Source organism: Mirounga angustirostris, unplaced genomic scaffold (assembly GCF_029215605.1).
Source record: "Mirounga angustirostris isolate CCGP_5_RB_7025 unplaced genomic scaffold, mMirAng1.0.hap1 SCAF_14, whole genome shotgun sequence".
NCBI classification, from domain to species: Eukaryota; Metazoa; Chordata; class Mammalia; order Carnivora; family Phocidae; genus Mirounga; species Mirounga angustirostris.
In genome coordinates this window covers 88,988,820-89,102,899 of record NW_026991722.1, presented here as the reverse complement: position 1 = coordinate 89,102,899, position 114,080 = coordinate 88,988,820, and the positions used below count along the sequence as shown (strand labels likewise).

The 114,080-nt window shown below is 49.9% G+C and overlaps 2 protein-coding genes across 13 annotated transcripts; both read right to left on the bottom strand.

Moving 5' to 3' along the window:
• Window positions 1-922: 922 nt before the first annotated feature.
• Window positions 923-9,407, bottom strand: CABP7 (calcium binding protein 7). Its single transcript, XM_045887362.3, has 5 exons — window positions 9,299-9,407; window positions 2,813-2,956; window positions 1,839-1,951; window positions 1,373-1,526; window positions 923-1,143 (listed from the first exon to the last, which is right to left on the bottom strand). Exons 1-5 carry the CDS (start codon window positions 9,405-9,407, stop codon window positions 1,016-1,018), a joined length of 648 nt encoding a protein of 215 aa, XP_045743318.1. The 3' UTR covers window positions 923-1,015.
• Window positions 9,408-29,812: 20,405 nt separating this feature from the next.
• On the bottom strand, window positions 29,813-107,777 carry NF2 (NF2, moesin-ezrin-radixin like (MERLIN) tumor suppressor). Of its 12 annotated transcripts, XR_010407447.1 has the most exons (19): window positions 107,172-107,775; window positions 81,730-81,855; window positions 79,704-79,826; window positions 77,620-77,703; window positions 68,222-68,290; window positions 67,296-67,378; window positions 65,122-65,197; window positions 61,348-61,482; window positions 57,520-57,594; window positions 55,060-55,173; window positions 52,413-52,535; window positions 51,257-51,474; window positions 49,782-49,887; window positions 46,752-46,879; window positions 44,886-45,081; window positions 43,022-43,066; window positions 33,613-33,794; window positions 32,684-32,823; window positions 29,813-32,602 (listed from the first exon to the last, which is right to left on the bottom strand). XR_010407447.1 is itself a non-coding variant. In XM_054510454.2 (17 exons), exons 1-16 carry the CDS (start codon window positions 107,283-107,285, stop codon window positions 43,031-43,033), a joined length of 1,806 nt encoding a protein of 601 aa, XP_054366429.1. In that variant the 5' UTR covers window positions 107,286-107,775; the 3' UTR covers window positions 29,813-32,602; window positions 43,007-43,030. The 12 variants fall into 12 exon arrangements, 9 of the variants coding, with proteins under 9 accessions (XP_054366429.1, XP_054366428.1, XP_064434692.1 ...); XR_010407446.1 differs by lacking the exon at window positions 33,613-33,794; XM_054510454.2 differs by lacking the exons at window positions 32,684-32,823; window positions 33,613-33,794 and having other exon boundaries at window positions 43,007-43,066.
• Between the last annotated feature and the right edge of the window lie 6,303 nt (window positions 107,778-114,080).

The window sequence follows — 114,080 nt, the reverse complement described above, 5'->3', positions numbered from 1 at the left end:
GGCAGCTGTGTCTCTGGCCTGGACAGTGGAGAGAGGTTGGGGGCCCCGGGAAGACAGGCCCTGGACTTGGGGGAGTGGCCTGGCTGAGCTTCCAGGCACCAGCAATGCTGGGCTACACCAGCCCCTTAGCCCAGCATGACACAGGGCCCCTCCCGAGGCTTCTGCCCGGGAGGAGCCCCCCAGGCTGGTGGGGAGATCACACAGGCTGCTCAGGCGATGTGGAGCCTCCAGGCCCCTGGTCTGCTTCTCTCCTCACTGCACTCCAGTTCTAGATTCTGTGCTGGGTGGTGGGCAATGTGGTCCTCAGACTGGGGAGCTCAAAGGGCACAGAGACTGCAGGGCCACCTCAGATTCCCCATCTGCTGTGCGCTTTTGCCCTTCCTAAAAATCCCTGTTGAAGGGGGTACTGAATCTAGGGGCCCTCTGAGCCTCAGGCTCCTCATCTGTGAAATGGGCAAATTCTCTGGCCCCAATGGGTGCATGGAGGAAGGCTGGGCTTGAGTCTAAGGATGGTCAGAGAAAGGGACCCCACAGAAGGCCAGGGACCTCCTCAGTCTTGGCCAGCAAATAGCGCCCAGGAGACCCTAGCCTCACCCCCTCTCCAGGAGGAAGCCTCCTGCCCGCATCTGCACCCTGCACACGGCCCTGGGCAAATCTCAGAGACCAGGGTCAGGTTGGCTGTGTGGCCCTGGGCACAGGGTGCCTCCTTCCTGCCTAAGTGACCACATCAGCTACTGGACCCTGTACAAATGCCTCCTAAATTTCCCAGGAGCCCCTGGACGGTGGGAGGGAAGAGTTAGTGCTACGTATAGGCCAGGGTGGGCAGGGTGCAGGCGGGGCCGGGGGCTGTCCTCAGAGCCCCCCGCCAGGCCCTCCGCAGCTGGGCCTCGGCTCCATGCAAGGGCCCGCGGGGGCAGGTGGGGTGGGGTTGCCAGACGTCCCGGCCCCAAAGGACACGCGGTGGTGGCCCCGGGAGCCGAGCGCGGGAGAGGACTGCGGGTGGTGGGGGGCGCGCCTACTTCATGCCGCTGCGCAGCACCTGGTTGGCTGCGATGAGCATGACGCTGATGATGAAGGCGATGGCGAAGGCGCAGATCAGGCTCTTGCGCACGCACGTCTGGCGGATCTGCTGGTTGGAGCAGGCTGTGGCCGCCCGCCAGGGAGCACCAGAGAGAGACAGACGGGGACAGCGAAGCATGGAATCAAGAGCCGCCTGCACTTCCGCACGTGGGCTCGTCCCACGGGACACACGGGGACACGAGGCGTGGGGCGGGCAAGGAGGCCCCCGGCCATCCCCTGCAGACCCTGGTTCCTCCTCCCCCTGCCCCAGCCGTTGGCCTGCCCGTGGGGGGAGCGGGGGCCGGTCACTCACTCTCCACGTCCACGGGGCACTCCTCGGCAGTGCCCAGGTGGCTTTCCTCCTCTGTCATGATGATATTCTCGATGTCCTTCATGGACAGGTGCTCACAGAAGGTGTCGTACAGCAGCCGCTTCAGCTCGTCCACGGTCAGCTTCTGCATGTCACACTTGGGGAGGGGAGGAGACGCGGTGCTCTGGCTACTGCCACCCCCACAGCTACCACCCAGCACCCCGCAGCCGCATGGGCCCAGAGACACGCCTACAGATTCTGGGGGACTGGAAACCACTGGCTCCATTCCTTGAGTCCTTGACCACACCAGCCTCCCCCAGGGGGCCCCTGGCCCTCTGGGAGATAAGACATCCAGGGGACAGACACCTGGGATAGTCATCCCCCTTTACAGTGTGGCCCTGGCCATTCACTGGCCCCATGCAGCCCTCCACAGGGGCACAACCCTAAATCCCAACCTGTCAGTGCATACCTTCCAGAAGACGGTGTCAAAGTCAGTGCCGTGGAACTTCTCTGGGATCCCCGAGGTGGAAAGCTTGGGTCCCAGGAGGGTCACAAACTCCTCAAAGTCCACTTGGCCATCGCCTAGGGTAGGCACAGTTCCAATCATGGGCCAGCCTACAACTGGGCTGGGTCCCCGGCCACCTTGGGCCACTGTGGTACCTTGGGCGGGTCCCACCTTTTCTGAGCCTTGAGTTAGGTTCAGGGACTAACACCACCAAATATAATGAGGCCCCACCTGGCAAAGTGGAGATGGAGTGCAGCAGGTGGGCCCGAGCACGTGGGAGAGCCTCACATTTTACTCAGAAACGTGGCTTCCCAGCAGGTGTGGGGCCCGACACCCTCACCACCCAGGAACTGAAGCTCGGGGCACAGTCTGCCCAAACGGCTACCTGCTCTCTGGGTGGGGAGGAGGCAGGGTTGGAGGCCCCGGGGTGGGGGTGGGGGGGTGGGAAGAGGGGACTGACTGGACATTACTGGTCTTTTTTACTAGGTTTTCCTTAATAAATCGCCAGGTGGCAAATACGACTAAATGATTTTTTTATTTGGGGGTGAGGGGACCTGGGGTATTTAGTACATCCTTCCTACTTTTCTGTGCTTTAAAAATTGCTCGGGAGGCGCCTGGCTGGCTCAGTCGGTAGAACATGCAACTCCTGATCTTGAGGTTGTAAGTTTGAGCTCCACGTTGGGGGAAGAGATGACTTAAAAATAAAATCTTTAAAAAAAATATTGCTCAGAATGATGCAGAGGGAGAGAGGCAGATCCTCTAACCTCCGTGTGTGGGTGTGGCTGGGGCCCTCACACTCTGGCCTCTATTCTCCAGGCTGGGAAATGGGGCCAGACCCGACTGCCTACTGCCATGGATTTGGGGGTGCCTGGAGGGTGGGCTCAGCCTCAGAGGCCCAGGTGAGGGGTAAGGAAACTGAGGCAGGGGTTGGTGCTCACCATCCATGTCCAGCCGCTGGATGATAACTTCTAGCTCCACCTCATTGGGCATGTAGCCCAGGGAGCGCATGGCCGCGCCCAGCTCCTGCTTGGAAATGAAGCCATTGCCATCGCGGTCAAAGACTTTGAAGGCCTCACGGATCTCTGTGGGCAGGGGGAGCAGAGCAGGTTGGGACCTCGCCTCTGTCCCCCGCAACCCCCTCCCTAGGCTCCCAGGATTCCCAAACCCGCAGCTTGAGCCCGGCATTGAGAATCCACTATGGAGCCTGCAGGTCTGGTCAGAGACACGTGGCAGGTGGCCCAAGTGTCCACCCTAGCGCTGCCTTCCAGGAGCTCAGGGCCAGCCAAGCCAGGCAGCAAAGGTACGCCCACGCCCGAAGCACGGCCCAGATCACCCTCGGGGGGTCTCCTTCTCCGAGCCAGGCTCCCACAGCCTCTCAGGGCGTGCTCATGACGACCCCGTGTGGTGGCTAAGCATGAGTCCCACTGTGCCGGCTCCCGGGGCCTGGCAGGGGTGGCCTCTGAAGGTGCCGAAGGCTTCCCTGTCCACCCCTCACTCCTGCCATCCCCTACCCGCCCCCCCGACCCCCCCCCCCCCGGCTCATCCCCATCGCATGCTTCCTCCCCTGGGCTCGGCTTGGAAACTCCAGCCAGCACTCCTTAACGGCACCCCATGAGGCAGCCACCAGCTCCGGCTCAGGGCTAACGGGCCCACAGCTCCGTGCAGAGACTGCCTCCCCTGTCCAAGTTTGGGGGAAGGTGGAGGCTGGATGGAGGGGCCCCAGCAAGCCCAGGCCTGCTCAGATGTGGAGATTGTCCCCTGCATTTTACAGAAGGGGAGACGGAGGCCTGAGGACCTGGGTGACAGGGATGGAGAGCAAGGCACTGGGCTGGGAGCAGCGAGTGACCTCGGGCCAGACTCAGTCCCACCCACAGAAGAATGCCCAGTAGTGATGCAGGTACAACAAGGGTTTTACTAAACATGTCCAGGAGCTGTTGAGAGGTCCTAACCTCTCCCCACTCAACTTCGCTCTACCTGCTGTCCTTTCATGGTCACTCAGCCCAGGAAGAGCCCTGAAGAGCATTTTCCTTTGGTCAAGACGGGAACCTCACTCCACTCACACCCTCTCTGCTCCAGCATCCTTGTTCACCTGCCAGCATCTTGGCCTTTGCCTAAGCTGTCCCCCTGGCTGGGACTTCAGCAGGCAGAATCCTCCCCCTGAGTGAGTGTGGGTGTATTTGGAAGCAGAGACAGATGAAAATGCTCCAGACTGCAGGCCTGGAAACTGAGGCATGGAGAGGCAAAACAGCCAACCCAGGGTCAGTTTGGGGTCAAGGCTATTTCTGGTGAGAGCAGGAATCTGGCTGGCCCAGGCCTGGCCTTAAGGGGCTGTGAACCCCTCAAACTGTGGAATCCTGTGCCACGGGGTTATTCCCTGATCCCGCTGGCCCCATCGCAGACTAGGGGCCACGGCAAGGTAGCTTGGTCAAGGGCCCAAATTTCATCAGGCTCTTCCTACCTGGTGTCTGCACCCAAGGCCCGGAGGTTAGACCAGATGACCCGTAAGCCAAAACAGAGATAGTGGGCTGTAGCCAAGTGGCTTGGGCCCCCAGACCCTCTGACTCTGGACCTTCTCCACCCATCCTCGGTTGGGCCTGAGAATCTGGTCTAACCAGGGTCCCCTAGGCCAGAAAGCAGCTGGGATGGGAGATCTGGACCAGGTCCAGGGGTTTCTATAAACCTTAGACTTGGAACTCCAGGCCAACTCCCACCTAGCATTCTCCCGGACCACTGACAAGGTGGTAAGCTCCCCACCACCAGAGGTATATGAGTAAAGGCCCGGCAGTCACGGAGGCGGCTAACGGGGTCCTATGGCTTTGGAGTCTCTAGGTAGAGATTAAGGCACCAAGCATGCAACCAGGCACACCGTCTGCCCCTCTCACCACCACACACTTAGGTTTCTGGCCAGCACTGTAGCCCTCCTGACCCAGCCCCAGGCTCTGCCCACCTCAGCTGTCCCGAACTCCAGCCCGAGGGGCCCTTTCAGCCCTGGTGAGCACCAGGAGTGCTCCATGTCCAGGCCTTTGAAGACAGGGCTCCTTTCGCCTGGAAGTTCTTCCGCTCACCAGGGCAAACTCTGATGCCTCTCAGGTTCTCAGCATAGATAGCATCACCTCCCTGGAGTCCTCCCTGCCCCCCAGCTGACTCTGGTCTTCTTCTGGGCTCCCACACGCCCTGCTCTGCCCTTGCACTGTTCATTCCTGTCCACCACACTGGACTGCGAATGAACTATGAGTGCCATGAGGCCAGGGGCCACTGCTGGGGCCCCATGACCTGGAACAGTGCTGTCTGTCAAGCATAAACATCTGCCAAACTAGTGATTAAATGAATGAATGACTGATTTGGGGAGCCTACCCTTCTAGAGCACACAGAGGAAAGAGCTGAGCAGAAGTTCATGGACCACTTGGTGTGAGGCCACCATTCTGAGCCCATTTACTTCTAGTTTACAAACAATCCTAGTAAGAGAAAGCGTTTGCTTTCCACTCCCCAAGTAGGCGAGAAGCATGAGGGGAGGTTGAGGATGCTGCTTGTCCCCCTGTCCAACCCCCCAAGGACCCCACCCCACCCCACCCTATGGGCCACCCACAGAAGAGGGGAATCAAGCTGAGGGCAGGGTTGAGGGTACCATCCCCAGATTTCTGGGTGAGGGGCTGTTTTTGGAAGGAGAAACCCAGGGTCAACACCCCATCTTTCTGGGTCCCGCAGTTTCCTCCTCTGTAGAGGCCCACTGGGAAATCTCGAGTTGGGATGGCAAAACCCTCGACCCACAATGGGACTGCAGTGGATGCTGGTCCCCTCCCCTGCAAGGAGCTGGGGTCCAGGCTGTCCCTCCCACCCTGGCAGGGGCCGGGTGTGGCCCCCAGAGCCCATGGCTGCTTCAGCCCCTCATCCTCTTCTGGAAGCCTTGAGCTGGACGCACCAGGCTGGACGGGAGACAATGGAGGGCAGGTGAATCTTGGGTTATGTGAGCAGATGACAGACCCTGAGGCAGCCCAACAGGCCTCGAGGGGCATCAGCACTCCATCAGGAAGCTGGAGTCCAGAGACGGGGTGCACATGCTGGAGGTCACTTGTGAAGGGGGGGCAGCGTCTGTCCTCTGCAGCAGTTGCCATTCTCCGCGGCATTGGCCCCACGCCCCACCACTTTGGCGGCCCTGAGTTTCTGGTCTGCGCAGAGGCAGCTGCTGGGCTTGCAGGAAAAGGGGCAGGATAGGGGACTCTGCAACCCCCCATACTCTGAATGCCCTATTTGGTCACTCTCAGCGTGGGCTCCACTATCTGACTGAGCAGGCCAAGTGCCAACCGCAGAACCCTGCCCTGGTGGCTGTCTGCCGGTCCGTCTGTCTGTCTCCTTCCTCTTCTCTCTGGCCAGAAAGGGCTGGGCTAGGGCTTCCAGCCACCGTGCTCAAGCCTGTTGATGACCTTGGGGCCAGCCTTCGTGCTCCTGCAGACCCTGCGGGGCTTTGCTGTGTGTGTGTGTCGTGGCAGGGGTGAGGGAGGGCGAGATACGGGGAGAAGCTGGAAAGCCTGTCTGTGCCTCTCCTTCTCCGGAGTCAGACAGGCTCCAGGCCAGCTTTGCCTGGCCACATCTACCCTGCCAACTGCCACCCATGGCTCCCCGGGGCCACAGGTCCCCAGGTGCCTTTGCCAGACCTTCAAGGACTCTTCTACCCAGCCTTTCGCGGAGGCTGCCTTCCTGGCCCGTCCCCCTGCACATCCAGGGTCCCTAACTCAAGAGCTTCACCAATCTCTCCGCACTCCAGGCTCTTACTCCTGCAAGAACCCCCTCCTTGGTCTCCCCTGCTGCAGCATCTGGGTCCGCAAGCTCCCTCTGCGTGCCAGTCCCCTCGATGAGCACCTCCATTGTGTCCTCTGTCACCAGCAGCCCTGGGGAGGGGCAATGCCAAGCCCCTTCTACAGATGGAGACACCCGAGGCAAGAAAGGCAAGTGATTGTCCAAGGTCACTCTGTGAGCCGAGGGTGTAGAGATTGGAACCCAGTGCTGCCTGGCTGGGAAGCCCTCATCGACACCCTGTGCTCTCCACCTCCCTTACTGGTCCCTCTCCCCCTCAGATTAGCCGCCCCCTGGATTTCTGTGGCAGGCACATAATGTCTGCAACATCTCATCCCAAGCTGCTGGGCTTCCTCTTCTCTGCACATGTGGATCCCCCACTGGTGGGTGTCCTCTCAGCAAAGGGCCTGGATCTTACCCAGACTGCCCTGGGGCAGGAGCATGAAGGCAGAGGCACTGGGCAGGGGGGCATCACCTTTTCCACCCAGCCCTGGCACTCAAGGACCACCGGGGCCTGCAGAGACTTGGTCCCCCAGGAGGGCTTCAGAGTGCCCACAGGCAAGAAGGGGGTCAGCTGTGGAGGACTTCTTGCCCTCATCTATAGCTGCCCACAGGCTAGGAGATAGCCTGGGGCCACCCAGGCATCTGCTTGCTCCACGACCCCCACCTGGCCACCCCAAGGAGGGCTCTGCCCTTCAGATGCCCCCTGTGCCAGGGTCCCTCTGCTCCTCAGGGCCCAGGAGAAGGGGACAGGAGAGAAGCAGGGAGTGCATTTGGTGTGGCTGGTGACTAACGCTGCTGGGTTCCTGCCAGTGTGTCCGCCAGGCGGCCTGAGGGGAGGCTGCGGCCTCCTCACCCCTGCACTGCCCTCCCTGTGCCCGCTCACCCCTGCATCCCAGCCTCTTCTCAGCTTCTCAGTGTCTGCACCCCAGGGCTGGGTTTTCAAGAGAGGAGAGTCCCAGCCAGGCCCATAGCAGGGCTGCCAGCGTCATGGTGGGGTGCTGGAAGCAAGGGTAGGGAACAAGGTGGAAGCTGCATGGGTTTTGGGGGGACAATGCTGTCCGCTGCCCAAGTGGCCAGAAGGAAGGGATAGAGGAGGGCCCATGGAGGGAGACACTGGCAGGAGATTCGGGGTGGCCCAGGGCAGGAGGAGAAAATGGTGGGGAAGAGATGGCCCGCGCCCAATCCCCTGCCCTCTTGGTCTTCGTGTACCTCCTCCTTTTCCCACACCCTGGACAGACAGGGCAGACACTTGGGCTTTGAGGTTCAAAGCCAGAGATCCAGTAGCAGCACTCATCTCTCTGTTCTGCCTGCATCAGACACCAGACCCTGTCTTCATGGCTCTGCCAGCCTCCGGGGGCTTTCAGGGGACTTGAGAGGAGCAGATGGTTCATAGTCTATGGTGCAGGGTGTGTGTTGGGGAGGGGGGGTAGCTACTTTCTCCCTCTTGATCTTCCCCTCACCCAGTCTGACTTCACCAAGATCTACCCTCTCCAGGGCTTGGGGAAGAGGGAAGACCTCTCTCCATGCCTTCCCCTGTGCTCCCATCACCATCCCTGACTGCATCGGTGTCTCAGCTGTACCCCCCCCAAGCCCTGATGAGCCCCAGATCTCAGAGACCCTCGGACCCAAGATAACTGAAGAGAGGCCCAGCCTCTGGGCGATCTCAGCTGCTCACCCAACAGCAGATAAGTAGATCCTAGGGGTCCAAGACTCCTATCAGCCCAGAACCCCCACTCCACTCCAAAAGGGGCCCTAGGAAGTCTGGGGGTTGGAAGGCCCGAGAACCTGCCCCCAGCCCAGGAGGGAAAGAGCTTGTAGGCCCCAGGGGTCTCATTGCTCCGCAGAATCTCAGGTCCAGGGACCCCAGACCCTGACCTCTGCTCTGATCTCGTCTAGCCCCTTGCCTAAGGTCCCCATTCATGCTGAGAGGCAGAGGGACTCTGGGGGAAATAGATTTGGGTCCCAGCCTCTGCCTTTCCCTTCCAGGCTTGGTTATCGCGACCAAACCGCCCAATCTGGCCACTTGTTGTTGCCACCACCTCCTGCACCGCCCTCCCAGCGCTCTGAGCTGGGGGTCCCCGCAGGGCTGTGGGGAAAGGGCTAAGGCCGCAGGAGGGACTGGGGACAGCCCCGCAGGCGGCAAGAGCAGGGCAGTCGCCCTCTCCCCTTCTCTGGCTGCCCGAGCAGATTGGATTTTAAAAAAAGCGACACGAGCGGAATGTCAATTCGAGCTCAGAGCCGCGGGCGGGCGCCGCGGAGGGGATCAGGATGCGGGTGCTCCTGCCGGGCCCGCGCGGGGGGCGCAGCTCGGACCCCCACCCAGACCGCCGCGTTGCCGCACCGTCACCGCGGACTGCGCGGCCCCGTGACCCCGCTGCGGGGCTCAGCAAGTTTCCGCAGCGCAGGGGACCATGCGGGCAGGGGCTGGGCCGCCCCCCCGCCTTGGCTACCCCCACCGCGGCACCCAGAGGTGCGAGTTGGTCCTGACTCCCCGCGTAGCTGCTCTCTGGAGCGCCCACCTGGCAGCCGGCACCTGCGGACGGCCCCCCGCCCCCTGCGCCCCTGGTCCGCGCTTCACCTGGGCGCACAGGTAGGAGGGCCGGCGGCAGGGGTCCCGGCGGGGCACTCACCCTCCAGTTCGTCCTCAGGGATGTCCACGGGGCGCTGCTCCGACAGCAGGTTGGGCACGGTGTAGATGCCCCGGTACATCAACGCCGCCGTCACCGGGTGGAACGGCATCTTGGAGGCTCCGCGCCCGCCCGCCCGCCGCAAACTTTGAGGTCGGGGCTCATGGGCCGGCGGCGGCCCCGGGGGCGGCTGGAGCGGGCGGGGCGCGCGGCTGCGGAGCGCGGCCAGGCGGCAGCAGCGGTGGCGAGACGGGGGGCGCCCCTCCGGGGGCCTAGCGCCCCCGCGCCCCAGGCCGCCGGTCCATGCCGCCCGCCCTCCTCCCTCGTCGGGCTGCCGGCCGGGGCCCCGCAGGGGCGGCGGGGGCGGTGCCGCCCGGGCCTCTCCGCTCCGGCCGCCGCGCGCTGCGCCCGCCGCGCCCGCTCCTCGGTGCTCCGCGCGCTCCGCGCTGCTCGCCCCCCGCTAGTCCGCTCGCCGGCGCGGCCGCCCGGCCCGCCGCTCCGGCTCTCGCTGCCTCCCCTGCTCGCTCGCTCGCTCGCTCTGTGCCGCGCTGGCTGCGCTCCCCGCCTCCCCCGCCCGCCCCCTCTGCGCTCCCCCCCCCCCCGCCCGCCCCTTCCCGCCGCCGGCCCCTGCGCGGTCGCCCCTGGCCCGCCCCGGGCTCTTTCTCCCCTTCGCCCCAGGTTCCCCTTTCCCCCAGCGGAGGATCACTTGTCTCTCGCCCCAAGTCCGCAGCCACCGGGACCAAGGTGGGGGTGGGGCCCTTCCTCCCTGCCCCTTGGCCCGCCCCCACCCCCGCACGAACAGAGCAGGGAACTGAGGACCAGAGACCTGGCAGCGAGGTGAGATGGGCCCCAGGCGCCTGGGTCCTGGAGGAGAATCATACAGTATTGGTGCCAGCAGGGGCTCCAAGGTGGGGAAACTGAGGCTGAGAAAGAAGGGCGTTGACCAAGGTCATAAGGCGCTGGCGGCAGGCAGGAGCTTGGGACAAATCCGGGGCAGGCTCCCCTGCCCGTGGCTGAGACCTGGCAGCTGACCTTGCCCCCCACAGTAGAGCCCCAGCCCTGGCTCCTTTCCAAGCCCCCGCCACTCTGCCTGGGGAGCTGCCAAGGGTCGGTCTCATGCCTCTCCCCACCCCCAATTCAGGGCACTGAAGAACAGAGAGGTGGCTGGGTGCCTGTAGAGACTGGTGTGAGAGCCTATCAGTTCACATGGCTGGTTAGACCTAATGTGTGTGCAAGGCTCACCCAGGCCCCAAGGCATGTGTGCACATTAGAGTGAGGGGGCTGGTGTTTGTGGGAGCAGCATGTGTGTGCATATATCTGTTACCCAGGAGGGTGTGTTCGTGTGTTTTTGAGTCCACATGCAGATGGATGCATGTTGGGAGTGTGTATGGGAACCTGTGTGTACCAAGGTTGTGAGCTGGCAGGGGAGGGGAGGGCAGGAGCTTCTGGGCGGGAGCCTATGGGTGGGCGGGGGGCGGTGTGCAGGCCCATGGGCTAGGAGTGGCATGGGCATGGGTGCACAGATGTGCGTGCGTATATATGGGGGGAGGGGTTGACCTCCTGGCCTCTCCATGGCCCCAGCTGCTGGACCTGTCCCTGGAGGCCCTACCGGAACCACTTTCAATTAGCCAACAGCCCCAGCGGGAAAGCTGATTGCCACGGCCCTACCCGGCCCTGCCCTTCCCGAGCTGATTACAGTTTTTCTGTTTGTTTCTGCTTTTATCGTTGATTAATCACAGCTCTATCTTGGGGCCTGGGGAGAGGGGGCTCAGGGAGAGACTCCAGCCCTGACCGAGCTCGGCTGGGCCAGACCTGGGCCCCAGTGCTTCTCAGGCATGGCTCGGGAGGGGCATCTCAGCAGCGTCCACAACCTGCAGAGAAGCCAGGAAAGACCCCAGCTATTTGTCTCCCCAGCCTCTAGGGATCAGCTGGGTGCCCATTAGAACCAAGGGCCAGGGGGGGGAGAGACCCCCGAAAAGCCCTACCCCAAAGCCCTCCTCATCCACCTGTCTCCTGGTCTGACTATGTACCATCAGAGTGGAGTGTTTTGAGCTCCCTCGGGTCTTCTGGTGCAGCAGAGGAGTGGGGAGGAAAGAACCCAGAACTTGGAGCCGGGCAGACCTGGGGCTCCCGCATCTGCCACCTCCTTGCTGCCATAGGACCTTAGTCTCCTCCCCTAACCTCCTGGGGCCTTGGTTTCCCCCTCATGAAGTGAAGGCAATGCCACGTCCCAGGCAGTGGTGAGGATGGAGGGATGTAACGTGGGAGAGGTGCCCAGCAGTGTATCCCTGTATCTCTTGGGAGTTTCCTATTAGCATGAAAATTCCCCCAAGGAATATGAATTAATAATAATTATAGCTGCTATGTGTTGATTGAGAACTTGAGCTACAGCAGCTCTCTTTCGCTGTCTGCTGAGTGACCAGGCTGCACCAGCCCAGGCCAACCAGTTCTAAATCAGGACCCCTTCGCCAAGGGAGGCTGGGCTGGAGCTTGCTAAGGGTCTGATGGGAAACTGGGCTCCCAGTGGCATCTAGAGAGGCTGCTACAGGGCGTGTTGCCACTCGCCTGACAGAGGGGCAGCTCCTTCTATATCCTCTGTAGCTCCCAGCCTGGGCGGTGGAGAATTTTCAAAGGACAAGGCAGAAACAGTCCATGGGTAATTTAAGCTAAAATCAAGTAAATGGGCCTACTCAACATAGCCAGGCCCTGAGGGTCTGTGCTGAGGGAGGGCATGAGTGTCCGTGGAGACACAGGCCTCCTTCCAGTCTGTGGCCAAGGGGTCAGGTTCTGTATCTTGTGACTGGGCTGCTCCCTGGGGCAGGCTCCCACCGGGCCAGAGGGACAGGACCTGATGGGGTTTATAGCCCCAAGGTCACAGTACACCCCACTGCTTGGGCCATCCCTGACACCCCTGCCTCTGGAGACTCAGGCCAGTCCCTGTCTCTCCCCTGATGCAAAGCCATGACCCACAGAGCTGACTATGGGCCTAGGGGACTTCCACGTGTCACCAGCCTTACCTGTTCCCCCTTCTTGATCTGCCCATGGGTACTTGGGCTGTGAGTGTAACCTGAATGGCATTCCCCGAACTTCTGAAAGCAGTTTGTCATTGCCTCCATTCGTGGTTGAGGGCACCCCTGCTTAGGGACCAGGCTGGGTCATGTATCACTGTGAGGCAGGGCTGGGGTTCAAGTCCAAGGCAGGAGCTGGGTTGGGATGGGGGGAGGGCTTCAGGAGCCAGACTCTGGGCCATTCTGGTCTCATCCTTCCAGGCTCAGAGGAATGCTGCCTCCTCCGGGAACCATCATAGACCTCCTCAGCCCTCCAGCACCGTGCACCTCAGGTCACGGGGCAGCCCCTCAGTGCTAGGTCCTAAAAGCAAGTCAGGCCAGGAGTCAGAGGATGAGAGGGAGCTGCTCGTACCTGGGGCTCACAGAACAAGCATCAGAAGGCTGAGCAGCACGGTTGAGGTGGCAGCTCACTGTCTGGTGAAGGGCGGGGTGGGGGGGCAGCTTTTGTAGAGGACGGTCATGAAACCAGCTTGAAAAGTCTCGGACGTGGGGTGGGTGAGGCAGTGCCATGAGCTCTGCAGGGAGAACCTAGAGCTGGGCATATGCCTTTGGGTGGCTACACTCACCTCTCTGAGCCTCAGCTTACTCACCTGTTAAATAGCAACAGATCTAGCTCCCAGAGTGAATTCTTAGATCCTGCATGTGAAGTGTTCAGTGTGCAGGACATGGTAGTTCTTACTATGAGTCAGGGGATCTCCAGGAGGAAAAACCAGGGTAAGCAAAAGCTCAGAAGTGTGAGAGGACCACCCTTAGCTCCGGAGGGCGGGCTCTAAATCTGTATGCCCCAGATCTGCCGCCTGGCACAGGGCTGGGCTGGGCTTGGGAAATTGGCAGGGTTGGATGAACCTCTGCTGGATGAATGAGTGAGAGAATGAATGAATGAATGATCACCCACCAACCCACCAGCCCTTCGGCATTGCAGCCCAGTCCTCTCCTCTGCACGTCACCAGGGAGCAGATGGCGTGATTGCAGGGTGTGAATTATGTCTGTCGCTCCCCCATCTGGGGAAGGTGCTGCCGCCATCACACTACACCCCCTGGGGTGCCATCGGGAGACTCAACTCATGGGCCCCTCCGGAGAGGGGTCTCCACAGACTTTGCCCACTAGTCTTTGACTCAGGGTGCTAGAGACACTGGGAGAGGTGAGCCACCTGTGACCCTGGGAGAATCCACCAAGTGGCAGGGAGGAAGGGGAGAGGAATGGAGATCACCCTGTCCAGAGGCTGGGTGCCTCCCTCCCAGAGAGTGGGGCCCTCTCCTCTCAAAACTAGCAGGCTTGCCGCGCCCTGGCAGGCTGGAAACCACTCCTCCAATGCCGGCATTCTCCTGCCACCCACATTCAGCACCAGGGAGAGCTCCTGGCACAGCCCTGGGCCCCGCCACATAGGGTGCAGTTGTGGAGGGATGGAGAGGCTGACAAGGCAATAAATGAACCCACTGTCCAGAAGAGGATATCAAAGTGGAGGGAGGGCAAGTGCCAAGCTCAAGGTCAATTCAGGACTGCTAACCACAGCCCTGTCCAAGCCAGGGGGCCTGCTGGGGGACACAGCGTGCTGCTGAGGGAAAGGGGGTGTCCAGGGAGGGCAGAGGCTCTGGCCTCTGCTCCTTGGCTAGGGAACAATATTGTTCCAAGAACCCTCTGGGGACAGTGTCTGGAGGTGAATAAAATATTCATCGTCTAGGCAAACTCACACAGTCACTTGATGAATAATGGAATTTATAGACTTGCAGAGGCCGACCCAGCTGGGAGGGTGTGTGGGCCAGAATCTAGAGGCCCCTGTCGGCTCTGATCCCGCCCTGCCATGGGCACCCCGTCTAAGCCTTCAGATCTCCAGCTCCCGTAGGTGACAGGGGTAGACACGACAGAGCAGGAGACAGAGCCCATCAGAAGGACGCAGAGCAAAGGGGACGGTCCTTGAATTTGTTGCTCCTTGAGAAGAAACTTGGTGATGGAAAAAAAGAGCACTGGACTCAAGAGTCCAGTGTGGCTGGGATGAATCCTGACTGCTGTTACCAGTTCTATGTCCTGAGTATGTCAGTTCTGCCTCAGTTTTCTCCCCTGTGAAATGGGGTTGATGCAGCCACCACACAACTGGGGTTGCTGAGATCTGATGAAGTGAAGAAGGTGACAGTACCTGGTGCCTCTGTCCCTGGCACACACAGTGCTGCGACCTGTTGCAGAAAGGGTGGACCTTTAGAGCCTCTTTCTCTGGCCCCCAGACTGTCCTGAGCCCAGGAGTGGTCTAGAAGGCAGAGAGAGGCATGGCCACACAGGTAGAGAAACTTCTAGTCCTCAGGGCAGGGTTTGCTGTCTGTAAGTGCAAAATCCTAGCCCAGGAGAGACGCGCACGTGCACTCACCCAGGCCCCCCCTACCCCAGAGAGTCAGCTCCCACTGGGCTGGGCTTGGGCTTGGGCCTGGGCAAGGGTATTTGGAAAATGCTCCCCGGGAGCTTCTAAGGTATAGCCCTGGTTAGAGCCACTCCTCCAGGGGAAGAAGGCCTGGAGGGGGAAACAGCCTGAGCAGGGGTAAGAAGAACTTGGGGATGTCCCATCCAGGAAATGACAGATCCCTGTCCCTCGTGCCCTTTGGGCCTTTGTCTCCCCTTCTGGGAAGTGGGAGCCTATGCTCAGGGTATGGCTAGGCTGCCAGCTGGGAGTGGGATCGTGGGTGCCTCTAGCCCAGCCCCTGCTCCAGCCCTACTTCCTGAGTGACAGCCGTGGCAGCCGGCAGGAGACAAGGCGCGAGCCAGCTCCTAATTGCTCTGGGCTCCCAGATCCCTGCCTCAGTCTGTTGCCTCTGATGAGACACTCAACTGACCTGCCCAGGGCGGCTGCTTTGCCCAGAAGAGGCCATGTCTCCAGCTGGCCCTGGCATCATGGGGGTGGGTGGGGGAAGTTGCCTCTCCTTGCAAGGTCTTGCCACCTCCGGAGCAGGGTGAGGCTGGGACCCTGCAATCCCCCACAGGCCTGCCCCCTCCTCTCTGCATCTCTCTGTGTGACATAAAGAGCTGTGTGTAAACTTCCCTTTGAACAAGCAGTGACACAGGTGCTGAGATGTGCAGACCCTGTGGGTGGGCTCTGGGGCCTCACCTGGCATACCCTGGCCCCTCCAGGGGGCTGGAGCATGTCCTCTGGGCAAGGGTATTTGGAAAATGCTCCCTGGAAGCTTCTAAGGTATAGCCCTGGTTAGAGCCACTCCTCCAGGGGAAGAAGGCCTGGAGGGGGAAACAGCCTGAGCAGGGGTAAGAGGAACTTGGGGATGTCCCATCCAGGAAATGACAGAGATCCCTGTCCCTTGTCCCCTTTGGGCCTTTGTGTGAAGAACTGTGTGACCTCAGGCAAGTCATTGGAACTTGGAGTCTTGGTCTTGGTGTGTTTGTGTCTGAGGATGAGCATGGACAGAGGAAGGCACGGAAGGTGCCGAGCCCAGGGCCTGGGGCTCAGCATCACTGTCCCATCAGTGTTGCAGAGGGATCCTCGAGATGCTGCAGACCGGCAGCCGTCAGCACACCCCCTTGGGCTGAGTTTTCAGTTCGTGCCTGCCTCTCTCTCTGGTTGCCAGGACCCCCCCCCCCCCACAACCGCCCCCTCCCCTGGCCCCTGGCCTTCTCATTCTGTGGAAGTACCTCCAGGGCAAGATGTGGAGAGCAGAGGACTGAACCTTGTGGGGATTCTCAGACCCTGACATCTCCAATTCTTTCTCAGGAGGACCAAGTTATTTACCTGGTTTCGGTGATCTAGCCCAAGGGTTACCCTTCCCCATGTGTGAGCTGCTGTCTCCACCTGTTGCCATGTGTTTGCACACCTCCAAGGATGGGAAGCTCACACCCCGCTCTCTGGGGCAAAGCCAACACTTGCCTATTCCCTGGGCTCTTTGTCCTCCAAGATCCCCCTTGTTCTGAGACAAGGCACTCAGGGCCCCCAAAAGGGGCCCCTGCATGTCATCTGGGAGACAGTACTGACCTCTGAGCAGCTTATCAGAGTGGCGCCCCGCCCCCCCACAGTGGGGACATGGAGTAAGAACAGCGTATCAAGCCTATGGGCCAAGAAGAGGGCTCTGTGGTGGCAGAGAAGGAGCAAGGGAAGTGGGGACCAGTCTTTCAGATGAACACCTTGTGGGAGCCCCTTCTGCCCTGGCCACCACTAGTTCTAGAGGGAACCAGGCTATGATCCTTTGGAGTCCCTGATGTTGAGAGATGGGGCTGGGGCAGGGTCCCAGGATGCCAGGGGTGGTGGATGGAAGACTTCCTTCTGAGTCTCTGTCCTCCAAGGCTGAACTAAGCCTCCTGCCCCGGCCACAGCCAGCCCCCCACCCAAAGGCCCGCTAATGGGCCTCTGCGGCCCACAGTGCCCTGGTCGTGTTGAGCCTAAGTGATGATAAAATCGACAGCAGTTTAATTGGTAATTTTAATCCTGGACAGAGCAGTAATGGCGTTACTAATTGGATCGTTAGAGATTTGTGCTTTATGGCTGTGTAATTAGAGGAGCTGTGGGGGGCCGGGGTGAACTGGGGGGCCCTGTGGGGCCAGGAGCAGGAAGCATCAGGCAGGGACCCTTCCAAAGCTGGGGCTGGGTCCTACTCATCTGGGTCTTACTCCTACTCATCTGCTCCTTCCCAGCAGGGCCCCTGGGACAACTGAGGGCAGTCCCAGTGTGGGGGACTTGCGCCCCTCCCAGACCTAGAGTCCCAACATGTCAGGAGGAGGAGGCCTTGGAGACCACTCCACAAAAAGACCCCAAAACTCACACCCCAGCTCCCCATAGAACAGGGTGGAGGGGTTCCCCCAAGCCCAGTCCTTCCCCGTATCCTCATATGCATGTCCCCTGTGCTCATGGGGGCTCCTGCGGCTCTGGGCAGCCTTACCCGTGTGCTTACTGCATGCACTGATGTCCCTGTCTGCGCAGGTAGACCTCAGCCCTGTGTCCTTGAGGTCTGGCCCCCTGAGCTCTGGGTAACCACAAAGTGTCCTCATTTAAAATAGGAAAGGGTCTTAGGTCCTCCCACCCTGCTCTTTTCTCATATGGGGAAACTGAGGCCCAGGGAGTGTGTTCTGTTCTAGTCTCATCTGTGTGTGTGAGGCTTACCAGCCCTGAACACCAGTGTTTGGTAGGTTTTCTGCACACGTGCAGCTGCCGTTCTGCACCTGGGGAGGGGGCACGTGGGCTGACACGCGGGCCCAGCCCCCACTCCAGGCGCCTGGGGCAGACATGGTGAAGCGTGCAGGGGAGGCAGGGTGGAGCATCCTTTGGATTGAATTCACAAAAGGTTCGAACCATGCCTGGCACTCCACAAATATTTGCTGTCTTAATTAATAAAGAAAAGAAAGAAAATCAGAAAAGAGAGGGAGGGATGGAGGGAGGACAGGGAGATCACGGGCCAAGGGCCTCTGTCACATGCCCCTCTCCTTGGTCCCCTAACCTACCACTGGTTGTCCTTCTAAACTCAGGCATGGTCCCCTCACAGCCCTGCAATGGCATCCACCTTATTCCAAGGGAGAATCAAGTCACAAGGGGCCCCAAATACCTCCCTCTTTACCTCTCCCCCCCCCACCTGCTCCCCTGCTCCAACTGCCTTACCTGGCGGCTCCTGGCAGAGTGCCAGGCACACTCCTACCCCAGAGCCTTTGCACTGGCCATGTTGTTTGCCGGGAAGGCGCACTCCCCCTTGACATCTTCATCGCTTGCGCCTTAAACTCTTTACTCAAAAATCACCTTCCCAGCGGGCCTTCCCTGACCACTCTAGCTTAAAACATTTAAAAAAACACACACACACAGAAAGACAAACGGCCCCTATCCTCCACTGCCCTGCTTGTCCGGGCTTGCACGTACCACAGTGTAACTCTTCCTTCTTGCCTGATACCGGATTCTGCTCACTGCTGCATCCCTATCGTTGTTGGATGAATGAATGAGTGAATGAATGAATGAATAATGGGAGCCTCCCTACAGATGCGGCCCTGGGAGGTGAGGCAGGTTGTGCGAAGCGTGCCAGTTGAAGGGGCAGGAGGCTGATGCCAGGTAGGGATGGTGGCTGAGGTACCCCGGAGCTGTGAGCCCTTCCCTCTGGCTGACCTGGCTCCCACCCCCCCAACCCCCGCAGTAGCTCAGTTAGGAGATGGCGCCCCATCGACCTACATCAGCAAATGAGACAGGTGGGGGCGGGGGAGACAAAAATCTCTGTCCTCCTGCCAAATGCTCTACCTCTGTGCCCTCCATCTGACGGCCGTCCGCTCAGCCTCCAGTCCCCTGCTGCCAGGTCATCCCGTGGCCTCTGACCGCCTCTGTTCTGCTTTCCCCACAAGAAGCGGCTAACTCTGGGGGGGAGCACTCAGGGACTCCCAGGAGACCCCTCCTCTGCTGGCCCCAGCTCCTTATTCCCAGGCAGGAGATGGTGCCTGAAAGGCCACCACCGGCGCCGGGGTGGCTCGCACTTGGGCCAAGCACTGGGGTCCAGAACTCTCAGCAATGCCCTGCCCGCCCGCCTGGCCCGGCTGCCTCAGGCATCATCAGGTGATGTATGGCCCACTGGCCCTGCCAGGAAGTGACAGTAGATGGATGGGCAGTGCCGAAGGGTGGGCTCAGAGCCAGGAGCAGGGAGCAGGCAGGGGGGAAGTGCCTGGCTCCAGAGAAAGCCATTCCCGGAATGCCACCCTCCCTGGCCGAGGGCAGGACGGGGAGTACCAGAGTCATCTCAGGCATGGCTCCCACACAGGGGCCCTTCGTGTGAAGAAGTGCAGGAGGCTGGGGGGCTCTCGGCACCTCAGGGTGTCTCTACAGGCCTCAGTTTCCTCATCTGTAAAATGGCAACGAAGCACCCCCTGGGAGGTGTCAGGCACACCAAGAGAACGCACACCAAACTCAGTCCCCAGACTCAGGGTTGCTCCAATCACCAACCACCCACCCTGTTAGGCTTGGTGCTGGGCCAGGGTGGGGTTGTCCCTAAAGCTCTGCTTCCTTCTCCCTGTATCTCTCCACCTGACCCCTTCCCCCATCTTCTCTCTCCTGGCCTTTGGAAGAATTGCACAAACAGAGATGGACAGGATCTTGGTAAATTTCTAGTTCAACTTCCCTCCCATTTTCCAGAGGGGAAAACTGAGGTCTTGAGAGAAGAAGAACCTGCTCAAGGTCAGTTAGGAGGGCTTGCAAGATTCATCACCCTTCGGTGATTCCTGAAAGAAATACCTTCCCCACCATGGCCCCAGGAGGGTGGTGAGCGGGGGGCTCATGTTGCTGCCAGCAGATGAGAAAGGGCAGGCAGGACAGTGCTGGGCACAGGGAAGGGGGCTGGGACGGGGGGGGAGGGGAGCAGTGCCATTGCTTCGGCCAAGTCAGGATGCGCCAGACGCTGCCATGGGCTCTGTCTGCGTCCAAGGAGACCAGGACATTGGGCTGACGGACAGCATGTCCTTGCTGGCTGGTCCTGGAGGAGGGATGGGGAGTGGGGGGAGGGGTCATTCTGGGAACCAGGGCTGCCTGCAGGACCAGGCAGCGTCTCCCAGCATCTGTTCACCTGCCCTGCTCCCCAGAGGAGCCCGGGCCTCACGTGGTTCTCCCAGCGGTTGTGGGCATGTGACCCAGATGTACACGGACAGGTCTGGTGGACGTGTGAGGGGGTGTGGGCGTGCATGGGTGCATGTGGGCATGTCAGCACAGACGTGTGCATCGGTGACCGGGTTTGTGCACGTGTGGGGGTTGATATGCACGTACAGGGGTCTTAATGCCCGGGCCCCAAGAACCCAGGGCTGGGGCAGGACGGTGTGGGCATTGCACGTACCTATGTGAACATTGCACTTTGCACGTGCAGGCATCTACGGCTACTCAGGTGTAGATGACATGATGACATATATCAGTGGGTATGAGATAAGACGTGTGCTCAGTCAACACCCACCAAGTCCTGTACAAGCTCGGCCTCAGCTTCGGTGAAAAGGAGCGGTGTCAGGCCCCCATTGTCAGTGCGGAGACCAAGGACAGCAGCCTGTCTAAGGCCACCGGGGTTCCTGTCTGTAAATCCAGGAGAACAACCCTTGCTCTGTCCTCCAGGTGGGGCTCAGACAAGAAAATGTCCCACCCAAGTGGGAAATGGGTTTGGCCCCAAAGAAAGGCTCTGCCCAGATCACAGGCCCTATTCTGGAATGTGAGGCTTGCTTTGGACTTGTTCTTCTGAGTAGGGACAGGGCGGGGGCCATGGAATCCCAGGGTTGGATGGGCCTTTGGGGTCACCTGGGGCAGCCCTCTGCTGCTAATGTGGGGGCTGATTGTCAGGACCCTTGCAGAGGAGGGAGCCCCAGCTGGAGGGCCTTGCCCCCCCTCCTCCTTGGGGGCTGCTTCCTCACCTGCAGAATGGAGTGCCCCCTCTACTCCTTTGGGAGGGGATGCCATGCTGGAGGGCTGAGACAGAAGGTCAGCTGAGGGACAAGCGGGTGGTCCTAGCATGCTCTGCTGCCAGTCTGGGAGGGGAGATTAGCTGGTGGGGCGGGGAGGCAGGAAGAAGGAGACCAAAGGGATCTGAGGCAGGGAGGCAGGCCTTCCAGTTCAGTTAGTGAAGGGATTTGTCATTTTAATGATGTGATATTTCTTGCCTGGCTCTGGGCCGTGGCAGCACGAAGGGGCCAGCTGCCGCCATGAATGAGGAGGTGCCTGTATTGGTGGAGGGTGTCCTCGGGCTCCGGCGCTCGGCCAGGCTGGGCCCGGGGACAAGGCCTGGATGCCGGGGGCTTGGGGACCACTGGCTGTCACACGACCACATCTCTGGTCCAGCTCTGCTTCTCCCTCCCTGGGTGACATTGGGTGAGCCCTTCCCCATTTCCGAGGCTCAGTTTCCTCATCTATGAAGTGGGGCCAGTACCGTCGCCCCTGGCTTCCGACACTGACCACTGTCGGCAGCTTTCACATCCTCCCGTTTGCTGTCTCTTCCAGTCTCACCACCCGGACCCTCTCTGCTGCGTCTGCATTTCTGCAGACCCTCGGTAGGCCCCCTCCTCCGGGACGACAGGGTTTTTTGGAAGTGCTGACCTGGCTTGGCTCCCCCACCCCCCGGCCTCCCTTGGCTCCCTGCTCCATCCCAGCTCCAGGCCTCCGGCATTCTGTATGTGTCCCGGAGGCCTGAGAGCGCCTTGCCCTCCCTCGCTTCCAGGTCTTTCTGTAAGCTGCTGCCTCTGCCATCACCCGGGTCCCTCAGGTCTAGTCAGAAGCCTCCTCTGGCTCTCACAGCCCCCCTCTTTTTGTCCCCTGGCCACATTCGCCACATTGGAGGGTGACAGGTGGTTTCCCAGTCTGTCTTGCCTGTCCCATGTCCCAGCACATAGCAAGCCCTCGATAACTGTGTGTTTGTTTAACGACTGGAGGGGCCGAGCTGCCCTCCTGCCCCTGGCATGCAGCAGCGAGGGTGCGGGTGGTGGCTGCAGTGATCGCGGCCCAGCGGGTGGCCTGTCCATCAGCCTGGCTCTGCGCCTGACCAGATGGCGCGGAGCCCCTGGGGAGGGGAGAGGAAGAAAAGATCCATCACCCAACCGGTTGGTCTGCGGGTGTGTGGGTGTGTCACCCCTGCCCCCAACGAGATCCGCATTCATCATGCTGTCCCTGGGATGCTGGGATGGGACGAGCAGGCGGCACCCCCTCTGGCAGGCTCTGTGGGGCCCGAACCTTCAGGAAGTCAGCAGCTCTCTCGTGCATGGGGAAATTGAGGTCTGGAAGAGGGTGGCCGAAATTAAAAGCAGGGAGCCTGGGGCCAGACTGACCAGTGTTTGAGTGACAGCTCTGGGACTCAGGTCTGCGACCCTGGGTAAGTCTCTGGCCTCTCAGAGCCAATGTCTTCATCTGTAAAGTGGGGGCACAGCAGTGCCCCCTCACCCAGAAGAGGGGAGGAGTCCTCTCGCCCCTTACCCAGCTGAGCCCTGCTCCTCCAGCTGATGGAGGAGGAGGCAGCGGTGGCTGTAAGTGACAGGCCCACCAGATTCAGGCGGGACCGGCTCATTGTCTGGGCATCAGGGGGAAGGCGACACTGATGGATGCTCCTCTGGGCCAGAGGGGTTGGGGGAGGGGGGCGCTGAGCGATGGCCAGGTCTCTGGTGATTACAGCTCAGCTGACCCGACCAGCTGGCCAGGGGGACAGCCCGCCCCAGACTCTCTCCCAGCCCCCCAGCTGGTTTGCTGGGAAGTCACAGCCTCCCTCCTCCTCAGCATTTTAATTATAAAAGCAAACGCTTTCTGAGCTAGCATTTCACCTGAATTGCACAGCCGCCTAGGGAGTGGGATAAGATCCTGGGGCATTAAGATCCCCATTCCACAGATGGGGAAACTGAGACCCTTTCCTTCACTCAGCAAATACGTACCGAGCACCTACTCAGCGCCAGGCTCTGTGCTAGGCACAGGGAAATCGGACAAGAAGATTTTGGCCACCTGCTTGCCCCCAGGTATTCTGGAAGTTACAGGTGGACCGGGACTGAGTTTTGCATCCCACGCGCTACATCCATGAGGATGTGGGAGCAGAGCATCCGTTCGGGTGGCGCACGCTCCCGGGCAGTCACAGGGCGTGCTCAGCGCCAGGCGCCGTGCTGAGCACTTGAGGTGTCTTGTCTCATTACTCATCCAAGGCAGGCATCAGTGATCCTGTTTTCCAGCCTCAAGAACTGGAGCACAAAGCGCTGATGCGACTGGCTCGGAGCCCCCCAGCTGGGATGAGGCAGAGCCCACCTGTGCACCCAGGACTTGGGTTCTTTCCACCCTCCTGGGGCCATGTAACTTGGCCAGGCATGGCTCAATGAGGAGCTGCCAAGTGGGGGGCCCAGGAATGAACAAGCACAGCTACCCAGCAGAGCTAAGCCCAGCCCAGAACTCTCAATTCCTCCTGTGCCGTGGCGGCCACGGCCAGGGCTAGAGCCTCTCCTCCCGGAATCTGATCCCACCCCCAGACAGCCCCTCCCACACCTGTCCTGTCCTGGGCTTGGCGCCACTGCTGAGCCCCTTCAGAAAGCACATGGCCACCCACAGGTAATGTAAGTTGCGGGGCGGGGGGCGGGCTCTGGTCCATTCACTCTGAGCTGGGCCAGGGGGAGGAACTCTCCTCTGAAGCTGAGAAGCAGAACGGCCCCAGGCTGGGGGTGGGGGTAGGATGGGCACCCTTGAGCCTCAGGCTCCTCCCATCTCACGAGGGGGCAGTGGTGACTGCACAAGGCTTTCATGGGGCCTCATGATGCCACCAGGGAGGGACTTACCGGGGAGCTGCTGCCGTGGACTGGGCCCTGCTGTGCACAGTGGTGAGGATTAAAGAGAGGGACCCAGTACGCCAAGGCAAACACAGATCAGTGCTATTCTTTTCACACTCCTTGGTGCCCGGCCAGAGCAGGTGCTCAGGGGACCCTGTGGCCCTGACCGCCGGCAGACAGGATCGCTGCTGGGGTGGAGTTTTAGAGCCTGCTCTCCTGAGCCAGGCCTGGTGCTGGGCCGGCCGGAAGGGGGTGGGGGGCTCTGGGAGGGGGCCGTGCTTGGCCTGTGCTGACTTACCCAGTGGAGCAGAGCTGGCTGTAATGAAGTGGGCTAGCCCCAGGCTGCCACTGTTTTCATGTCTCGGTGGCCACTTCCCAGCCGGTAAATGTCACTGGAGAGAGCAGCCGTGGCACTTGGCATGGGCCCATTCGAGGGTGGGGGCGGACAGGCCGCCAGAGGGGCCAGGGATGCCCATGGAATGCTGATGCTGGCTCAGGGTTCCCAGGCCCTCCAGACACCCCTCTAGGTTCCAAGGGGCTATGCCAACCAGCTGCAGCTGTCACCCACTCAGGGACCTTTGCCACCACCAGCCCCTCTCCTGCATCAATCCACAAAGGGCCTGAGCCCCAGCACTGGGAGGGCTCCCCGCCCCCCGCCATTGGCCACATCCCCCTGCCACTTCACTGGGGTAAGCTCAGGGAGGTCTGGAGGGAGGCACAGCTGCCCAGGATACACAAGTGGGAGGCTGACCTCTGGGAGATCCCCTCCTGGCCCATGACGGCCCCCGCTGCCCTGAGCTGTCTGCTTTGATAACTGAGTCCAGAACAAGCTAATAGTAAATAGCTACAACCACACAGTGACTGGTCTTGTTTAATAAACTCTCACTGCAGCAGGCACTGGCTCAGAACCTGGTATCCGTGACCCCATTCATCCCCCACGATGACCCTGTGGTCAGTGGGAACTGATTCCATCGGTCAGGGGAGGAATGTGAGGGTCAAGAGGCCAAGCCCTCTCCTCCAAGCAGCGCTGGAAGAAAAACCCCTCCCCATCCTGCCGGCCCCTCCAGATGGGCTATGCCACCTAGAGTCCTCAAGGGACCCTCCCTCTGCTCAGCCTCCACCCCAGAGGAGATGGGGCCTGGCCCACCTGTCTGCCCTGCATCGTCTTCCCCTTCCCCGTCCCCTGGGATTGCCAGGAAGCAGCAGGTGGGACGGGAGGTCATCTGCCGGTGGCTGGCTGTTCCACTGCTGGTCTTAGGCCCTCAGCAGCCCTCAGCCTTGGAATCCGGGCCAGTGAGTGCTGTGCGGAGGGAGACGGGCGCAAGTGCCTTCCAGGTCTGGACCCGAGGAGGAGCTGGGCCTCCTGAAAGACTAGAGAGCAAGAAGGGCCGAGGGCAGGCGTGTCACCACTTACTGTTCTCTGCCCGCCCCCCCCCCCACCACCGGGTCCCCTTTCTCTCCTTCTAGAACCTCCTTTGAAAACCAAGATCTGTCCAACCCACACCCAACCTAGACCCAACATTTCCTAGGTGCACCCACCCTAAGTTGCACAGACGAGTTCCTGGCTGACAGGCTGTGAGGGCGGCTGACGCCAGTGCCCCTGGGGCAGACACACGGCAGCCACTGAGTCAGGCCTGCCTGTAATGCTGTGACTTCCACAGTGTCCCTGCTGGGGCCCTTCAGCCCAGTGGGAGCCAACCCCGAGTTCTCTGCATCTCCTGGCCCCCATCCCTGCCCAAGGAGCTCCCCCTTGTGTGGACACCCACTGCCTTACCGGGCCTCTCCACCCTATGCCCAGCACGGACTGGCCCCAGCAGAGAGTGGCAGATGGGGTCCTGGGTCTGGCCTGGGGAGGGGGCTGTCCCTGGAACGGGGTGGCCTCTCAGAGCATGGGGCGGGGGCAGCTCTCAGGCCTGCCCTGTGGGGACACGGTGCCCGCTCCACCTGGAGGCCGCTCCCTGCGCCCCCTTCCAGAGCTTCCCTGGATGTTCCTACGCGGGGCGGGGAGCCCTGGCATCCCCAGCCGCTCTCTCTCTTCCATGGGAAAGAGGAGGGAGGAGAGAAAAGCCGTATTAATAAAAGAATAGGATACTGCGACTAACTCTGCAGCGTGTGCAGCTCAGAATAGCAATGTGCTTTCTCAAGGCAAATGGAACTCCCCAGGTGTTAATGCAAATTCACTCCAGTTAAGATGAAAGAGGGTTGTTTCCCCCTTTGCTGGCTAATATGAAGGAGTTAATAGATTCAGCTTTGGGAACTTCGGGCTGGGAGCAGGAGGCTTGGGGGGGGGTGGAGGCGTGGGCAGAGAAGGGAGGTCCCCACGAGCTTCAGGGCACAAGGCAGCTGCCACAGAGCTGCCTCCTCCCCGCCCCCAGGCTGACAGGAGCTGGGGCACTGCTCGGGAGGAGGCAGTGGGAAAGCCCAGGGGGGCAATGTCAGCCCCCTGTCCCGGTGCGCGCTGCCCTTCACATTAACTTGGGGTCTGAGGCCACAATTGCCAGTCCCTCGTTGGTGCCAGAGGAGCGTGGAGCTCGGAGAAGGGAATGACCGGGGCACCCGGTTCCAGTCCAGCTCGCGGCCGTGAGTGCCTCTGTAGGAGAATGGGTCACTCACTTCCCATTGGGCTCCCTGGGAGGGTGAAACTGGTTTGACAGGGCCTGGGGAGGCCAGGCCTGAGGAATTCCTTTTTTTTTTTTTTTTTTAAGAATTTTTATTTATTTATTTGACAGAGAGAGAGCACAAGCAGGTGGAGCAGCAGGTAGAGGGAGAGGCAAGAAGCCAGATGAGGGGCTCCATCCCAGGACCCTGGGATCATGACCTGAGCCGAAGGCAGTCGCTTAACCAACTGAGCCACCCAGGCGCCCCTGAGGAATTCCTTTAAAACATGAGATTTGAAGACTATTGGAACAAGAAAGGGCCTCAGAGTTCCTCTGGCCCAAACCTGACCTTGTATAGCCAAGGACTTGGAAGCCCAGAGAGTAGAGGGACTTACTCAAGGCCACACAGCTGCAAGCAGAGAGCTTCTGAAGGACCATACCGCAGGGCCTGCTCTCCTGGAAGCCAGAGTGGCCCTCTGTGGGACACAGTCTGGGTGGCTCTGCCAGCCACAGGCCCCTTCATCCCATGACAGAGGGCAGGAGGGTGGGGGCGTCCTTCTCCAACCCCGGGGTCCCTGGGCTAAGCTGCCTATCCCAGACCAAGCAGATTTGGCACACATATTTCCCCCAGAATTATCCTCCATTGAAAATTGCCCGCGGTCCCCGCTGGGCCAGTCCAAGGAGGGGGAGGGGGACACCACACAGGGGCTGGCCTGCAGCTGGGACCCTGAAGGGCGTCTCCGGGCTCAGCTGAGGACAAAGGGCGACTTCAGGGAGATCCAGGGGGACAGAGGGCGGGAGCACGGCTGCCCCCACCAATCCATTTCTCTTGTCTGCATGTCTTTCAGGGCAAATGGCACAGCAGGTGCCCTAAGGAGACACCTCCGCAGCCTCTTCCCTTTTGTTTACTGACTTAATTCCTTCAGATCAAAGACTGCCCCTTCCTCCCCTAGCAGGCAGGCGGGGGAATTACATTATTTATATTGGAAATGGGCAAGAGTCCGTGGGGACTTCTTCCTTATGCCTGATAAGAGAAAATCAGGTCACTGCCATGCCTCCCTGGTGTCTGCGGGCTGGGTTCTCACAGCCCAGGCACCCACAGGCTCAGGAAGAGCACCAGGTGCAGAGCCGGCACTGCCCACCCAGCCCGTGTCACCCTGAGCCTCCGGTAAATTATTGACCGGAGCAGCGGGTATTAATGTGACAACACCAGAACATCCTTTCCATGCAGCCCCAGCCTGGGTTATCTATCATCTCCTTTGCAACTGGCACTGGGCAAACACAGCGAAGACAAACAGGCCAGATGCAGGTTCATTAAGTTCCCGCTGCAGGTGGAGGGATGGGGCCCCCCCCGTGGGGGCCGCTGGTGGGCTTGACCCTTCGGAGTCACGGCTTCCTCTGGGTCACCACTGCTTCCTCCTGCAATGCCCACCCCGACCCCCACAAAGAAGCGTCCAGCTAAAGAGCCACCCCTCACCAAGTGGCACCGTGCTTGGAGCTCTCCTATTAATCCCCACAAAACCCTGTAACTTGCCCGGGGTCACATGGCTGGCAAGTTGCTGAGGGGGGATTGGAACCCAGGTCTGAGTTCCAAGTCAGAAAGGGCTGAGCCCTTCAGCTCTGTGGTCTCCTTAGCCCTCTCCCCCACTGGGCGTAAAGAAAAAAATGTGTTTCTTCATGAGCGCTGCTCCTATTATTTGTAAATAATGGTGACACTGCCCCACATCCGCACCCTTTTTCTTAGAAATCTGAGTACTTTTTGCGTCTGCTCTTGACGTTATTCTGACATTCCAGAGGTACCCAGAGAGGTCATTATCAACCCTCTTTTCAGAGGGGGAAACAGGGGTTAGGGAAGCAAAGCTCCTGGCCGGCAGGAAAGGGGGAGCCTCTCCCCGCTCTGACTGCAGCAGTCCTCATGGGTCTTGATTTCTCTGGCTCAGAGGCAATATGCCAGGTGCTATTCTGGGGCTGCCGCCCCAGTGAGATGGGCATCAAGTGGGCACCGGGAGAGGACGCGGCGAGGGTTCTGCTCTGAGTCAGCTCAGGGGCTCGCAGTGCTGATGAACGGCCCGAGCCCACTCCCTGTAAGCGAGCTCCTGACTCCCCCCAGAGCCGGCAGCAACCTGCCATAATGCAGTCATGACAGGCTGCCAGGGAGCCCCGTCGCGGCGGCCGGCCGAGAGGGGAGATGGGCCCTTGGCCTCCCGGCGGCCTGGGGTGAGAGGGAGACAGAGGATGAGTGGATGGCTCGACTTTCTCTTCCCCCAGACGTGCAAGAAATTGGATTCAACGTGGTTGCACCAACACCTTTCCTCCCAGAGTCCTGCGGCCAGAATTCACCATCGTACGTGGGTGGCTCCCTATCCATTCCTCCGAAGTCAAGGCTTCTGGGGTGGGCAGCCCCGGGAGCAGCCACCAGGCACTCCGTCCTCAGGCGAGGACCAAGGCAAAAGGACCAACTGCTGGTGGGGAGGTCAGAAGGAGCCACTGAGGGACCCCCATTAAGTCCTACCATTAAGTCCTGAGGTCTGGCCAGCAGCTTTGGGGTTATAGCACTGTCAAAACAAACTTTAAAAAAAAAAAGCGGAGTAGAACTCAACCGGTCTCCCCAGTACCAAAATACCGGGTACTATTATTAGTTCTCATCCCACTTAACGGAGCTCTCAGGATCTGTACGGGCATATTACTATCTGTTGGGGGTTGGCTTTAAAAGGTCAGGTAAAAATATCGTCTGGGCACTTCAAATAACCAGTATTTATGAAGTACTTTTTCTGGGTCACACTACAGGGGAAACCAAACTATGTCCAATCACTGAAAATAACAATCTACATTTTTAAAAAGTGAAGCATTTTCGTATTGTTTATCTAAGTTTAATTAGCTACCGGTTTTATAAATTTAAAACCAACAAAATATTGTCTACAAATTTTGCAATTTCCTAATTCTCTAACTTCAAACATATCTTTCCAAGATATATTTTAAAACTTTGTATTTACCTCCAACTCCTGGAAATTTGTGTGTATTCTGATAGGTTATTTTCGTGATTGGCCCGTACAATGGAGACCTGAAATGTATTCTGACATGTGGCAGGCCCCTGAGAAGTCCTGATAACGCATTGTGCCGCCTGAATTTTTCATTTTAGGCTGCATGATTTGAGACAGAGATGTCCTATAGGAGTTGTGGTCTTAAAGGATTTTTATTGATTGAAGAAAACAGAAAACCATAAGCTCTGCAGCAATGCTTCCCAACTTGAAGTGTGAATGCCACGTGGCCTGTGACAACAGCAGGCCTCATCTGTCCTGTGGACCGTGCCCAGGACCCTCTGCAAGCCCCCACCCCAAACCCCTCCTCCAGAGCCCAGAATGGGGACAAGGGCAGGCAGGGGGCACGGAAAGGAAATGCACCAAGTGCCCCGGGGGCGGGGGGAGGAAGGGCGTTCCCAGGGGAAAGTGTAGTAAGGGGTGCTGTCATCAGCCTGGAAAAGGTGATCCTTCTGTTACTGGTGACATGGGGCTGGAGTTGAGGTCCCGGGGCAGTTAGGGAGGGCGGAGGCCCCGTCTCCTCAGCGCCCGCAAGAGTGAGTGAGCCCTACCACCCAGCCCATCCTGCTGCCTCCATGGCTGGGGCGGCAAGCAAACCAAAGAAGCCCGAGATACTTTTGACGGCTTAGAATTTTTATTAAAACAATCACTTAAATTACAATCCCCCGGAATAGAAAATAGCCTTGGAACAAATGCGGTTTGACATCTTGGAAAGGGATGGAGCTTCCCTGGAAGCCCACGGGGGCCAGCCTGGCCCCCGGGCAGCCGGGAGGGGCTGTCTCCCCACTGAGGCGGCCCCTCCGGGGGCTGCAAGGCCCCAGCCCTGTCAGCGAGCAGCACTCCGTCCCCGTCCTGGTTGTCAGCCTCTGGATTTGCTGTTTTGATTTGTAAGAGAAAAGAGAGGGAGAGAGAAGCCTGTCCCCAAGATTACAAAACACAGTCACTTAAGAAGTGTTACGTAATGCCACGGGGTGTTGTCTAGCGTGGCCTGGCAGGTACAGGGATAACTGAGCAGACGCCACAGGTCAGAGCGTGGCTGGGGCTGAGGCAGGGCCCCAGTCAGGATGAGCGAGGTGGTCTGTGTGCAACAGCGAAGGGCCAACAGCGCAGCCGCACGGGGTGTCACCAGCTGGGCAGCCTGAGAACCCTCAGAAGTGCCCGTAATGAAATCGCTGTGGCTAGGGCCCTGCTCTCGGGGGGGGGCACAGAGGCTTCCTTACCTAATAAGCTCCTGTGCCCCCAAAATGTTCACTTGAAAAGAGCACGGTCACCTGAGCCACAGGCACGAGTCCCTGAAAACTGAGCTCCTCTTTCCTTCCTTTTCCTTCCACTGTGGCTCAAGGCCTTTCTGAGGGCCACCGCCCTCTCCAGCCTCCAAGGAGAGCTGAAGTGTTCCTGGGTGAGCGAGGCTCTGCTGCCCCCCTCCCCCAGTCCGCTCTCGGGCCCCAGGGTGCCCCTGCCACAGCTCAGATGCTAGCTGGCTCCCCTGTGGCCACGTGGCTCGGCAGTTCCCGGACTTGGAACACACACACAGCAGTTAAATAATAAAAACAACAAAGCCCGACAACATTTATATAAACCACTACCATGCTCCTGTGCCCACAGCCACTGTTACAGATTCAATTTACAGGTCAGGAGAAGAGTAACTTGTCATGGAAATTCAGGGATGGCTGGTGAGCCTGGGGAGACAGAGCCTCAACACAAGAGCCAGGCCCTACATTACAAATGCCTCCCTGGGACCACGTCTCGGGGGAAGAGGCATTTGAGGGACGGGGAGACACAAGGAAGCTCTTTCAGCCACAGCCATCCCACCCTGCATGCCCTAAGCGGCCCTAAGGGGCTTGGGTACCCACAGGGCTGCCTTCCTCAGGGCAACGTGGCCCCAAATAGCAGGGTGGCCCGCCTGGGACACTGTCAGGTCGGCCTGAGTGTGGAAAGAAGGCAGGATCTTTAGGAGTTTCTCAAAACCACACAGGACAGCCAGAGCCACCCCCACTCGCAGGAAATCTCCAGGCCTTCACATGTCTTCACTTAGTAAGCCTCTTTTCGCTGGTTCAGACTTAACTCCTGCTCTGTATACCAGCCCCGTCGGAAGGATCTGAATGGCCAGTGGGTCACAGAAGCACCACCAAACCACAGAGCAAACAAAGTAGCCCCAAACTAAGGCGGCTGGTGCCACGGGGGTGGCTCTGTGGCCTGCTGCTGCCCGAGTGGCAGAGCACCAACAGGGAGGGGACACCTGGCTTGTGCTGGGAGGGGCACGAGGGACCCCACATGGCCCAAGGGGGCATATAAAATAAAGGGCCGGCTGGGGTACAAGGGCAACACCAGAAGGAGGCCCAATACAATCAAGGCTTAGGAAGGGCTTGCTGGCACGTGGCCAGAGGGAGAGGGGATTCAGGTCAGCCACACAGACGGAGGCCTCAGCAAGAAGAAGTACCTGCGGGGCCTCAGAGCCCTAACAGAGCCTGGCGGGGCTCAGGTGCTGACTACAAGAGCCCGGGGAGTTCCCCAGCCCGCCACAGGCAGGAAAGACTGAGGCTGAGGGGGTGAGGAAGACGCAGCTCCCGCCTGCCGCTTGGACCCTGGTCTGAGGCAGCAGAAGGGGAGTGAGTGTTCTGTGTGGAGCAGATTCCTATACAGCTCTGCTGGCCTCCCTGCCCCTCTGCTGGCAGCCAGCCCGTCATCACAGCTTCTGCCTAGAGTCTTCCCCCTTCACAGCTGCCTTTCCCATTCCCCACCAGCCGGCAGCCAGCGCGCGGCCTCGGGGGCGCCTGGGCTGAAGACCCATCGCGTGGCCTGTCATGAGCCACAGGCCAGCTCAGCGATGATGTGCAGCAGGCAGGCCGGCAGGCAGGCCGCTCTGGGCCTGGGCTTGGGCGGGCCACACTTCTTCGCATGCCGGTTCCTCACCAGTGGAGATGAATGTTCTGGGACCTAGCATAGGGCGGGGGCAGTGGCGCCAGCCTCCCTGTCTCCAGGGCTCCTGTGCACTTCACTCCCTACAACCACTTCCCTGAGCTGGGAAGGTCAGCACTGGACGTGAGACACACACCCCAGGGTGCCTCTGACAAAGGAAGTATGAAACCCCACGTCAGATGAGGAAAGACAAATACTTCTTTTAAAAATTTTAAAAAGAACTAGAACCCCACAAGAGAGCTCTCTGCAGGTCACAGTTCAAGGCAATTGCACATGAAGGGGGTTGGGCTCTCCACTCAGCTGGGGAAAGTTCCAGAGCTCCCACGGAAGCTCCCAGCCAGCCCACCTACGATGACTCCCACGGTGTCTGACCCATCCCTCTGATGCCAGGAAGCAGCAGATGTGACAGATCCTGGGGTGGCTGGGCACCTGCTAGAGCTCTTCAAAGAAGGCCACTCGGGACTTGGCGCTCTGCAAGGTGAGCTGCAAAGAAGCAGAGAAGAAGTTAAAAGGGGGCTGGATTTCTGCTTTCGCGACAGGTGCCGTCCTGCCTTAGGAACTAACCTCAGGGCTGGTTTGGAGTGGAAGGGAAGACTGCTCAGACAGATGCTGAAGAAGCTGGCGGCCAATCCTAAGTAAGTTTCCAGATTTGCCCAGGAACTCAAATTAGGAAGTGACAAATGAGGACATGCCAGGAGGGATGGCTGGTGGACAGAAGCATGTCAGCAGGAAAATGTCATCAATGTCATCTTTTCGAAGAGGGCAGGAGATCCCCAGACACTGTAATAGAGTCTCATGTTCCCGTCTACAAGAGTCTCTAATGTGCCTCTGTAGGGCCCTGCCTGTGGTCGAGTCAGCCTGGGATGCTCATCCACTCCAGGGCTGAGAGGACCAGCTTGGTAGTACAAGCCCCAGGCAAGGCAGGCCTGTGTCAGACGAGGAGGAGTGTGTCCCTTCCACTGCTGGTTCTCCCGGTGGCCCCAAAGCAGTGACCAGTGACCTGGCAGCTCAGAGGGGGTTTCCATCTACAAGCTGGGAGGCAATGAGCTTTCTAGTTGGGGCCGGCTCAGGCAAGGAGGACGGTGCCGGCGGGGCAGTGCTCTGTCTGGAAACAACCAGGCCTTCCCAGGAAGGCTGCTCCCCTGAGAAGCACAGGGCGGGGAAACAGCAGAAGGGAGGGCAGAGGATCAGGGGTTGAGCTCCTGGCGTGGTGGCAAAGGCACTAGAATTTGTGACCCCCTGAACTGCTGAGCCCCAATCCCCTGACTCAGGAGGCCACTTCCCAGGATCTCCCCCAACAGAAGCATCTGGCTTGGGCCTCTTGCAGTGCCCTGCTCCCGGCTCCCCTCCTGACATCACCCACTTGGGGGAGACTGTGTGTTCTACATCCAGCTCCTGGACTTCACAGAGGAGGGTCTTCAGGGAAGGGGGACACAGGGTACGTACCGTCCATCTTCATATCCCCCAAACCCACTTAGCTTACTGCTTCATACCTAGTAGCAGCTCTGACAATGTTTGTTGAGTCAATCAGATGTAGGCTAGAGAGAAATGGTGGGATGCATGGAAAAGGCAGGAGCTCCACATGCGGCTGAGAAGGTCCAGGCACTAATTCTCCTCTCACCAGCTTGCTGTGTGGCTTCAGTGGACACCCTTGACCTCTCTGAGCCTCTTCCCTCTGGAGTTAAACCACAGAAGCCGGCTGGACGGTCTGGCCCATTTCCTCGACCCCTGGCAGTCTCTAAATGTAAAAAGCCCTTGGTACTATCTCAGCTCCCTAAAGGGTGTGGGAGGGAGGCTGGAAACCCATCGCTTCTCCATCAAACACAAGCAGCGGCAGTGTGCTCAAATGAGACAGCTTGAGAGCCGGCTCTTTAAACCCTGCCAAGTCTCATGGCCTTGAAGTTCCTCACTAACAAGCTGAGTGTAGGGAGGCGTCTGAGCTGTCTTCTTCAGTGGAACCAATTTCAGAAGCCCTCTGGAAGACCCAGCTCTAATAGGAACGGAGAGAGCTTTCATTTCTTTGCTTAAATGGAACTCCCTCTAGAAGGAAGCCAAGTTTGGATGGGTTTCTCCCTAAATGCAGTCAGAAGAGAACGTCCAGGAGTTATGTGCTCTGTGATAATGGGACTCACAATGGTAACCGGGAAAGAAGAAAGAGAACCCGAGAATCACTGGGACAAAATCCTTTTGGGGGAGAATTTAAATCAAAAGCTGTGAAACCCAGGGGCACCTGGATGGCACAGTTGGTGAAGAATCCAACTTGGTTTCAGCCTGGGTCATGATCTGTGTCCTGGGATCAAGCCCCGTCTTAGACTCTGCTTGAGATTCTCTCCCTCTGCCTCTGCCCCCCCACCCCCACTCATGTTCGCTAACACGCGCTCTCTCTCTCAAATAAATAATTTCTCTAAAATAAATAAATAAATCTTTTTTTTTTTTTTTTTTTTAAGAAAGGTGTGAAACCCAATGTCTTCACTCAGGTTTCCTCCACGCTCCCAGGGAAGACCTAGGTGGGCTCCTCAGGGGGACAGGGAGATGCCCACAGCCCTCCCCCACACTGAGTCACACACAGGCACAGCCAGGCTGCCTGATCCAAAGCCACTGACCGGCTGGGTGGCCCTGGGCAGGTCACTTACTCGCTGTGGCCCCCAGCTGCCTGCCATGAAGTGGGGGTGGTGGCACCCCTTCCTCACAGGGGGACACGCAGAGTTACTGGGAAGCACTGTGAGGCACTCAGCACCATGCGTGATGTGCGCGGAGAACTCAACAGCTGTTATTAGTAATCACAGCACCATTTTCTCCCCCCTAGCCCCAGCTCTGGCTCCTCTCCTTCCAGTGGGGGAGTGGGCAGAATGCAGGTTAGAGGCGGTGCAGGAGAAGGCAGGGTCACGCACTGTGCTGGCTTCACGGCCTCCGAGGCAGGGCAAGAGGATGCCCCCGAGAGGCCTGGCCACTTCCCCAGGCAGGAAGCCCAGGCTGTGGGGGCCTCTGAGAGCCTTCCGCCCATTTGTACAATGTTGGCTCCAAGAATTCCTGGATCCTCTACCCGAGTTGCGTGCTGGCTGTCCCCTCGAGGTGCCAGAGGAAGGTTTTGGCAGCTCCGGCAGTGCCAGATTCCAGTTACTCAAGCATGTGTTTGTTGGGATGCAAAGCCCTCTTCGGGTGGGTAAGATGCTTCCCTGGATCCCTACCCGACACTGCACGCCTGAGGAAAGGTTTGGAGCAAAGTCCAATACTCTGGCCATACAGAAGTAGGAAAGCACTGTAGACACGTGGCCTCGGCAAGAGGAGAGTGTACCATGGTCTCCCATAAGGCACTAGGCTGCTACAGGGACAGGCGGACCTACCAGACGGAGGCGGCTGACAGGACTGCTGCCACTGAGGACACTGGGAGCCTCCAGCATCGGCCCACAGGCAGACCTGACTGTTGTGTGATTCCTGGCAGTCCTAATTCCATTAGGGACCCCGCCGTCTGAGGAAATTACCTCCACAAGCGCACTTATCTGCTGCTGGAACCCGTCCAGTCACCACCCCGGCCTCTGCCTGCTCCCCCTTCAGCAGCAGCCTTTAGCTTAGACATCAGAATGTCCTCCTCCGGAGCCAGGCAGCTCTCCCTGTGCTCGTGCAGGAAAGCAGGTGGTGAGAGGAGGGTCTGCAAGGAGAAGCCTTGGGCTTCTTTCCTCTGGGCGGGGACTCAGACGCCCAGGGGCAGAGGTCAGGAGGGCCTCCGGGCACCACCACCAGCAGCTCCCAGCTGCGCTCCGGCCTGGTTCCTCTCACCTGGAATCTGTCACCACCTGCTGCTTCTAGAAAGCTCACTGCCTGTCACGTTCACTGTTAGGCTACAGGCAGGAGGTATTCATAAGAGAGGAGGGGAGGGCTCAGAGGGCATGGCACAAAGCAAGCCCTTCAGAAAACAAACTGCCTCTGTGGATCTTTGTGTGCTCATGAGAACTGGCTACCAAGCAGCCTGGTTCCCCGCCACCCGCCCACGCCCTAAGGTGTCCGAGCCCATGTCAGTGTTCGGTTGGCCTTCACGCTCAGCGACTGGCCCGGCTCTCTCCTCACAGCGCCACGGAGATGGCCTGAAGAAGGCCCTCACCTCCCTCTCGCGGGTCACACTGTGAGAACTGAAGCCAGTCTCGCGAGCCCCCCACTGCCACCCTGCGCTCTCTCTGGCGGCCCAGCAATACCCCTCCTCGCCCTCCAGCCTGAGCTGCTGGGAGAGGGGGGCCACTGCCTCTAGGAGCAAGGGGAACTCCCCAAGTCCTCGGGGTGTGGGCTCAATGACCACACTGCCATGGCTTATCTCCGCGCTTGACCAGGAAGAGGTCTCCTCTGAACTTCAGTAGGTGGTAAAGCAGAAAAGCCTCAGGATGCCTCAAGGCCAATGGCTGCATCATTCTGGGACCTGCTGAATCTGGTCCGCCTTCTCAGAGTCCTTCTGAGGACAAGCGGCTAGAGCTCTGCCTGAACACAACTAGTGACCGTGTCTGCCACGCACCGTTCAAAAGTCACACTGAATCCAGACAAGGGCCAGCCCTGGGGCTCCCAGAGGTCATTCCCAGCTCCTTTGGGAAGCTGTAAACCACAGAGGCCCTGCACAAGGCCCCCAACCCGCAGTGCTCTTGCCAGTTCCCTAAAGATGACTAAAAGAACATGAAGTTTCCTCACCAGGCACGGGGCTGACCCGCTTCTCTCTTCCAGCTGTCTCTTCACATCTGATTAAAATCAGCCGTGTGAATAATACAGGAGGAATTAAGTTCTCTCTTGACTGAACCGGCTGTTCAAGTCTGTCACTAATCCAATTCCATTCTGAGGAGACAAAGTTCCTTTGCTTTCCCTGCTGCAGATCTATACGGCTTGGTTTTTATCTTACAGGGGCTCTCATCCACCTGTTGGGCCTGGACCCTTCATCCTGCTCAGCCTCGACAGCCTGGCAGAGTCCCCTCTCCCTCCTGCCCATTTGTCCGTCAAACCGCCAGGCTGTGAAAGGGCAGGAGAAGGAGCCACTTGGAGAGCTACACCTCTCCAAGCAATCACAACCGTGTGTGGTATCACCACATGGACACATCCATCTAATCTCAACAACTTCAGATTCGGGAGACATATATGTCTCCTGAAAAAGACAGAGGAGGCTGGCTCCTCTCAAGCCTCAGCAGGACCAGGTGCCCAGCAGGTTCTACCTAACCCAGGCATGCACGTCAGATGCAGACTCAACTGGTTCCTGCTCACTGGGTAAGCATTTCAGGCAGCCCATCAAGATACAATGATCTGGCACTTGCCCACTTCTGAGAAATGGCTCCGGAGTCTGGGGACGGCAAGCCTGGAAAGGCACCTGTGACAAGCACCAGGCTTACCAACCCTTCCCAGCCTGCCCCACCCCCCCACCCCGGAAGGCGGCCTGCTACAAAGGATCCTCTGGCATCATTCCCAAGAGTGCCCCCTGCTGGAAAAACACAACATGAGGCGGGCTGCCAACTCTCCTTCCAGCTCTCCTCTAAAAGTCCTTTTGGGGGAATCATTTCCCAAAGTGATGGGAGGGTAACGAAATGTATTCCGGCACGGAGCCTGCAGTAGCAAGGCTGCTTGATTAAGAATGAATTACACTTTCATCAGCACATGGAGAAAATTGATTCACAAGGCCACATTGTGATAATCTTGTTCCTAAAGCAAAAAGGGGTGGTGTGGGGGTGGGCAGGACACAGAGCCACTTCGGCTATCAGTGACCAGAGAAAGGAAGCTCTGCAGTTAAGCTGGGAGAACAAAACTAATCAGAGCGCCAGGATTCCTCCAACTAGTCTCTGGAGGCCTTGCCTCGATCCACTCATCCCCAGGGAGGAGAGAGGAAGGTGGGAGGGGGACCGTCTAATTCATTTTAAACAATAAGACAATAAAACTAAAATGAACCCATTTTAGATACTAACCTAATAACTCTAGGCTCAGAGACTCTGCTTGTCCCATAAAAATGCAGTGGAATTGAAACACAAGCCCTAAAATCATGTTATACTTCCTCTCCGCCACTACATATTGAAAATGAAGGAGTGGGGGAAGGCACAGATTCAAAAGGACATGCAGATTCTCTGACGCTGGGATCTACCAGGAGAAAGCCAACTCTGGAGCAGAAAGGTGACAGCCAAATCCAGCAGCGGCAATTCCAACATAATCTTTGGTTTTGGGTGTAATCAACATTCCCCCTTCCAAATCAGAGGTGAGGGGGCAGGGCCAGGGAAGGGGGACAGTTGCTGTAAAGTGGCCAGATTAAGCATTTCTGCCATCTTGCTAGTGACGGCTTGCACCCAAATGCCATCTGGTGATGTACGCGGGGAGAGAGCTGTGCGCACACTTATCCCTAAGCAGAGGTGGGATGAAAGGCCAAGTCCATCCCAATTAACACATTCATTCTTTATCTGCTCTGGAAAGAAAATGGCCAGGGAAAACCCAGAGGGTTTCTTTCGTAACATTAATCCTTCAGGGACCTAAAGCAGGAAGATGCCTGGAAACTGATGTGTGCCTGTGTCTTGAGGTGCCCGTGTGATGCTGGAAGGGCCCTTTGCTACCCCGGTTCCTCCGCCTGGAAAATGGACTAATCAGCCTGATTCACCTCACTGGGCAGGTAGAAGCTAACTCACAGCTACGGTGTGCTCTGAGCGCCAAGGACCTCAGCAAAAAGGTGCAGATATACTGATGTTATTTTCAAACTGCCAATATCAGAAGGGAAATCACAGCAAGGACCGTAAGAACAGAACCTCCAGCCCGCAGAATGAGTTTGCATCTCGTCTCTTCCCTCCCACTGTTGCAGTAACAAATCAGGTGCCGGAGGAAAGCTGCACTGAAACACATCTTCAGTGCTGAGGGACCAAATGGGATGTTTTACTGCATCAAATAAGGCCCAATAATGTCCTCAGGCACTTCCAAATGGTTGTAAAATATCCTAGGAGGGCAAAGCAGGTTCCGTAGGCTCCTCAACGCCTCCCCAAAGGGCAACTGCTTGACTGCGTAAAGTCTCCCAACCAAAAAGAGGAACTAGGTTGTGGTCTTTCGGAAAAGAGGCTGACAGAACCTCCTATCTAGAGAGCTACCAGAAACAAGCAAGAGAACAGTAAGCCCTCCCCAGTGGAGAGGCCCGTGGTGTATGGGAGGTAGGAGTGGCCTTCGGGGATGAGCCCAGGCGTCAGGTCCAGGAAGACCACGCTCCCTGAGACCAGCCTCCCAACGCCTTCCCTGGGCTTCCCACAGAGCGGGGAAGAGTTCGCCACTGCCCTCTCTCTCTTCCCTATGTTTTCTATCCACACCTGCCTTGCTGTCGTTCCTTGCTAATCCTTGCTCCCACCCTGTGCCCATCCCCCTTTCTTCTCTGGCCCCCCGCCTCCGGCCTCTGCCACCTTTCAACAACAACAAAAGAAAGGTTCTGGAGCTGGGGAGCCAGAGGATGCTGCACCAGGCAGCGCCCAGTTTCCAAAGCAGGCGGAGCCACTCGGATCGAGCAACCGGGGTCACCAAAGGCTGAACACATGAACCACACACAAGCGACAGAAATTGTTCAGAGGCAGAGGACCAGAGGTCACCAGGGAGGCTCTGGCCGTTTGTTTTAATTGTGGGAGACGCCTTTCACGCATATTCAATCTCGCCTGGTGATTTATCACTCCCCTGGGTGTTTTAAGTGTTCTACTTCACTTCGCCAGCCCTGCATCTCCAAGGGGAGTCCGCACAAAATTGAAGATGACATTGGACTTTTATGTCTTCCTGATCCAAGAGGCGGCTACGGCTTCAGAGAACTGTCAAGACTCCATTCCTGTTCCTCCACCAGCGTAAACCACAGCTGGACCTTGATGGCTCAAACCATTTACTAATAAAACAAGCTCTCTAAGCTCTACGACCCCCATGGTTTCTCATCTGTCGATTTCCTTTGAAATCCCGTGCTTCCTTGGAGATCAGGGGTACTCAGACCAGCTCAGGATTGGGGATTGAAACCTGTCCCTTGAGAGGGAATGAAAGCAAGACCCTGGAATGTGCAAGCTCCCAGACTGGATTTTCACCTCCCAAGTGTGCGGCACAGCTGGCCGCCGCTCACCTCATCAGCACTATGGCTCTGAAGCCACGACACCCCAGCCTCACTGTCGGACCTCACGCTCTCACTCGAAAGACTCAGAGGCCAGGAATATGTGTCACTGTCGCTCTCCCTGAGAATGAAATGTATCTCGGTTCTTAGGGGCGGCTTTTGATCACTAGGTGCCACTCTGAGTCAGTGCAAATGCCAATCCAGTTGCACTGATTATCAATTGGGGGGAAAAATGTGGGGAGCTAAGATTAGCAGGAGGAGCAAAATATACCCTTGCAAACTCAAATCAGATAGTAAAAGAACCAGGGAAGTTAATTCTGGCTTTTTCAGTTTTAAACTCCAAACACATGGAAATTAATTGCTGAGCTCTTACGGTGAACTATTTCCTGTGTATTACCTCATTTAATCCTCATAACAATCCTGGGGGTTAAGGAGTCTTTTATTCACTTTTTACAGGTGAGGACACTGGGCTTTAAGAGAAAGTAAGAATTATGGACAAAGTAAGTGGCAGAGCAGTGGTAAACTCAGTTAACCAGACCAGACAGCCTCTTGGCATTTCCAAGGGAATATGGTAACCCCTAAACCGAAGGGTAAACCCCTGGAATTAGCTTAAGTGCTCCTCAGCCCCCAAGGGTACTATGTAGACAGTGTCAGGCGCAGAGGCCTCACGGTCAGGCAAAAGAGTACCGAAGGCGAGGAGGAGAAGGAACACGCCCGGGTCATGGTAGGTAGGTAGACCCATTCTTTTTTTGAAGAAATCTATGATCAGAAAATATTAAAAACAAAATAAAAAGCAGGGCAGGCTGGTTTGAACCAAGACTAATGAGTGAGACTGTCCAGTTCACCATCAGCCTTCCCATATCTCGTCCGGGACTTTGTAGATGGAGCTCTGCCCTTCACATTCTGGGTGGCCACACTTACAAAGCCCACCGTGGTGTTTCTCTTCAGTTAGGCTGACTTTGGCCCAGACAGGAGCAGGCACAACCCCAGAGCGACCCCCACACAGGCAGGTGGCTGCTTGGCAAGCGTGGTCGCTGGCCCCAGCGACCACACAAAGTCCAGACAATGCAAAGGGTATCAAACTTCATGTGTAGCAAAAACTCCATGATTTCATCTAGTAATCCTGGGATAAGTCCAGCTGTATTAAAAGCCAAGTCCATGCTTTTATTAAACCTCCAGTAATCAGAATTCTTGATTAACTGGAACATGGCAGCCTGCTTTGAGAACAAGTTCACATCAAGATGCTTAAAAAAAAAAAAAGGCTTCTGTGAATGTCCTAGGAGCAGTACAAATTTGACTACAAATCAAACCTCATTTGTCTATAATAAGAGCTCAGTGAGAACTGACGGTCAAAATCAGGCCCCCGAAGAATCTAAACATTCTGAATCATTACAGAAAGAAGAAAGATGAAATCCTCTCGAGGTGGAATGGTATGGTCATATGCAGGCAGAGCTGAGAGGGCAGGCTGAGACAAAAAGGGACTTTCTGCTGGACCCTGTGCTGGCCACAAAGTCCAGGAACCCACAGTGGATCCACCCCACGGTCTTCTGGGCACCCTGGGGTCACTACTTGAACAGATGATCCACCTGGCCTGCCCAATTCTGGGGTTGGTCATACTGCCCTGCTCAGAGCGTGCACTGCTTGGTGTTGGGCCGTTCGATGCCAACGTGTGGTATGAAAACTGAAGAAATAGGAGTCTGCTAACTCAAACACACAAGTCGGGGTTCATGCTATGGGTTCTTGGAACCACTGACAGATAGAATCCATCTTGTAATGAGACCCATCTGGGACTTTAATAGCTAACCTCTCTTGCTTGGATAATGACTGCAAGTAAGATCTATCTTATGCCAGATCTCACTTTTTGGTAGAGGGCTTCCAATGAGCTTATTTTATTCTAATAGCAGAAACTGTGCTGAGGACACCAAAGGACACATCCCACACGACCGTCAGGTGTTGGAGGGCTCACTGGCTTGTGTACCACTGGGGATCAGCTGAGGAGCAGAGGGAGGATGTTGTTATTACTGGGCATAATAAATTCTCCCCACTGCCGAGGCATGTTGGGAGAATGATGAACTGTTGCAGAAGGAAAGCAGCAATCATTCCATTAATTCACTCAACAACCACTGACTGTTCATCTACCGGGTGCCGGCGACTGTCCCAACGTGAGTTCACGCTGACCACAACTCTGCCCCAGGCTGTGACAGAGCTTAAGCAATAGACAGCCTTTAGAGCGCCAACGGACAGACGGTGCACTTAGACGGACTACAGATCAGACCGCTGTGCTAGTGGTTTGCTTTACTTGGAAAGAAAACGGATGTGTACAGAAAGGGGAGGATCTAAAGGAAAACGAGGGAGTGCGGACACCCCTCCATTCCACCAGCAGAAGTGGCTGGGTATGACCATGGGTCTTCAGAGGCTGTCACCACATGAAAGGTCTTGATCTTGAGTTAAGGACACCCAAATTTATCCCGTTTCCATGCTAGGGCTATTTATCTAAGGACTACACCACTGAGACAAAGAACTTTTAGACAGACCTCACTGGACAAGAAGCCATGACCATCCCCAGCCCAACAATGACACAAGATGTGAAGGACAGCCGGTCCTACAGCCCCATGACATGCTCTTCAGAACGAGGCAGGCTTCTGGACCCCTGGAGGCTGGTCTGGCCCCACAGGGTGGACGCCTGCTCTCAGATTCAAAGCATGCTGCGGCCAGTCCCCAGGCTCCACCTGCCCTCGGGAGGGCTCAGCATGGCCCAGGGACAGAGACAGGCAAGCTCATGCACGGGTTAGTATCACAGAGGGTAGTACCATCACCACATAGAGTACCTGGGAATAACCTACTTTCAGGGCTCAAATGCAGATAGGTCTTCTGCCTTGGGCTTGAGGCTAAACCAGCAAAATAAAATGAAGAAAAACAAAAACATACCCTGTGATATCAACAATGCCACATGTGCCATTTGCAAAATGCTCAGAAAGACCTGAAATTGTGACAAGTGACTTCATTTGTTTGTTTTTATGGCTTGGGAACAGGTCTCTCCGGCTCTCAGCACTCCAGGTTCCCATGGCTGAGGGCCCAGCTCACCGCAGCAGCTGCAAAGATGAGACTGCTTCGGGTGCCCAGATGAGGAACTGGGGGCCGGGGGGGTGGTGGGGGGAGGCCTGAGGCAGCTCCTTCGAGGGCTGACTGGCTCACTAGCCCAGCTGTCATTTTACGTCTCGGCTCCTGGCTGAGGCCTCACTTTACCTCCCCTTTTGCTAACGGTTTAGTAATTTCATTTTGGAAGGGAAACCCAGTAAATGACGGGAGCCAGAGGAAAGAAGAATGTGGAATGGGGAAAGGCCTTTCCTCTTCGGTTATGCTAGTAAAAGGAATTCTCTACCGGCTGCCAATACTAAACTGGAGTATGGAGAGAGAGTTTAGGGCTCCCGAATGTACCCATCAACAATGGCAAGGAGCTACGGAGCCCTTGGAGTACCTGAAAACAGATACTCCTGAGGCGCCTGGGTGGCTCAGTCGGTTAAGCGTCTGCCTTCGGCTCAGGTCTTGATCCCAGGGTCCTGGGATTGAGTCCCACGGCGGGCTCCCTGCTCAGCGGGGGGCCTGCTTCTCCCTCTTCCCACCCCCTGCTCATGCTCTCTCTCACTATCTCTCTCTCTAATAAATAAATAATTTTTTTAAATAAAATCTTTAAAAAAAAAAAAAAAAGAACAGATACTCCTTAACCTGGAACACCACTTTAAAGACTAAGGTAAAGGGCGCCTGGGTGGCTCAGTTGGTTAAGCGACTGCCTTCGGCTCAGGTCATGATCCTGGAGTCCTGGGATCGAGTCCCGCATCGGGCTCCCTGCTCAGCAGGGAGTCTGCTTCTCCCTCTGCCCCTCCCCCCTCTCATGCTCTATCTAATTCTCTCTCTCAAATAAATAAATAAAATCTTTAAAATAAAAATAAAGACTAAGGTAAAGAATAAAAAATTAAACCTATCTAAACCATCATGATCAAAACTCAATGAACAGTCTAATTTTAATGACACCTCTTTTACAGGTATGAGCCTGACCCTGGGCTATCAGTCAGGAGCAGATGACTGGCGGGACAGTCCATTTCTGCTCTGCCGGACGTGAGAGAAGTGCGCTCTTGGGCTGACACGTATATGGGATATAACCTTCTCTAAAATCCTGAAAGCTCAAAATATCAGTAGAGAACTATCTGAAACTGCTAGCAACAAATGAAATCTCACTTTTTAAAACATTAAGGTTCTTCTAGACACTTCCGTGTAAGTATGAAAAAATGTTAAAAATTCAGAATTTGGGTTTCTTTAAAGCAAGAACAGAATTTTTTTTTTATAGTCCTTGCCGCTTAAAAACCCAAAAAGACTAGAGGGAGAGTCCATTCTCAACAGCCTCCATTTCATTTTGCTTTCTCATGAAGTAAGGCAGCTCCCTGGGCAGAACTCCCCTTGGCTTAAAAGACAGAATCGCTTTACTGCTAAATGATGGATCAAAACCCATCTCGTAACAGTGATTCATTTCATCAGAGCTTTTAACACAGGCTCCCTTTCTATCAAGCCAGTGGGTTCACAGTCATTTCCTCAACTGAGTACACATAAAAATGTTAACAGTCTAACAACTCGGCTACTCAGGAAACCAGATGCCAACCTCACATTTCATTAATGACTGTCCTGATCAGTGAAGGACAGGAGACTCGGTACCTTTTTGATGGTATTGTGCTTGCTGCTGGTGCCACCCCGGTCGGAGTTTTCGTTGTGCAGAATATCCAAGGCTGTCTCCCTCTCTTTGAGTTTCAGGGCCTCGATCTCAGTCTTGAGCTCATTGAGCTGCTCCTGCAAATGCTTGCTCTTCTCCATGTACTCCACTCTGCCGGCAAGAGGACATCGTGCATCACGGCTATGGCGAAAGTGAGACATGGGATCCAGGGTCTGCAGCCTAGGGTCCACGTCTCTGCCTGGGAGCCTGGGTCTGTCACCTAACAGGTCTGAATCGGTTTCCTCGGGATAACGCTCACAGAGCTATGGTCAGAATTAAGTAAAATAAAGCGTAGAAAAGGCCCCTGGTAAACTCTCATAAAGTGCTCTACAAATACCCATTACCGCAGATAGCTTTTAGTTCTGCACAAGTAATGACATATGAATCAAGACTCCTGGCAACCAAAACAATCTCCTTGTCTCAACCTTTCTTGGATAAGTGATTCTATTCAAGTGACCTCTTCTGCTAGGCCCTGGCCACATCCCTACGCGATGTCATCTCCTAAAGAGTTCGGTGGAAGTTCGCGCAGCCAACACCAGGAAGGAAAAGATCCCCACCATTGCCTGCAAATAGATATTCTTTATCTATGACAGTGAAAATCTGGAAATCATCCTCAAAGTGTCCACCTCTAAGGGCATCAGGCGAACCACGCAACACAAACACCAGGAACATTCTGCAGTGATGCCCATGGCTGCTGGTATGTGGAGTCTGTCATGTGCACGGGTAATAGGAAAACACAAATTAAAAAAGCAGGACCCAGAAACAGGATGTAGCCTCACCCCTGTCACAACCATGAAATGCTCACATGCCTGGTCAATGGAGAAAGGCTGGAAGGGCAACTCGGACAGCAGACACCATAGATAAAGAGGCTCATGGTTGCTCACCCTGGACCCCAAGGAGACACTGTCCCAAGAGAGCTATCCCAAGGATATTGGACAAGGTGAGAGCACAGGGCCTCACACGGGCTTGGAGCTGAATCCTCATTCTGCTCCTCATCAGCCGTGTGATGCTGGGTGAGTCCATCAAACGCTGTAGATTTCATTTATAAATGGCATGGCACACTAAAACCCACCTCTGATGTCAGCCTGATGTTAGTTAGCGGGAATGAAATGAGACAAAGCTAGAAAGCCCTGCCACCCAGGCACTCAGTACATGGTTCTCCATCAAGCCGTGGCACAAGTGGCCAGTTTACCTACGGCTGGGACCTGGGGGGACTGCAGTCAGATTTCTTCTGCAGTGAGACTCCCTGCCACCTCGGTTCCACCAATCATGAAAGGAAGGAGGAGCGCACAGCAGAAGCTGCTATGAACAGAGCATGCGGGGCTCAGCTCAGGGCTGCCCCATGCAGCAGGGCTAGCCTGACTCAGACATTTGCTTTCCACGGCCTTGAGCCCAAGGCTCTCCCTTTACCCTTGCTCTAGACATGGGAAGTGCTGCGGGTCTCAACCGCCGGAGAACACAACCAGGAAAACTGTTCTGTTACTGTGTTTGGACATTATCACAGGCTCTATCCCCACGTGAACCGCAGTCTGACTGCTCGGAGATCCCTGACAACCAGTCCTAGACTGTAGATGAGGTTTTGAGCCACCGTAAACTCCAGGTCACCAATCAAGAATCATTGTTATCCTGCAAGACTGATTGCCCATGTCCTTCACTTCTGATGAGGAAATTCTTTCTCCGGAGGGTGGGAACAGAGCAACCCCTGCAGGAGCTAGTGACAGGCTCCCGCGGTGACCCTCCAGTTTCCCCAGGCCCAGATGGCCCCACTCTAGCTCGCCAACTGGGGGCACAAGGTCAGGGGAACTACATACTTTTCTTTCTCTATCTCCATGGAAAGCCGCTTCATGTCAGTATCCTTGAAGTCGAAAGACAGGCTGTCACCAATGAGGCTGAAGCTTGGTATGTCGGGAGGCAACGGTGCTGGAATTGGGTTCATGGGCTATGAATGAGAAATCTCCAGTTAGGGGGGCCAGGTTCTGTGAGAACGGGGGCACTGCTGTGTTAACCACTCACCCTCCAGCAGCCATAGTGGCAACAGGCACAGCTCGGGCCCTGCCTCCCTCCCAGCACCACCATGGCCTCACGTCACAGCTGTCAGCCCTCTCTCTCCTCCTCCAATCTACCTACATTGGCTGCTGCCAGATGATCGACCCCAAAGATCTCAAATCCAGGTAAATCATTTCTCTCCCTTCAAACCTTTACTAGCTCTTCATGCTCACCAAATTAAACACAGGCTCCCACTCACTTCTTCGTTGAGGAAGCCCTCCGGCTCTGGGCTAGGAGCTGGAGATGCAGAGAACAAGGCAGAGTCCCTAGCTCTGAACAGCTGAAAGTATTATTCAGTAAACAGAGGTGCTCACAGATCATCATGGCTACGTAAGGTAGACACTGTAGCCAGAGAGTGAACAGTGGCCGAGGATGCTGGGAAAGGCATGCTAGAAGGGATGCTGCTTCTGCTGGCATCAGAGGATATGCCAGAGGAAAAAGCTTGCCAGGCAAGAGGCATGGTACTGGGCAGGGCAGGGCAGAGAAGGCTCAGCGAGAAAGCTGAGGGAGGGGGGTGGGAGACCGGGACCAGACCATAAAGAGCTCCCCTGCATGCTGAGGGGTCTGGATTCAGAAGATGGAGCCAAAGCAGGGCTTGAAGCAGAAGATGAAGAGATTAGATTTGAGGACTTTCTCATCCCAGAACAAAGGGTCACCTAAAATATGGCCCCAATCTAGTCTAGCTTCTCCTACCGTTTGCCCTAACAAATTGTGAACAGTACCATTTCTGTTCCTTTGCTTCAGCCATTCCTCTCCCTATAGGCCATCTCTCTTTCAAGGCCCTTCTCAAATACTAGGATTTCTCACCAAAGCCTTTCTAGATCCCTCTCGGCCAGATGGCAACTCTTTTCTTTGCTATGCATTAACATGGTGTTTCTGGTTCTGTTACGGCATTTCCCTAACTCCACCCTGTAAAAACTCCTTTCTGGCTGTGTCTTCTTCTTTTCCTGTTGGCAAGTTTCCTAAGGGCAGGATCTGCCTCTCTCACCCTTGGATCCTTGGCTGAGTCTGGGACGGTGTCTGGGAAAGGGGAGAGGCCCAGAGCATTCATCTGACATGATGACAAGGCCTGAGGCAGACTGTCTGCGTGGGCGTTAGAAGGTGGCGCTGTGAGGGGGCTTCTGGGGTACTGGAACGTTCTGTTTTCTGATTTGGGTGCTGGGTGCATGGGTGTGTTGAGTTTGTGAGAATTCATCAAGCTGTACAGTTATAATCTGGGCACTTCTCTGTACGTATGTTATACCTCATCAAAATTTCTGAAAAGATGGGTGCTGAGTGCCGTGCTGTGGGTGAGAACAGACACTGGTACGACCTCTGTGGAGAGCATCTCGATGGAAAACCTGACCCCACGGCTCTGTTTATGAGAATTTATTCTACCAGTATATTCACCGTATGTGCGAAGATTTGTGCTCAGGGATATTTTCCGCAGTTTTGTTCACAACTGCAGATGAAAACAGACTAAATACCCATCCATAGGGGACTGCTTAAATGAATTACAATCCATCCATGCCACGAAATAGGATTAAAAGGCTGATACGGATGATCTCCTCCAGGACTTATTTATTTATTTACTGTTTGAAGAGCATATAAAGTTTGCTCCAGTGTTATGTTTTATTTTACTTATTTCTATATTTTTAAAGATTTTATTTTTGAGTGATCGCTACACCCAACACGTGACTCGAACCTGCAATCGCGAGATCAAGAGTCACATGCTCTACCGACTGAGCCAGCCAGGAACCCCGCTCCAGTGTATGTTTTAAAACCACACACATCTCCGGTGCCCAACCCAGATGAGCCCCCAGACGACTCCAGTCCCGGCTGCTCTGCGACCACCGCAGAGATCCTGAGGCAGGACCATCGGCCCATTCAGCCCACCGAGCCATGAGAGAGAAGGAATGGCTGTTTTGGGCCACACGGCTGGCTTGGGGTGGCCTGTCACACAGTCACCGAGGACCGGCACAGATGACGATAGCAAACTGCTCACATTTCCCTCCACCTCAAACCCTGGGCTGCTTCTGTCTCTGTGCCCCGTGCACCTCTTAGCTGCCTCTGCTGTACGAGTGTGCACTGTGTGTGTTTGCGCCAGGCGCCCATCTGTGGGTTGGCTGAGAATACCCCACAGTCTCTTTCCCACCTAGCTAGTTCCGACTTACCCTTTAAGAGCCAGCTCAGGTGCCATCCTATGCCTCTCCTGCCCCTGCAGGCTGGGCTACATTCTCCTCTAGGCCCCTGTGCACCCTCTCTGAATACAGACTCTGCATCTGCCTGGTATTACATGGACCAGAACGGTTTGCTGAACTGAATGCACAGAGGAAGGGAAGGAAAGAGACTTTTCTATTCACTGTGTGACCCTGTGTAATTGAAGTCTGCCTCCTCGTCCCAAAATTGAGTTTGGAAGCTGGTTCTTCTGTGGCAATAGTTCACTCTGAGGGACACGGGGTACCCCTGCCAGAACTATAATAACGGTATATGGTATACACAGGTAGTTGAAGATTACATTCAGTGTGGTATCAAGAGGCTATCCTCTCTTGAGGATAATTTGGGACTATTATTACTTAGAATAAGAAAAACATTTCAGAGCTGGGAAAGGCCCTGCTATCTATTATCTAAGCAACTGGAGAAGTGACTTGTCCGAGGCCAAATGGCAGACCAGCGTTCTATCCAGTCCCCAGCCACAGGCCCTAAGCAGCACTCACTCTGCCGTGGCACCACCAAGGGAACGGAAGGGCTGGGAGGGAAGAGAAGGCTATGAGGTCTGAAGCAGCTGCAGGCCAGCAGCCCCCAGCCAGGCTCACCGGGTATGTGGGCTTGGTGGTGATTTCCAGGAGCTTTTGCTTGGCTCTTCGCTCTGCCTCACGGGCTTCCTGCAGGTCCTGCTTCAGCTGATCTGCCTCCTTGGCCCTGCAAGGAAAGGAGGAGCCAGTTAGCTCCACAAAGGTGACAGGTGGAGGAAAGAGAGCCCTCTTACCCACTATCCCCCTAGACAGGAGGGACGTGGGTTAACCCTGAGGATGGCACCAGATCAGGCAAACAAGGCCAGTGGCTGGGGGGGAGGCATTTATGTGAAAATCAGAACTTCCAAAGCAAGGACAACATTCCTGAGTGCTGTTCATTGCAATGGTAAATCTAAACGGAAGAGCAGGGAAGCCAGTGGGCAGGAGTCAAGTTCAAACCTTTGCAGTTGGTAGATGGGGAGGAGAAGTGGGGGAGGGGCTAGCAGCTTCCTCTGCTTCACTTCTGGGTGAGAGTGGGCTGGGCCGAGGTACAGTACGGTGGATCAAAGGTCTTATATTGGATCATGAAGGGCAGGATGTGAGAGAACTGATTCTTCACAGCCCCCAAGTAAAACAACTGCAGGCCTGGGGCCAACCTCAGGCAAGAAGACGAGCACCAACGCTGAGGGTCTCGCACTTCACCCTGCAAGACACAGGACCCAGGGGGCCCGGCCTAACATGCATCAGTCAGCAGGGGAAGTGACCTGCACACAGAAAGAAAGGGGCCCGAGACAGGGCAGGAAACAAAGAACCATATTCCCAGAATGACATGCAAAAAGCAGAGAGGAAACTATAGTGAATGCACCTTGGTAGCAAAAAGCAAATTCAAGTGTTCTAAATCAACAGAGCCAAATGCTGTGGGGAATGTGCCAGTGTTTATCTGAAGGCTGCAGGACCAGAACAATCCCAAGCCTAGAACAGTCTTTGGAAAGTATAGCCTACAGTTCCATCCTTCAACCTGGTCGTGAGCTGGCCACAAAGAGGATCCTGGCCCTCCCCTCCTATCTGCCTCAGGAGCCTTAGCGCCAAGAAGGGCTGCAGGGAAGCGGTTCCTCCTTACTTCGTTAAAGGTAAATAGCTGCTGTCTCCCCACATGTCCCCTAAATGAAAAGGGAAAAGAACCATATTTTTTAAACGTAAGAAGAGTCTCCTTATAGCTCCTCAGCTAAGAGCAGTCTGAGGCCGGGCTTGATGGCTTTCCTGCAAACACGGCTATCAGAGGGATGGCAGTTTATCACAGGCACAAGCATGACCAGAGATCCACTCAACAACAGAACTGTGTTCCTGAGCCTTTCCACTAATTCCAGCCCCCAAACCCCACACTGGCTTAAGTACCAGTCCTCACCACCAACCTGTCAAAGGAAGAGCCTCCCCGCTGCCCCAGAAGATGGGGAAGAAGCTTGCGGACACATGCAGTCAAGCTCTGCCTCAGAGCCAGGTTACGACTGAACAGCCCCTCGCCTGAGCCCCAGTGCCCAGGACTCCCCACCTCTAACCTCCTCTCTGACTCCTCCGCCATCTTCAGCGCCAGCACCTCGGCCTCCAGCACCTTCTGCTCCATCAGGCGCTTCTCTTCCTCTGTCCGAATGGCTGTGGCCTTGATGCGCTGCATTTCCTGTTCAGCCTCTGCGGCCTTCTGTGCCAGGAGTTTTGCCTCCTCCTCTGTGATTTGGGCCTTTTCTGCCAACAGGTCAGCCGTCTCCTCAGACCGCATCTGCAGAAGAGCGCTGTCAGCTGGGATGGGGATCACATGCCCATCTTCCCACCCAGATCTGGCCTCAGACACTCAGGTCAGTGAGAACCAGAATCTCAGACTCCCTGGGGCCCTGAATGTCTCGTCAGATGACACTCGGGCAAGGGATGACAAGCCACACCCTCAACTTTTTGGAAAGGCCCTTTGGGTTCTGCCCATGGGAAGCAAGAAGAAAGCACTTTTCTGACTATCCACTTGAGCTGAGGCAAATGCTTTATGAGGGAGAAAACCAACTTTACCTTCTTTCCTTTTATTTTTTTTTAAATGTTTTTATTTATTTATTTATTCATGAGAGTCAGAGAGAGAGAGAGAGAGGCAGAGACAGAGAGAGAAGCAGGCTCCCCGCCTAGCAGGGAGCCCGATGCGAGACTCGATCCCAGGACCCCGGGATCATGACCTGAGCCGAAGGCAGACGCTTAACCATCTGAGCCACCCAGGCGCCCTACCTTCTTTCCTTTTAAATCAGTGGTTTAAACCAGCGGAGACTTTGCCCCCCTGGGAGACAGGTAACAATGCCTGGAGACATTTTTGATTGTCACAAATGGGGGGGGAGGTGGTACTACTGGCATCTAGTGGGTAGGGGTCAGGGACACTGCTAAACATCCTCCGATGCACAGGATGGCTCCCACCACAAAGGGTGATCTGGCCCCAGTGCCAGCTGAGAAGTCCTGCTTTAAAGGCGAGCCCCCGTGAAAGTGGGGCTTGGCTGCACATGAACTCCACCAGAGTCTGCCTCTGCCAACACAGGTGGAAAGAAAAGGCACTGATTTTTTTTTTTTAAGCTGAAATGTCAAAGCATATGTTACTAATCTGAGGTCGTCCTCGGGAGGCCTAAGTCCTGAAATCCATGCAAGTGCCCGTGTAGCCTCCAGGGGCCCAGCACCGCCCCCAGCAATCACCAGAGCTTCATTGGCCATTGTCGCTTCTTCTTTCATCTGCAGCAGCCTCCTCTCCAGCTCATCCCTCGTGCGCTCTGCTTCCTCCCTCATCTGCTTCTCTCGAGCAAGGCGCTGTCGCTCCATCTGGGGGCAACAACAGTGGCCACTGAGTCATGGGACCCACGGCCTACAGTGCCACAGGGGCCCGAGAACGCCCAGTGTCCTGAGTCCTGCAAGGAGACCCTCTTTTCTCCCCTTTACTTTAGGTTGCCAGTGTCATTCTTGTCACCCGCCTCCCTCTGCCCTCCGAAACCAGCTGTGTCCCGTGAAAAAACATCTAGAGGTGAGGTAACAAACAAAACAAAAAAGCAAGCCCTGCCAAGTCTACCTGGATCGAAGGAGGCGTTCTTACACACCATGTGCTGAAATGGCCACCCTGCCAATAACCCTTTGCGTTGCAAGACCTCACGTGCCTCTGCCCTGCGACTGACCGCACACAATGCAGGTTCCTTCTCCCTGAGACGCAGCCCCAGAAACAGACAGCTCTCTTCTGCTTGGACGAGCCACCTTGCCATTTCTCAACCACGCGGACCCCTCCCACACCTCCACTTTCCTCCACAATTGCTCCTGCCTCTGACCCACGGAGATAGATGAACGGCTCTCTGCGAGGCGTCGGGGGTTCACACACTGTGTGTCACGGGGAGGGGGGCCGCAGCACCACTGCACAGGGACCCAGCCTCACGCAGAGGCGACTCCCGGCCAGGCCAGCGACAGGAGGGAGCTGAGCAGGGAACGCAGCCCCCTCCTCCTCCCGTCCTTAAGGCATCAGTACAGAGCCGCCGCCGACCCTGCCTTCTGGATCACTGTATTAATTGGGCCACATGCAGAGCTTAATAAGGGGAACAAGCATAGGACAAGTGCTATTTATTCTCTGTGATCTTCAGGTATTAACTAAGTTCAGAAAGCAGAAGCCAGAAGTGACCACTGCACTATTTTCTTCCTCAAATAGAGCACATTTAATTACTTCTTGCTTCAATCTTCTCCCAAACAAAAGATTTTTAAGACTGCTGCCTTTTCTAAATACTGAGCCAAAAAAAAAAAAAAAAAAAAAAAGGCATTGGGCCTCGAAGGAATAATGCAAAGACAAGCAATAAAATACTGTAAATTCTTCTCCAATTTTCCTCTTACAGGTCAGTGAAAAGCTTGGCCAATTTGTTCTCTAATTTCCACTGCATTACAATTTCCATTAAGAAGATTACTGTATCTCCATTATGCTCCACTTGAAAAAAGCCCAGGCAACCACCTTCTGTTCCCAGCACTGCACTTTCCCTGAGACCTCCACCCAGTAAATAAGGGGCCTCCTGTTTGCAAGGTGGTTTCAGCTCACAAAGGCTTTCAGGAGCAATGTGTCCTTTGATCTGAGACAGAGAAGACATACCATTAGCTCCACTGGACAGATGAGAAAACTGAGGTCTGGAAGGTAAGTCATTTACTAATGTCACATACTAAGTTTCACATCTGGCTCTAAGGGCAGTGTCTGTACTACTACTGGGCCATGAAGCCACTGGCCTGCCAGATGCCAGGGACCTGTCTCTGCTGTTCTACAGGCAGTGCAGGTTGGGGGTGTGCACATGCTCTTCTCTGCCACAGCCCCGAGGCTGACGCGCTCATTGCCGCTTTCAGATCTCTCACTTCTAAGTTTTGTTCGGCTGAAAAGAGGTCAAAGAAGGCTCTTCTTGAAGTTGCCACTTAGACTCGTGCTGGCTCAGGAGTATTTCTTTGTCCAAGAAAACCCATTCCACCACCGTGGCCCCCAAAGCAGCCCAAAGAGTCTGCTGTCTCAGAGCGCAAAGGGACGGAACGCCAAAAGCATGCTGGATCAAACGGCATTTCATTCCAAATCTCAGGGAGTCCCCACATCAGAGAGCTGCACACAGACTAACGATTACACCTCTGAGCCTGCAAGTCCTGAGGGGCAACTGCTGCTACTCCATCTAGGAGTTGGTCCAAAACCACAGCGGATAGTCTCAGCAGTGAGGCTCAGATTAGTTGTGTGAGTTTCGGTGAGTCAACATGGTTTATGAGTAGAAAACAACGATGCGGACTGTCCAGTCTGCTGATGAGCGCACGCGGCACCTCCCACCGCAGGCACTATGCCGCCTGGGCTGACCTGTGGCGGGGAAGTGCGGCCGGAGTCTAATTAGCATTCCCACAGCAAGCACGAGACGCTGCCGTGCATTCTATCACCATCTAATTAGGAAAAGGACAAGGCCAGGCAAAGGAGACAGGCAGGCAAAAAGAAAGCGAGCTAGCTAGGTAGACAGGCAGACGGATGGATTGATAGATGGATGGATGGACAGACGGACGGACAGATGGATGGACACAGGCTTGTCTATCACTTCCCAAGCCTGCATTAATCACACTTCACTTACTTAGATGGGGAAATAACTAGAGATGTTTCTTTTACATATGCTATTGGAGTTTATTACTCATTTCCAGAGCGGACACCCCACCGGCTGGGCATCAGCCAGTAAAGATCCAACAGAGATAAAATAAGAGAAGGTGTATCCATAGCCAAATGACACCTGTCAGCCCACGATCGCTGCTTACCTCCAAGGCCAAGACCACGACTCAGCGACAACAGTGGTTCTGACATGGTCTTGCTCACCTGCTTTCTAGCCTTCTCCTCCCTGGCTTGGGCTTTCATCTGCTGAACTTCCAAAGAATCAGCCTTCCTTCTCCTCATAAAAAGGTCATGGTTCCCGATACAGAGCTGGAGAATCTGTGGTTGGAAGCAGTGGAAATGTTAAACCCACAAATTTACTTCACTGCCTACCAGCTCACCAGCGCTATGGCATCTTGGTCTCAGGGCTCTTGGGGGCAGCAGGAAACCTGAGAAGTAAAGCACAGCGTGAAACACCAAGGCCCTCCCTACTAACGTCCTCCAGTGCTCCCCCAAAGACAGGCAAAACGAGGTGCCTCAAGTGTGCCGGGGGGCAAAAATTACACGTGAGGAGAGAAACATGACACTTCGGCATGTCTTCTGGATGCATCTCATTCTCCTAAGTTAAGATGTGGCTCTGCAGATCAGAGAGGCTAGGAAAGCTTGTTCAATAGGTTAGGCTGGGACGACAGGTTATTCACGTGGAAAAAAAGAAACTGGATCCCTCCCTTACACTGTACACAAAAATCAGAAGGATTAAAGATTTAAATGCGAAGATTGAACCCTTGAAATTTTTAGAAGAGAATATAGAAGAATATCTTTATGATCATAGGATTTAAAAAAATGCCAAACAAGACACAAACAGTACAAAGGATTAAGGAAAAGATGTATATATTTGCCTATATTAAAATCAAACATTCTTTGTTAAGACATTAAAAAGGGAGGAAAAATAAGCCACAAGCTGGGAGAAGATATAACTAATAAAGAATACAAACCACCCAGAAAATACTAACCAAAGGAAATGAAACAAGTGTTCGACAAAAGAGACAGTAAGTTTCGAGAGGGTATGTGTTGTAATGAGCACTGGGTATTATATAAGACTGATGAATCACAGACCTGTACCCCTGAAACAAATAATACATTTTATGTTAATTAATTGAATTTAAATTTTAAAAAAAGAGAGACAATAAGCTTGGTCAAAAATATTAAAAAAGATGTTCAACTTCATTAGTAAATATAAAGATGCACATTAATATGACACTGAGATACCATTTTTTTTTTTAATAAAGATTTTATTTACTTATTTGACAGAGAGAGACACAGCGAGAGAGGGAACACAAGCAGGGGGACTGGGAGAGGGAGAAGCAGGCTCCCTGCTGATCAGGGAGCCCAACACGGGGCTCAATCCCAGGACCCTGGGATCATGACCTGAGCCGAAGGCAGATGCTTAACGACTGAGCCACCCAGGCACCCCGACATACCATTTCATATGCACAAGAGTGACAGAAAATTTTAAAGGCTGATGATAAAAGCGTGGAAGATATCAAACAAAAGGAAGCTGCACCCATTGCATTGGCTCTGTCAATTAACTCACCTTTTTTTGGAAAACAACACGGTGTAATCTTGAATCTGGACATACACTACAGCCCTGTACCTGTACTCCTAAGCAGATACTCTCGAGAGAACCTATTACATGTGTGCAGCCGGAGGCAGGTACAAGAATGTTCACAACAGCCTTGTTAAAATGGCAGAGAAGTAGAAAGCACTTAATTATTCATTAATAGGAAAATGACAAGTACACATACACACACACACACAAACACACATATATCCACAAAAGGAATACTATATAGCAATAAAAATAAAGGGATCATATCTTGAAGCATCAACATAGCTACATCTCAGAAAATAATGTTGTCCTGGGGCTCTTGGGTGGCTCAGTCGTTAAGCGTCTGCCTTCGGCTCAGGTCAAGATCCCAGGGTCCTGGGATTGAGCTTCCGTTGGGCTCCCTGCTCAGCGGGAACCCTACTTCTACTTCTCCCACTTCCCCTGCTTGTGTTCCCTCTCTCACTGTGTCTCTCTCTGTCAAATAAATAAATAAAACATTAAAAAAAAGAAAAAGAAAAAGAAAATAATGTCTTAAAAAAAAAAGAACACAGACAGTTGACAGCAGTTGGTAAATTCCGAAAGTTCACAAAACTTAATAGTATATTCATTTTGCTATATATGAAGTCAAGTTCTGAGGAAAAGCAAAGGAATTATAGGCACACAGCTCAGAATGGTGATCACCCTTGGGGAGGCGGGTGGGGGAAGCCAGCAGAATGCTAACATGAGGGGTTCTAATAGTATTGGAAGTGTGCTATTTCTTAAAGCTGGGTAGTGGGTACGTAGATGTTTATTTTTGCCCTTCTTTATACCTAATACACATTATCCTTATCCTTTTGTATGTATAAGGTACCTCCATAAAAATAATTTTTTTTTAATTCCACAGCACAAAATTTAGGTTTGACTCGCTAGGTTAAGCTAAAGGGAAGAGTCTTTCAAGGTCTATTGGCAAAGCGTGTAGCAGGTGAGCTATCATTCTACACCTCACAAGAAATTACTCTGATACTCTCTCAGAAAAGGTGCTCAGTTTCTCAGAAAAACTACAGTTATCAGTTACAAAAATCAGGATCTCAACTTACCAGCTTATTAACACGAAGCTTTGAGGAGTTGAATTTGAAGACGTCGATTTTCTTATCCAATGGTTTAATAGTAAACTGAAAGAAGGAAGCAGAAAACAGTTTCAGTCTGACAGCCTAGAGTGTGAGCACCAGCTGGGAAATTCCACAAAAGCAGCAACCACACTGACAAAGATCCAGCACGAGGCTGTGCCTTGTCCTGGCTTCCTGGTGCCCAGGCACTAAACCACAGTGAATTATAAGTGGCTGAGAGCGCCAAGTCTCGGGCTGTGGAGGTTCAGGATCCAGGAAGGTGTGTTGTCAGTACCATCTTAGGCTTGGAAACCTGAAATGCCAGCCTTCAATGGGCCCCACAGTGAGGCCAACACTGGGAAGCCCGCTGCAAAGACACAGGCCCAGTTCTGCCTTCAGGAAGCTCACCACCTAGTCGGAACTAGATTAATGACAGTCAGTTACTTGAGAAATTACACCATCTATTAGTGTCTCACTGGGCGGAACAAATCACAAATGTCATGGGGGTTCAGCATCGATCTACCGTAAGTAGGAGGGGAACTTCAGCTGGTCATAGACAAAGAGTACGACAGGGAAGCTAAAAGGTTGGACAGAGGGCCATTCCGGAGGGCAAGCAACAGAAATGAGCGGGTGTGTGTGTGTGTGTTTGACGTTATTAACCCTCTGATTCAGGACAGGGCAAGTAACAGAAATGAGGGGTGTGTGTGTTTGTGTGTGTTTGTGTGTATTTGACATTATTAACCCTCTGACGACTAAGATGGTATCATGGGCTCAGACTGGGAGGAAGGCAGGGGTGGGCTGGGGGTGGACAGTCAGAGGGGCTGGGGTTTGATGTGGCAGCATATAGATCATCACTCCGGGTTCTGAACATGGGGATTATCAGCTGAAAGCTGTTAATAAAAGGAATAAAGTGTGAAGAAGAACAGACTGTGGTAGAAGAGGGAAACAGTTCCTGATCAAAGGGGAGAGAAAGCTGAATAAGGACAGGGTGGTAGCGAAGTAGGTGACCCCAGGGCCAGACCGCTAGGCAGGGAAGCATATAAAGAGCAAATGGAAACTGCTGTTCTCAACCATTCCTGATCAGACCAGACAGATCCTCCATTTCAAAGATGCACTTAAAAAATGGGGTACCCATTCCCGAGAAAGATGTGCTAAGCAGATAAATACATCTGGGAAGATAAATTCTTGGGTATTTCTTTTGCATGTTATTTTGTCCGAGGAGGAGTTAGCACAATGAGGAAATGATCCTTCGGTTAGCTTTTGGTCAAGCTAACTTAGAAGCACTATTGCTCTTGTGTAGGCTGCTACTTGTGAATTTCATGAACTTATTTTTGGCTCTTAAGTCAAACCCTGGAGCTGTCAGTGGGAAACCACAAGTAGTGGGGAAACCACAGGCTCTGTGCTGTGCCGGGACGCGCACAAAGAATCAATGGATCACTTAAAATAAACCAACATTTCTGTTTTGACAGCACGGCTGTCATGCATAACTACTAAGACTACTTCCTATTATGTCAAGTCAGCTTGAGGTCCTCTTACTGCATGAGTTATTGACATGATGGAACATGATGGAACATGACGGTGCCCTGCCCCTGGAGAGGGTATATTAGAGTTTATTGTGTCAGGCCATACTAGGGGAGACTTTAATCCTTGAGTTCTGTGAAAAATGAATGTTTGGGGAGCCTTTAGCACACAAAAATACACGAATATGCAGTAAACAGACTTTATGAAATTAGAGATGACAAACTACCATTCCACAGCACACCTGCTGCTTTAAGTCATGTGGAGCTTTCAACTGAAGTACTTTAAAAAAGAAATACCTAAGTGCTCCTCTTCTGGGCTATAGAAACTTGAGAGCCAGAATGTTTTGAATTAAGAAGCTCAATCTGTCTCATCAAGCATGGCCAAGGAGATCTCAACCACGTTATTGGAAACCAAGAGCTTGGGGTTCCCTTTCTCAAGTTGCTATTTGGGAAGGGAAAACAGGAAATCTGCTCCAGGTGGGGGCTCTGCAGGCAACCACATGAGCTGTCACTGTTCCTTACTCGACACTCAGCATCCCAACTGTGTGGGCACCAGTACGTCACTGAGCGCCGTCTGGGCCCGCTGCCCTCTGCCCTCTGCCCTCAGGACTCACCCTCTGTACCCGCTACCGGAAAAGCTCCCCCCCCTCCGCCCCAGCTATGACTTCAGGGAACGTGGAGCTCCCCTCACCGATCACAGCTAACCTGATTCCTCTGCATCTCCACTTCCTGATGTGGCACAGATACCCCAAACCTGGCCCCTACTCTTGCTGCATGTTCTCAGGAGGAGGGAATCAGAGTTGGGGTGAGAGCACTCCTATGTGGAAAAGCGGAAATGCAATGGGTCATCATCACGTGCATCATCAGTCCCTTGCACTGTAGGCCTGTCTTACAGCAGTCGGGGCCTTGCTTGACTATAACTTCTCTGAGGGGTGAGACTGGATTTTCTATATCTTTGTTTCCCCCACGAAACCTAACACAAAGCAGATGCTTGATAATTCCTTTAAAATTAACAAAGAACAGGGGTGCCTGGGTGGCTCAGTCGTTAACTGTCTGCCTTCGGCTCAGGTCGTGGTCCCAGGGTCCTGGGATCGAGCCCCTCATTGGGCTCCCTGCTCGGCGGGAAGCCTGCTTCTCCCTCTCCCACTCCCCCTGCTTGTGTTCCCTCTCTCACTGTGTCTCTGTCAAATAAATAAAATCTTTAAAAAAAAAAAAAAAATCAACAAAGAACAAACGAGTGAACGAATGAACCTAAGATTAGTGTTTGGGAAAGGTCACCATCCTGTATAGAAATATCTGACTACTTCTTCTTTTTTTTTTTTTTAAGATTTTATTTATTTATTTGTCAGAGAGAGCGAGCAAGCACAAGCAGGGGGAGCGGCAGGCAGAGGGAGAAGCAGGCTCCCCCCGGAGCAAGGAGCCTGACGCAGGACTCGATCCCAGGACCCTGGGATCATGACCTGAGCCAAAGGCAGACGCTTAACCGACTGAGCCACCCAGGCATCCCTAGAAATATCTGACTTCTAACTTAGAGTGTTCAGCCAAGTTATTCAAACTTAGTTATTCTCAAATTCTCACAAGTAGTTAGTTCTGATATCCTTATTTATATCATCACTGTGAGAGAGAGAGAGAGAGAGAGACACACACACACACACACACACACATATATAGGGAGATAAATAGATAGATATCCCCACCACATGTATCAAGCACTGGATAGTGAGAGAGGGCTTAATGTCCACCACACTTAAAAATACAAAGAGAGGGGTGCCTGGGTGGCTCAGTCGTTAGACATCTGCCTTCGGCTCAGGTCATGATCCCAGGGTCCTGGGATTGAGCCCCACATCAGGCTCTCTGCTCAGCGGGAAGCCTGCTTCTCCCTCTCCCACTCCCCCTGCTTGTGTTCCCTCTCTCGCTATCTTGCCCTCTCTGTCAAATAAATAAAATCTTAAAAAAAAAAAAATACAAAGAGAATTTCTCACTAGAAATAGAAAGGCAAGTAATAGGAAAAGGTTACTTTCTGGTTTGTTTACTATTCTTTGGAGGCTCGTCTGGACAAGCTGAGCTCCCCAGCCTCTTGTTAGTCAGCAGGGGGGTGTTTAGCGATGCCATCTGAAAATAGGCTGCCAATACTGTTCTGTAAACGGAAAACAACAACCCCAAACCCAAAGCCTGGGGATTAAAGGATTTTACTGGTAACAAGGAGCAGTCTGGCTGGGGACCACTACAGCAAGGAGGAGAGACAGGGAAAGCCCGCAAGCTGCGCTGCTGGTGGGTCTGCATGCGAAGCACGTCCTACCTCCTTGTCGCTGTATGAGATGTTTCGGATTTCATTCCATGGGAAGGAGATCTTGGGGGTCAGCCTGTTCTCAGGGTCATAGATGTGAAGGCCCAGAGCATCCACTCCAAGCAGCAACTCTGTGCCCTTTTTATTCTGTAGATTCAACAAAGATCAGCCACCGTCAGCTCCAGCGGAGGTTTGAGATTTTATTCAACTTCCCAAAGAACCTGGCACACACTATTACATGTGACAAGTTCCAGTAGGTCCCAACAGAAGTCACAGTGGCTATGTAACCCAGGGGGCCTCCAGCTTCCTGAATTGGGGCAGGCAGAGGCAAAATACCATTCGCATGACTCGTGTCCCAGAGGGATCACTGGGGCTTTCTGTTACTGGCTCGATGGCTAAAGTAGCAGCAATCTAAGCACTGTTACCTCCAATTAAATACAGTAGTCGTCACCCGCCCCCCTTATCTGTGGTTTTGCTTTCTACGGTTTCAGTTACCAAGGTCTGGGAGTAGACGATCCTCCTTCTGAACCACTGTCAGGTCCCTAGTGTAGCCTAACCCTACATCCCAACACCTAAGTCATTCACCTCACTTCATCTCATCATATAGACATTTTATCATCTCACATCATTCTAAGAAGGGTGAGTAGTACAATAAGATGTTTTGAGAGAGAAAGAACATGTTCACGTGACTTTTATACTGTTACAACTTCTTTTTTATTGTTATTGTTCATCTCTTACAGTGTGCCTAATTTATAAATTAAACGTATCACAGGTACACATATATAAGAAAAAAAACATAGTATATACAGGGTTTGGTACTATTCATGGTTTCAGGCATCCATGGGGGGCCTTGGAAAGGTACTCCTGTGGATAAGAGTTATCATACATGTAGAAAAAAGACCTGTAGAATTAGGGTGACTGAGTGGCTCAGTCATTAAGCGTCTGCCTTGGGCTCAGGTCATGATCCCAGGGTCCTGGGATCGAGTCCCACATCAGACTCCCTGCTCAGCGGGAAGCCTGTTCTCCCTCTCCCACTCCTGCTGCTTGTGTTCCTGCTCTCGCTCTCTGTCTCTGTCAAATAAATAAAAATCTTAAAAAAAAAAAAGAAGAAAGAAAAAAGACCTGTAGAATTAAACATCTCTTACATTAAAAGAAAATGTAGTTGTACTACCAGAAAGTTGTTTTTTTTTTTTTTTAAGTAGGCTCCATGCCCAGAGTGGAGCCCAACACGGGGCTTATAACTCATAACCCTGAAATCAAGACCTGAGCTGAGATCAAGAGTCAGATGCTTAACCGACTGAGCCACCCAGGCGCCCCACCAGAAAGAAAATTCCAAGTGCTGCGATCAAATGGTTTTATTTTATGTTAAAATGTATTCTCAGTGTGATAAAGCAAATATAGTAAAATGTTAATTATAGAACTTAGACAGTGGGTATATATGGATATTCACTGTGAAATTCAACTTTCTTATATGTTTGAAATTATTATAATAGGATGTTGGAAAAAATATACCAAAATGAATTGTATATAAATTATACCTAGGAGTGCTTGGGTGGCTCAGTTGGTTAAGCATTCGACTCTTGGTTTCAGCTCAGGTCTGATCTCAGGGTCCTGGGATCAAGCCACAGTTCGGGCTCTGTGCTCAGTGGGAAGCTGCTTGAGATTCTCTCCCTCTCCCTCTGCCCTCCCCACCACCCCCCACTCTCTCTCTAATAAAAAATCTTTAAAAAAATAAATTATACCTCAATAAAACTGTCTGAAAATTTAATTGATTGCACATATGTTGGTTGGCAGTCAGAGTAGACAGAGGGCAAAGTGCCCTTGGCCCTCAGGTCACTGACCCAGCTAAGGGCCTAGAGCTACATCTTCAGGCTGGAGGCCCATGCCCCTGCGCTTGTGTAGTGGTGGAAGGAAACTCCCTGCATAAGGACCCAAAGCACCTGACCCGTTGCTGACAACTAGGAAATCGAACCAGATTCAAGGGCAGCAAAACAGGTCTGCAAACCGAGAAGGTGCTCAGACTGTGACGAGAAGGACCAATCTAACAGCAGGTGTCAGGTGGACAAGTGAGTGCTCCAAGATAAATCTTAGTCCCTTGAACACTTCCCAAGTCAGGCGCTATTACCAAACCCTGAGAGAGATTCCTCTGTTTGTCTGCAAAGCTCTTAAAATTACTGCATTAACATAAGTGAGGCTTTGTACTTTTAAGTGCTACAGAACATTTTGGAAAACGAGATATTTCATTATGTTTGTGACTAGTTTAAATTAAAAAAAAAAAAGAAGAAAGGATTCTACCCTCTGCTTCCTATCATGACTTCTAGAGAATAAACAGAGAGCGGCGGGACTCAAGCAGTCTCTTTTAAATTGTTTTAAGCACATAATTTCCTTAGCTGATGGAACTTGAACACAAAAGACACTAAAATATCCATTATCTGTGTCTACTGTGTAACACAAAACACACACACAATTGTGTATTTTAGTCTGACTGCTGCAGAAATATTTCCTAGTAAGAAACTGTTTTTTAAGGACTGTAAAATACTACTTTTCTAGAATCTAGATGGTGGGCATATGGGCCAAGAGGAGTTATGTTGCCAAAACCACAGAAATGTGTTAAACTAGCCTGATCTTAAACAAACCAGACAATTAGCAAATAGAAATTAATAAAACTTAAGAAAATAACCTTTGAATTATTATAGAAAATCTTTTTGTCTTTAAAGATTTTATTTATTTATTTATCAGAGAGAGAGAGAGCACAAGCAAGGGGAGCAACAGGAAGAGGGAGAGGGAGAAGCAGGCTCCCAGCTGAGCAGGGAGCTCAATGTAGGGCTTGATCCCAGGACCCTGGGATCATGACCTGGGCTGAAGGCAGATGCTTAACCAACTGAGCCACCCAGGTGCCCCACATACAAAATTTATAGGAACCCAAAAAAGGAAAGCAAACTGTGAAAGGTGGACCACTGAGGCACCTGGGTGGCTCAGTTGGTTAAGCGTCTGACTGTTTTTGGCTCAGGTCATGATCTCAGGGTCCTGGGATCAAGCTCCCCCCTCCCCCCTGTGTCTCTACGCTGGGCATGGAGTCTGCTTAAGATGCTCTCTCCCCCTCCCCCCCCCCCCAAAAAAAGGTGGGCCACTGTGGGTATTGTTTAACATCTACCTATCTGCAGTTTGGAACCAGCAGTGGAATACCTGAGCCAATGGCATGAATTCCTTTGGATGGAGCTCCTAGGTGCGGCATCTAGCCGCAGAACCTCAGGAGAAAGATGCTCAAGAAGCCCACCCAGCCAAGACTGAAAACAGAAGCCTCTGGTGCAGAAGCAGTGGGTTCCCAGAGGACAGTGGGACTATTAATGGTCTGAATAGAAAACCAATTAGCCTGCTAGTGAGACCAAGAGACCCACCCAAACAAATCAGGAATCTATAAAAGTAGCTTTACTCTCCTTGTGCCCTGGGGGAAGAGTATTTACATGCACTCCCTGTGGGCCAGATCTCATAGAGCCAGAAATAATCAAACATTACACTCAGAGTATTCGAACAGATTTCTGCTGAGCACAGAACCAGGCCCAAGTCCCCCTGGGGGCTCAACTGACACTTCATTACCAAGGATCTAATTGAAGTCCAAAAATAGAAAATGAGGCTATAAGACCCTCTCCCCTTCCTCTTCTCTTCTCCTCCACTGAACCATTAAAGAGACTGCCAATCTGGAATAAGGAAGTAACCCATTTTAGCAGTCTGCCTCTGATTCAGTCTCTGTTTATACACAGGGAACTCAAAGAGGATTCAACACACCCGGATTGCAAAGTAGTTCACACCGTACATCTCCAGGTCCTGAGCTATCTTCAAATATTCCATTTCAGCTTCATCCCTGTGAGGAGAATGAAAGACACTGTCACCAGAGCTAAGTGAGAAAACAAAGGGTGGGCGCACACCCACCTGCGCGTAGGAACCCGCCGGAAGTCACCAGCCAGGCAAGATACCAACACGGCTCTTCCCAGCCTTGAGTCTATGAAACACTCCGAGGTCAAGCAGAATTTCCCATCCCCACAAAAGCCAGAGAATAGATTCATTACAGTGTCTCTTGCCTTCAATTTCACGCTTTGCCCTTGGTAAATAATGTCACCCAGCTCAAGGAATTCAAGAAAAGGACGTGATATGTTATCTTCTCCCCTCAAATGGATTTGGATATGCAGATTTAAGTTGTTGCTTTATCTGCTTGTGAACTTTCTTCACCTAGGTTTTGGTATTGAAACAATTCTCTCTGCAAGCTACCTGAGAGCTCTACCTTCCTGATTTTATTTCTTTGGGTGTTGTCGGGGGTTAGGCCAAGAGCTATCTGGGCTGTAAAACCTAAGCCAGGTCACCTACTTCTAAGCTGTGAGTCAAATTTAAAGTAAGCTCTTAAAGCAGCAATGACTTGCAGAAAACTCCCAAATAGATATACTATTGAAATATTTTAACTCGATCTCCCTATGACCTTGCCTCTTCCCTCTCTCCAATCTCAAAATGCTCTCAAATGAATTTTAAAAAATTCAACCTGAGAGAACACACAGTGTTGGCAAGCATGTGGAGTAACTAGAAAACACACACCCTGCTGATGTAAACTGGTACAATTACTCTGAAAAACTGACATTATTTGTAATAGCAAAAACCAAGAGACACCCTGATGCCCTCAATGTCCATCAACAGTGTAATGGATAATTCATGCTTTATTAATATAGTGGAGTTCTGCACAGCAATGAAAACGAAAATTTCACTGCTGTTACATACCACAAACCCAAATCTCACAATATGATGCTGAGTAAAAGAAGTGAGACACAAAAACTAGAGACTGTCCCACTGCATTTATGTAAAGCTTAAAACCGGCACTACTCTATGGAATTGGGGATCAGAAGAGTGGTTAGCTTTGGGGAGGAAGGATGGGGAGTTATGGCAGGCGGGAGTCACGTGCTATCTTGTCACCTGGTGTTACATGGTGTTTTCACGTGATAATTCATTGAGCGGTACGTTTATGATTTGTCCACTTTTCAGTATACATATTACTTAAATTTTAAAAAAGCACATGATAGGAAGTTGATGTGAAGAAGAGGACAATATTTTTTTTTTTTTTAAGATTTTATTTATTTATTTGACAGAGAGAGAGATAGCGAGAGCAGGAACACAAGCAGGGGGAGTGGGAGAGCGAGAAGCAGGCTCCCCGTGGAGCAGGGAGCCCGATGCGGGGCTCGATCCCAGGACCCCGAGATCATGACCTGAGCCGAAGGCAGACGCTTAACGACTGAGCCACCCAGGCGCCCGAAGAGGACAATATTTTAAAGACTAACGAAAAGATGATTAATTCCTATAGTGATCAGGAAAATGCTAACAAATACTTAAGACACAATATTTCATCTTTTAGATTACAAAAATCAGACTGATAAAAATGAGTGTTGGGGAGAGAAATGGGGGGGAAGACATGTGCATACACTGCTGGTAGGCAGGTAGATAGGTACAACCCTTATGGAGGGCGCTTTAGTGGCACCTGTCAACGCAAAATGCTCACATCCTTTGACTCAGCAACTCCTGCAAAGAATGAATCCTCAGAACTACTCATGTAATTATATAACAATATTAGACTGTATACTGCAGGAAGCGAAAATCCATTGCTACTCCAAATGTCATCAGTAGAGGAATGGACACAAAAGCTATGGGATATCCATACACTCTAATCCTTAACGTGAAACTGAATTACCAATGAATGCGGTGGGGATGTACATCCGGGCAGGCTGGCTCCTGCCTTCCTTATACTGCAGGCACTGGAAGAAGGATAAACGCAAAACTGAAGACCAGCTACTCCCAGCTCTCCCTTTTCCTTCTATCTACCTCAGTACTGCCTTTTGTTCAACAAGCATGTCCTAATTTGTAGTTCTTTAAAAAAAAAAAAAAAGCCCATACGGAAATGTAAACCGATAATAAAGCAGCCTCACCTGGCTCGGCCCCGGTGCTCTGCGTACCAGGCTGTAATTCTCTCCTCCCACATTTCTGGAGTCATTTGATACAGATTTATTACCTACCAAAAAATAGAGCAAAATAAAAAACCCACACACAAAGAAAGTTTGGATACTGTTTGCCATTTTAATAATTATGCCTCATTTTTACAAAACAGCAAAGCTTAGCTTCTGAGATCAGACTAAAACAACAAAGCTGTTTTTAAAAAGCCACATACAGGGAGAGCCAGTCACATTGCAGGGGTTGGCGTGTAAACAAGCACCATTCCATTTGAGTCACAACTTAGAAGGGTGCACCCCTCGCCCAGCTGCGGCCCCTCTTTCCTGGGCTGCATGTCCCAGCGGGAGGAGCTAGGCCAAGCGGCGTGTGCTGCTTCCTCCTGCACAAAAGCCATCAAAGGAGCAGAGGAAGTCAGGCAAAGGTGAGAAGCAGGCCTTTATTTCACATGACAGATGAGTGGAGCTATAAAATCGGGAGCAGCCAAAGGGAGGGAAGGCCTGCTTCTGTGACTAATGAACAAGATGAACACCACCAAGGATTAAAAACTACAATGTCCACCCCCAATTCATCTCTATCCACCCTGCCCCGCTGCAAACAGCTCAGCTCCCCGGGCTGAACACATGTTGCTCCACACTCTTTCCTGGGACTCACTGGCACTCACCCACCTTGAAGGAAATGAATATTCAAGGCCATGCTAGCTCTGGCAGCCGTGAACGAACTCCACGTACCTTTGCTTTCTAATACGTTTAACAGAGATTCTACATTCTTTATTCAAGATTGATTACAAAATATTTATTTAAATGATTTCGCCGTGTACTTCCAATATTCCTTCAAGTCCCTCAGTTAGCTTTTTCATAGACCACATCTCTGCTGTGTTTTCCCAAACAGGGGATTGATTTCTTACCCTTTTTGGAAGCAATTCCTCTTGGGCCAAAAATCCACGCTTGTGAACAGAGGGGTCATAGTCACCGTACTGGAAGGAGAAGAAAGGGAGGGCAAGCGATTAAGATTCTAGAGACAACTGCCATTTCTGAACAGAGCTTGACTCTGTCTTCTCCCCTCCCAGCTTGGGGAGCAATTCAGTTCCAATTCAGTTCCGATGACAAGTCAAGATTTCAACCTTGCTAGTTTGTTATCCTTGAATGAAAATACAAAGCTGATTATATCTATGAACAGAGCTGCATAATCCCGTGAGGGATGGATGGGTGATGTGCTAATAAGAATGTGACGTTTGGGGCGCCTGGGTGGCTCAGATGGTTGAGCGTCTGCCTTCGGCTCAGGTCATGATCCCAGGGTCCTGGGATCAAGCCCCACCATCGGGCTCCCTGCTCCTTGGGAGCCTGCTTCTCTCTCTCTCTCTCTCTCTCTCTCTCTGTCTCTCATGAATAAATAAATGAAATCTTTAAAAAAAAAAAAAAAGAATGTGACGTTTGTGGGCACCTAGGTGGCTCAGTCGTTAGGCTCAGGTCACGGTCCCGGGGTCCTGGGATCGAGCCCCGCGTCGGGCTCCCTGCTCAGCGGGAAGCCTGCTCCTCCCTCTCCCACTCCCCCTGCCTGTGTTCCCTCTCTCGCTGTGTCTCTCAAATAAATGGATAGAATCTTTAAAAAAAAAAAAAAAAAAAGTGACGTTTGTATGGAAACGTAGCTGTGTTTTCTAACCCACGAAGAAAGCAGTCACTACCAAAACATTAGCTTTTGAAAAGAAATAACAAAACACAACTGTGAAAGTTGTAATTAGCAATGTGTGATAAGAGTCTTACCTACAAATCCTTCTAAGTGGCTGGTAATTGGAGCCAATTGCTAGGTTGGGAGCTGGGAATAATGCAGGCAATAGTTTTAATACCTTTCATTCAGGCTCTGAAAAGTACTTTGGAGAAATCTGATGCCAACGTTGTCATTCCCATTGCACAAAGAAACGAGTAAAAGGTTAACGGATTTTTGCTACAGAGCAAGTGACTAGTGGGGCCAGAAATGGGCCCTGTATTTTAATGTATTCATTCATGGATAGTAACTTGGAAATTCATTTTCTGATTTAAGAAAAAAATATCCCTTTCTTTCCGAGAAAACTTAAGTCCGACCAGGAAATAATAAAAAATGAAGGCATTTTTATATCCTTTTTTTTTTTTTTCTCAGAAAGAGGGAGAGTGTGTGCATGAGCGCCAGGTGAGGAGGGGCAAAGGGAGAGGGAAGGAATCTTATGCAGGCCCCACGCCCAGCACTGAGCCCAACACGGGGCTCAATCTCACGACCATGAGACCATGACCTGAGCCAAAATTCAGAGTCAGATGCTTAACCGACTTAGCTTCCCAGGCACCCCCAAAAATGAAGGCATTTTTTAGAAGAAACTATAAACATATAAAATCAAAGCCTGTCTCTTGGGATTGAACAATGTTCATCAGCAACTTTAAACTGTGCCTCATTTCCATACCACCCTACTAAAAAAGCACTATGAATTAATGTTTTTAAAGAATCTCATCATTAGGGGCACCTGGGTGGCTCAGTCGGTTAAGCATCTGCCTTCGGCTCAGGTCATGATCCTGGGTTCGGGGATGGAGCCCCATATGGGGCTCCCTGCTCAGCGGGGATTCTGCTTCTCCCTCTCCTGCTCCCCCTGCTTGTGCTCTCTCTTCTTCTCTCTCTGTCAAATAAATAAATAAAATCTTAAAAAAAAAAAAAAAGGGACGCCAGGGTGGCTCAGTTGGTTAAGCATCTGCCTTCGGCTCAGCTCATGATCCCAGGGTCCTGGGATCGGTCCCGCATCGGGTTCCCTGCTCAGCAGGGAGTCTGCTTCTCCCTCTGCCTGCCACTCCCCCTGCTTGTGCTCTCCTGCTCTCTCTGTCTCTCTCTGACAAATAAATAAAATCTTTATAATATTTAAAAAAAAAAAAAATCTCATCATTATTTTTCAAATGGCGGAACTGTACCACATCATTTTTTGTGTTAAAGCAATTAATTCATCAAATTTAAATATTTAAAATATGCCACAGTTTCTATACCCCTGTCTAGGCATGTCTTCATTTAAAAAAATCTGAAGGAGGGGCGCCTGAGTGGCTCAGCTGATTAAGCGACTGCCTTCAGCTCAGGTCATGATCCCAGAGTTCTGGGATCGAGCCCCGCATCGGGCTCTCTGCTCAGCGGGAAGCCTGCTTCTTCCTCTCCCACTCTGCCTGCTTGTGTTCCCTCTCCCGCTGTCTCTCTCTCCCTGTCAATTAAATAAATAAATAAATAAAATCTTAAAAAAAAAAAAATCTGAAGGAACCTGGCCTCTCTTGATCTCCCAAAGGCCTGAGGATGTGAAGAGTCAGTAACTGGACTGAGTTTTTTCATTTTTTTTTAAAGATTTCATTTATTTACTTAAGAGACAGAGCACAAGCAGGGAGAGGGGCAAAAGGAGAGGGAGAAGCAGACTCCCTGCTGAGCAGGCAGCCCTACGACGTGGGGCTCAATCCCAGGACCCTGAGATCATGACCTGAGCCCAAGGCAGACACTTAACCATCTAAGCCACCCAGGCGCCCCTGGACTGAGTTTTTTTTTTTTAAGATTTTATTTATTTATTTGAGACAGAGAGCATGAGAGGGAGGAGGGTCAGAGGGAGAAGCAGACTCCCTGCCGAGCAGGGAGCCCAATGCGAGACTCGATCCCGGGACTCCAGGATCATGACCTGAGCCGAAGGCAGTCGCTTAACCAACTGAGCCACCCAGGAGCCCCGCCCTGGACTGAGTTTTATGGGCACTCTCTCAGGAGGTAGCTGCAGAACACAGGTAGGAGCCTGACTCTGGAACAGGCTGCTAAAGGTTCAGTCCCAGCTCTTCCACTTATTAGCTGTGACCTTGGAAATTTTTGTGTCTCGGTTTTCTCATCTGTTAAATGGGGGATAATAACAGCATTTGCCTTATAGGACTTTTAGGGGATTAAATGAAATAATATCCATAAAAACTGCAAAAGTATGCTTGACACATAGCACTCAATACAACCTGATACCAAAAGACAAAAACTCAGATTGTATTACCTCTGAGTCTGTTTCCTAATTTGTCACATGAGAACTTTGGTCTTAGAGGATTTTGAATGGGGGGCCTGCTCTGGTATCCCTCTGAGGCCTTGAGTAAGGATTCCTCTCTCTCAACTTCCTCATCTGGAAAGCCAGGGTCATAAAAGTGCCTGCCTCGTAAGGGGGTGACAAGGATGAAGATGATCTGGAGAAGCATTTTACGTACTGCCTGGCTTACTATAAATGTCAGTATTAGTGTTATCCTCTGCATTATTTATGACATTGGTTACTGTTTGCATCTGTGATTTCTGAAGGGGTAGGATGCTAAAGCAAGCCCTGTTCGTTGCATTTGCAAACCTCTTAATGGTGCTGACCAAACTCTAAATGCAGAAGTAAGCAGATATGCAAAGTTAAAGTTGTAAATTCAGGTTTCAAAGGCTTAGGAGATTAACGACCCACATTATCATACTGAGCTCCCAGCTACTTCAGTGATCAAATGTTACACATCTGAGCAATGCAGAGGCAGCAAAGACCCTGCTTAAAGAACTTTGCCACTGGACTAACTCCACTTACAACTTTAAAGCCACCTTGTTGTGTGTGTCTGCTCTCAAATGTCTCTTTAAAAAACAAAAGAAGGAGAAAATCCTTTTTTTTTTTAAAGATTTTATTTATTTATTTGACAGAGAGAGACACAGCGAGAGAGGGAACACAAGCAGGGGGAGTGGGAGAGGGAGAAGCAGGCTTCCTGCAGAGCAGGGAGCCTGATGTGGGGCTCGATCCCAGGACCCTGGGATCATGACCTGAGCCGAAGGCAGACGCCCAACGGCTGAACCACCCAGATGCCCCAAGAAGGAGAAAATCCTTAAGGGGTGGCAGTTGGTTAATATAAAAGAAAGTCATACCATTCCATAGATGGAGATGACTGTTCCTCATCCTCTATGTACAGATGCAGTCTGATAACATAACCAGCACTGAATTTACTTTGAAGCTAATGAAGTTCGGGTTTAGGTCTCTGCACCTGCATGGGCTTGACCCTAATTTTATATTCACAATTTGGTATTCTTGCATTGAAAAGAAGCCCCGTAAGTTATATCAACTTCAGGCCCCACAAAACCTGGATCCACCCCTGATATAAACCAATTGAATTTAAATTCAAGAAGAGAGTTCACCATTTAAAGGACTCTTGAAGTCAATTCTTAGGTTAAAGAGAGGCTTTTTCTGGATATGAAATACTATCCTCCGCCAACTACGAGGAAAATTAGACCAAATGCTCTGAACAGGATTTCTCAAAACTTAAAAGATTTGATCAATACATACATAGAATAAATAGATTCCTACTTACACACCAGTCCACTAAATTCCAGGTGGATTAAAAATTCAAACCTATAAATGAAAATCCACAAAAATACCAGAACAAAATATAGGACATGTGTATAACAACAGTTGGTGAAGCCATTCTAAAATCACTCAAAACAAAAAGATTGACAAGTCTGGTATGTGTAACAAAAGATAAAAGGTTAACACCCATACTACATGGAGCTCCTATAAATCAATTAGAAAAAGATAAACAATACACTAGAAAAATGGGCAAGCTGTAAACACTTGATTCACAGAGGAAAGAAATACAAATCACCAGTATATCTGTGAAAAGATTCTCAGCCCGCACGGTAATCAGGAAATGAAAACTTAAAAAAACAACAACAAAAAAACCCTCTTTTTCTGTCAGATTAGCAAAAATTTTGAAGGACTGATAGCATCCACTGTTGATGAGGATATAGTAAAACAGGTATTCTCATATGCTGTTAAATTAGGACAAACTTTCAGAGGACAATTTGGCCAAACATAATGTTTTTTATTCCGATAAATTAAAAAATTCACCGTTTTAAGCATACAATTCCATGGTTTTTAGGATATTCAAAATGTTGTACAACCATCAACACTATCTAATTCCAGAATATTTCCATCACCCCAAAAAGAAATCCCATACCCCTTAACAGTTAAGTCCTGATTTCCTCCTCCTTCCAGCCCCTAGCAACCACTAAATCTACTTTCTGTCTCTATGGATTTGCCTATTCTGGACATTTCATGTAAGTGGAATCACATAATAGGCAGCCTTTTGTGCCTGGCTTCTTTCACTCGGCATTATTTAAATTTTAAAGGTTCTTATCCTTCAGCCCAGTTATGCCATTTCTTGGTATTTATCAGAACAGAAAGACTGTTCATATGTGCCCAAAGAGGCATATTCAAAGATGTGCACTGCATTCGTTTAAATAATAGAAAAAAAAAAAAAAACCCTACATATCTATCGATAAAGAGACATTTAAATAATCCACAGTCCCTCCTTTTCAGGAAATACGGTTCGGTAGTTTAAAAATGAAGTAGGACGGTCTGTTCTGATAGTTTTAAGTAAAACAGACACGCCGTATGGGAGTTCCTCTGGAGTAACCACCTAGAAGTGGAATTTCAGGGACTCGGGGATGCGGTGTCCCCTCACCTGACGGGCTCTTACCGCATCCAACACTCTACAAAGGTCATGCCAGTTCATAGTCCTTTTCCACCAGCACATGAACTCAAACGACACTTCTCTCCTATTTACTACTAATCCTTGTCAACCTTATGGGTTTGAAATGGTACGTCAGTGTTGCTTTAACTTTTCTTTTTCCTGAGCACCAGTGAGATTGAACATCTTTTTGTATTTATTGACCATTCTCACGTTCTCTTCTATAAAGTGCCTGTTATGCATGCCCTTTGTACCCACTTTTTTTGCTGTCTTTTTCTCATATACTCAAGAGATCTTTATATTCAGGGATATATCCGCAATGCTGCTCATAGAAATCTACCTTAAGTGGAAAAATCTTTTGCACATGTACACAAGGACTCATATAAAAGGATTTTTGGTAAAGCACTGTTTCTGATAGGAGGAAAAAGGAGAAACTAAACCTATCTCTCCCTTAAAAGGGGGATGGATCAGTAAATTAGGTTTACTCATCAATGGCCATCACATAGCAATTAGGATCAATGAGCGACATCTACACATACAACATGATACATCTCAAAATCAATGTTGAGTGGGAAAAAATATCAATGTCTAAAAGTATAAGCCAAAAATGGGGGGGGGGTATGCAAAGTATAGCACCATTTATATTCAACTTTTACCCCCTGGATATTTTCAAGTTGGTCTTCTCCCATCCAAATGACCAATGCCCAAGGTGTGACCCTCAGAGGCTCTCACCAAGACTACCACATAGCCCTCAACAGGTCTCCCTGCTTCCAAACCTGCCTCACTCCAATCTGTCCTTCACACAGCCACCAAAGGATCTGTCTAAAATATAAACCCTTCACTGGCTCTGCACCACCCACACAATAAAGTTAAGACCCTTTATGATCTGGCCCCTTATAGACCTCTCCAGCCTCAACACTTGCCACTCTTCACCTATACTTTACATATACCCAACTTCTTAATTGCTTTTTAGCACTCTGTCCCTAACTTGCATCAAAGAGCACCAAGAAACACTAAGCCTCTTCTCCCACCATTCGTTTCTCTCTCTGAAAACTAGGAGTCTATAGGCCAGTGCTGCAAGACTGGTAAATTACATATCATTCTCTCCCAAAGTCACTTTTAATAAGAACACATTTCAAACACCAAAATCCAACAGGTGCTTTAAAACATTGCAAAATGGTTTGGTATGCCATGTGACTGGACTAAAAAAAAAAAAAAAAAAAAAAACCACCAAACTCAGCTCAGACTTTTGATTCAAACATTCAAACATAACTCAAACTCTAACCAAGAAATATGGTTCTTGTTAACTGAACCATGTGATTAATATTTGTATTTATACTTTGAGGGTAATTGTTTCTTTATGCTTTGGAATTAGCTGTGTCTGTATCATTCGAACAGCTGAAATACTGTAATGAATACATTTGTGCATAATTACATTCCATGTGTTAATGAGCCTGAGTCCCTTTCCGTAACCACTCTTCTAAAGTTCCTTTCTGTTTCAGAAGGGTTGTGGAAGAAAACAAACTGAATATGACGGAAGGAAACCAGTATGGTTTGCTGAAAAGTCTGGACTTATGTGACCCTATAAATGAATCTGGAATTTGGTGAAAGGCAGTGCATGCTACCCAGAGACCTGCCTCACACGCTACACAGGGAGGGCAAGAGCAGAGTACTGAGTTAGGCAACCCAGACCCTAGGGTTCTCATCCTGGCTCTACTCTCTCATTCCATTCTGCTCAAATCCTGTCCATCAAGAAGTGGGCTATAAATTCCATTAAAAAAGAATTAACATAAAGTATTTACGACTTTAGACAAATTACTAATCCTTTCTGAGCCTTATATTCCTCATCTGCAAAACGGGCATAATAGTCTCAAGCTGTGGCTCATGGAAAAGACTATACTGAGTACCGCACAAAATGTTCATGTGTAACACTTTGTGAAACTGTAAAACATCATAGGTGTGTAAGATCTTATTAATACCATAATCAGAGATCCTTTTTTTATATTAACCAACAGTCCTAGCAACTGGAAGCATGTTATAATAATCCTTAGTTTCTCCAATGCAGACCTGAAGCCATAGATTACCTTTATTTGTAAGATTCTGAGAATTTACACCGGAAAAAACAGAACATCCTCCTCCATATGAACCACATATGCTGTCTGTGAATCACTTTCATCTCTAAATTAGTAGGATCCAAATTAGTAGGGCTTTCCTACAGTGAAATCTGTTTAAGCAAACATCTGCTGGTTCCCTGAAAAGTTGTGTTTTTTTCCACAGGTGGCCTTTGAATTTGTGGCCCAAAATCCATGCAAAGGAAATGTAGCCTTTGAGACTGAAGCCCTTCAAAGGGAAGTAATGTCCTTGAGAGCTTGGGTCTCCTCTCAGCTGGGGAGAAAGCCTGCTAAAAAGGAACTCAGTTCTGGGCCAGGAAGTGCTCGGATTTGATGAGAGCAACAATGACCGCTTCATCACTGTCAGGGCAATACTGACTGAAAGGACACATTTTTCCTGTTATTAATATTCTTAATCAAGGCATAAAAGGAAGCATATGTTTTAGTTGAATCAAGGCCCATTTTCTGTTTTTTTCAATTACTCATTTTTCTGGGCAGTGGAATAGGGGAGGCACAAAACACAATCCCAAAGCCATGAATTCTGCCCTTAGCTTTACCCAAGATTGTCCAAATGACCTTGGGCAAATTGCTAAGAGCAGATACTCGCTTTTGTGTCTATATCTGTGACAGAGTCAACAATCCCTCCTCAGGCCTGATGGATACTCAGCAAATATTAGACGAGTCATCAAATGATAGAATTGATTCTGGTGCTTCTGTTAGTCTAACCAGCATGAACAGACTTTTTCTCCGCCCCCCCCCCGCCCCCCCCCCGCCAAGTGACAGGCCAGGCATTTCCTGGCTTTGATCTGAAATTGTATTAAGCTACCCAAAAAAAGTGGGCTAAGAAGTTCAGAGTGTCTTATTAATTTTTATAACACCACAGGGAAATGGCTTTGTGGACACCTCTAACGAAAAAGGAAAATAAAAATGGAAAAGATTATGCAAAATCACAAAAGTAAGGAAAGTGCCCCAATTCTGGGGACTTTTCCTTATGCTGCCGTGGGAGGTAGGAAGCAGCAGGACCAAATACAGGGGGGGTATCTGAGGGACACGAAGCACCCCTGACTGACCCTGTAGTTGGTCTTTTTTTTTTTTTATGTTTTATGTACTTTTTTTTTTTTTTTTTAGTTGGTCTTATGAAAACAGAGAGGACAAAACACAAGAGCGGTGGTCTCCCTCACCACCACTCCCAATCCGCAGTGACTTCTCTATGAATGACTCACCGGCAGCTCAACTGGGCTCAGGGTGCCAAAGGGCCTGACGTACCGAGCCATGAGCACAGCAAGCATGCCCATCAGGGGTGGATGAAGGAAGGCATGCTCTAGGTAGCAGTGTGGTTCCCACACACAGGGTGGCTGGTCCTCAGAAGATGAGTTTGGGGCCTTTTTGACCTAAAGGCTATAGTCTGGCTCAAACTGGAGACCATAAGTTCATTTTCCTGGGTTAATAAAAAGTCCAGTGACTGTAATTAACCACATGTGTGTAATGAGATTACAAAGACAGATAATTCACCATAATTCTCACAAGATTATACAGAATCTGGGACAGTGATTATGGTTTCCCCAGCCCACAAGTCCTAAACATCTCCCTCCTGGGGAAAGTCTCTCTGAAGCCTAGAAAACCCAAAGAAACCAAAGACTGGAGTGATTCCCGTGACACACATTAATGCCAAGGAGGAAGGCACTCTCCTTCTTTGAGCCTACCTTGGCCTGGACGGCGTAAGAAGCCAGGAGCACAGAAGCCTCGGGAGGGCAGTAGATCTTTTCATCTAAAATCTGCTTCTTTACCTAAAAGGGGCAACAAGGGAGACATGACACTGTGTGCGCGGAAGTGAGCTGTGCATGCTGGTCACAGCAGATGGCTGCAGGGTGTTCTAATGAGGGCTGCCAAACCAGCCTGTTAATAATTTTCTGACAAAGGGTACAATTTTTTTTATTGTTGCAGCCAGGTTGGGAGTACAGGGGCTGAGAAGTTATTGGTAAGATGACTACGCATTAAAAAAAAAACCCTTATCTCTTCTGTTCACGATCCTTTTCCTGAAGGGGAAAAACACTTTTCATGGTTAAAACAGAGACTGCTATCTGGACTGTGACAGAGGGGAGCTGTGAATTCCGGAAGTGTGAGGAGCAGCTCTGCTGGTGATTGGGGCCTCAGCCCCTGCTGAGCACACACAGCACTAGAGGAAATGGAGTCTACTTTAAAGTCTTTACACAAGACAAAAGTCAGCAAGGCCACTGAGTTATGACTGCAGGAAAAAAAACCCATCATGTTCAAAATGCCTGCTCTAAGGGAAAAGGAAGCAATAAAGTTTGATCGATTAAACTTTTAAGTACATGTGAGGTCCAGGAAATATAATTCTTAAGCCATAATGTCGAATTAACATATCTCATTGCATTTAACTTCTTAGAATGATGCAGTGTGCGATGTTGCAGACACTGAGGCAAGAGGGCCTCACCAAGCAGGGCACACTGAAATAAACAGAACAGGAAAGCCAACTTTCTTTTCACAGATATCAACACTCACCAGATTCATAGACATAGTAAGTGTTGCCTTGCTCAGCCACGAAACACTCCAATTTTTCAGTATGAGGGAAAATTAAACCTGAGTCACATGAGGGATGGGCACTGCTTCTAAGCGCCATCTCGGTAACGCTAGCACATTCTGGGGCCTCGGAGATCATTATGCGGTTTTATTCAAAGCAGCGCAACTTTCTAATCCCTTGGTTTCTTTGCAAAGGGGGAAAAATCCACACTACAGAAAAACTGAGGGGGTTTCCCTTTGAAGGAAAATGTTAGGGATGGGGATATATACATATATATATATGTAAATATATACGTACACTTTTTTGTAAAGTAAATTATTTAGGGGTTTTACTACATTTAACTTAATATTTACTGAACATACCAATCTGAAGCTCAAACTAATTAGAGGAGGACTATGTGACAATATACATACATCTACTTCCGGGAAATCACGTCACTAATGCCCCTGTGCAGTCTTCTCTGTTACTGACAGTAAGCACCACTGCGCACACAAGCAGCTCCAGCACCAGTCACTGCAACTAACCACGAAACTGGGGCAGAACTCTGATCAAGCAATAAGAACACCAGCAAAATTGACCCCGACTCACTGTGCCCCCAGACGGCCAACTAGCGGTCTTTGAACCCACAATTACAGAGCTCCTCATTTCTTCAACTCGGTTGAGCAGTTACTTTTGGAATGCCGACTGGGCACTCGGTGAGCCTTGCCTGTCAGGGGCTTACACTGTAATGAAGGAGCGGGAGATGAATAAGACATTTATAGACAACGGGCAGCATGAAGCACCATGTCTGAAGTTCCACATGTGTAGGATTAGCCACATGGAGTTAAACTCCAACTCACTGGAGTTCTGAAGTCCTGTCTTAATGACAGCAGATTTCAAACTTTTGGAATAAGTACTCTTTCTAAGACTCTCTCTTTGGACTTCCTTTGTAACTACTAGGTACCTTCCACTCAGCGACAAGAAAACAGGATCCATCTTCAGAGGCTTCAAGTCAGGTACCCCTTCTTACACTACCAAAGTTTTGCCATTTCATATGACACCAATTCACATCTCTCAAGTATAGTTCTATTCTGAAGATTTTTCCCCTCCATTACGGGACCAAAGGGACTGACTTCCCAGAGGCAGAACATTTTCACAATGCGAAGGCATCTGTGGTCAACTCCGAGGGGGTCATCCAGGCTGCCTTGGCAACCAGGCCTGGGTGAGTTCTCTCAGAACAAGCGGGGCTAGCACGGACTGGTGTACCTGCAAGAAGAATAAATGTTGCGTGATCTCCTGAACCAGCTCCTCCTCGGCATTCTCAGGGTAAAATTTGGCCAGGAAGTGAAAGGTGACTGGCTCTTCCTTTGAAACATCATGATCCAGCACCTGCACAATTACAGAGCAAAAGAACAAGCTATGTTGGCACCTGTTCCTCCCCTGCCACCACCAAAGAACGTTTTTCAGGGACATATAAATATTTTTCCCTCTCCAAATTCATCACATTTCCCAAAGGTTATGATCTTACAGTTTGAAGCATTCACAAAGCCATCTATAACAAGGGGTAATGTTCACCTCACATGGCGTTTCTGAACCAAATCAAGGGGTGAGTGGAGCTAAGATTATTAAGGCACAGATGTTCTCAAGGCCACAGAGATAGTTAAAAACTAGAAATTTATAGCTCAAAGGTCTTGGGCACTATCCTTTACAGTAGGCTGAAGGTTTTTTTAATTTTCTGAACTCGTGGGAATCTTCCTTTATTCTTTTTTCTTCCTGCCAACCCCCCGTTTAGGTCCATATTGGGAGGGAGCTTAGAGATGATGAACCTCATCTTTGTGAAATCCTCTAAATATTAACTGAGCAACAAAAGTGAATGTGTCCATGGTGGCAACCCTTTGTTTCAAGGAACCTCCAGAGATGCCCTGCAAAATACTTGAGCACAGTCAGTAAACCACACTGGCTTTAATCTTCGAACAATTTCATCCACCCACTGAAAAGCCTGAACCATCTGCTCTCCAGAATGAATTTCATTTCAGGACATAAACATGCCATGTGACAGGCTACAAGGCTCCATTAACATGTGTCATAATTTATTTCCTTTGAGCAGCAAGGTTCCTTGGCTCCTGATGCCCCCAATCTAATATCCATTTGGCCAATACTCAGGTATGATTTAAAATTTACTTTGTGGAGAATCACAAAAAGATACAGAAAGTTTTGCTGTCTTAGGCAGATAATTCTTCGTGCTCCTGCCCAAATTCCAGGTGGCAACGTCCAGGAGACCCAAAATAAACCAGATCTAGGACTCTCTCACTGATATCGGCACATGGTGGCACTCTGATGCTCATGACCATTGGGAATTACCATACAAAATTTATAACCAGCGGAGATTCCAACATGAAGATTCAGATTACTGTGTACAGATGGAAACACAATTTGAACACTTGAGCTTAGAGTCAAACTTATAAAAAACAAAACAAAACAGGAGGTGTTCATTGTCTATCACGCCATGCAGCAGATGATAAAATCAATTGCAGAGGGTATTGACTTACTTTGAGATCTAGGGGTCTTTTAGGGGCTACTAACAAAAAAAAAAGGCCCTGTTCCCAAACGTCTTCATGGTTAGGTAGGCAGGTAAGTAGGTAAGTGTGCCTTTGTGTGTGTGCACACATGAATCCATGCAGACAGCAGTTTCCTTAGGTAATATCCATTTCTAAGCCACATTAGAACTGCCGGGAGCCCCAACTTGTCTTCCAAACCTCAGAAGGCCCAGAGAATCATAAAGAAAAAACGGACATTGTTTCTTCACCAAAGGAAGTGGGGCACTCTCTATTCCTTGGATCATGTTAATGACTAAATTGAACTGGGCCACAGTGTTTCTCAAAAAAGACTTACACATTCCCTAAAGAACATGAGTCCCAGGCAAATCTTTCAAAGACATAAACTATTTAAAAAAAAAAGGATTAATAATGTAATAGTAATTTTTATTCATAAAGCCTGACTAGTGGTTCAATAAATTGAATAGCACAAAGCCAGAAGCAATCAGCCTGGTGACGATGAGTAAAGAAGCCAGGGAGGGCAACAGCTTCATCCTGGTTGGTTCTGCTGGCCTAGGAGGAGCAGAAAGCCTGTGGCATCTCTGGGACCTGTTCTCTACACAACTTACTTCAGGACTTGCCCCCTTCTCTACTGGGTGTCCCTAGTGCCCCATGATGAGCAAAGTAGCTAGGCACATGCTCAGGGAAAAACCAGAGCACACACCAGCCTCACTGCTCTCATCAAGTTCCAGCCCAACCTTCTTGTCCATTTTGAGCCAGGCCACGGTGTCCTTGATCGTGTACTGCAGTCCAAAGAACCAAGTTTCCCGAAGCCCCAGGGTCCGGCACACCAAGTCAAACAGGTCCTTCCCTTTCCACTTCATCTGCAATATAACAGACCAACAGGGAGGGTATTGTGAGCAAAAGTCATAATCCGCTTGAACAAAAACCTTTTCTCTGCACTTCCTGCTCGCGGGTTCTAAAATGTGGGGATGACACTAAGATGGCTGATGAGCACAGAATTCCTAAATAATTTTAAAGCTTCCTACACAAACCGTGAGTGGGAAAATACCAATTAGAGCTTAATGGCTTAATCACTGCAAAGCATACACAATACCTCCCTTGGACAGTTCCTTACAGATCTTAATATCCCCAAAGCTGCTAATTTAGGAAAGCTGGTAAATAAGCATCCTCATTTAGGAGAGTCTAGCCTCTTGAGTTAACCCAGGGAGATGGCTAGCTTCTAGGACATTAATTTCTTTGAGACTTTGTCGTTGATTTTTTTTTTTTTTTATCATGACACTGTCCTTTGATAAAAAGCTACTGGGTTTTTGTTTTGTTTTGTTCTGTTTTAAAGACTAGTTTTACTGGAAGTTTTTTTAAAAAAGCAACAGAGGGGAGTAACTTGTAACTGAAGTCATAAATCACGCACAAAAAGAACCATTAGCTACCAGTCAGCCCAACCACACATCTCTCCTATCCTGATGCGTAACTGAGGCCAAAGGAGAGGTGACTCAGCCACAGTCACACGGAGCAATTTCAAACTCTTGGTATCTAAACCCAGGGGATGAACAGACACCAATATACTGCAGCACGCTTATCCTACAGTTTCACTTTCTGAAAGGACCTAAAGCAATGGCTGCTAAACCCTTTTCTCAGCTTTTCAATCTGAGAAAATGGAAAAGCAAGTTCAACATCTTAATGAGAGAAGAAAAGGCCCAGCCGCTTAGTAAATGTTGCCACCTTGTGGCTTCCAAGTTAAATCACCCAGGATGTCCCACACTAGCCCCCTAGCTGGGCTCACCCCCCAGCCTCATCACACCCTCCCCCCTGCATCTGGTGGACATTCAGATATACACCGGGCACAGTTGTGAGCACATGAGACACATCCCAGAGATGGAGGTCAAAGTAAGAATAATTTGGGGATTCAAATGCAAAATCGCCAGACACAGGAAGGGCAAGACCACTCGACTGCAGAACCATCTGTCCTTCTCCTGCCCTCATTAGAAATCTTCTCCCAATGTCCTGGCACACGGAAGATGCATAATGAAAAGGAAAGGGAGAAAATTTAGGGTTTAGAGACATGTTATAAAAGCAAGAAGGAAAAACTAAGTTAGACCTCTGATAACTGATTGGCTTTTGCTAAAACCTGATTGTACAGAGGATTTTTCAACTAGGCCTTCTATTTTTAATATATATGAATGAACAGTGTGTTCTCTACGAGGTACTCAACAGGAAAGCCCAACCCTTCTCTGTGTTTACAGTCAAAGAGCAAAGTAGCAAGCTAGATGGAAGGGCACCAAAACCGCAGCAGACAAGTGGCTGAGATACGAATTGGCTTTTGTCCTTTACTGGGGCCATTTCTTCTGTCTGCCCTTCCAGCTCTGCCCCATCACCTCTCCGGGACTTTGGTGAGGCCCCTGGAACACTCCAAAGGTTGAGGTCTTCAGAAATGATTTTGAGGGCGCCTGGGTGGCTCAGTCGGTTAAGCGACTGCCTTCGGCTCAGGTCATGATCCTGGAGTCCCTGGATCGAGTCCCGCGTCGGGCTCCCTGCTCGGCAGGGAGTCTGCTTCTCCCTCTGACCCTCCCCCCTCTCATGTGCTTGCTCTCTCTCATTCTCTCTCGCAAATAAATAAATCAAATCTTTAAAAAAAAAAAGAAATGATTTTGAGTAGAATAAAATTAAATGACAAGTTTTATTAAAAAAAAACAACATGATCTCCTTCCCCTTCTGTAAGGCTTACTAAATGTTTGTTGGCACATGCATTTCTCCAGTCTGACAATAGCACAAAGGGTTTCTTACTTTATTTTTTTTTTAAGATTTTATTTATTTATTTGAGAGAGAGAGACACAGTGAGAGAGGGAACACAAGCAGGGGGAGTGGGAGAGGGAGGAGCAGGGCAGGGAGCCCGATGTGGGGCTCGATCCCTGGACCCTGGGATCATGACCTGAGCCGAAAGCAGACGCTTAACGACTGAGCCACCCAGGCGCCCCACAAAGGGTTTTTTAATTCAAGGCAGGTTTTTAATTCCTACAGGCAGACTTTACTGAAGAAATGTTACTTTGGAAAACTAGAAGCCTCGGGATGCTTATTATCCTCCTGTCTCTATTTTAAGCCAGTACACAGTATATAAATTATAAATGACTACCTTTCTACAAGATAATGTAACGCTAAAGAACAGATATTAACTTGGAGAAGTGAAATACCCAAGGGCCAGGAAGATCACAGCATCGATTCCCAGGCTGCCATAACTCCCGGCCACGGAGGGGCCGTCCACAAGCTGGACGTGCAGTGCATCTGAACCAAAGCTGCGAAGAGGATGATGAGCGAATTTCTTGACTTTGGGGGAGTTTAAATTCTCAAGCATAGTATCATATTAATGCAGTTTTCCTGTATTCCTTTCTACTTCTTTGTTTTTAAAATGCAAAACGAGGGCGCCTGGGTGGCTCAGTTGGTTGGGCGACTGCCTTCGGCTCAGGTCATGATCCTGGAGTCCCTGGGTCGAGTCCCGCATCGGGCTCCCTGCTCGGCGGGGAGTCTGCTTCTCCCTCTGACCCTCCCCCCTCTCATGTGCTCTCTCTCTCCTCTCATCCTCTCTCTCAAATAAATAAATTAAAAAAAAAATCTTTTAATAAAAAAAAAAAAAAGCAAAACGATCCTTGCCAAATGGGAATAGACAATGTCTTTGGTTCCCAAGAAGCTTGCAATAAAGTGAGGAGGGGGGGGGGAGTCTCAAACCAATTCAGAATGCCCTATTCAAGATTCTTAACTTTGTAAGGATCATAGAATGTCAGAGTCAGATGTGAGCCAGAGTAACTACCTACTGTAGACCCTTCCCTTTAAGTATAAATAAGGAAACTGAGTCACAGATTCTTTGGCAGCTTTCTGAATCAGACACTGTCCTGGTGATCTAAGGTAGGCAACCCCTTCAGTTCCTCAATGGCCTCTTTTCCTGCTCTGAGGGCTTCCATTTGTCTTGCTCTATACCAGCACTCCCCAACCAACTTTTCCAGTAAGAAACTGATGTCATAATACTTCTCTTGCCCTGAAACCAAACCCATTCTTGGAAGAGCCAGATATTGCTCCTTTACAGCTCAATGTGAATTAAAGCCTCTGCTCCCTCTCTTTCAATAAGCACTACAGAGCACATCCTATGTGCCCAATGTCAGACACGGAGAATGCAAAATGGTGGACTCGTGGTCCCTGTGGGAGACATAAGCAAGGACCTAAGTCAGAAAAGGCTTTAGGGGCGCCTGGGTGGCTCAGTCGTTAAGCGTCTGCCTTTGGCTCAGGTCATGATCTCAGGGTCCTGGGATCGAGCCCTGCATCGGGCTCCCTGCTCAGTGGGGAGCCTGCTTCTCCCTCTCCCACTCCCCCTGCTTGTGTTCCCTCTGTGTCTCTCTCTGTCAAATAAATAAATAAAATCTTAAAAAAAAAAAAAGAAAAGGCTTTAGAGAACAAGTGAGAGTTAGATGAAGGAGGGAAAGAAAGAATTCTAAAAAAGAAAATCATGGGCGCCTGGGTGGCTCAGTCGTTGAGCATCTGCCTTCGGCTCAGGTCATGATCCCAGGGTCCTGGGATCGAGTCCCGCATCGGGCTCTCTGCTTGGCGGGAGGCCTGCTTCTCCCTCTCCCACTCCCCCTGCTCGTGTTCCTGCTCTCACTGTCTCTCTCTCTGTCAAATAAATAAACAAAATCTTTAAAAAAAAAAAAAAAAGAAAATCATGATATCTACAGTGAAATGCAAGTCATCTGGTAGAGCTGAGACAAACACCCTGAACCTCAAGATGGGGTGTGGTGGGAATGTGGCGCCATGTGGGGGCCAGGGGGCTCGCCATGGAGTCCTTGAAGACTCTTAGGAAGAAGAGTGATGGGATCAGATCAACATTCTAGAATATGTTTCCATCAACAGGGCAGAGAATGGGTTGGAGAAAAGGAGCCTGGAATCAAGAAAAGCAGAAAGGAGGCCAACTCCCACCTTGAAGAAGGCAGTGGGAGAGAGAGAAGACAGCCTGAGAATTGGAAAGGAGGCAGTCACAGAGCTGACTCCTGAGTGCTGGTAGGGACTGAGGAGCAAGAATGAAGAGTGCCACCTGCATTTCTAGTTTGAGTACCAGGTGGTTCCACTAGAGGAGAGATGGCAGACAGGAGGAATAGATGAGCAACTAAGTGTTAGGATAAGTTAAAGTGCTGGAGGAAACCAGGTAGAGATGTTCTAAATACATTTGATTTAAACTCTTATTAGCTCTATTTATAAAAGAAGATGCTCTAACATTAAGTAATTAAGAAGTTTTTCTTTTGGGTTAAATCTAACCTCCAGCATGTTGTGTACCTACATGAGGTTCTATTTTTCAACATGCCCTTCTCCAAGTGTATGAGCCTTGCTTAGTCCTAATTTGGGCCTCTGCTTCTTTACAAACAAGAACCACTGGTCACAGTTGCTCCAGGTGGTTCCCATGACACTCTGTGAAGGGAGGTCTTGGGTTGTGAATGGGCTTCTCTGGTGCCAGCTGACTCACCAGAATGTGACCATGCCCATCTTTATAGTTTTATCAGTGACCCACTGCGTTGTGCTGATGCTGTGACGTGACCTGAACGTCTGAATGTCTCCCAAGATTGTAGGCGCCACAGAGCAAGAGCAATATCGGTTATCTCTGTTGCCCACAGTGCCCAGGTGACTTTGTACATACAAGACACAGCAAACAATGGCCGTCTAACAGAAGACTTGCCTACTTCAAAAACCCAAGTCTCAAAAACTTTAAGCAAAATTAGCCCCCATTATGGGTGCCTGGGTGATGTAGTCGGTTAGTGTCCAACTCTTGATTTTGGCTCAGGTCTTGATTTCAGGGTCATGAGATTGAGCTCTATATCGGGCTCCATGCTGGGCGTGGACCTGCTTAGGATTCTCTCTCTCCCTCTCCCCTTGCCCCTCCCCCCATTCCCCTCCTTCCCAGCTCACACACGCTCTTGCTCTCTCTCAAAAAAAATAATCCGGGACAGGGCACCTGGGTGGCTCAACCATTAACCATCTGCCTTCGGCTCAGGTCATGATCCCAGGGTCCTGGGACCGAGCCCCGTATCGGGCTCCCAACTCGGCGTGAAGCCTGCTTCTCCCTCACACTCTCCCTGCTTGTGTTCCCTCTCTCACTATCTCTCTCTGTCAAATAAATAAATAAAAGCTTTAAAATAATAATAATAATAATCTGGGGCGCCTGGGTGGCTCAGTCAGTTAAGTGTCGCCTTCGGCTCAGGTCATGATCCCAGGGTCCTAGGATCAAGCCCCACATCAGGCTCCCTGCTCAGTGGGGGGCCTGCCTCTCCCTCTCCCTCTGCCCTTCCCCCTGCTTGTGCTGTCAAATAAATAAATAAAATCTTTTTTTAAAAAAGGATTTAAAAAAAAATCCTTCAACAAATACTTGGTGAACACACATTGTGTCCAAGCACCACCCAAGGTGCAGGAGATAGAGAGAAAGAAGACGGTTTCTGTTCTTACAGAACAGGACTAGGGCATTAGTCAATCAGGAACAGATAATCACCTCCCTCACCCTACACACAATAATCAACTCCATGTGTGGTTTCCAGTGCTACAACACTTGTGAGTGCCACACAGGGACCCTCAGAGGCTGTAGGGACCCCTCAGAAGGGACCCTCTATCCTGGAGGGGTGGGAAATGGTATCTAAATCTACTCTTATGGTGGGAAAGAGGAGCCAAGTGAAGACCAGGCTTGAGGAAGGAGCGAGCAGGGTAGTGTGTTCCAGGCACAGGCAATAGGTCTAGAGGCAAAAAAGCTCAGATGGGGGTGCCTGGCTGGCTCAGTCAGTGGAGCCTGCGACTCTTGATCTCAGGGTTGTGAGTTTGAGCCCCACGTTGGGTGCAGAGATCACTTAAATAAACTTAAAGGAAAAAAACAGCTTAGATGGTCCTTGTAGGAAATGAAAGCATTTATAATTAAGTTTGGTGAATATTGCCGTGCTTCCAAAAGGACCAAAACTACCACCTAAAACCAATTCTTTGTCAACAAACTCCACCTCTCTCATTTTAACCACAGAAAGTATTATCTACTTAGTAGAAGAAGAAGTACTTTCTTCTACTAAGAAAGTAGTTATCTACCAAAAAGTTATTCAGGTGATTGTTTTCTCCTTTTTTCTTCCCAAGGATGGAATATAACCATATCTATTCTAGATACAAGGGAGAGAAAAATAATTACCTAAGGTGGCTACCTCTGTACACTAGGGTTTAATTCTTTCCAGGAACCAGTCTAAGAGGCATAGATAGGTGACAGTTACCTAAACATCAGTATGAATCTCAGCACTGTCACTGTGTGACCTTGGGCAAGTTATTAAATTTCCTTGTGCTTCGCAAAGGGGATGATAAACAGACCCTGTCTTAGCAGACTGATCTAAGGATTAAGTGCATTAATATATTTTAAAAGCCTAAATACAGGGCGCCTGGGTGGCTCAGTTGGTTAGGCGACTGCCTTCGGCTCAGGTCATGATCCTGGAGTCCCGGGATCAAGTCCCACGTCAGGCTCCCTGCTCAGCAGAGCATCTGCTTTTCCCTCTGACCCTCTCATGCTCTCTCTCTATCATTCTCTCTCTCTCAATAAATAAAAATCTTTAATAAAAAAAATAAAATAAAATAAAAGCCTAAATACTTTAGTAAATATAGTGCCCAGCCCACAGTAAATACTCAATAAAGGGTGGTTATTATTCATTCGAACCCCTCCTCCTCTCCTTACATTCTCAAGTGGTGCCGTGTGAAGCCTCCCGGTCCTTTCACTCCATGGATGATGGATGACAGATCAGAAAGGACACCATCAATTCTCATCGAGCTAACCATGCTATCACTCATTTGACAAACATTTATTGAGCACCCACTACGTCCTAGTCATTGTGCTCGGCACAAGAGATAAATGATGAGTTCAGGACAAGACACTGTCCCCATTCATGTCTGACAGGGAAGACAGGTAGGTAAATGGATCACAAAAACGCACCCTGGTAAATGGTAACAGAATAGAGTGCTGCGGGAACACAGCTCAGGCCTGGGGGGTGGGGTCAGGGGCTTCAAAGAGGAGACACTGTCTGAGCCGGGTTTTGGGAGCCAGGCAGCAGTTGGTACCCTGGTGAAGGGGCTAAAGAAAGGGAGGTCATGCCAGCCGGAGGGAACAGCATGTCTGCCGCTCGGGTCCAAGCTGTTGCAAAGTGAAGGAATGTTCTTTGCATTTTTCTAGTATCTGACAAGCAGCATAATTACCCTATCTGCAGTACTGAATGTTCAATGCGGTACTGAAAACGCAGCTTCAGCCCGATGTATGTGACACTTCGGACTCTCCACAAGTTGACGGGGAACCACGCCGCTCGGTCCCAGCTTCCGAGTGGTCATGCATCCCCTGACAACACCTGCCAGATCTCCAAGGAGCCAGGCCAGGGGGATGAGTCTCATGTTTATTTTTTTATTAAAATATTTCCTTTTCAGGGGCGCCTGGGTGGCTCAGTCGGTTAAGCGACTGCCTTCGGCTCAGGTCATGATCCTGGAGTCCCGGGATCGAGTCCTGCATCGGGCTCCCTGCTCGGCAGGGAGTCTGCTTCTCCCTCTGACCCTCCTCCCTCTCATGCTCTCTGTCTCTCATTCTCTCTGTCTCAAATAAATAAATAAAATCTTTAAAAAAAAATAAAAAAAAATATCTCCTTTTCTGATACCTGTTAGCACGTAAGCCTTTCGGGCTTGGCACTTAAACTACTTAAAGGACTTTTTGTTAGGGTTTGTCATTTTTCCTGAACAGACTGCCAAAAATAGAACCACTCCTGGTTCTGCTTAAGTGTCACTGAGGCCCATGTCTCTCCACCTGGCCCAAGTGTTCAAACTGCTCCGCGCACACCACCACGGCTCCACACCTCATCTCAACCTACTGGAGAGGAGGGATGCTCACAGGCAGATGATCATTTTGCAGACAGGAAAAGAGAGGTGCCGGGAGTGAGAAAGGTGATTTGCGGGAAGAAGAAAAGCAGGAGGGGGCGCAAATCTGGACTCCACGGTGTGTAAGCTCCTGCTCTGCAGGCCTCGTCCTCGAGGTGCCCTTCAAGCGGGAGGGGGCTAATGGTGGGAGCCTGGAAGTACAATGCTTCTCGCTTTGTGGCTCTTACTTTAACAGGCTGCAGTGCCATTTCATAGATATATACTCGAGCCTCTATCAAAGATAGATGCGTCTGAACTTTATAAACAGGACTAAGTGTTGTCAGCTTGTTATTTTTCGTAGGCGCTGGATTTATGAGCTTTACCCAAAGTGAAGTGCTTGTAATTTATCAACCTAAAATGTTTTAAGTAAATAGCACTAAGCACTCACCGTCCGCGGCAGGAACAGAGCACTTTTCTGTTGTAGGAAGCAACTGGCACCAATAAACTAGAGTGCTGACTGGGGTCTATTAACCGGGGAAACGTTATGAATAACATCCACAACAGTCATCTTACAGTTGGCCACGTTTAGACTCACAGCCCTAAAACTACCATTTGTTTTTTTTTTACTTCCAAGCCTTCACACTGCATTTCTCCCACTGCTTTCCTTGGGCCATGCAGCCATCAACAATCGAATCCCTCCCCCTTACTGATAGAACCAGGGAGGGTCAGTAGGAAACCAGCCAGCCACATGACGGGAAAAGGCCATAGCTAGAACAACTAGACTAAATGACAACGTTCTTGAAAAAAGAGAATCACCTTTGGCCACCATATGTGAAATGCCCACGAATTAGACCACAGAGAAACTTCGACTTTACAGAGGAGACTCAAATCTGGAAAAAGCTACCAGAGAAACAACATTCCATTTCATAGAGGTCTGGGGGACTAGATTTTTCAGCCACACAAGGAATGCTATTCGATTAGCTGTCTACTCCACAGAAGATGAAAGAGAACAGACAAACCCAGCATTCACTTATTAGCATTTAGCTCACAAGCTGCCCTAGCATTTGCCATAAAAATTGTCAAGAGGTTGGGGCGCCTGGGTGGCTCAGTTGGTTAAGCGACTGCCTTCGGCTCAGGTCATGATCCTGGAGTCCCGGGATCGAGTCCCGCATCGGGCTCCCTGCTCGGCGGGGAGTCTGCTTCTCCCTCTGACCCTCCCCCGTCTCATGCTCTCTGTCTCTCATTCTCTCTGTCTCAAATAAATAAAAAAAATCTTAAAAAAAAAAAAAAAAATTGTCAAGAGGTTAGCCCCCTTACAGATACAGCAATGAAGGAACAGTGTCTCTCTGGGCTCAGGACATGTACCACATGTTTACCACTATGTCAGAAACGGAAAACCAAGGATGACTGTGATTTCCCTTCTCAGTATTTATCCCTGACTGACTTCTACAGTCATGGCTGGCCTACAAGAACCGGTTTACAAAAGTCTAGAAAATTTAAGATGTTAACCTAAATACAACTTTTATTTAACCATTTTGGGAAAAAAAAAAAAAAACCTAGATGCCGAATACTTCTATTTACAAGATAAACACAATGGAAAAAGTTACAAAAAGGATTTTGCTGTGCAGTAAGTGAATAATGAGCTCCATTAAAATCTATTCTGGTAATCAAAGAGGATAAAAAAGTATAGTAACGCAGGGGTAAAGCCGACACGCCCCAACTCAGGGTGTGGTATCCCCACACCACAGAAGCGGGGTCTTATGTCTCATGAGCCAAAATTGCAAAACTATCAAGCCGTGTCCTGTCACAGGTAAAGGACACCCCAAGCCTAGTCAGCCATTATTTCCCAACACAGGGGAAAGGGGGATCCTCCAAAAAAAGAGACTAACTTCTCTACTCTACCAATCACAACCCCTACATCCCTCATCTAAATCTGGGCAAAAACCTTCTCTTTGCAAAAAACCCCACCTCCAACCTCTTGCCTGTCAGTTTCTGCCTTAATCAACCACAGCCAGTAAATTTCCTCGCCCAGTCCTCCAATCATCTGTTGTTTGCCAAATCTATTTAAATTACTGGTTTCACGGCCCTCCACCAATTACTTCCTTCCTCCAACCAACTACCCTGCTTGTCACAACCCAGCCTGTGCCTTCCCAAGTCAGCAAACCATCGTGCTTCCATTTATCCAGAACCAGATCCTTCTAAAGTCCGTTCCTTTACCTCACCACTGTCCCCTTCCCCCGTCCAAATCCAGGTAAGTGAGTCAGTAGGTACTTTACATACACAGGAAATGTGTTTGTCTTTCCCCAAGATTCCTGTCTTTCCTCCAATCTTGCAGATCACAAAGTCCTTGAAGGCAAGGATTACTATGCACACACCACACAGACACACACACTTTTAAGGCTCCCAGAATCCGAGCAGGTGCTGCATAACCTGTGGCCACTCTGTAAGTGCTTCTGGTTGGCTGATGATGTTGATGGTGATGATGATGATGATGATGATGATGACCAGATGAGGATTCTGGGTAGATTCTAGTCGTCTAAGTAACGATTGCAATGAAGAAGCAAGAATATATGACAGTCCGTATTAAAATTCTAATTGCATAATTGGGTCTTAAGGTATGTATTTTCCCCCTTTGGTGACACACACTGATTTCTTCTCTCTAAAAATTCCTTGGCAAGGAAATCCAAATCTCAGGGATCCAACCAAGAAAAACTTCCACAGAACAAAAGAAACTGGTAAGAAACAAATCACAACACCTCAGGAAGCCACAAAATGGAGGTTTTAAACTCTCAATCTTTCAAAACTAAATGAATGATAGTTTTCTAGGGGGAAAAAAGAAGTCCTTATTTTTGTAGCTTCTGGCATGTTTTCTGCCACAATAGAGAGAGCAGTGAATCCAGAGAGGGGATCTGGATCCTAAACTCCCTCCCTCTACTGCACACACAAGCCTATATATAACCCTGAGTGAGCCACACAACTCCACTGGGCCTCGGTTTCTTCTTCTGTCAATCTCTTATGCCCCGTGCAAGGCCCCGATTTTATGATGCTATGAAAAAAGATGAGGCGTTTCAAAGTCAGCTGACAGATGACAGAGCAAAAAGAAACCATACAGTTATGGAGCTATAAAAGCAATACAGTCCCCCAAAGCAAAGAAGACAATCTCTGTCTTTGGAATTTAGCTCACAACATGAGAGCAATCATAGCCTTGTCAAATAGCTGTAAAACACCCAAACCTGCTGTGTTGGGAAAGTCACTTAACCTCTCTGGGTCTCAGCTTCCACAATCATCAAGTGGTCTTTGAGGATTAACACCCTCTGAGTCTATGAGCTTGAGATGGTTTTGTATAAGCCATGTAGCACTTTTTCTACTGCTATAATAATTTTCTCTTTTAAGATTTTATTCATTTATTTGAGAGAGAGAGAGCAAGTGAGAGAGAAAGCAAAAGCAGGGGGAGGGGGAGAGGGAGAGGGAGAAGCAGATTCCCCGCTGAGCAGGGAGCCTGATGTGGGGCTGGATCCCAGGACATGACCCGAGCCGAAGGCAGACGCTTAACCGACTGAGCCACCCAGGCGCCCCAATAATTTTCTTTTAATCCTTTAACATTGCATTCTATATCTTAAAATGATTTTTCAGGCATGTAAATAACACTTAACATCTAATTTATGTGTGCTTTCTACCTGCTTCTTCCTTACTCAGGTCCTGCTACTGCTACTGTGTTCCTTACTCCCAATAATCAGGAGCTGACTGTATTAATAATAAACTCTCTAATGTAACAAAAGTGGTCATTGTAATGTTGCTGAGAAATAATCTTCTTTAGCACCTAACACACTGTTGATATTCAGCAAATAATAATCACAAATGTTGAAATAATAATTCCACAGAGAGCTACAAATAGGAAACAATTGTAAATTCAGTGCAGGTAGACAGAGAGCTAAATTTTAAATGTCTAAATATGAGGTAACTAGCAGACCGAAATACAACCCATGACTAAGTATTATCCAATTGATTAACTCCTCCTGCCCTGGACATCACAAAAATTACAGTTTGTATTTTAAAAAGCACATTGTTGGGGCGCCTGGGTGGCTCAGTCGTTGGGCGTCTGCCTTCGGCTCAGGTCATGATCCCAGGATCCTGGGATCGAGCCCCGCATCGGGCTCCCTGCTCCGCGGGAAGCCTGCTTCTCCCTCTCCCACTCTCCCTGCCTGTGTTCCCTCTCTCGCTGTGTCTCTGTCAAATAAATAAACAAAATCTTAAAAAAAAAAAAAAAAAAAAAAAAAAAAAGCACATTGTTTCAAAAAAATTCCCAGCAAAACAGAGCTAGAGCATTACTCCATTCATGCAAACCAGCTCATGAAGAACCCCAACTCTAGCCTGGAAGGAAATAAACATTAGGGTTCTGTTTCTAGCCTGACCTTTTAATTCAGTTTCATAGTCATCAGTGATGATGACACTGGTTTAACAACACTGGAAGGATTAGGTATGAGTGCACAGGGCTGGTAAACATGTCTGCAGATGGATAAGAACTACTGTGGGTTGTAGATTTCTTTAACATATTTATGAGACTGATTTAATCTCCAGTCAATCTCCAGTCAATACACTAGATAAAGACACTGCTGCTGAATTTAAAACTCCAGATCAGTTCAGATAAGTTTAGTAATGACTCTGGGCTTCAGTTTTAAGTTTTATCTGAAAGTCAAATTATCAAAACAACTAAAACCAGGAGATTAAAACTGGCAAGGTGGACTGGGAAACCATAAGTAACGTAACTCCCTAAAAGAGAACTTTTGTGAATTTTCCAACGCTCAGTCCAAATTTGGCAAAGAAGCAAAAAATCGAACGGTAGTGAGGGCTGGAAGAGGAAAAGGACCCAGTGCCTTTAGAAATGATGTGCTCTGACCCCACCTAGTGGCGGCTGGAGTGATTTCTAAACACCTTGAGTCCGCACTAGTGACTGAAGATTTGATTCGAGATTTTTTTCACCTGAGGTCAGCACTAGTTTGGTAATAAATTTTTACGTGCTAAAAATGTACTAAAACATGTGGATTTAGAATCTAAATTAGACAAAGCACAGACAGGAGGATGGAACACATCATCCTGTAACAAACCAGAGAAGCCTCATCACCAGCTGGCTAAAAAGATTAGCAGCTCTGAGAAAACTCAATTCTGGGTTTTTAAGACTTCAAATGCCTTTAACTTCTAAAATTAAAAATAAACAAGCACCAAAAATGTTCTTGGACAAGAATGCAAAACTAGCATGAATAATTGGGAGAAGCCATCAAAAACAAAGAAAAGAGAAAAATGACACACTGGGGACAAAAAAATAGGGAATGAAAATGGCAGAACTCAGAAGAAAATCCTGCTGTCACAGTGGACATCAAGCTAAACAGACATCAATTACAAAGAAGATCCTTAAACAGAAATATGGTGTAAGATACAGCTCATTATATTTAGACTAACTAGAGAGTCCAAGAGCCTACAATTGCAAAGGCATGGATAAACTGAAGAGGAATCAAAGAAAACGAAGATGATTAAAGAAGAAAATTCATAGTGCCTTCTAGCATGAGACCCTTCTGCTTTACTCCCATACTCCCATCTCATGATAACATGAGAAGATAGTATTTACCAAGTGCTCACTAGGGTTAGGCCCTGGGCTAAGTGCCCATTAAAGGTCCACTTCATTCACACCTTAAAACAATTCTATATGAAAAATACTATTATTCTCCTTATTTTATAGATGTGGCAACTGAGGCTTCGAGAAGTAAGTCCAAGATCACTCAGGCCACAGGTGGCAGCGGTAGGACTTTCACCCACACCAACTTACCCCTTCTACTGGGGTACCAGCTCTTGTTCCCTAAGCAATATCCTTCCTGTCCTCGAGCAGATTTTTTTCACACCTAAAAGCTCAAATCCTGAGATGGTTTCTTACCTAAGAAGGAAATATGAAAGGGGGGGCTGTGCAATGAGCTTCTTCTGCGCAGATCACCTAAAATAGGATGTTAATGCAGAGGGCCTTTGAAATCAAGTTCTTTCCTCTAATTTTTCAGACTAAGAACTAAGGCCTGGAGTGGAGGAAAGAAGAGACATGCCCAAGATCACACAGAGGAGCTCTGCCTAGAAGCCAGGGGTTGTTCAAACACCAGCTCAGGGCTCTCAATGGTTTTATACAAGTAACACCCTGACTATACACCTGGACCAGACACAGGAAAGTGCGCTGACCTCCTGAGCCCAATGCTGGCCAGGCTTGACCCAAACTGCTGCTTGGCTGGCCTTGCAGCCTGAGGACTGGCTCTAGACCTTGGTACCTCCTGAAACTTAGGCCTTGTAGTTCCCTGCTCATTCTTTGTCACAGAAGACCCTGATCCCTGGCCTCATCCTCCTAGTGCCCAGGCCTTTGGATTCAGTCTAGTTTTGTCCCAGGCCCCAACTAATTCAAGTTTAGGCAAGATACCGGGCCGAGAGTGGTTAAGATTTTTTTTATTTATTTATTTGACAGAGAGAGACACAGCGAGAGAGGGAACACAGGGGGAGTGGGAGAGGGAGAAGCAGGCTTTCCGCCAAGCAGGGAGCCCGATGTGGGGCTCAACCCCAGGACCCTGGGATCATGACCTGAGCCGAAGGCAGACGCTTAACAACTGAGCCACCCAGGCCCCTGAGAGTGGTTGTCTTCTAATCGGGCTCCTTGTTTCCAAACTCTTCCAAACCCCACTCCCACACATTTCAAATCATTCTGCATGGAGACCACTTTAAATTACTCTCCTAATAACCAACCTCAAAGCTCCCCACTGCATTTGATGAATACAAGCTCCTTAATCTGGCCTTCAAAGGCCTCCAGTATCTGTCCTGAATCTGTGAATTCAAACACATCTCTCTCTCCCTTCTCAAACCACAGGATTCCCATCCACTGCCTTTGCTCAGGCCACGTCCATTGATCCACTGACAGGAACACTCTTCCCCTTCATCTGTGGACACAAACCTGCCTTTAAATCCCGGAGGCAGGTGTTCCCCATTCACCCCACTGCATGGTTTTTCCCTCTCTCTCTCTCTCAACAGGAACACACCCTCATTTGATATAGACTGCTAGATAGATACAGATAGCCAGACTCCTTTGCATTATCTTTTCATGTATATCCTATTTCTCTAACCAGATTATGAGCATCCTGGAAATCTGGGACCTTCCCTCTTAAACATCTTTCTGTGTGCTCTAATGCCTTAAATATTGGCTGTTCCAAACCTGAACTGCAGGGTGGACAGGGGATGGAAAAGGAGGTGGATTTCAAAGAGGTTAGATCACTAACTTTTCAAAGTACACGAAAAGGCCGCAGAATAGAGAGGTTAATCAATTGCTATTTATGTGGACACACCAAATATTAAGAGAATATCAGGCTGAATATAGGGAAGAATATTCAGAACACAAAGCTTATTAAATATGCAACCAGAAAATACTTAACTGTTGCAAAATAAGCTTCATTTTAAGCCAAAGGCAAGGAATTCCAAGTAGGATCATGGCAAGTGAAAAGGATTCACTTACGGAAAATGTCCATTTGATTCAAAGGCAAACTAGACACCGAGGCAATGCATCAGAGGTCATCAGTCACATCATCCACCAGCCAAAATTTAAGCCCACTAGCAAGTTCACAAAATGGTTTTGAAATGGTATCTTACACCAAATGCAATAAATAAAATAATGCCATAGACAAATGGCTGAGTTAGGAAGTTCTTTGTAAGATCTCTTATTTCTACTTTCTTTTTGTAGTTTACCAAGTACCAAATTTCTCTCCAGGTTTCTATTTCTTTCCTTTTTTCTACTTGGAGCTTCCCACGTGGGTAGCATAGCTTAACAGAAAGAGAGCCAGGCTGGAAGACAGATGACCTGGGTTTGAATCTCAGCCCTATCACTTGGTAGCTATGTGGTAGTCTTGGGCACAAAGAGAGGGCAACACTTGAGCAGAGCCTAGACAGAGAATGAGAACATCTGTGCCAACAGACAAGTGAGAAAGGCATTCTATGCAAAGGCACAACAGTATGAAAAGAACTTGGTAGTTTTCAGGAAGAGCAACCAGGACAACAGACCCAGAGCAAAAAGGGAAAGTGAGGAAGTGCAGGAGAGCCTGGAAAAGGGAGCCAAATGATGAGAGGCCCTGGATTTACTTCCTTTTATGTAACAACCTGTACATGGAACTTACCCGTGTCAGATGCTAGTCTAAGTACTTTACCAATAATGACTCAGTTTTAATCCCTGTAACAACCCCTTGCAGGAAGAATTATTACACTCCCCATTTTACAGATGAGAAAACAGGCACCTGAAGAGGATTAAGGAACCTGTCTAAGGTCGCTGAGCTGGTTAGGGCAGAGCCAGGGATCAAGCTCCCAAGACCAAGCTCTCCCAAGACTCTCATAACCTCTAGGCTGTGCTGCTTCAGAGCCCAGACAGTAAACTGGAACTTGAGCTCAGACCTCTCCAACTGACTTGAAAGCCTCATTGTGAGGTCCAAATAAGCAACTGCTAGCCTCATTGCTCATTATTGAGATTCTCCCACTGCCTAACAGTCCCTGTCCTCTTCTTTCTCTTTCAGAATAGACAGTGGCTCTGCTGGGACTTTAAGCAGGCTATGTACCCTGCTGGAGCCTCCAATTCCCACTCTGAAAATGAAGCCAATGACAAGACCTCCATCCTAACTACGTCTTGATCGCTGCTAGGTCCACGTGGGTCCTCAGTAAATACCTGTTGAGTGAATAACTGAATGAGTCTCTGTTAAGTACCGAATGAGATAGTACATTTAAAGCATTTAGCATGGTACCTGGCACACAGTAACTGTTCCTCCCTAATCCTTCCTCCTACAAAAGAGCAGACATGGGGGCCAGCAGATGGCAGCACTAGCCAGTATATGCCCTGCTTCCTTCTCCCTTCACCAGCACAACTGCATCCAGCATTCACCGGACTGCCCACGTCCTAGATCTGCAGACCCAGGCCATCAACGGGCACTGCTTAAACCCCATGGGAGAACCCAAAGATAAGGCAGAAACCATCTTTCTTCTGAAATAAGAAAAGAAGCTCCTCAGTGCCCTCATATAGAGTCCCATTATCATATACAACTAGCAATGAAAAGACCACCACTGCCCTCTGGAACTGTGCATCCTAGAAGGGAGGCATTTGCCTAAATCTTGAGGTGTCTGGGTTGTAACATCTTACTGAAAACACCAGGGTCGTTCTTTCTGTTTTCCCCTTTCAAAAGGTGCTACTTTATGTCCACTTGTATGTTGGAATGATCTGTAATATTGGTGTTTAACCCAATCATAATCCCACTTGGGTATGTGAAAACATTTGGGATGTCAATCAACAGAAGGAGGCTTTGTTTCCAATATAAGATGGTATTCGAATCTCTCACAACTCAATTTTGAGAAATTTTTCATATTTGGCTCTTCTCACCGATAGATTGAATTATTAGAGTAAAATTCCAGCCCAGATAAGAAATAACATAACCGTTTAGCCTCCTGGCAAATTACATTCAGCGCCCACTTTCTCAAAATGACAAGTATCAAATCTTTCAAGTGGAAAAATCCTCTGAAACAGCAAGCCAATTGTGCATTGCAGCAAGTAGTGCAAGGAATAGATTTATTCCCCATCTCTGCAGCAGAACGGCCTGAACTTATTAGCATAAGGTAACAGGATTCATATGTTAACTACCACTCATGCTGAAATTGAGCCCTTGGACCACCTACCTTTAACCTCAAAAAAGTCAAGAATTCCTCAAGTACCAACTCTCCTTTTCTTCCTCTTTTTTTTTTTTTCAAAATGCATCGCCATCTCCTTGCATTAGCACCTTTCTCAGTTAATGTACAACATAAAAACAGCAAGAAAAACTGATAGTTTCTCAGAGCTCTATCATCATAAATCAAACTATTACTTTTTTAACAGATTATTTGAACATACTCGTTTACAAACAGGCATTTACACTGAAAAGTCAATGAAATGCAACGGCTTGACAAATCACAACAGGGCAGTAACCATGGTGACCTGAGCCTCCTACTTTAGGCCAACTATAGCTCCTTCTAGTTCTTCCTTTCTGCCTGGCACTATGTATTCCATGAATCCTTATAAAACCTTGCAGGGCCAAATAAATAAGTAAATAAAAAAAATAAATAAAACCTTACAGGGTATTATTAGTTCCGTTTTACTGATGTGGAAACTGAGGTCCGAAGAACTTAGGTATCTTATCCAAGCCAGAAGTAAAGTTAGCTGGAATTCAAGCCCAGGTCTATTTTATTTCAAAGCCTATGCACTTTCTACTAATGCTTTGCTACTCAAAGTGGGGTCCCTGAACCAGCAGCACTGACATCATTTGAGATTTGAGAATGTTAGAAAACATAGAAAAACAGAAGCAGAATTCTCATTTGATCAAGATCCTAGGTCATTTACCGACACATTGAAGTTTGACAGACTCTATGCTATACCATTCTGCCTCTCTGAATATCACTACTCTTATCTTCTTCTATAAATCAGGTTCTCAATACGGTGGCAGGGAGAGGGGGAGAAGGAAGGGTGCTTCCCCCCCAGGGACACTTGACAACGTCTGAAGACATTTTTGGTTGTCTCAACTGGGAAGGTGGGGAGGTGCTACTGGCATCTAATGGATAGAGTCCAGAGATGCCTCTAAACATCCTACAATAGGCCGGCCAGCCCCCACCCTAACAAAGAATTATCCAGCCAAAATGTCAATAGTGCCAAGGTTGAGAAACCCTGCTATAGCTGATTATATTGTACATCTTCTTTAGGTCTGGGGTCTGTTTAAAGAAAAAAGAAGAGATTTTCATGGTAGAATTGTGGCTGAAGAAATCTCATACAAAATCCCTCTACGTACCAGTCAGTCTCTCATAATCTCTCACAACATTTACCAAATAGAAAAACTTAGATCAGGGCGGGCACCTGGCTGGCTCAGTCTTGATCTCAGGGTTATGAGTTTGAGCCCCACATTGGGTATAGAGATTACCTTAAGAATAAATACATACATACATACATACATACATACATAACTTTGATAGGGGATCAGCAAACTACGGCCCACAATACAAACCTAATTCACCCCCTATTATTGTGCAATCTGAGAGAGTAATTTTTCCATTTTTAAATGTAAATTTTAAGTTTTTTATTTTTTAATTTTTTTTCAAGATTTTATTTGAGAAAGAGCGAGAGAGAGAGAGAAAAAGAGAGACAGCACAAGCATGGGGAGCAGGCAGAGGGAGAGGGAGAAGCAGACTCCCAGCTGAGCAGGGAGCCCAACTTGGGGCTGGATCCCAGGACCCTGGGATCATGATCTGGGCCAAAGGCAGATGCTTAACCGACTGAGCCATCCAGGCGCCCCTTAAATATCAATTTTTAAATAACATTTCATCACTTCTAAAAATTGTATGACATTCAAATTTCAATGTTCACAGTTTTATTGGAACAAAGTCATGTCTTTTGTTCCCATTTCATCAAAGGCTGCATCTTCCTTAACATAGCCTGAGATATAATTCACATACCTTAAAATTCACCTATTTAAAGTGCACAATTCGGGGCACCTGGGTCACTCAGTCAGTTAGGTGTCTGCCTTCAGCTCAGGTCATGATCCCAGGGTCCTGGGATAGAGCCCCACATCAGGCTCCCTGCTCAGTGGGGAGTCTGCTTCTCCCTCTCCCTCTGCCTCTCCCCCTGCTCATGCTCTATCTGTTTCAAATGAATAAATAAAATCTTTTAAAAAGATTTTATTTTTAGATAATCTCTATATCCAACATGGACCTTGAACTCACAACCCCAAGATCAAGAGTCAAATGCTCCACTGACTGAGCCAGCGGGTGCCACCCCTCCTTTATTTTTTTCAAGATTTTATATTTTGAAGTAATTTTAAATTTACTGAAAAGTTGCAAACACAGGATATATTTCTTTTTATTTCTTCCTTTCCAATATGAGCGCCTTTTATTTCATTTTCTTGCCTAATTGTCCTGGCTAGAACTTCTAGCACATTGTTAAGTAGAAGGGGCAAGATAGGGGCACCTGGATGGCTCAGTCGGTTAAGCATCTGCCTTTGGCTCAGGTTGAGATCCCAGGGTTCTGGGATCGAGTCCCACAGTCCCATGTTGGGCTCCCTGCTCAGCAGGGAGTCTGCTTCTCCCTATGCCCCCCGCCCAGCTCGTGCTCTTTCTCTCTCGCTCTCTCTCAAATAAATAAAATTTTTAAAAAATAAGTATTTTTGCTTCCATATTTTTTTAAGTAATCTCTATACCCAGTGTGGGTCTGGAACTCACAACTCTGAGATCAAGAGTCACATGACCTACCAACTGAGCCAGCCAGGCACCCTGTTTTGCTTCCATATTCATAAGAGATCTTAGTCTCTAGTTTTCTTGTGATAGTTTTGTTTGGTTGTGGTATCAGGGTAATGCCAGCCTCATAAAATGAGTTGGGAAGTGTTCCTTCCTCTCCTATTCTTTTGGAAGATTATGTGAAGAATTAGTATTAATTGTTTTTGAAATGTTTAGTAGAATTCAGTAGTAAAGCCATTTGGGCCTCTGGTATGTAGAGCCTAGACATTTCTTTGAGGGTATTTTTATTACTGATTTAATCTCTTTACTGGTTATAGGTCTGTTCAGATTGTCTGTTTCTTCTTGAGTCAATTTTGGTAGTTGGTGTCTTTCCAGGAATTTGTCCATCTCATTTAATTTATCTAATTATTTGGTGTACAACTGTCATTTTACTTTTTTCCATGTGCTTCATGTCTTTTTTGTTTCTCCATTCCTCCTTTACTACTTGTTTTTACATTAGGTGAATATTTTCTAATGAAGCATTTACATTTATTTAATGATTTCTTCATCATACTTTTTAAGTGTTTTGGGGAATTTTTTTAGTCGTTGCTCTAGGGTTTACCAGATAATCGTATCAGAATTAGCTTCAGATTTACACTAGCTTAATTCCAGTGATACATACATCCTATGTATCTATATAGAGATCCTATATCTATATATACCCACATATCCTTTCCCTTTCCACCTTTTTTGTAGACTATTTTATATATATATATCAAAATTATATATATACTATATACATATATATTAAAATTACAAACCCAACAATACATTGTTGTTATTACTTTACCACCTGTGGTCATTTCCTCAGCCCATTACAGCTTTGCTTCCATCCACCTCCTTTGTGCTGTTATTGGCAAGTATACTACACATATATTACGTTTGTATGTTATAGGCCCAACACTACATTATATACGTTATTTTATACAATTGCTTTTTAAATCAGTTATAAGAAGAGAAAAATACTCATTTCTGTCTTTTATAATTGTATAATTACCTTTCCCAGTGCTCTTTTTTTTTTTTTCATGTAGATTTGATTACTGTCTGAGGCCATTTGCTTTTGGCCTGAAGAACTTTCTTTAGTATTTCTTGTAAGGCAGGTCTTTGAACAACATCTCCAATTTGCATGTACCTGGGAAAGTCTTTATTTCACCTTCATATTTGAAATAGCCACTTTGAAATACCCAGCTGTGCTGGATACAGGATTCTTAATTGACAAGTTTTTTCTTTGAGCACTTAGTATGTTATCCCACAGCCTCTGGCCTTCACAGTTTCTGCAGAGAAGACAGCTGTTCATCTTATTGGAGTTTCCTTGTATAAGTCCTTTTTCTCTTGCAGCTTTCAAGATTTTCTCCTTGTCTTCGACTTTCATCATTTTTACTGTTTCTATTTGTGGATCTCTTTGTATTTATCCTCCTTGAAGTTTATTGAGCTTCCTGAATATCCAGGCTATTGTTTTTCAACAAATCCAGAAAGTTTCAGCTACTATTTTTTTTTTTAAAGATTTTATTTATTTATTTGAGAAAGAGAATGAGAGAGAAAGCACATGAGAGGGGGGAGGGTCAGAGGGAGAAGTAGACTCCCTGCCGAGCAGGGAGCCCGATGCAGGACTCGATCCCAGGACTCCAGGATCATGACCTAAGCCAAAGGCAGTCGCTTAACCAACTGAGCCACCCAGGCACCCTCAGCTACTATTTTTTTAAAATATTTTTTCTCTCTCCTCTCCTGGTATTCCCATTACACCTGTACACTTAATGATTTCCCATATTTTTCTGAGGCTCTGTACATTTTTCTTCATTGTTTTTTTCTTTCTATTCTTCGGCTTGCATCATTTCTATTATTCTATCTTCAAGCAGGCTAATTCTTTCTTCTGCCGGTTTGAATCTACTGAGCCGCTCTAGTGAATTTATTTCAGTTATGGTACTTTCCAATTCCAGGATTTTCATTCTGTTCTTTTCTATAATTCCTATCTCTTTACTGATCTTCTCTACTTGATGTGAAAATATCATTATACCTTAATCCTTTTTTTTTTAAGATTATTTATTTATTTATTTATTTGAGAGAGAGAATGAAAGACAGAGAGCACGAGAGGGAAGAGGATCAGAGGGAGAAGCAGACCCCCCACCGAGCAGGGAGCCCGATGTGGGACTCGATCCCGGGACTCCAGGATCATGACCTGAGCCTAAGGCAGTCACTTAACCAACTGAGCCACCCAGGCGCCCCTATACCTTCATTCTTTAATCATGTTTTCCTTTAGTTCTGTGAACGTATTTGTAATGGCTATTTGAAACCTTTTCTGCTAAATCTGACATCTGGTCGCTCTCACAGGCAATTTCTACTGCTAGCCTTTTTTCCATCGGATGGGTCATTTCCCTGTTTCTTTACATGCCTCATAATTTTTTTTTTTTAAGATTTTATTTATTTATTTGACAGAGAGAGAGACAGTGAGAGAGGGAACACAAGAAGGGGGAGTGGGAGAGGGAGAAGCAGGCTTCCTGCTGAGCAGGGAGCCCGATGTGGGGCTCGATCCCAGGACCCTGGGATCATGATCTGAGCCGAAGGCAGATGCTTAACAACTGAGCCACCCAGGCACCCCACATGCCTCATAATTTTTTGCTGGAAACTGGACATTTCTGGTAATACATTATCTAAATAATATAGATACCGGATTGGTTCTCCCCACCCCAGCCCAGGGCTTGTTATTGGTATTTGCTTGTTTATTTAGTGATGGGCTGGAATGTTTTAGCGAAATCTATTTCCTTCACACAGTGTTAAGGCCTATGATGTTGTTCCTCAGAGAGGCACAAATTTGGTTATGGCCACAGTCATCCTGGAGTGACAGTGGTTTTAGTAGGAGGGCTCTTTCTCTTCCCCTGATCACACCCAGCTGTTAAACTCCATTAACTGTGTTTTACTGTTCTATTATTTTCAACCATGCCTGGGGCATAACGTGCTCTACAAAATAATCCAATCAAAGGTGGCTCTTTTGAGGGAACAGTTTATTCAATCCCATGAGGGCTCTTCCCAGCCGTCTTTATCTTTGATTCTCTCCTGCCAACTAGCTGGCCTACAATTTAGGCTGTATCTTCATTAAATTCATAATCTCCTCCCAATTGCCCTTCACCAAATCCTCCAGTTTTTAAAAGTTCCCTTAGGCATAAACTTCACATTTTGTTGCAAATGAATTAACTGCCTTTGGGAAGAGAGCAGGAGCTACAGATTTTAAAGCTGCCTTCTCCCTCCAGGTAAAATCTCTGAGTCCTTGATGGAAGGGGGGGCGGGGGGGGGGCGGGCAGGGGACACCAGCCTGGGATTTTCTGTTTGCCTCCTCTGGCATGGAACCACCATTACATAAGCTGTGTCTGGGACGAGAGCAACCAGGGCCCCAGTAGTCTCAGTGTGCCATACCCAAGGCACAGCTCCCATTTTGTGAGTAGGAGCTGGATAGAAGAAGGAAGACTCAGTATTTCAACTATACACACCTGGGACTGTCTCAGCAACAAGTAGGCTTGAGACAGGATAAGAAACACTGACGTCCTGCTCCTCCTGGGAAGAAAGTAGTCTGACAGGGAGCTAGGGGTAGAGGGAGCCCTGTGTTCTGGCTTGCAGCAGTCTGGAGTGGAATCTCCACCTGGGGGAGTTGGAAGTGGGGAGGGAGGTAGTAGCCTTAATTCAAATACTATAGACTTGTCTTTCTTAGCAAATTTTCACAGATTTTCTTGAATGGATGTTTATTCATTTGATGAATGTTTGCCCTTGGGACCATTTCCAGAGGGTTTAAATAGTTAAGAGTTTTTTGGGCGCCTGGGTGGCTCAGATGGTTGGGCGTCTGCCTTCGGCTCGGGTCGTGATCCCGGGGTCCTGGGATTGAGTCCCGCATCGGACTCTCTGCTCCTTGGGAGCCTGCTTCTCCCTCTGCCTCTCTCTCTGTGTCTCTCATGAATAAATAAAAAAAATCTTTAAAAAAAAAAAATAGTTAAGAGTTTTTTGAAGTAATTTTCACCAGCCTTACAGGCGAGCACAGTCAATGACACTCCTCACGCTGTCATGCTGGCAGTGAATCCTAAGGCTGCTTTTGTGCTATAATAGTTGAGCTGAAGAGCTAAGTGGTTGTAACAGAGATCCTATGGCCTGCAAAGCTGAAAATATTTACTATGTGGCCCTTTACAGAAAAAGTTTGTCAACCCCTGACTTAGGTCACTGCTCCCAATGCTGCTGTTTCACAGACCACTTTGGACTAGCAAGGACTTAAATTACTTGAGAGGCAGTACTATTTTGGCTAAAAGCTTGACTTAAAACCCCACTTTGCCACTTACTTGATATATGGTTTGGGGTACCTACCTCACTGGGTAGTTGTGAGAATTAAATGCATGAGCGTCTGACACTTAGAATATATTCAACAACTAATAACTGTTATCATCATGATGTAAACTGCATGAAAAGTAAGTATTAGTATTAACTCTTTCTTTAAAGGCTTTTCTTCCAGAAAATGAAAGCTTTTGGAAAAGGGAAGGAAGTATAGCCTTTCCAATATACAAGATGCAACTTTTAATACCTGGGGCACATAATACTATCTAATAAAGAAGGAAAAAAAAAAAAAAAAAGCCTATAGAGCCTGACACTGAAAACCAGAATTCGCCACCACGGATGCTTCCAGCCTTTTGCAGTAACAATGAATGAAAACCTTCAGGAAGTGCTTCCAAACCCAAAAGCCCTATGAAGAAGGGGCAGCAATTATCTTTAACATGAGGATTTGGGCCTAGATGGCTCCTTCCGGTTCTGGTCGGCTCTGTCTATACTCAGGGACGGTAGAAGCTGAATCCCTCAAGCTTCCACCTCGACTGTCACCGCGGCAGGGGCGCCCCAGTTGGTGCCCGACCCACAGCAGGACCCGGAGAGCGGGGATTCCGCCGGATTCCGCCCGGCTCCCCCTTGCCACAGCCCGTCGGGGCTGCCAGCCGGTTACCTCGCAGTTGAACTCCATCTCAGCGTCCATGGTGACGATCCGCACGGTGAACGTCTTGGGCTGCTTCCTCTTGAGCGAGCTGAAGCTCATACGGGAAGCGATGGCCCCGGCCATGGCGCGGGGCTCAGGCCCGGGACCCTCGCGCCCCGAGGCCTGCGCTCCGGACCTGTTAGCCCCCCTGGAGGAGCCGCACAGGCCTCAGGGCCACCATGGTAGCCAACTGGCCGGCCTGGGAGCTCTCTGGTCGGCGCAGGCCCCCAGCGGCCAGCATGGACCGTGAGGACCCAGCCCCGGGAGCGTAAAGGGGAGTTGGGGGACGGGCCCTTACGGCCACCGGGACGAAACACTAGCCAGGACCGACGGGGTGGGCTCGGCCCGGTGCTCAGGGACTCGGGCCGGGGACGCTGGGGACGCCGGGGACGCCCCGGGACGGGGCCCCTCGACGGCAGCGGCCCAGCCCCCGCGCGCCTCTCAGCGGCCGATGGAGGTCTCGGGGCCGCGCTGCGGCCAGGCGCGCACGTGCGCGCGTGGCTGTCACCGTCCTCTCTCCGCGCGCCCGCGGGAATCGTCCCCTCCCCACAGACCCCGGCCTGCTCCCCGCCCCGCCCTCAGGCCCCCAGATCATCACACACCGCGCAACCGAACCGGCGGCTGCCGCCCGGACTCTGCCATTGGCTAAGAACCCCTAGGGAGGCGGGACTTTTCCCTCCCCCTCGCCCTACTTCAGAAAGACACCACCAATTGGAAGTTCCGCTGTGATTGGAGGCGCGGGCCTGGGCTCGGCGTTGAGTGGCCAAAGCGGCAGTCACTCCGAACGCTTTTGTTCGCATGGAGTACGCCTACTCTAGCAAGACTGGTTGAGGAATCGGAACCCGGCGCTCCTTCTCCGGGGAACCACCTAGAGGCTGGTCCCCAGTTGCGGGTGGGTCAGTGGGGGACTGAGCTTCGGGCCAAATACGCGCCGAGGTGTGGCGCCCCAGGTGTTCGGACACCCGGCGGATAATCCTCCTTGACACTTAATTGCATATACTAACCTCTGTGTTTCTCAAACTTTTAAATCATGTGGAGGCTGCTTAGGTGGCCGGCGCTCTCCTCCAGATCCTTCTGCTTCTCTTGGGGAGAAATTGTATTATTACCAAGGAAGGATAATAATTGTACCTACCTCGTGGGGTTGTTGAGGAATTTAAGGAAGTTAATACATATAAAGCTTTAGAACGGTGGCTGGCACATACTAAATTGAATCCTATGAAATTGCTGTTTTTGTAGGTAAAAAATGGTCGAAAAATGAAAGCTTTTCTCATTTTGTACTCTGACTTCCATTTTCCAACCATATATGTTTTTTCTTTATTTTTTAAGTGTCATCAAGCTATAGTGGATGTGTTGTGAGGTGGGGGAGTATATAACTTTCTGTATTTAAAAAATAAATCCTACTTTTAAATAACTCTTAATGGTTGAGTAGAGACAATTTCCTCTGTTTTGACTGAAGAGTAAGCAGTCCTTAAGTGTTAACCATCGTTAGCATCACCTCCCCTACAGATGGGAAAAATGAGAAGCTCAGCAGGAGAGAGCCACGCTCTCTATTACGTAGATAGCGAGAAGCAAAGATGGGACTCAAAACACAGATTTATCCCATCCAGAGCTTGCTGGCATTACCATTTCACTGCCCTGCTTCCCTAAGTGTGGCTGCCAAGTTGCTCCCTGTGTAGCCCTCCCAAACCACGAACTGTCATTCTGGAGCACTCAGCAGACACGGTTGCTGTAACTATACCATAGTATAAATCTAGATCTCCGCAGGCCCCTGTGGTGCCATGAATCACCAGCATATGCTGGCCCACCCAGCAAAGCTGCTGTGGGGGAACTTTATATCCTGTCTACTGACTGCTAGCAAATTCTCCCCACCAAAATGATTGTTCAGGGTAGTGTGGGCTTGGAGTGAGAATGTCTTCATTTTAATTGCTTCAGTTCTTCCCTGTAGGTGGGAGAATCAGGGTGGATTCTCCTAAGGGCCCCCCACAGGGACAACAAATCGGGGCTTTAAACCAGGGCCAGGACTTCTGACAAAAAATAAGTGATTCTGGGATCCTACTGAGGAGTAGAAAAGGCTGTAGATCAGACAGCGGGGGTAAAAATGACATTGATGGCCAGTAATAGCTCCTTTTTATGGAAGGCTTACTAGGTGCTAGGCACTGGGCTAATTGGCCAAAGATGCCAAATTTAAACATTCTTGGGGAGACACACACGTAGATATATGGGTCTGGATCTCAGAAGGGAGGCCTGGACGAGGACTAAAAATAGATGTAATGGAATATTATGCTGGCATTAAAAGTGCCATTCATAAAAAACAAACACAAATGATAATAGTACCTACCAGATAAGGGCTTGAGAAGGAATAATTCAAGCAGAGCTCATTAAGAAAGATCTGGGGGTTCCTGACTGGCTCAGTCAGCAGAGCATGCAACTCTTTTTTTTTTTAAGATTTTATTTATTTGAGAGAGGAGAGAGAGAGCACAAGTGAGGTGAGGGGCAAAGGGAGAAGCAGACTCCCCGCTGAGCAGGGAGCCTGATGCGAGGCAGATCCTGGGACTCCAGGGTCATGACTTGAGCTGATGGCAGGTGCTTAACCAACCAAGCCACCCAGGCGCCCTGAGCATATAACTCTTGATCTTGGGGTTGTGAGTTTGAACCCCACATTGGGAGGTAGAGTGTACTTAAAAATATATATGGTTTTTTTTTTATTTTTTTTTATTTTTTTTTTTTATTTTTTTTAAAGATTTTATTTATTTATTTGCGAGAGAGAATGAGAGACAGAGAGCACAAGAGGGAGGAGGGTCAGAGGGAGAAGCAGACTCCCCGCTGAGCAGGGAGCCCGACGCGGGACTCGATCCCGGGACTCCAGGATCATGACCTGAGCCGAAAGCAGTCACTTAACCGACTGAGCCACCCAGGCGCCCTATGGTTTTTTTTTTTTTTTTTTTAAATAATTAAGGGGCCCCTGGCTGGCTCAGTGGGTGGAGCATGTGACTTTTGATCTCGGGGTCATGAGTTCAAGCCCCAAGTTGGGGTTAGAAATTACATTAAAAAATATCAAAAAAAAAGAGAAAGTTCTGGACACACAGACACCAGTTAGTAAATACTTGTTGAATGAAGAAATAAAGGACACGAGGAAATACTGAATGGTCTCACCTATGGAAACGGTATGAATAGCTACAATATATTATGTGCTTACCATATAAGGTACTCTGCAAAGGGCTTTGCATGCTTTATTTCTTTTGATCTTTATCAAAACCCTACTTGGTAGGTACTATATCCCCAGTTTACACATGAGGAAACTGGCTAAGGCTGAAAGAAGGTAATTTACCCAAGATCATAACCGGAAGAGATGAAATTTGCATCCAGCATGTTTTTTATCTAGATTTCACCTTAGTTACATTTTGTTCCTCCATTCTTCCTGAAGATCAGTGGCTCTCAAAGTGAGGTCCATTCCCTCCAGGAGACATTTGGCAATATCCAAAGATTTTTTTTGGTTGTCACAAATAGGGGATGTTCCTGTACTCCATGGAAAGGCTGAGGATGCTGTTAAACATCTCACAATGCACAAGACAACCTCCCACAACAAAGAATTATGCAGCCTAAAGTATCAATAGTGCACAGCTAAAGAAATCCTTCTTAGAGCAATTATTCTTTTTTTTTTAAGGATTTATTTATTTATTTGAAAGAGAGAGAGAGAGTACAAGCGGGAAGGGTAGAGGAAGAGGGAGAATCTCAAGCAGATTCCATGCTCAGCTAACCCTAAGATCACGGCCTGAGCTGAAACCAAGAGTGGGTGCTTAACTGACTATGCCACCAAGGTGCCCCTAGGGCAATGATTCTTTAACTGCTTTTGTGGATTTTTTTTTTTTTAAGTCAAAAACACTCTATCAAGAATCTGATGAAACCAGTGGACTTTCTCCACAAAGGAATACACACACATACACATGCACAAAATTTTAGAAGGTTCATGAAAAGACTCCTCCAAAGCATATGGTAAGCCCCAGATTAAATCAGCTCATCACCAAGACTGAATCAACTCATACCAGATACTGCATGTGAATGCTAGATCATAACCTGTCTGCCAAAAATTGGACTTTGTTGTTTCTGGAACTACTTTTACTGTGTTTGGCATGAAGCCAGTGTCCTGCACAAGGGTGTTATAAGAAACAGCCCTGTGGAACTCTGTCTTTAGTAGAGATTTAGCTGACAGAGATACACACAGCATCCTTTCTATGAAGACTCACAAGAGAAATACCTCTTAACTCTAGCATTTATATTTCTCATGGGAGACTGGTTTGCTTTTTATTTTTTTAATAACGTTCATTGTGTTTTCCTTATCTCATAAGTAATCCTATGCGTTACAAAAAAGAAATAGAAAGTGCAGATAAGCAGTGTGGTGGGCATAATTCTAAAATGTCCCCCATGGGTAGCTCAGTCATTAAGTGTCTGCCTTCAGCTCAGGTCATGATCTCAGGACCCTGGGGCTGAGCCCGGAGTCAGGCTCCCTGCTCAGTGGGCAGTCTGCTTCTCCCTCTCCCTCTGCCCCTCCCCCTGTTCATGCTCTCTCTAGCTCTCTCAAATAAATAAATAAAATCTTTTAAAAAAATTAAAAATTTTTTTTAAAAGTAAAAAATAAAATGTCCCCCATTGATCTACAGACTTGTACAATCCTCCCCCTTGGCCATGGTCAAGACCAATGGATATGATGGGATATTATTCCTGTGATTATGTTGCTTTATACGGCAAAGGGGATTTTCGCAGATGAAACGCCTTAATCAGTTGTGTTCATCAAAAGAGAGATTATCCCAGGAGGATACAGAACTAATCAGGTGAACTCTTTTTTTTTGTTTTTAATTCCAGTATAGTTAACATATAGTGTTATATTAGTTTCAGGTGTACAATATAGTGCCAGGTGAACTCTTTTTTTTATTCAAAAGAGAGAAAACGGAGAGGGGAGGGTGGGTGGGCAGACGGAGAGGGACAAGTAGACTGTGCACTGAGCACAGAGCCCGATGAGGGTCTCCATGCGGAGCTCAATTCCATGATCCTGAGATTATGACCTGAGCCGAAATTAAGAGTCGGACACTTAACTGACTTAGCCACTCAGGCGCCCCTCAGGTGGACTCTTAAAAGGAGATTTAGGGGGGCACCTGGGTGGCTCAGTCGTTAGGCGTCTGCCTTCGGCTCAGGTCATGGTCCCAGGGTCCTGGGATCGAGCCCCGCATCGGGCTCCTTGCTCGTCGGGAAGCCTCCTTCTCCCTTTCCCACTCCCCCTGCTTGTGTTCCCTCTCTCACTGTGTCTCTGTCAAATGAATGGATAAAATCTTAAAAAAAAAAAAAAAAAAAAAGGAGATTTAGGGTTCAAAGATAAAGGAAGTCTGAGATATGAGTTCCTCTTGACCTGGAAAAAAGCAAACATCCATGCTGTGAGCTGCTTATAGGACCTCATAGCAAGGAACTCTGGGTGGCCTCAGGGAGTGGAGAGTGGTCCCATCTGACAGGTAGCAAGAAAACAAGGACTTCAGTCCCACAACCACAAGGAGCTTAGTTCTGCCAACAACCGAGTAAGCTAGGAAGAAGGATCCTGAGCTCCAGGGGAGAACCATGGAATGGCTGACAATTTGATTGCAGCCTTGTGAAACCCTGCACAGAAGATCACGCCAAGCCATGCCTGGATTCCAGACCCATGAACACTGTCAGATAAAAAATGTAATTACCACTAAATGTGTGGTAATTTGTAAATACAGCAGTAGAAAATTGATATGGGCAGAGAGAAACAAACAAAATTTAATGAAATGTTTTATTTCAAAATAAAAAAATAGGGGCACCTGGGTGGCTCAGTCGGTTAAGTGGCTACCTTCGGCTCAGGTCATGATCCCAGGGTCCTGGGATCGAGCCCCACATCTGGCTCCCTGCTTGGCGGAGAGCCTGCTTCTCCCTCTCCCTCTGTCTGCCACTCTGTCTACTTGTGCTCTCTCTGTTAAATAAATTAAAATATTTTAAAAAATAAAAATTAAAAAATAGGGGCACCGGGGTGGCTCCGTCATTAAGTGTCTGCCTTCGGCTCAGGTCATGATCCCAGGGTCCTGGAATCAAGCCCCGCATCGGGCTCCCTGCTCAGCGGGAAGCCTGCTTCTCCCTCTTCCACTCCCCCTGCTGTGTTCCCTCTCTCACTGTGTCTCTCTCTGTCAAGTGGATAAATAAAATCTTAAAACACACACACACACACACACACACGAAGAATGGAGATTTAAATAAAATATTTTTTTAATAAAATAAATAATTTAATTTAATATTTTTTTTAAAAAGAAACTGAGCAAACTAAGAGGTTCTGGCCTTTCTTGGTCACCTGGCCCAGGTGATCTGGGACCTAAGACTTCTGAGGCCATGGCCAGGAATCAGTGTTCCAAGGTGCCATCCTGAGGCACTGAACCTGAAGGCAGGCAGCCTGCAGGGAACAACTCCTATCTGAAATAACAGCGGGAAAGGAATAGAGAACAGCTTAGGAAATCATTAGTACTCGTCCTGCTCTCTTTGGGCCTGGAACTGAAGATCTTTGGATTTTCCCAGGATGTCCCTTGTGCTGTTAGAGAGGCAGGCAGACCTGAGTTGGAATTTCTACTTTTCTGTGACCTTGGGCAACTTAGCTTCTCTGAGCTTCAGTTACCTCATCTGTAAAAATGGGCATTAATAATAAATGCTTTGGGGCGCCTGGGTGGCTCAGTCCTTAAGCATCTGCCTTCGGCTCAGGTCATGATCCCGGAGTCCTGGGATCAAGCCCCACATCAGGCTCTCTGCTCTGCAGGAAGCCTGCTTCTGCCTCTCCCACTCCCCCTGCTGGTGTTCCCTGCTTGTGTTCCCTCTCTCGCTGTGTCTCTG

Bases quoted from the DNA above. Each gene is read 5' to 3' on its own strand.
- CABP7 (XM_045887362.3), bottom strand. From the start codon at position 9,407: ATGCCGTTCCACCCGGTGACGGCGGCGTTGATGTACCGGGGCATCTAC. The intron at 1,952-2,812 runs GTGAGCACCAAC...TGCCTACCCTAG, and splicing joins CCAGCGGCTGGACATGGATG to GCGATGGCCAAGTGGACTTT. The intron at 1,144-1,372 runs GTGAGTGACCGG...GGGCGGCCACAG, and splicing joins GTGCCCCGTGGACGTGGAGA to CCTGCTCCAACCAGCAGATC.
- NF2 (XM_054510452.2), bottom strand. From the start codon at position 107,285: ATGGCCGGGGCCATCGCTTCCCGTATGAGCTTCAGCTCGCTCAAGAGG. The intron at 77,704-79,703 runs GTACACCAGTCC...TGCCCCTTTTAG, and splicing joins AACATTTATTCTTCTTGCAG to GTAAAGAAGCAGATTTTAGA. The intron at 46,880-49,781 runs GTGAGCCTGGCT...TCTCATTCATAG, and splicing joins CCACCAAGCCCACATACCCG to CCCATGAACCCAATTCCAGC.